This window comes from Erythrolamprus reginae, chromosome Z (assembly GCF_031021105.1).
Source record: "Erythrolamprus reginae isolate rEryReg1 chromosome Z, rEryReg1.hap1, whole genome shotgun sequence".
Taxonomy (NCBI): domain Eukaryota; kingdom Metazoa; phylum Chordata; class Lepidosauria; order Squamata; family Dipsadidae; genus Erythrolamprus; species Erythrolamprus reginae.
Genome location: NC_091963.1, coordinates 128,981,638 through 129,094,176, shown reverse-complemented (window position 1 = coordinate 129,094,176; position 112,539 = coordinate 128,981,638). Strand labels below are relative to the sequence as shown.

The following is a 112,539-nucleotide window of genomic DNA, read 5'->3' as shown; positions in this document are numbered from 1 at the left end:
TTTTTAATGCCGCCCTTCTCCTTAGACTCAGGGTGGCTTACAACATGTTATCAATAGGGCTTCTTAACAGAGCCAGCATATTTGCCCCCAGAATCCAGGTCCTCATTTTACCCACCTCGGAAGGATGGAAGGCTGAGTCAACCTTGAGCCGGTGATGAGATTTGAACCGCTGACCTAGCAGTCAGCTTTAGTGGCCTGCAGTACTGCACTCTACCTGCTGCGTCACCTCGGCTCATCTGATTGACTCATGTTTGACTCAAATCTAATATTAAATTAAATTAAATTAATTCCTGCCATTCCCCCTTTAATCCCGGCCATCTCGGGCTGTTCTGGGCTGCCAGAGGAGCCTTTTGGTGGCGCTTAAGGAGGCTTTGGCAGTCCAGAGCGAACGAAGCATTTTCCTTTCTCTGGGCGCTTGGAGAGGGAATAAACCTCTGCTAATGCCCAGAGAAAAGAAATGCTCCCTTCGCTCTGGGCAGTGACTGTCCTCCTCCTCTTCTTCCTCCTCCTCCCACCCAAATTCCGAGCTTTTATTTCTTTCCTAATGGGTTTGCACGCATTATTTGCTTTTACATTGATTCCTATGGGAAAAAATGCTTCTACTTACAACCTTTCTACTTAAGAAGCTGGTTATGGAACAAATTAAGTTCTTAAGTAGAGGTACCACGGTACAAGATCTTTGGCTCTCCACCACCCTGTACCATTCCAATTAAACCCCCCACCTCTTGAGATAAAGGATTAATGGACAAAACAGCCTTCACAAGATTTCACAAAGAATATGAACAAAGTGTTGTTGTTTTTTTTGCTGAATCATCCTGAGGTGGCTGCTTTTTGTGGGGGAAACTCTTTTCTGCTGAGTCACCTTATAGAGGGAAGTACACAGAAGGGAAGGGTAACATGATACTCCAAGCAGTTGAAGTTCCAGACAATACAGTACTGTTTGTTTGCTTTAAAAAAAACACATTGTGAATGGTGCAAGCACTTTTTAAAAATTCCATGGATGGGTTTCATGGCGTTATGGGCTGAATCACTTTATTTCAAGATAATGTAATATGGATGTCTTAAAAGTTACGGTGAAGAAGCATTTGCACCCATCTATTGCTAATCACATGTTACAAAAGAAAAAGAAAAGATATTATGAGGATCATGGCCTGGTATGCTCTTTGCTGATTCACACAACGTATTACTGTAATCCTGTAATTGGAGTTTAATAAAATGAAAGACTTTAAAGGTGCTTCTAAGTGAAACCTGAGTCCTGGTGACCATGTCATTGACTTGGCAACAATTTGCAAGAGGTCTGGCTGCTATTTCCCCCCCCCAGAGAACTTTTTCAACTACCTAGTCCATCTTTCAGCTTAGGATCTCCTGGTGGTCTCTCATCTACCATCCAAGTTTCATCCAACTGGGCTTCTGCCCACCCTGGTGCTGCTGCCTACAAAGGTAACCTATGCACAGTGTTTTTCAACTTTTGCCCCTTGAAGACATGAGGTTTGCACATTTTGGGCAGAGGTTGAGTAATACTGGCCTAGAGCAGGGGTCTCCAACCTTGGCAACTTGAAGACTTCAACCCCCAGAGTTCCTCAGCCAGCTGGAGTTGAAGTCTACAAGTCTTCAAGTTGCTAAGGTTCTTCAAGATTGCCAGACCAATCCTTGAATACAGCTCATTTGTCTGGAACCCACACTGCATTTTGGACATAAACACCAGAAGAGCCCTCCACTCCTCCACTCGCAACAGAATACACCAGTGTTTCCCAACCTTGGAAACTTGAAGAGAGTTGAAGTCCCAGATATCTTCAAGTTACCAAGATTGGGAAACACTGCTCTACACAACTAGACTTACAACCCCAGGTTAGAAAGCTTAGAACTATGTCGCCTTAAACATGACCTAACCATAGACATAAAATCATCTGCTACAACGTCCTTCCTGTCAATGACTACTTCAGCTTCAACCACAACAACACTTGAGCACACAACAGATACAAAGTTAAAGTAAACCACTCTAAACCCGACTGCAGGAAATACAACTTTAGTAACTGAGTAGTTGATGCATGGAAGACTTTGTTCCTACCAGACTTTGTTCCTACCTGACTAACCCACAAGACTTTACCCTTCGACTATCCACAGTTGACCTCTTCCAATTCCTAAGGGGCATGCATAAGTGCACTAGAGTGCCTTCAGCCCCCTGTCCTAATGTTTATTTTTTCTTTTTACTAGTATCATGCATATAAATGTTATTTCTGTGCCACCAATCCGTACTTGACAAAACAAGCCAATAAAATAAATAAATAACACTGGCCTAGAGCAAGGGTTTCCAACCTTGGCAACTTGAAGACTTTGACTCCCTGAGTTCCTCAGCCAGCTGGAGTTGAAGTCCGCAAGTCTTTAAGTTTAACAGAGTGTTGTACAAACCAACGTGTCTAAATTTGTGCCCTCCAAATTAGGATCTAGCTCTAATTAATGCCACTATTGCCATCGCTTGCTGAACGTATTCTAGAGCAGTGTTTTTCAACCAGTGTGCCGTGGCACACTAGTGTGCCGCGAGACATGGTCAGGTGTGCCGCGAAGCTGAGCAAGAGAGAGAAAGAGAGAGAGTGAAAGAAAGAAAGCAAGAGAGAGAGAGAGAAAGAAAGCAAGAGAGAGAGAGGAGAAAGAAAGAGAGAGAGAAAGAAAGCAAGAGAGAGAGAAAGAAAGCAAGAGAGAGAGAAAGAGAGGGAGGGAAGGAGGGAGAGAGAAAGTGAGCAAAAAAGAGAGGAAGGAAGGAAGAGAGAAAGAAAGAGGGATGGAGAGAGGAAGGAAGGGAGAGAAAGAGGGAGAGAAATAGTGAAAGGGAGGAAGAGAGAGAGAGAGAATTTTTTTGTCCAAACTTTTTTTATCCCCCCCCCATTGCCCCCCCGCTCAACGTGCCCCATGATTTTGTATATGTAAAAAATGTGCCGCAGCTCAAAAAAGGTTGAAAATCACTGTTCTAGAGAACACCCCGGTAACATTTTCAGCACTTCGGAGCTGAAAGGTGAACCAAAGACCCAGTCTCCCAACCAGATTTCGCGCAATCTCAACTCTCTCTCTCTCACACACACTCACACTTTGCCAGCGCCCACTCCCATCTAGCAGCCTTCCTTTGGCTAGCCGGGGGTGGGGGTGGGATAGGTGGAGCCTCGCATTTGCAGTCGGCGCGGAGGGAGGGTTCTGTAAGAGCCTTCGGCTGCCTATAAAAGTCTCCTCGCGAGCTCGCAGCGCTCAGTCCAGTCCTCGCTTTTTGGCTGTCGTTCCTTCGCTCTTGCTTCAACAGTGCTTGAACGGAGCAGGACCGCAGCCACCCTGTCCTTAAGTCCATTTGCCAGCCAATCCACCCAACCTCGACTTGCACCATGAGCTCCCAGATCCGCCAGAACTACCAAGCCGAAAGCGAAGCCGGCGTGAACCGCTTGGTCAACCAATTCCTTCAGTCCAGCTACGCCTATTTGTCCTTGGTGAGTATCAAAAAAGGCAGAAATAATCTCTCCTTTTTCTAACGTTTTCCTGGCATTGCCTAACACGGACGCCCTGTATCGATCTTGGAATACAGCTCCCACCGTCCCTACCCATACTGGGAGTCGCAGATCGGTGCTTCGGGAAGGCATCAGGTTGCTTCGCCCCATCCCTTGTTTTTCCCCAAAAAATCCTCACCCCATCCCGCTCTCTGTGCGCGCAAAGCCGAGAAAAACATTTTCCTCTCCACTTAAACGGTGGGCTACACATTGACGTGGTTTGAGGACGTGGTTTGGAAGTAACTAGCAAAAACACTGCGCTTTCCTACAGTCCAGGATGGCGGACTGTTTTTGTGATGTGCTACTGTGTACCATAAACCCCACCCAGCGAGTCCTTTTTAAAAAAAAACATCCCGTCGTCTTGGCTTCTGTTTATAAACTGCGTAAAGGAAAACACTGCCCCCGCCCCCATCCGGACCGCAGGCTCTGGTTTTAGATGGGCCTCTTTGCCTTTCTTCCTCCAGAAAATTCACCCTGCGCTTTATTCTTTTCCTGCAGTAACCATGGAGACCGAAGGACAATTTTCTATTCACATTACAGGAGAAAGGGAAAAGGCTTTCTTCATGGGGTGGCTTATTTAGCCATGAAGCTAACCTTCCCCACCCTGCAGCTCCAGATGGGGAGAGGGGGGACTTCAGGACCCATCATCCCCATCTTTTTCCCGGGCTATATACTAACCGCTGTAGGTTTCTTTGTCTTCTGCTTTTGATCCTTTTAGTATTCTGATTCCGTGTGAGCTCTTTTATGCATCAGCTTCTCCAGTCTTATCATACCAAGAGCAGATTCTCTCTTTGACATTCTCGATAAGCCCCATTAATTATATATACATAGTCCTGTTTTTAAATGCTGTGCAGATGAGCCCTCAGTTAGTGCTTGGTTTGCTCCAAGCACAACCTGCCTTCCTATGTGTGTATATATGTACGTGTGTATGTACATGTGTGTGTGTGTGTGTTTACATTTTCCAAATGTATAAAATAATGCACTTGAGGAAAAGGAATCCTCAATCTGAGTATTGTATCGGCAGTTCTGTGTTAACAAATACTTCAGAAGAAAAGGATTTAGGGGTAGTGATTTCTGACAGTCTCAAAATGGGTGAACAGTGCAGTCAGGCGGTAGGGAAAGCAAGTAGGATGCTTGGCTGCATAGCTAGAGGTATAACAAGCAGGAAGAGGGAGATTATGATCCCGCTATATAGAATGCTGGTGAGACCACATTTGGAATACTGTGTTCAGTTCTGGGGACCTCACCTACAAAAAGATATTGACAAAATTGAACGGGTCCAAAGGCGGGCTACAAGAATGGTGGAAGGTCCTAAGCATAAAACATATCAGGAAAGACTTAATGAACTCAATCTGTATAGTCTGGAGGACAGAAGGAAAAGGGGGGACATGATCGAAACATTTAAATATATTAAAGGGTTAAATAAGGTCCAGGAGGGAAGTGTTTTTAATAGGAAAGTAAACACAAGGACAAGGGGACACAATCTGAACTTAGTTGGGGGAAAGATCAAAAGCAACATGAGAAAATATTATTTTACTGAAAGAGTAGTAGATCCTTGGAACAAACTTCCAGCAGACGTGGTTGGTAAATCCACAGTAACTGAATTTAAACATGCCTGGGATAAACATATATCCATCCTAAGATAAAATACAGAAAATAGTATAAGGGCAGACTAGATGGACCATGAGGTCTTTTTCTGTCGTCAGACTTCTATGTTTCTATGTTTCTATATGTATGGGTATATGTATATACGCAATTCAGCTCTTTATCAAGTTATCAAATTATCAAATAGCTTGGCCAGTTCACCAGGTTGTTCTGGTTGGGGAGGATGAAAATTGTATCCCACTATCAGGAGGTATTTGGTTAGGAAAAATGCCATGGCAAATAGTCCCTTTTGCCCTGTAAATAAGATAACCTGTTGTTTGTCCTTGCTGCGTACTTGGTTTTGGCAAGGAAGGAGCTCTACGCAACTTATGTTTTGATAAAAAGTCCACTTCTTCATGTTTATCCATTGTTCCATCCTCTAGTATTTTTAAGGGAGACACCAGGTGAGGTTAATGATTTAATTATGTCAAACTCCTTTATCAGTGCATAAACTGGAAACAAAGGCTGGACTGATAAGCTGAGGAAGGGGCAATGGGAATGTTGGCTAAAGTTTAACTTGTTGGGTATGGCAGCAGGTAAGTTTGGTTAGCCATGAACTATGTTTTATAAACCCCAGTGGGGAGATTTATGTTTTATAAACCCCAGTGGGGAGATTTTCACAATATTTTAAACCATAAATAGAATGTTTTGGTTATTGGTAATAACATTTAAATTATCATATTTTAGAAGCAAATATTTTTTGTAGATACCCATAAGTCTCTCATTTTTAACACTTGTGGTCCATCTATTATAGTAGATAGTCTTTCAATATGCAGAGACCTGGAAAAACTTTCAAAGGAGTTAGGAATGCTGCTGGTCAGGGTTGAATCAGGCAATTTACAGTACAAGGTTTCATGTATCCAATATCACTGCTGCTTAGTATTTTTTCAGAAGTATATCAAATTTTCTTCTAAAGTGATTGTTAAAAAAACACATACAGGCAACTGTTCAGTTATGCTTTGCATTAAACTGTAGAGTTGCTGTAATCATGGAAAATGAATTATTACATTGAATCTGGAAGTCAAGCTATATTTATTAATTTGTTCTAGCTCTTGGTCTTCTCAGGATTGTTGGAAGGAAGATACCAGAGCTGCAAACCATCACTGTTGATTGGCTGCAAACCAGATTGTAAAACAATGTCTTTTTTTAAAAAAAGTATATTTGTGACTCTAGATAGCCTAACTCACACCACCCCCCAAAATAAGGTGCAGCACAAAATATGGTTATGTGTTATATTTCAAATCATAGGCTTTTTTTGCTTTGCAGATTAGTTACAAATCTATTATTCTATTTTGGGGTTTTATCAAACCATAATTACATTGATTCCAACCCATGAAGCATGCTGGTTGAAATCGCAAACATTTGGGAAGCGTTAGCATGCTAAAAGCTGTGGAGTACGATTTATAAATTATAGTGGTTTATTCACATAGTAATTTATTCACACAATAAAACCAAGCTGAAAACAAGCTATATTATAACGTAACATAGTATGTGAATTAAATTAAGAGGAGGCTGGCTCTTTTTGTGTAAGTAGGCAATGGTGACTATGAGCAATAATCCTATAGAACAGTGATGGTGAACCTATGGTAAGGGTGTCATAGGTGGCACATGGAGCCATATCTGCCAGCATGGGAGCCATTGTCCTAGTTCAGCTCCAACATGCATGTGTGTGCTGGCCACCTGATTTTTGGCTCACACAGAGGCTCTGGGAGGGTATCTTCAGCTTCAAGAGAGCCTCCTGGGGTGGTGGGGGAAGGAGCTTTTACCCTCCCCCGGTTCCAGGGAAGCCTTTGGAGCCTGGGGAAGGCAAAACACAAACCTACTGGACCCACCAGAAGTTGGGAAACAGGCCTTTTCTGGCCTCCAGGGGGGGCTGTTTGCGCCCTTCCCAGGCATTGAATTATGGGTATGGGCACTCATGCATGCACAATAGCGTGCGCGCGCACACTCTTTCGGCATCCGAGGAAAAATAGGTTCGCCATCACTGCTGTAGAAGCTTAGGTGTAAAGGTAGTTTTAAACCTGTGCCAATTCTAAACTTTTTCTATCTTCCTCCCAGAGTTTTTACTACACCCGGGATGATGTGGCACTGTCCAAGTTCGCCTCCTTTTTCCACCACCTGTCCGAGGAGAAGCATGAACAAGCGGAGAAGTTCTTGACTTTCCAGAACCGCCGTGGGGGAAGAGTTGTCCTGCAGGATGTCAAGGTGAGAATGGGGTACACAGAAGTTGAATGAAACCAGTGGTTGGCCAGTAGGGGACACGTGTCTTCTGCCGCACGAATCCCAGCAGCCGATAAGGTCCCACAGAGCTGGCCTTCTCTGGGTCCCGTCGACTAAACAATGTCGTCTGGTGGGCCCCAGGGGAAGAGCCTTCTCTGTGGTGGCCCTGGCCCTCTGGAATCAGCTCCCCCCAGAGATTAGAACTGTCCCCACCCTCCTTGTCTTTTGCAAATTACTTTAGACCCACCTGCATTGCCAGGCATGGGGGAATTGAGACATCTCCCCCAGGCTTTTATAATTTTATGTATGGTAAAACTTGTTGCATGGTTTTAAAACGATGGGTTTTTTAGATGTTTTTTTTTTAAATATTAGATTTGTTTAAATTGTAACACTGTTATTATTGTTGTTGTGAGCTTCCCTGGGTCTTCGGAGAGGGGCAGCATACAAATCTAATATATTATTATTGTTGTTGTTGTTGTTGTTGTTGTTGTTTTTTATTATTATTATTATTATTATTATTATTATTATTATTATTATTATTATTATTATTATTATTATCAGCATGTATAATGCTACTGAGACATGACTAACTCTTTCTAATGCTCCAGAAACCAGAACACGATGAATGGAAGAATGGAATCACTGCCATGGAAGCTGCCCTGAAGTTGGAGAAGAGTCTGAACCAGGCTCTGCTGGAGTTGCATCAAACTGCTTCTCGCAATACAGATCCCCATGTAAGTGGACAAGAGAAGGCTTGCAGGGTTAGGCTCAGTCCTATTTCTCTATTGCAGTAATGCTCACCAAGGTATCCTGGAATATGTTCTTTAATTACACTTTTCACACTTCATTTTGGCATGTTTGCACAGGGTTAGTTAGGGAAGGAAGGATGGAGCACCTGCAAGAAGTATTCCTCATGGGTTAAGTTGGGTGGTAGCGTACTAGGGGCAGTTGATATTCTGCGACACCTGAACATCATGAGTTCCCCATTTAATCCACCCCTAACCACCTAGCTTAGGTGGCTGCCGATTAAGGGAATTGTGATTGACACACCTTGGATGCCCCTCCTCTCTGAAGAACTCAACATCTGCTTTCAATTTTTTACTGGTGTTACAGTTGAGGTTTTTTTTTACATGGTATATATCAGTTTTCTGCATTCCTATTTCCCCAAAACAAGATGCCAGCAGGCCAACTATCAAGCAGGCAGTGGATTTTTAAAAATATATTCGTAGAAGATAGGATCTGCTGATTTTCAAGTTCCTTTTAAATTGGATGATCAGCAGGCATTAGTCCTAGTCCACTGAAGAGCTCCTATGGGTACGGTCAGGTACGCAGAACCAGTAGAAAAAATTTGATATTTTTTTTCCCCCTTCTGGGCTCTGGGTACGTTTTCCCTATCACAGTAAATGAGGTTGAATGTGTATAATTTTAGAAGAACTCTGTGTGTGTGTGTGTGTGTGTGTGTACATAAACTTTATATAATAGATAATGTATATTTTTGTGTGCCTGTGTGTAATAAGTATGTACACATAGAATTAAATAGTAAATCTTCAGTAATAGTAAATAGGGAAAATGGAGAGGCCAGGCACCCAAATCCAAACCCTTGATGTGAGTGACGCCAATTTGGCCACCTTTAAGCCAGTCACATGACCTTTAAGCCACTCCCACCTGGTCACATGGCTGGCAAGCCACGCCCGCAATGTGGTAGTAAAATTTTCTGCAGGCCTTCACTATACTAATCCTTGGTAACCCTAGGTAAGCTTTTTCTGTTGAATCCTTGAATTAAAACTCCTTTCTTTTCCTAAGCTTTGTGACTTCTTGGAGACTCACTACTTGGATGAGGAGGTGAAGCTGATCAAGAAGCTGGGAGACCACGTGACCAATCTGAAGCGTGTGCGTGCCCAGGAGGAAGGCCTTGGAGAATACCTGTTTGACCGTCTCACTCTGGGCGAATCCAGTGACTGAGCCCCAAAGGTGTTGGCTCCCTCCCAGCTCCTACAGGCCTAAGTGTATTAAAAGCTGGCTACTCAATAAATGTGGCCTCTGCACCCCCAGTGGTGGGGGAAGGAGCTGAGTCTGTAACTGGCATTAAATAAACTTGGCATTAAGCACTATAACCTGTGCGTGTGTATATAATTGATAGAACACATCGTGGGTATGAAAGATGCAATGGGTCAGTGGCTAAGACACTGAGCTTATCGGTCAGGTCAGCAGTTCAGCGGTTCGAATCGTAGCACCGCATAATGGAGCGAGCTCCCGTTAGGTGTCCCGGTTTCTACAACCTAGCACAGTGATGGCAAACCTATGGCACAGGTGTCACACGGAGCCCTATCTGCTGGCACACAAGCCATTACTGCTCCAATGTGCAGGTGTGGGCCGGCCAAATTTTCGGCTGGCCCAGAGGCTCTCGAAGAGCATTTTTTGACTTCTGGAAAGTCTCCAGGGGGGTGGGGGAGGGTATTTTTGCCTTTGGAGACTGGGAGAGGCGGAAAACAGGCCCAACGGGCCCACCAGAGTTTGGGAAATGGGGCTGTTTCAGGCTTCCGGGAAGGGAGGCCGTTTTCGCCCTCCCCAGGCGTTGAATTATGGGTGTGGGCACTCGCACTTGCACCATAGCACAGGCACATATGCTTTCGGCACCCGAGGAAAAAAAGGTTCGCCATCACTGACCTAGCAGTTCAAAAGCACGTAAACAATGCAAGTAGAAAAATAGGGATCACTTTGGTGGGAAGGTAACAGCGCTCCATCCGCATTCAGCATTTAGTAATGCTGGCCACATGGTTATAGAGACATCTTCAGACAGTGCTGGCTCCTCGGCTTGGAAACGGAGTTAGGCACTGCCCCCTAGAGCCGGAAATGATTAGCACGCACATGTGAGGGAACCATTACATTTATAGTGGATATGACTGTCATTCATAATGGTTCGGCAACTGCTGTATTAGATTAGAACAGAGATTTTTTAAAATCCAGGATCCGGTCACAAGTAGTGACCAGTGAACACACATAACCAGCGTCAAAACACACAATCCTTCTAAAGTAAATTCCATTTACTACTAATGGAAGATTTGAGATGACAGCCATATGGAATTGGAAGTTCTAGGTACAGTAATTAATGCAGAAAAAATTAACAGGACTGTTATCACAAATGCTGGTAGGACAATTTTCTTGCTGGCTTTTAGTGAGGGTTTTACATTTATTTCACTTATGGCATCTGTAGACTGCTAATTACTAATTTACACCAACAGTCATAAGATCCTGTTGCCAACTCAGTACAGAATGTGGATCTGTAGTTGCTGATATATACTGAATCCCAATTCTGCTTATCTAGTGGAATAACAGAGTAACGAGGTTGTAAGAGGCCTTGGAGGACTTCCCATCCAACACCCTGCTCAAGCAAGAGATCTTAGAGCAGAGATGGCAAAGCTTTTTTTCTTCTAGTGCCGAATGAGCATGTGTGCGTGCTATTGCACATGTGCAAGTGCCCACACCCATATTTCAGTGCCTGGGGAGGGCAAAAAGAGCTTCTTCTGCCCTGCAGAGGCCACCTGGAGGCCGGAAACTGCTTGTTTCACAATTTCTGGTGGGCCCAGTAGGCTTGTGTTTCATCCTCTCTAGGCTCCAAAGGCTTCCTTGGAGCCAGGAGGGTTAAAAACGCCCTCCCCCATCCCCTTGGAGGTTCTACAACACTCCGTGGCCTGCACTGGCTGCCGATCAGTTTCCGGTCTCAATTCAGTGTTGGTAATGACCTTTAAAGCCCTACATGGCATTGGACCAGAATACCTCCGGAACTGCCTTCTACCGCACGAATCCCAGCGGGCGATAAGGTCCCACAGAGTTGGCCTTCTCCGGGTCCCGTCGACCAAACAATGTTGTTTGGCGGGCCCCAGGGGAAGAGCCTTCTCTGTGGCGGCCCCGGCCCTCTGGAATCAACTTCCCCCGGAGATTAGAACGGCCCCCACCCTCCTTGTCTTTCGCAAATTATTTACTTATATTGCCAGGCATGGGGGAACTGAGACACCTCCCCCAGGCTTTTATATTTTATGTTTGGTATGCATGTGCTGTATGGTTTTAATTGCTGGGGTTTTATATATCTTTTCTTTTAATATTATATTTGTATCACTCTTATATCATTTTTATTATTGTTGTGAGCCGCCCCGAGTCTTCGGAGAGGGGCGGCAAACAAATCTAATTAATAATAATAATAATAATAATAATAATAATTATTATTATTATTATTATTATTATTATTAATAATAATTATTATTATTCCCTGGAAGCAAAAAATGCCCTCCCAGAGTCTCTGTGTGAGCCAAACATCAGCTGGCTGTCACACACATTAGAGCTGAGCTAGGGCAACGGCTTGTGTGCCAGCAGATATAGCTCTGCATGCCACCTGTGCCATAGGTTCGCCATCACTGTCTTAGATCATTCCTGACAATCTGGCTGACCCACCTCTTCTTGCAAACCACCCAGACACAATTTCTGCAACAAGCCATTTCACTGATCAATTATCACTGTCAGGAAATTTCTCCTTGGGTCTAAGTTGGACCTCTCTTTAATTGAGCTGTTACTTCTTATCCTGCCCTCAGGTGCTTTGAAGACTAGTATGATGGGTTTAGGACATTTAGCCTCCGCCAGTTGGATGAAGCTCTTTCCTCCGCAGCAGCTGATCGGCCACTGCCTTTTCTCCCTAGCCCAAAGGCCCCTAGCTCTTGGCCCCAGCCCTTTGGCCACAAAAATCCAAATTCAGCCACAGCCTTTTGGCCACATGGGACACTTCGCCACCATCCAATCAGAACGGTTGTTACAACCGTCCAATCAGAACGGTTGTTACAAAATGAAACATAGAAACATAGAAGACTGACGGCAGAAAAAGACCTCATGGTCCATCTAGTCTGCCCTTATACTATTTCCTGTGTTTTATCTTAGGATGGATAGAAATGGAAGGGACCTCGGTGGCCATCTAGTCTGACCCCCTACTCATTCAGGAGACTTACAGAATGATAGAGAGGGAAGGGACCTTGGTGGCCATCTAGTCTGACCCCCTTCTCATTCAGGAGACTTACAGAATGATAGAGAGGGAAGGGACCTTGGTGGCCATCTAGTCTGACCTGACCCACCTTCCCATTCAGGAGACGTACAGAATGATAGAGAAGGAAGAGACCTCGGTGGCCATCTAGTCTGACCCCCTTCTCATTCAGGAGACTCTGTGTAACATTTTGAGTGTCTATGCGACCATCATCAGGCTGAAGTTGTTAGCTTCGTGCTGCTTGGAAAAAATATATAAATTTTTAATTAATTTTTATAATAATGGTAACATGGTAATTCACACAACATAAAACATCGTGCTCAGTGCTCAAATTACCCACCATCAAACAACGTTCATACCCCTCCACCAAAATTGGGGCATATTTTCAATATACCAAAGGACACCGAATATTCAAGCCAGAAAATGGAAATATTTTATATAAATTTTATTGTATAGATATTGATAACTGTCATAATAATAATAATAATAATAATAATAATAATAATAATAATAATAATAAATTAGATTTGTATGCCGTCTCTCTCTGAAGACTCGGAGATAATGGTTTATTTTTCCTCCCCATAAAATATAAGTTTACATATTATTCTGAATTTTTTGTTGTTGTGGTTTTTGTATTTTTGTATTGTATTGTCTTTTTTGATATAGGTTTTTTTTTTTTAAAGAAACTTAATAAAAACTATTTTTTTTAAAATACATTTTACATTTTTTATTTCTGATTTTTTTTTAAAAAAGGTGAGATGTAAAAGAAACCACAGCTCTCAGAAGAAAGAAAATACAACTTTAATGTTGAAAATTTTAATATCACAACAGGTATCTCTTGGCGAAGAGATGATATGAAAGGATATTAAGGAACTACAGGAATTAAAAATAGGCAATATCTTGTCTACCATAAGCATCACAGCTACTTAACAATAGTGTAAGTAAAATTCAGCTGCATTCCAAAAAGTACATGTCAAACAGAATATTACCAAGCTTCAATCACCATTTACAGATATTTCAGGAATAAAGATGACAAATGCGTGTGACAAAAGAAACCACAATTCTTGAGGTGAGGTCCACATAGTGTTTGTCATTATTAACATTTACCAGTCAAAACAACATACATTTTTAATCACAGCTCAGGCTAAAATTATTCTAAGGTGGAGAACTAGAAACCGTTTATCAATAACTGTTAAATGAGTTATAAATCAATAACTAATAAATTTATCACCTAACATTAAAAAGAGCTTTTCTGGTGTTTTCCTCCCTGGTTCTAAGAACAATTGCCATGGCTAAATTTACGCCAGGCAGAAAACTATAAAATCTATTCTAAATCAATGGCACACTTAGCATTAAAAAGGGCCATTAAGATGTTTTCTGGTTCTAAGAACCAATGTTAAGCCAGGCAAGAAATCTACTCAGGATTTCAACGGCCAGATCTAGAATTAAAAAGTGCCGCTATTCTTTCTATCTTTCTATCTTTCTATCTTTCTATCTTTCTATCTTTCTATCTTTCTATCTTTCTATCTATCTATCTATCTATCTATCTATCTATCTATCTATCTATCTATCTATCTATCTATCTATCTATCTACCTCCCTCCCTATCCACCCACCCACCCACCCACCCACCTACCTACCTACCTATCCATCTACCTACCTAACAGATTTGGCTGCTACTGAACTTAGTTCTAAGAATCTGAAGGAGCATGACTGGTGAGCCAAAAGGATCCTTCCAGTTTGAGACCATTTGGGATCCTCAGGGACTGGGAGAGCCTTCTCTCTGAGCGCTCTGGACCTTCCCAGTGTGATTCACCCCCATCGTTCGCTTAGGGACCATTTGGGATCCTCAGGGACTGGGAGAGCCTTCTCTCTGAGCGCTCTGGACCTTCCCAGTGTGATTCACCCCCATCGCTCGCTCAGGGATCATTTGGGATCCTCAGTGACTGGGAGAGCCTTCTCTCTGAGCGCTCTGGACCTTCCCAGTGTGATTCACCCCCATCGTTCGCTTAGGGACCATTTGGGATCCTCAGGGACTGGGAGAGCCTTCTCTCTGAGCGCTCTGGACCTTCCCAGTGTGATTCACCCCCATCGTTCGCTTAGGGACCATTTGGGATCCTCAGGGACTGGGAGAGCCTTCTCTCTGAGCGCTCTGGACCTTCCCAGTGTGATTCACCCCCATCGCTCACTCAGGGACCATTTGGGATCCCACAAGGACTGGGAGAGCCTTCTCTCTGAGTGCTCTGGACCCTCCTAGTGTGATTCACCCCCATCGCTCGCTCAGGGATCATTTGGGATCCTCAGGGACTGGGAGAGCCTTCTCTCTGAGCGCTCTGGACCCTCCTAGTGTGATTCACCCCCATCGCTCGCTCAGGGATCATTTGGGATCCTCAGGGACTGGGAGAGCCTTCTCTCTGAGCGCTCTGGACCCTTCCAGTGTGATTCACCCCCATCGCTCGCTCAGGGATCATTTGGGATCCTCAGGGACTGGGAGAGCCTTCTCTCTGAGCGCTCTGGACCCTTCCAGTGTGATTCACCTCCATCGCTCGCTCAGGGACCATTTGGGACCATTTGGGATCCTCAGGGACTGGGAGAGCCTTCTCTCTGAGCGCTCTGCCCTCTTCCAGTGTGATTCACCCCCATCACTCGCTCAGGGACAATTTGGGATCCTCAGGGACCGGGAGAACCTTCTCTCTGAGCGCTCTGCCCTCTTCCAGTGTGATTCACCCCCATCGCTCGCTCAGGGACCATTTGGGATCCTCAGGGACTGGGAGAGCCTTCTCTCTGAGCGCTCTGCCCTCTTCCAGTGTGATTCACCCCCATCGCTCGCTCAGGGACCATTTGGGATCCTCAGGGACTGGGAGAGCCTTCTCTCTGAGCGCTCTGCCCTCTTCCAGTGTGATTCACCCCCATCGCTCGCTCAGGGACCATTTGGGATCCTCAGGGACTGGGAGAGCCTTCTCTCTGAGCGCTCTGCCCTCTTCCAGTGTGATTCACCCCCATCGCTCGCTCAGGGACCATTTGGGATCCTCAGGGACCGGGAGAACCTTCTCTCTGAGCGCTCTGCCCTCTTCCAGTGTGATTCACCCCCATCGCTCGCTCAGGGACCATTTGGGATCCTCAGGGACCGGGAGAACCTTCTCTCTGAGCGCTCTGCCCTCTTCCAGTGTGATTCACCCACATCGCTCGCTCAGGGACCATTTGGGATCCTCAGGGACCGGGAGAACCTTCTCTCTGAGCGCTCTGCCCTCTTCCAGTGTGATTCACCCCCATCGCTCGCTCAGGGACCATTTGGGATCCTCAGGGACCGGGAGAACCTTCTCTCTGAGCGCTCTGCCCTCTTCCAGTGTGATTCACCCCCATCGCTCGCTCAGGGACCATTTGGGATCCTCAGGGACCGGGAGAACCTTCTCTCTGAGCGCTCTGCCCTCTTCCAGTGTGATTCACCCCCATCGCTCGCTCAGGGACCATTTGGGATCCTCAGGGACTGGGAGAACCTTCTCTCTGAGCGCTCTGCCCTCTTCCAGTGTGATTCACCCCCATCGCTCGCTCAGGGACCATTTAGGATCCTCAGGGACCGGGAGAACCTTCTCTCTGAGCGCTCTGCCCTCTTCCAGTGTGATTCACCCCCATCGCTCGCTCAGGGACCATTTGGGATCCTCAGGGACCGGGAGAACCTTCTCTCTGAGCGCTCTGCCCTCTTCCAGTGTGATTCACCCCCATCGCTCGCTCAGGGACCATTTGGGAGCCTCAGGGACTGGGAGAGCCTTCTCTCTGAGCGCTCTGCCCTCTTCCAGTGTGATTCACCCCTATTGCTCGCTCAAGGATCATTTGGGATCCTCAGGGACTGGGAGAGCCTTCTCTCTGAGCACTCTGGACCCTTCCAGTGTGATTCACCCCCATCGCTCGCTCAGGGACCATTTGGGATCCTCAGGGACCGGGAGAACCTTCTCTCTGAGCGCTCTGCCCTCTTCCAGTGTGATTCACCCCCATCGCTCGCTCAGGGACCATTTGGGATCCTCAGGGACTGGGAGAACCTTCTCTCTGAGCGCTCTGCCCTCTTCCAGTGTGATTCACCCCCATCGCTCGCTCAGGGACCATTTAGGATCCTCAGGGACCGGGAGAACCTTCTCTCTGAGCGCTCTGCCCTCTTCCAGTGTGATTCACCCCCATCGCTCGCTCAGGGACCATTTGGGATCCTCAGGGACCGGGAGAACCTTCTCTCTGAGCGCTCTGCCCTCTTCCAGTGTGATTCACCCCCATCGCTCGCTCAGGGACCATTTGGGAGCCTCAGGGACTGGGAGAGCCTTCTCTCTGAGCGCTCTGCCCTCTTCCAGTGTGATTCACCCCTATTGCTCGCTCAAGGATCATTTGGGATCCTCAGGGACTGGGAGAGCCTTCTCTCTGAGCACTCTGGACCCTTCCAGTGTGATTCACCCCCATCGCTCGCTCAGGGACCATTTGGGATCCTCAGGGACTGGGAGAGCCTTCTCTCTGAGCGCTCTGCCCTCTTCCAGTGTGATTCACCCCCATCGCTCGCTCAGGGACCATTTGGGATCCTCAGGGACCGGGAGAACCTTCTCTCTAAGCGCTCTGCCCTCTTCCAGTGTGATTCACCCCTATTGCTCGCTCAAGGATCATTTGGGATCCTCAGGGACTGGGAGAGCCTTCTCTCTAAGCGCTCTGCCCTCTTCCAGTGTGATTCACCCCTATTGCTCGCTCAAGGATAATTTGGGATCCTCAGGGACTGGGAGAGCCTTCTCTCTGAGCACTCTGGACCCTTCCAGTGTGATTCACCCCCATCGCTCGCTCAGGGACCATTTGGGATCCTCAGGGACTGGGAGAGCCTTCTCTCTGAGCGCTATGCCCTCTTCCAGTGTGATTCACCCCTATTGCGCGCTCAAGGACCATTTGGGATCCTCAGGGACTGGGAGAGCCTTCTCTCTGAGCACTCTGGACCCTTCCAGTGTGATTCACCCCCATCGCTCGCTCAGGGACCATTTGGGATCCTCAGGGACTGGGAGAGCCTTCTCTCTGAGCGCTCTTGACCCTTCCAGTGTGATTCACCCCCACTGCTAGCTCAGGGACTGGAAGGCCTCCTTCACCCAGGGGTGCCATGGCATTTCCACCGTCATGTCTGGGGGTTTGAGGGCAGATGGAATTAAGGAACAGTGCAGCCTTTCTCCCAAGCAATGCACCCCATCAACTCCCTATCATATCCATGTTTATGTTGGTATGTGGGATGCTTTGGGGGCATTCTCAAATAACTAATTACTACTTTAAGAATCTCTGACCACACCTAGCATTAGAGAGGGCCATCGAGATTCTTCTTGGTTTTAAGAACCATTGTCTGCTCTAATAGCCAAGGGGCAAGAAAACCATTGAATCTTATATACATAATTGAACATACTTAAAAAGAATACTTGACCTTTTCTTTCTGAGTCTAAAAACCACAGATGAAACTACGCTAGGCAAGAAAACTAGAAATTCTATTACCTATCAACAGACACAGACAGCATTAAAATGTGTAGTGTGGTGCATTAATGGCTTACAATCCCATTGATTTTCCTACAGGTCAGTTTTGATTGACAGGGTGAGCTGCATTCTTGGCGAAGATCATATTCATTCTTGATTTCTATTCCTTCTTCTCTTCTCAACACTGGAGGCGGGCAATTCAGTCTTCTCCCTTCTAAGACATTGTACCACATTCCCTTGAGATAAAAAATAAACGTTACTGCAATATTACTCTTAAAAACAGAATAGGAAAGAATATAATTATTTATTGGCCAACTGTGATTGGACACACAGAGAATTTGTCTTTGGTGCAGATGCTCTCAGTGTATATTAAAAAAAAGATACTTTTGTCAAGAATCATAAGGTACCACAATTAACAATTGTCATAGTGAATAGACTATGACTTCAAAGGCAGGGTTACCCTTGCTTGCCTTGGAAAAAGGGGCTATCTGTTAGTGGAAGACCACTACCCCTCTCCATTATGCCCAGAAGAAACATAGAAACATAGAAGTCTGACGGCAGAAAAAGACCTCATGGTCCATCTAGTCTGCCCTTATACTATTTTCTGTATTGTATCTTAGGATGGATATATGTTTATCCCAGGCATGTTTAAATTCAGTTACTGTGGATTTATCTACCACGTCTGCTGGAAGTTTGTTCCAAGGATCTACTACTCTTTCAGTAAAATAATATTTTCTCATGTTGCTTTTGATCTTTCCCCCAACTAACTTCAGATTGTGTCCCCTTGTTCTTGTGTTCACTTTTCTATTAAAAACACTTCCCTCCTGAACCTTATTTAACCCTTTAATATATTTAAATGTTTCGATCATGTCCCCCCTTTTCCTTCTGTCCTCCAGACTATACAGAATACAAGTCTCAACTCAACTTACTTTTACTCTTTTTCCTTCTTTTCCATGTTTCTTCCTCTGCCATGCTGAACAAGGGCTGTCTCTTTCCAAGAACATTTGGCAGGTGGCATGCATTTTTCCCACCCCCCAATCTCAGAAGTTCTAAAATCTTCTACACATCACCGGCCACACCTAGCATTAAAAATGGCCAGTGGGTTATTCTCTGCGGATCTATTTATTTATTTAATTTTTATGCCGCCCTTCTCCTTAGACTCAGGGCGGCTCTTAACATGTTAGCAATAGCATTTTTTAACAGAGCCAACCCATTGCCCCCACAATCCGGGTCCTCCTTATTAATTACTGGCCCCACCTAGAATTAAACAGGGGCATTGAGGTTTTTATTCTGGTTCTAAGAACCATTGCCAGGGCTAAATTATGCCAGGCAAAAAAGGTATAAAATCTATTATCAATTATTTGGCCACATCTAGCATTAAAAAGGGCCATTTAGATTTTCATACCAGTTCTAAGAACCATTGCCAGGGCTACATTTATGACAGGCCAGAATGGTACGAAATCTATCCCTTAGTCGCCAAAGCTAGAAAACTATAAGATCTCTTATAAATCTACAGCCAGATCTAGCATTAGAAAAAAGCTGTTGAAATTTTCTTTCTGGTTCTAAGAGCCATCGCCAGGGCTAAATTATGCCACACAGAAATCTATATCAAATGTAAAATTGATCAATGGCCACACCCCATATTAAAAATGGCCATAGAGGTTTTCATTCTGGTTCTAAGAACCATTGCCAGGGCTAAATAACGCCAGGCAAAAAAGGTATCAAATCTATTATCAATTACTGGCCATATCTAGTATTAAAAAGGGCCATTTAGATTTTCATACTGGTTCTAAAAACCATTGCCAGGGCTAAATTTCTATTTTTCCTATCAACCCCGCAGGTTGGCAACTGAATAGTCTGTCTTCTAAGTTGGTGTGGTAAATGCCTTTGAAATAAATAAAAAAATCAACGTTACTTCAGTTGCTACTGGAGTTTTACTCCTAAGATTCACAATATAATAGTGGTGCATTCCTTTTTTTCATATGCAGGGTTACCCTTATTAGCATAAAGTAGTGGAAGATGAACCCCACCCATATCCTAAAATCGTAGGGGACTGTAAGACTCAGCCAAACCTGCCTCACAGCATAGATGATGACGTAACAGCAGAAGGCCAACAGTCTTGGTCTGGAGACATTTTCTTGCTTTCTGGTTTCTTCTTTCAGACTTCTTTCTTCTTCTGATGTGCCCAACAAGTGTTGTCTCTTCCAAGGAAAATTTGTCAGCACTTGTTCCATCCCTTATTCTCCAAAGCTAGAAAACTATAAGATCTCTTATAAATCAACAGCCAGATCTAGCATTAGTAAAAGGCTGTTGGAGTTTGATTTCTGGTTCTAAGAACCATTGCCATGGCTTAATTATGCCAGGCAGAAATCTATGAAATCTAAAATTGATCAACGGCGACACCTCTCATTAAAAAGGTCCATTGAGATTTTCTTTCTGGTTCTAAGAGCCATTGCCAGGGCTAAATTAGGCCAGGCAAAATAGGTATAAAATCAATTATCAATTACTGGCCACACCTCATAGTAAAAAAGGCCATTACGGTTTTCATTCCGGTCCTAAGAACCATTGCCAGGGCTAAATTATGCCAGGCAAAAAAGATATAAAATATATTATTTACTGGCCCCACCTATCATTAAAAATGGCCATAGAGGTTTTCTTTCTGGTTCTAAGAACCTTTGCCAGGGCTAAATTATGCCAAGCAAAAAAGATATAAAATATATTATTTACTGGCCCCACCTATCATTAAAAATGGCCATAGAGGTTTTCTTTCTGGTTCTAAGAACCTTTGCCGGGGCTAAATTATGCCAGGCAAAAAGGGTATAAAATACATTATCGATTACTGGCCACATCTAATATTAAAAAGGGCCATTTAGATTTTCATACTGGTTCTAAGAACCATTGCCAGGGATAAATTTCTATTTTTCCTATCAACCCCGCAGGCTGGCAGGTGAATAGTCTGTCTTCTTAGTTGGTGTGGTACATGCCTTTGAAATTTAAAAAAAAAAATCACCGTTACTTCAGTTGCTACTGGAGTTTTACTCCTAAGATTCACAATACACAGTGGTGCATTCTTTTATTTCATATGCAGGGTTACCCTTATTAGCATAAAGTAGTGGAAGATGAACCCCACCCATATCCTAAAATCTTGGGGGACTGTAAGACTCAGCCAAACTTACCACACAGCATGGATGATGACGTAACAGCAGAAGGCCAACAGTCTTGGTCTGGAGACATTTTCTCACTTTCTGGTTTCTTCTTTCAGACTTCTTTCTTCTTCTGATGTGCCCAACAAGTGTTGTCTCTTCCAAGGAAAATTTGCCAACACTTGTTCCATCCCTTATTCTCCAAAGCTAGAAAACTATAAGATCTCTTATAAATCAACAGCCAGATCTAGCATTAGTAAAAGGCTGTTGGAGTTTGCTTTCTGGTTCTAAGAACCTTTGCCAGGGCTAAATTATGCCAGGCAAAAAAGATATAAAATATATTATTTACTGGCCCCACCTATCATTAAAAATGGCCATAGAGGTTTTCTTTCTGGTTCTAAGAACCTTTGCCATGGCTAAATTATGCCAGGCCAAAAGGGTATAAAATACATTATCGATTACTGGCCACATCTAATATTAAAAAGGGCCATTTAGATTTTCATACTGGTTCTAAGAACCATTGCTAGGGCTAAATTTCTATTTTTCCTCTCAACCCCGCAGGCTGGCAGGTGAATCGTCTGTCTTCTAAGTTGGTGTGGTACATGCCTTTGAAATAAATAAAAAAATCAACGTTACTTCAGTTGCTACTGGAGTTTTACTCCTAAGATTCACAATATAATAGTGGTGCATTCCTTTTTTTCATATGCAGGGTTACCCTTATTAGCATAAAGTAGTGGAAGATGAACCCCAACCATATCCTAAAATCGTAGGGGACTGTAAGACTCAGCCAAGCCTGCCTCACAGCATAGATGATGACGTAACAGCAGAAGGCCAACAGTCTTGGTCTGGAGACATTTTCTTGCTTTCTGGTTTCTTCTTTCAGACTTCTTTCTTCTTCTGATGTGCCCAACAAGTGTTGTCTCTTCTTGGGAAAATTTGTCAGCACTTGTTCCATCCCTTATTCTCCAAAGCTAGAAAACTATAAGATCTCTTATAAATCAACAGCCAGATCTAGCATTAGTAAAAGGCTGTTGGAGTTTGCTTTCTGGTTCTAAGAACCATTGCCACGGCTTAATTATGCCAGGCAGAAATCTATGAAATCTAAAATTGATCAACGGCCACACCTCTCATTAAAAAGGTCCATTGAGATTTTCTTTCTGGTTCTAAGAGCCATTGCCAGGGCTAAATTAGGCCAGGCAAAATAGGTATAAAATCAATTATCAATTACTGGCCACACCTCATAGTAAAAAAGGCCATTACGGTTTTAATTCTGGTCCTAAGAACCATTGCCAGGGCTAAATTATGCCAGGCAAAAAAGATATAAAATATATTATTTACTGGCCCCACCTATCATTAAAAATGGCCATAGAGGTTTTCTTTCTGGTTCTAAGAGCCATTGCCAGGGCTAAATTAGGCCAGGAAAAATAGGTATAATACCGATTATCAATTACTGGCCATACCTCATAGTAAAAAAGGCACTTGAGGTTTTCATTCTGGTGCTAAGAACCATTGCCAGGGCTAAATTATACCAGGCCAAAAGGGTATAAAATACATTATCGATTACTGGCCACATCTAATATTAAAAAGGGCCATTTAGATTTTCATACTGGTTCTAAGAACCATTGCTAGGGCTAAATTTCTATTTTTCCTATCAACCCCACAGGCTGGCAGGTGAATCGTCTGTCTTCTAAGTTGGTGTGGTACATGCCTTTGAAATAAATAAAAAAATCAACGTTACTTCAGTTGCTACTGGAGTTTTACTCCTAAGATTCACAATACACGGTGGTGCATTCTTTTATTTCATATGTAGGGTTACCCTTATTAGCATAAAGTAGTGGAAGATGAACCCCATCCATATCCTAAAATCGTAGGGGACTGTAAGACTCAGCCAAACTTACCACATAGCATAGATGATGACGTAAGAGCAGAAGACTAACAGTCTTGGTCTGGAGACATTTTCTTGCTTTCTGTTTTCTTCTTTCAGACTTCTTTCTTCTTCTGATGTGCCCAACAAGTGTTGTCTCTTCTTGGGAAAATTTGTCAGCACTTGTTCCATCCCTTATTCTCCAAAGCTAGAAAACTATAAGATCTCTTATAAATCAACAGCCAGATCTAGCATTAGTAAAAGGCTGTGGGAGTTTGCTTTCTGGTTCTAAGAACCATTGCCACGGCTTAATTATGCCAGGCAGAAATCTATGAAATCTAAAATTGATCGACGGCCACACCTCTCATTAAAAAGGTCAACTAAGATTTTCTTTCTGGTTCTAAGAGCCATTGCCAGGGCTAAATTAGGCCAGACAAAATAGGTATAAAATCGATTATCAATTACTGGCCACACCTCATAGTAAAAAAGGCCATTACGGTTTTCATTCTGGTCCTAAGAACCATTGCCAGGGCTAAATTATGCCAGGCAAAAAAGATATAAAATATATTATTTACTGGCCCCACCTATCATTAAAAATGGCCATAGAGGTTTTCTTTCTGGTTCTAAGAACCTTTGCCAGGGCTAAATTATGCCAGGCAAAAAGAGTATAAAATACATTATCGATTACTGGCCACATCTAATATTAAAAAAGGCCATTTAGATTTTCATACTGGTTCTAAGAACCATTGCTAGGGCTAAATTTCTATTTTTCCTCTCAACCCCGCAGGCTGGCAGGTGAATCGTCTGTCTTCTAAGTTGGTGTGGTACATGCCTTTGAAATAAATAAAAAAATCAACGTTACTTCAGTTGCTACTGGAGTTTTACTCCTAAGATTCACAATATAATAGTGGTGCATTCCTTTTTTTCATATGCAGGGTTACCCTTATTAGCATAAAGTAGTGGAAGATGAACCCCAACCATATCCTAAAATCGTAGGGGACTGTAAGACTCAGCCAAGCCTGCCTCACAGCATAGATGATGACGTAACAGCAGAAGGCCAACAGTCTTGGTCTGGAGACATTTTCTTGCTTTCTGGTTTCTTCTTTCAGACTTCTTTCTTCTTCTGATGTGCCCAACAAGTGTTGTCTCTTCTTGGGAAAATTTGTCAGCACTTGTTCCATCCCTTATTCTCCAAAGCTAGAAAACTATAAGATCTCTTATAAATCAACAGCCAGATCTAGCATTAGTAAAAGGCTGTTGGAGTTTGCTTTCTGGTTCTAAGAACCATTGCCACGGCTTAATTATGCCAGGCAGAAATCTATGAAATCTAAAATTGATCAACGGCCACACCTCTCATTAAAAAGGTCCATTGAGATTTTCTTTCTGGTTCTAAGAGCCATTGCCAGGGCTAAATTAGGCCAGGCAAAATAGGTATAAAATCAATTATCAATTACTGGCCACACCTCATAGTAAAAAAGGCCATTACGGTTTTAATTCTGGTCCTAAGAACCATTGCCAGGGCTAAATTATGCCAGGCAAAAAAGATATAAAATATATTATTTACTGGCCCCACCTATCATTAAAAATGGCCATAGAGGTTTTCTTTCTGGTTCTAAGAGCCATTGCCAGGGCTAAATTAGGCCAGGAAAAATAGGTATAATACCGATTATCAATTACTGGCCATACCTCATAGTAAAAAAGGCACTTGAGGTTTTCATTCTGGTGCTAAGAACCATTGCCAGGGCTAAATTATACCAGGCCAAAAGGGTATAAAATACATTATCGATTACTGGCCACATCTAATATTAAAAAGGGCCATTTAGATTTTCATACTGGTTCTAAGAACCATTGCTAGGGCTAAATTTCTATTTTTCCTATCAACCCCACAGGCTGGCAGGTGAATCGTCTGTCTTCTAAGTTGGTGTGGTACATGCCTTTGAAATAAATAAAAAAATCAACGTTACTTCAGTTGCTACTGGAGTTTTACTCCTAAGATTCACAATACACGGTGGTGCATTCTTTTATTTCATATGTAGGGTTACCCTTATTAGCATAAAGTAGTGGAAGATGAACCCCATCCATATCCTAAAATCGTAGGGGACTGTAAGACTCAGCCAAACTTACCACATAGCATAGATGATGACGTAAGAGCAGAAGACTAACAGTCTTGGTCTGGAGACATTTTCTTGCTTTCTGTTTTCTTCTTTCAGACTTCTTTCTTCTTCTGATGTGCCCAACAAGTGTTGTCTCTTCTTGGGAAAATTTGTCAGCACTTGTTCCATCCCTTATTCTCCAAAGCTAGAAAACTATAAGATCTCTTATAAATCAACAGCCAGATCTAGCATTAGTAAAAGGCTGTGGGAGTTTGCTTTCTGGTTCTAAGAACCATTGCCACGGCTTAATTATGCCAGGCAGAAATCTATGAAATCTAAAATTGATCGACGGCCACACCTCTCATTAAAAAGGTCAACTAAGATTTTCTTTCTGGTTCTAAGAGCCATTGCCAGGGCTAAATTAGGCCAGACAAAATAGGTATAAAATCGATTATCAATTACTGGCCACACCTCATAGTAAAAAAGGCCATTACGGTTTTCATTCTGGTCCTAAGAACCATTGCCAGGGCTAAATTATGCCAGGCAAAAAGGGTATAAAATACATTATCGATTACTGGCCACATCTAATATTAAAAAGGGCCATTTAGATTTTCATACTGGTTCTAAGAACCATTGCCAGGGATAAATTTCTATTTTTCCTATCAACCCCGCAGGCTGGCAGGTGAATAGTCTGTCTTCTTAGTTGGTGTGGTACATGCCTTTGAAAAAAAAAATCAATGTTACTTCAGTTGCTACTGGAGTTTTACTCCTAAGATTCACAATACACGGTGGTGCATTCTTTTATTTCATATGCAGAGTTACCCTTATTAGCATAAAGTAGTGGAAGATGAACCCCACCCATATCCTAAAATCTTGGGGGACTGTAAGACTCAGCCAAACTTACCACACAGCATGGATGATGACGTAACAGCAGAAGGCCAACAGTCTTGGTCTGGAGACATTTTCTTGCTTTCTGGTTTCTTCTTTCAGACTTCTTTCTTCTTCTGATGTGCCCAACAAGTGTTGTCTCTTCCAAGGAAAATTTGCCAACACTTGTTCCATCCCTTATTCTCCAAAGCTAGAAAACTATAAGATTTCTTATAAATCAACAACCAGATCTAGCATTAGTAAAAGGCTGTTGGAGTTTTCTTTCTGGTTCTAAGAACCATTGCCAGGGCTAAATTATGCCAGGCAAAAAAGATATAAAATATATTATTTACTGGCCCCACCTATCATTAAAAATGGCCATAGAGGTTTTCTTTCTGCTTCTAAGAACCTTTGCCAGGGCTAAATTATGCCAGGCAAAAAAGATATAAAATATATTATTTACTGGCCCCACCTATCATTAAAAATGGCCATAGAGGTTTTCTTTCTGCTTCTAAGAACCTTTGCCATGGCTAAATTATGCCAGGCAAAAAGGGTATAAAATACATTATCGATTACTGGCCACATCTAATATTAAAAAGGGCCATTTAGATTTTCATACTGGTTCTAAGAACCATTGCTAGGGCTAATTTTCTATTTTTACCATCTACACTGCCGGCTGACAACTGAATCGTCTGTCTTCTAAGTTGGTGTGGTACATGCCTTTGATATTAAAAAAAAATCAACGTTACTTCAGTTGCTACTGGAGTTTTACTCCTAAGATTCACAATACACAGTGGTGCATTCTTTTATTTCATATGCAGGGTTACCCTTATTAGCATAAAGTAGTGGAAGATGAACCCCACCCATATCCTAAAATCTTGGGGGACTGTAAGACTCAGCCAAACTTACCACACAGCATAGATGATGACGTAAGAGCAGAAGACTAACAGTCTTGGTCTGGAGACATTCCCTTGGTTTCCGGTTTCTTCTTTCAGACTTCTTTCTTCTTCTGATGTGCCCAACAAGTGTTGTCTCTTCCAAGGAAAATTTGTCAGCACTTGTTCCATCCCTTATTCTCCAAAGCTAGAAAACTATAAGATCTTTTATAAATCAACAGCCAGATCTAGCATTAGTAAAAGGCTGTTGGAGTTTGCTTTCTGGTTCTAAGAACCATATGACAGGGCTATGTTATGCCTGGCACATATTTATAAAATCTATAAAAAAATAAGATAACATTTTTAAAAACATAAAAAAATAAATGGCCACAGCTAGCATTAAAAAGTGTCATTGACGTTTTCATTCTGGTTCTAAGACCATTGCCAGGGCTATATTACGCCTGGCATAAATTTATAAAATCTATAAATAAATAAAATTTAGAAATTAAGAAATAAATAAAATAAATGGCCACACCTAGCATTAAAAAGGGCAGCTGAGGTTTTCTTTCTGGTTCTAAGAACCATTGCCACGGGTATATTATGCCTGGCACAAATTTATAAAATCTATAAAAAAAATAAGTAAGTAAGTAAATAGGTAAGTAGGTAAGTAGGTAGGCAGGTAAGTAAGTAAGTAAGTAAGTAAGTTAGTAAGTAAGTAAGTAAGTAGATAGATAGGTAGGTAGATAGGTAGGTAGATAAATAAATTGGCCACACCTAGCATTAAAAATGGCCAATGAAGTTTTATTATTATCATTCACACCAGACCAACTATCAAGAAATACAGAATGTCCCATCAAACTACTGCCAAAGAAGCTAACAACAAAGAATCTCCAAGACTACAAATCTTCTATGTTTTGTGCACTTCAACTCTGAGGCAATCATGCTAGCTCAGGAATTCTGGGAGTTGAAGTCCACATGTCATAGAAGAGCCAACTTTGCCTACCCCTGTCCAAGACCATTTACACCAACACTGAAAGAAGCCACTAAAACTACAAATTGACAGCAAACTGCACTCCCTTCCAGCACTGATGATGTTCCCTAGCTTCCTAACAAAACCTCTACAAGGAAGCCACTGAGCTCAGACACCACCAAGGACGCATCATTTCAATGGTGAGCCACAAATATTATCCTCTGTCAATATACCTCCAATTGCAACGGTTTTAAGAAGTCTGGCTGGTACTGGCATTATTTCTAACAGGGGAGGGAGGTGATCCCAAAGGATTCCCTTCCGGTCTGAGTCTCACTGGGGGGGTCCTCAGGCATTGGAGAAGGCTGTTAGCTGAGCGCTGTTGTCTCTTCCAGTGTGATTCGCCCTCACTGCTTACTCAGGGATTGAAAGGGCATCCCCAGAGACGGAACGCTAAATTGCGCTCACCGCCACAGCTCGTAAGTTCTTGCGGGACCAGTGCGATTTTACTGCTGCACCTGTGGAGGTAGGAGCCACAGGTATAACCAGCTAAAAAATCACGCACGGAGCCACAGGTAAAACCATGCTGAAACACAGGCGCAATTTTTCTACCTCCACAGGTTCAACAGCAAAATCGCGCTGGTCCCACAAGAACTTACGAGCCGCAGTGGCGATTGCAATTTAGCCTTCCGGCTCCCTGCCATCGATACATTTTAATGTTGGGGTTTTGTTAATAAACAACTTTGCCGAAGCAAGTAAACTTTAGCAAGGTCCAAAATGTTTTGCAGCGACATGTCGCAAACAGTACCTGCCAGGCTTCCTCACTTTCAATACACGGAAGAGTAAATGTCTTACTGTTGATGTCTTCTTCGTCTATTGGATTCATGCCTTTGGGGGGGGAAAATCAATATCACCAAATAACCAAAAGATGTTCAGAAACTAGAATACTAACCCTGTAATTTTATGTGCTTTTAGCCTGCAAGGGCATGGCTATAATTACCTCAGGCTTTACTGGGAAGCAAATTATAATTCTCATTCACCTGTGATGGTTTGGTCTTTCTACAAGGACATGATTGAGATCACCTCAAATTCCACCAAAATTTTATTCTAATAAATTGGCTAAACCTCAAGAATTGACTTAATTCCTAGAAAATAAGATCAACTCCTGGACCTGAAGTAATATTAGTTAACTTTTGACCCTTTGGGCATATTTTGCTTCTTTAAGGATTTTAGCCTTGACTAAAATTACCCCAGGTCACTTTATTTCTGAGAGCAAGGTCACCTCCTGCGGTAATTTTATCTTTACCTTTAAAACTGTTTTTAATTTTGATCTGCCTTTGGTGGTTTGGTCTTTTTAACAGGGCATGGATGAGATTACCTAGAATTGCATCTATTTTACTAAAAATGCTTAGCATAAAGTAGTAGAAGATGAACCCCACCCATATCCTAAACAAACTTAACTCACAGCATAGATGATGACGTAACAGCAGAAGATCAACAGTCTTTGGCTGGAGACATTTTCTTGCTTTCTTCTTTCTTCTTTCACTTCGTGCCCAGCAAGTGTTGTCTCTTCCAACGAAAATTTGTCAACACTTGTTCCATCCCTTATTCTCCAAAGCTAGAAAACTATAAGATCTTTTATAAATCAACAGCCAGATCTAGCATTAGTAAAAGGCTGTTGGAGTTTGCTTTCTGGTTCTAAGAACCATTGCCATGGCTTAATTATGCCAGGCAGAAATCTATAAGATCTAAAATTGATCAATGGCCACACCTCATATCAAAAATGGCCACTGAGGTTTTCTTTCTGGTTCTAAGAACCATTGCCATGGCTAAATTATGCCAGGCAGAAATTTATAAAATCTAAAATTGGTCAATGGCCACACCTCATATTAAAAATGGCCACTGAGGTTTTCTTTCTGGTTCTAAGAACCATTGCCAGGGCTTAATTATGCTAGGCAGAAATCTATAAAATCTAAAATTGATCAATTGCCACACCTCATATCAAAAATGGCCACTGAGGTTTTCTTTCTGGTTCTAAGAACCATTGCCATGGCTAAATTATGCCAGGCAGAAATCTATAAAATCTAAAATTGATCAATGGCCACACCTCATATTAAAAATGGCCACTGAGGTTTTCTTTCTGGTTCTAAGAACCATTGCCAGGGCTTAATTATGCTAGGCAGAAATCTATAAAATCTAAAATTGATCAATGGCCACACCTCATATCAAAAATGGCCACTGAGGTTTTCTTTCTGGTTCTAAGAACCATTGCCATGGCTAAATTATGCCAGGCAGAAATCTATAAAATCTAAAATTGATCAATGGCCACACCTCATATTAAAAATGGCCACTGAGGTTTTCTTTCTGGTTCTAAGAACCATTGCCAGGGCTTAATTATGCTAGGCAGAAATCTATAAAATCTAAAATTGATCAATGGTCACACCTCACGTTAAAAATGGCCACTGAGGTTTTCTTTCTGGTTCTAAGAACCAATGCCAGGGCTAAGTTATGCCAGGCAGAAATCTATAAAATCTAAAATTGATCAATGGCCACACCTCATGTTAAAAATGGCCACTGAGGTTTTCTTTCTGGTTCTAAGAACCATTGCCAGGGCTAAGTTATGCCAGGCAGAAATCTATAAAATCTAAAATTGATCAATGGCCACACCTCACGTTAAAAATGGCCACTGAGGGTTTCTTTCTGATTCTAAGAACCATTGCCAAGGCTAAATTTCTATTTTTACTATCAACCCCGCAGGCTGGCAAGTGAATAGTCTGTCTTCTAAGTTGGTATGGTACATGCCTTTGAAATAAAATAAAAAAAATCAACGTTACTTCAGTTGCTACTGGAGTTTTACTCCTAAGATTCACAATACACAGTGGTGCATTCTTTTATTTCATAGCATAAAGTAGTGGAAGATGAACCCCACACATATCCTAAAATCTTGGGGGACTGTAAGATTCAGCCAAACTTACCACACAGCATAGATGATGACGTAACAGCAGAAGGCCAACAGTCTTGGTCTGGAGACATTTTCTTGCTTTCTGGTTTCTTCTTTCACACTTCTTTCTTCTTTTGATGTGCCCAACAAGTGTTGTCTCTTCCAGGGAAAATTTGTCAGCACTTGTTCCATCCCTTATTCTCTAAAGCTAGAAAACTATAAGATCTTTTATAAATCAACAGCCAGATCTAGCGTTACAAAAAGGCTGCTGAGGTTTCTTTCTGGTTTTAAGAACCATTGCCAGGGCTAAATTATGCCAGGCAGAAATCTATGAAATCTAAATTGATCAATGGCCACACCTCACATTAAAAATGGCCACTGAGATTTTCTTTCTGGTTTTAAGAACCATTGCCAGAGCTAAATTATGCCAGGCAGAAATCTATGAAATCTAAATTGATCAATGGCCACACCTCACATTAAAAATGGCCACTGAGATTTTCTTTCTGGTTTTAAGAACCATTGCCAGAGCTAAATTATGCCAGGCACAAATCTATGAAATCTAAATTGATCAATGGCCACACCTCACATTAAAAATGGCCATTGAGGGTTTCTTTCTGATTCTAAGAACCATTGCCAGGGCTAAATTATGCCAGGCAGAAATCTATGAAATCTAAATTGATCAATGGCCACACCTCACATTAAAAATGGCCACTGAGATTTTCTTTCTGGTTTTAAGAACCATTGCCAGAGCTAAATTATGCCAGGCACAAATCTATGAAATCTAAATTGATCAATGGCCACACCTCACATTAAAAATGGCCATTGAGGGTTTCTTTCTGATTCTAAGAACCATTGCCAGAGCTAAATTATGCCAGGCCAGAATGGTATGAAGTCTATTATCTATAGGTCACTTTGATTTGCTTGGTGAAGTAAAGATATCATTCATTCATTCTTTCCATTTGTTCTTCTGTTTCTACCATCTACACTGCTGGCTGACAATTGAATCGTCTGTCTTCTAAGTTGGTGTGGTACAAGCCTTTGAGATTAAGAAAAAAAAATCAACGTTACTTCAGTTGCCAATGGAATTTTCCTCCTAAGATTCACAATACACAGTAGTGCATTCTTTTATCTCATATGCAGGGTTACCCCTACTTAACATAAAGTAGTGGAAGATGAACCCCACCCATGCCCTAAAATCCTGGGGGACTGTAAGTCTCAGACAAACTTACCTCACAGCATAGATGATGACGTAAGCTGAAGGCCAACAGTCTTGGGCTGGAGACATTTTCTTGCTTTCTGGTTTCTTCTTTCAATTTTTTCTTGTTCTTCTGCGTCTAGCAAGCGTTGCCTCTTCCAAGGAAAAATTGTCAGCACTGGTTCCATCCTTTAGTCTGCAAGGCTAGAAAACTACTGGCCACATTAACATTAAAAATGGCCAACACCAGACCAACTATCAAGAAATACAGAATGTCCCATCAAGCTACTGCCAAAGAAGCTAACAACAAAGAATCTCCAAGACTACAAATCTTCTATGATTTGTGGACTTCAATTCCCAGACTTCCTGAGACAAACATGCTACTTCAGGAATTCTGGGAGTTGAAGTCCACATGTCATAGAAGAGCCAACTTTGCCTACCCCTGTCCAAGACCATTTACACCAACACTGAAAGAAGCCACTAAAACCATAAATTGAGAGCAAACTGCATTCCCTTCCAGCACTGATGATATTCCCTAGTTTCCTAACAAAACCTCTACAAGGAAGCCACTGAGCTCAGACCCCACCAAAGACGCCTCATTTCAATGGTGAGCCACAAATATTATCCTCTGTCAATATACCTCCTATCCAATTGCATCACTTTCTGCTTTAAGAAGTCTGGCTGGTACTGGCATTATTTCTAAGATGGGAGGGAGGTGATCCCAAAGGATTCCCTTCCGGTCTGAGTCTCACTGAGGGGGTCCTCAGGCATTGGAGGAGGCTTTTAGCTGAGCGCTGTTGTCTCTTCCAGTGTGATTCGCCCTCACTGCTTACTCAGGGACTGAAAGGGCAACCCCAGAGAGGACTTCCAGTGCGAGTCTCCCACAGTGTCCACTCAGAAACTCAATGAGACAGGCGGCAGCTTGACCTCATTCAGGGTGAGTGTTTGAAAGCTCAGGGACTGAAAGACCTCTATAAGTAGGGGCATCACCCCCATCACCAGAGTATATGTGGAATGTGGAATGTGATCTGGTTCTAAGAACCACAGCCAATAACCAAAATTATGGTGAGTCTGAATTTTTTTGATACTTTTTATCTAAGTTATAAACTTATGACTGCTCTTTTTACCATTGATCAGTGGTGGGCTACGAGACAGAACGCTAAATTGTGCTCACAGCTCAAAAGTTCTTGCAGGACCAGTGCGATTTTGCTGCTGCACCTGTGGAGGTAGGAGCCACAGGTATAACCAGCTAAAAAATCACGCACGGAGCCACAGGTAAAACCATGCTGAAACACAGGCGCAATTTTTCTACCTCCACAGGTTCAACAGCAAAATCGCGCCGGTCCCACAAGAACTTACGAGCCGTAGTGGCGAGTGCAATTTAGCCTTCTGGCTCGCTGCCATTGATACATTTTAATGTTGGGTTTTTTTAATAAATAACTTTGCCGAAGCAAGTAAACTTTAGCAAGGTCTAAACATTTTTGCAGCAACATGTCGCAAACACTACCTGCCTTCAATACAGTTCACTACAGTTCCTCGCTTTCAATGCACTGAAGAGTAAATGAAACCATGTCTTACTGTTGATGTCTTCTTCTTCGTCTATTGGATTCATGCCTTTGGGGGGGGGAAAGAATCAATATCACCAAATAACCAAAAGATGTTCAGAAACTAGAATACTAAACCTGTAATTTTATGTGCTTTTAGCCTGCAAGGGCAGGGCTATAATTACCTCAGGCTTTACCGGGAAGCAAATTTTAATTCTCATTCACCTGTGGTGGTTTGGTCTTTTTACAAGGAGATGATTGAGATTATCTCAAGTTCCACCAAAATTGTATTCTAATAAATTGGCCAAACCTCAAGAATTAACTTAATTCCTTGAAAATAAGATCAACTCCTGGATCTGAAGTAATATTAGTTAACTTTTGACCAGTTATTTGAAGTAGATACTTTCTGCATACTGTATTTAAGGTAGATACTTTCTGCATACTGTATCTTTAACTCTGGCGTGCTGCTCAATTACACACCCTAATCTGCAAATTGTTCATTTTAGGTATTTATATTTGGCCTTTTTGAAAGCTTTTTTCACTTGGAAACAAGTTTGAACATTTCTTCACACAATGAAATGAAAAAAATTAATGCTTATTGGTGTAGTATTACTTCAGGTCCAGGAGCTGACTTTCCTCTCACTATATAAAGCTGAGGTAATTTTAGCTAGTTAAAAGCAGGGAAATTACCACAGGTGAACAAGCAGTAAAATTAGCTTCAAGGCAAAATACAGAAGCTTCAGTTGCCCTTTATTTCTTGAAGAAAGTGATTTATTGGGACCTGAGGAAATTTTAGTCAAAGCTCAAGTCCTTAAGAGAAGCAAAATATATAAGAAAACTAGTTGCCTCAAGGAACTACAGGCAAAAGTTAAGTAAAATTAGTTCAAGTCTGGGAATTTGATCTTATTTTCTTGAAATAAAGCCAGGTCTTAAGGTAATTCTGAGATTATGTTAGCCAAGGCTCATATTTTTAGTAAAATAGATGGAATATTCGGTAATCTCAGCCATGTCCTGTTAAAAAGACCAAACCACCACAGGCAGAACAAAATCAGAAACAGAGAAATATAGATTGATGGCAGAAAAGACCTCATGGTCCATCTACTCTACCCTTATACTATTTCCTATATTTTCAAATTAAAATTAACAGTTTTAAAGGTAAAGATAAAATTACCACAGGAGGTGACCTTGCTCGCAGAAATAAAGTGACATTTTAGTCAGGACTGAAATCCTTAAATAATCCACCTTCGAGATATGTCCCTGGCATTTTACTCCTTAGAATACCCCCCCCCCCGGTTAAAATTACTACAGGTGCTATCTAACACTAGGCTATTAAGCGGCTAAAGAACTCACGCTCCCCTCCCCTCTATCCGGCAAGTTTTAAAAAGCCTGAGGGGGAAAAAAACCTTACCTCAAAAGCTCAAAAGGCCCTGCCCGGCCTCGAGCTCGAGGACTTGAGCTGCGGAGGCGCCGGAGTGACTATTTTTGGGGTTCTCCGGCGCCCCGCAGCATCGAACGAGAGACCCTCCAGCCGCAGAGTCTACTCCTTCGGGCAAAGCGCTTGCTAATTTTCCACACAGCTGAGGAAAATCGCCGGCTTTTTAAATGCTCCCCGCCTCTCGAGCGAGGAGAGGCATCCCGACCAATCCGAGGGAGGGTTTTTAAGAGCAGCCAATAAACGGGCGAGAGGGGCGGGGAGAAAGACCCCCGGGGAGCCTCTGAGGGGGTTTGGGCGGGAAAGGCTCGGTTGCACTCGATTCCTGTGCGGGACCCTCAGCACCTGGAGGGGTTGCCATGGAGACGGCTCATTGCAGCCAGGTGAGGAAGATTGGAGGCTTGAGCCAGGTGAATTCAATGAATCTTAAATGACAACGAACTGTAAACGACCCATACAAACTACTTTCGCAGAATACCCTATGTGTTGTGTTGGGCAAATCCAGCTACTGAAACAAATTGGCTCTTTTCTACTTTGGAGTTGTTTGGAGTGAGTGGCATATAAATACAATAAATAAATAAATAAATAAATAATAATGTTTTAAAATAAAGTTGGAATGGAGAAACTGTGGTCTTTTGGATATTGCATTACGTACACCAGTATTACACCAAATATCTTCAAGTTGCCAAGGTTGGGAAACACTGTATTACACAGACACCTGATTAGGGACACCTGGTTTTGGAGATATAGGTAGAAACATAGAAGATTGACAGCAGAAAAAGACCTCATGGTCCATCTCCTCTGCCCTTATACTATTTCCTGTATTTTATCTTAGGATGGATCTATGTTTATCCCAGGCAGGTTTAAATTCAGTTACCAACCACATCTGCTGGAAGTTTGTTCCAAGCATCTACTGCTCTGAGTCAAATAATATTTTCTCACGTTGCTTCTGATCTTTCCCCCAACTAACTTCAGATTGTGCCCCCTTGTTCTTGTGTTCACTTTCCTATTAAAAACACTTCCCTCCTGAACCTAATTTAACCCTTTAACATATTTAAATGTTTCAATCAGGTCCCTCCTTTCCCTTCTGTCCTCCAGATTGAGTTCATGAAGTCTTTTCTGATATGTTTTATGCTTAAGACCAGGGGTCCCCAAACGTTTTACACAGGGGGCCCTCAGACTGTTGGAGGGCCAGACTATAAAAAACCCCTGCGGTTTCCTTAATGCCACCCTGGGAAGGAGGAGGCAGCGAAGTGGAGCAAGTCCCCAACTCCTTCCCAAGTTTTCTCTCTCTCTCTTTCTTCCTCTCCTTTTCTTTCTCCCTTTCTCTTACTTTCTCTCTCTCTCTCTTTCTTTCTTTCTCTCACTCACTCTTTCTATTTCTCCCTCTTCCTGTCTCTCTCCATCTGGTTACAATTCCAAAATCCTAGTGAATCTCAGAAATTTGACTTTCGCGGGCGGTCTTGGAACGCATCCCTGCGAAAATAGAGGGAACACTGTATTTATTTTTTAATTTATTAATTTATTTCTTTTGCCTACTTTGTCCGGGCTGGGATGGTTCCTATAGCAACCCTGCATAAAGGGCGCCTTCCCTGCCTCTAGCGTTGGCAATTTCTATGCAACGTGGGGTTTTTTTTCAGCTGTAGCTCTTTCCACTCTGGGCATGGGGAGAAAGAGAGAGAGAGGCACATTTGTTGGCATCTCTGCTAACTTGGGGAAGGGAAAACTTCGGGTGCTTCTAGGAGGTATTTATTGATTTATTATTTTATTTATAGAATGTACGTAGCCAGCTGACTTCATTATTGCAACTCTGGGTAGCAGTAAATTAAAAGGAAAAGAAAAGAGAAGACAAAGCAGTGTAACAATCCCAGTTCAAATCTAACAAACCTTAAGAGACAATTCAAGTAACACCTCCTTCGCTTCCTCTCGATGGAAACTCTGATTATTTATTTACTTATTGGATTTCTACGCTGCCCCTCTCCGAAGACTCGGGGCGGCTTACAACATAGAAGAAAACAGTGGTTACAATAAAATTGAATCCAATTAAATTAAAAATTGCATAGCTACCATATATAAAATCCCTGGTAATATTAATCAATCACACTCATTCGTACAGCAACCATATACAGTAATAATATTAATAATTAATAATAATTTATTAGATTTGTATGCCGCCCCTCTCCGAAGACTCGGGGCCGCTCACAACAATAATAAAACAGTCTGACAAAGGAAACAAATCTAATATTAAAAAAGCATCTAAAAACCCATCATTTAAAAACCATGCAACACACGCATACCATACATAAAACTATAAAAGCCTGGGGGAGATGTCTAAATTCCCCCATGCCTGGCCATATAGGTGGGTCTTAAGTAATTTGCGAAAGACAAGGAGGGTGGGGGCAGTTCTGATCTCTGGGGGGAGTTGATTCCAAAGGGTCGGGGCCACCACAGAGAAGGCCCTTCTTGATCATGGCAAAAATATTATTTGTTAACACAAATTCAGGCTGGAGGTATTACTGGCTAATGAGCGGAGATAAGTAACCTCAGACTGCAAACCAATAATCATTAATCTCAGTCCTTGGAATGATTTCTGGCAGTTTGACCAAAGTTACAGTTCAATGAAACTCAACAGCAAATAAAACTGGCATGAATAAAATGTCAGTGAAAGCAGACAATTATCTCAGCTTCGATTCACCAAACACCATGATGATAAACATTGTTCACCACTCCCCATTTTCCCCAAACATAACTGGGGGTGCTACAGTCTCTGGTGGTTCCTCAATCCCTAACTCCCCTTCACTCTTATTTTCAGACTCAGAAGAACACTGGCCTGTGATGCCAGTACTCATCCATCTCTTATCCTCAAAATCCATGACCAGAGCTGAGCTAGACATAGACCACTCCCAACAGAAGATCTCCAGCTTTTCATCCTTGGTTATTTCCTTCAGGTGTCAAATTTGGAGACTGCCCATCTCCCTCGCTGAGCTGCTCTTCATCCTGAGTTCAAGTTGCAAAAATAGTCTGGTTCTTCTTTGCTGTCTCTGTTCCATGGCTAATGGCTGGGAGTCAGCTTATGTCATCTCCTATCCAGACTCTAAGCCAGTGATTTTCAACCTTTTTTGAACCGCGGCACATTTTTTACATTTACAAAACCATGGGGCACATTGAGTGAGGGGGGGGGGCCTAAAAAATATTGGACAAAAAATTATCTCTCTTCCTCCCTTTTGCTCTATTTCTCTCTCCCTCTTTCTCTCCCTTCCTCTTTTTTTCTCTCTCCATCCCTCTTTCTTTCTCTCTTCCTTCTTTCCTCTTTTTTGCTCTCTTTCTCTCTCCCTCCCTCCCTCTCTCCCTCTATGTCTTTCTCTCTCCCACCTTCCCTCCCTCTCTTTCTCTCTCTCTCTCTTTCTTTCTTTCTTTCTTTCTCTCTCTTACTCTCTCTCTTGCTTTCTTTCTCTCTCTTGCTTGCTTTCTCTCTTGTTTGCTTTCTCTTTCTCTCTCTTTCTTTCTCTCTCTCTCTCTCTTGTTTCTTTCTCTGAGCTTCACGGCACACCTGACCATGTCTCGCGGCACACTAGGAATTGGAGGTGTATACCAGGGAGAGTGGAAGGGAATCCAATTAAAGAAAGAACGCACAAGCATATTGTCTCCAGAATTGTGTTTCTGGCCTTTTATTGAGTACAGGTAGTCCTAAATGTATTCATTTAAGAACCACTTGAAGTTATAACCACACTGAAAAAAAGTGACTACAGCTGATCCTCCGTCTTATGAACAGAATTGGAAGGGACCTTGTAGGTCATCTAGTCCAACCCCCAATGAAGCAGGAGACGCTTCATCATTTCAGACAAATGGCAGTCCATTCTCTTCTTCCAGGGATGAAGCTCCCAAAACTTCTAAAGGCAACTTCTGAAACATCTTCCCCTGGGCATGTTTAATTTATATATGGTATGCCTGAGTGTATGTCTGTTAGTATATGGGGTCTTTTTTAAATCGTTAAATATTTTAAATCTGTTTAGATTATTTATGATTTGTTTCCACGTGTTGTGAGCCGCCCCGAGTCTTCGGAGAGGGGCGGCATACAAATCTAAGTAATAAAATAAATAAATAAACAACTTCTGTTCCATTAGTTGATTGTTGATTCCTCCTTATTCCCAAATTGGATTTCTCCTTGATCAGTTTACATCCATTATTCCTTTTCTGGCCTTTGGGTACTTTGGAAAATAGATTAGTCTCTTTCACTCTGTGGCAGCCCCTCAAGTATTGGAGCATTGCTATCATGTCTCCCCTGGTTCTTCTTTTCATCAAACTACCCATGCCCAGTTCCTGCAACCATTCTTCATATGTTTTAGCCTCTAGTCCCCTAATCCTCTTAGTTGCTCCTTCTCTGCACCATTGTAGAATCCTCACAGATCAACATTCAGCCTTCCCAACAGCTTCGCACGCACTTTTTAGATCATGAACCCTAACAGCACGCAAACCTGGAGAGTAAATGCAACCCCAAAACTGGCTAAAAGCACAACAGAGAGTTAGTGAAAGGCACAGTGGGAGGGAACGTAGTTGGGATAGTAAATTTATGCACTATTTATTGAATACTTAATAGTTTTTTTATTATCCTTCCTTCTCTAATACCTTAGTATGATCCTTAATTGCTTTTAAAATAGGGAATAATTAAATAGTATGTTTTTACCCATAGACACTTTTTAAATCATCTTGATTTGAACCTTTATAGCAATTCAAGAAAATTGAGCTACTTGCCTAATCTGTTATCATACTGAACCTTGTGGGTTCAGTACAAAACCTTAAAATGTTACTGTGCTCCTCAACGAATAAAGCTGTCTATCATTTGTCCTTTTGGGGGCTATTCAAAAAATTGGGACTTAATCCACTTTAAAAGAGTCCAAGCACCTATTTGAAAACTTATCTTGGTCAGTAAGCCACTCCCACCCAGTCAAATGAACTTTCAGCCACCCCATCACATAATTGTCAAGCCACTCCCATGTGTCACCTTGCTGGCAAGCCACTCCTACATGGTCCCATGCCCCTCAAGCCACACCCACACAATAAGCCACGCCCACAGTGTGTCCCTAAAACTTTTGGCAGCCCATCACTGGAAAGGCACAATGTGGGGCTGCGAGGGGGCTTGGCTTGGCTTGGCTTGGCTTGGCTTGGCTTGGCTTGGCTTGGCTTAGCTTGGCTTGGCTTGGCTTGGATTGGCTTGGATTGGATTGGCTTGGATTGGCTTGGATTGGATTAGAAACATAGAAACATAGAAGATTGACAGCAGAAAAAGACCTCATGGTCCATCTAGTCTGCCCTTATATACCATTTCCTGTATTTTATCTTAGGATGGGTCTATGTTTATCCCAGGCATATTTAAATTCAGAGACTGTGGATTTACCAACCACATTTGATGGAAGTTTGTTCCAAGCATCTACTACTCTTTCAATCAAATAATATTTTCTCATGTTGCTTCTGATCTTTCCCCCAGCTAACCTCAGATTGTGCCCCCTTGTTCTTGGGTTCACTTTCCTATTAAAAACACTTCCCTCCTGAACCTTATTTAACCCTTTAACATATTGAAATGTTTCAATCATGCCCCCCCTTTCCCTTCTGTCCTCCAGACTAGACAGATGGAGCTCATTACATCTTTCCTGATAAGTTTTATGCTTAAGACCTTCTACCATTTTTGTAGCCCGTCTTTGGACCCGTTCAATTTGATCCATCTCTTTTTATAGGTGAGGTCTCGGTTGGGTTGGGTTGGGCTCAGCTCGGCTCAAGGCTAGCTTTCCTCCCCAAATCTCTCCTTCTTGCCAACTACATGACTTCCCAGAACCACCTGCTGCTGGCAGAGTAACACTCCCCAACCTCTCTTGCTAGCGCCAGGTTTCTTAGAAAGCCCCGCTTTCTCCGCCCAGCTGGAGAAGAGGCGATTGGGCGAGTGGCAACCAGGCGCGCCCAAGTTTGTGTGCGGCGCGCTCAACAGCCCCTCGGGCTGGTAAGGCGAGGGAAACCGCGGGTTTAGTGGAGGGGGGCGTGCCTGCTTTTTTTTTTTTTTTGCCAAGGACAAATCTGCGCATGTTTCCACGGGGAAGGGAGGGAGGCTTCCTCTACCTCCCCTTATTCCACCCTAAACGCCAAGAGGTTGTTCCATCTCCAACCTCTCCAAGCGCGTCTTCGCGCAGCGCCAGGCGTCGGAGGTCGGTCTGGAGCAGCGTCGGGCGCGGAGTCCCCTTCAAGCCATGCCGCCTCTCCCGGGTGGGGAAGGGGATCGGGACTTGGTGCCCATCAGGCGCGACGCCGGAGCCCCGGAGAAGCAGCGGGTGCACCATTGGACTGGTAGTCTCTAAAGGCAGCGCTCTCCGTGGTGCTGAATCGCGCCTCCATCGTCGGTGCCCACGGTTGCGCGCTCCCCTAAGACTCAGCCGTCCCCACTCAATCCGTTCTTCTCTGGGTCGAACCCAGCCTTTGCACTGCCCGGATTTCCAGGATCTCCAGTTGAGCGCTTCCCCACCACCACCCTCCCGAGAAGACCCCCATCTCCCCAAGTTCCGTGGGAATGATGGCTGCGTTGACAAAGGTTGCCTTCGCCTCGACCTTGCTGTTCCCTTTCCTCTCTATCATTCTGTAAGTCTCCTGAATGAGAAAGTGGGTCAGACTAGATGGCCAGTGAGTTCCCTTTCCTCTCTATCATTCTGTAAGTCTCCTGAATGAGAAGGGGGTCAGACTAGATGGCCACTGAGTTCCCTTTCCTCTCTATCATTCTGTAAGTCTCCTGAATGAGAAGGGGGTCAGACTAGATGGCCACCGAGGTCCCTTCCATCTCTATCATTCAATGTGTGTCTTTGTGTATGAAAGAGCAAACTGTCCCATTCTTTCCTTCCAAAAGTAGCATTTTGTAACAACTGTTCTGATTGGATGGTGGCGAAGTGTCCCACGTGCCCAAAAGGCTGTGGCTGAATTTGGATTTTTGTGGCCAAAGGGCTGGGGCCAAGAGCTAGGGGCCTTTGGGCGAGGGAGTGAAGGCAGCGGCCGATCAGCTGCTGCGAAGGAAAGAGCTTCATCCAACTGGCGGAGGCAAAAAGTCCCATTCCCTAGTATGATACATATCCCTTCTGTGTGAGAACTCTTCAAGTACTAGAAGACTGCTGTCAGTTGACTGCAGAATTCGAAATTACAATGAAGCTTAAGATTTGAGTTAATTTAAATGGGCAAATAAGTTTTGTGCCTAAGCTTTAAGCATATCTTCATGTTTTAAAAAAATGTAGTGTTCTCAACAAGATACAGTGGTACCTCTACCTAAGAACACCTCTACTTACAAACTTTTCTAGATAAGAACCGGGTGTTCCAGATTTCTTTGCCTCTTCTCAAAAACCATTTTTCACTTACAAACACGAGCCTCCAAAACTGTAACCGGAAAAGGCTGTAAGAAGCCTTCGTGGGCCTCTCTAGGAATCTTTTGGGAGGAAACAGAGCCGGAAAAGGCAGGGAGAAGCCTCCGTGGGGCCTCTCTAGGAATCTCCTGGGAGGAAACAGGACCTCCACCCTCCCTGTGGTTTCCCCAATCGCACACATTATTTGTTTTTACATTGATTCATACGGGAAAAAATTGCTTCTTCTTACAAACTTTTCTACTTAAGAACCTGGTCATGGAACGAATTAAGTTCGTAAGTAGAGGTACCACTGTACTATGTTCTCAAAAAGATACTTGGAACTAGAGATGAAGGCAGAACCTTGAGCCTGCAACACGCAAATCAATTGTGTTAACACTGGGATACCACCCTTTTGAATTATGGCCAACCCTTCCTAGGAAGGGGCTACTTTTCATGTGCTACCATCAGCAATCCAGCAGGCTTTAGCATTTAGTGTCTATTATTTGCGATGGCTGCCTAGGAGTCACTGCTCACAGCCACTCATGCCCTCATCACCTCGAGGTTCGACTACTGTAATGCTCTCTACATGGGGCTACCTTTGAAAAGTGTTCGGAAACTTCAGATCGTGCAGAATGCAGCTGCGAGAGCAGTCATGGGCTTACCTAGGTATGCCCATGTTTCACCAACACTCCGCAGTCTGCATTGGTTGCCGATCAATTTCCGGTCACAATTCAAAGTGTTGGTTATGACCTTTAAAGCCCTTCATGGCACTGGACCAGAATATCTCTGAGACCTCCTGCTGCCGCACGAATCCCAGCGACCGATTAGGTCCCACAGAGTGGGCCTTCTCCGGGTCACGTCAACTAAACAATGTCGGTTGGCGGGCCCCAGGGGAAGAGCCTTCTCTGTGGCGGCCCCGGCCCTCTGGAACCAACTCCCCCCGGAGATTAGAACTGCCCCTACTCTCCTTGCCTTTCATAAGCTCCTTAAGACCCACCTTTGTCGTCAGGCATGGGGGAACTGAGACATCTCCCCTGGGCATATACAATTTATGAATGGTATGTCTGTATGTATGTGTGTTTAGAAAATGGGGTCTTTTAAATATTTTTAAACAGTAATTTAGATTTGTTGTAAATTGTTTTTCACTTTGTTGTGAGCTGCCCCGAGTCTGCGGAGAGGGGCGGCATACAAATCTAAATAATAAATAAATAAATAAATAAATAAATATCTGCGAGACCGCCTTCTGCCGCATGAATCCCAGCGGCTGGTTAGGTCCCACGGAGTTGGCCTTCTCCAGGTCCCGTCGACTAAACAATGTCGTCTGGCAGGACCCAGGGGAAGAGCCTTCTCTGTGGCGGCTCCGACCCTCTGGAATCAGCTCCCTCCAGAGATTAGAACGGCCCCTACCCTCCTTGCCTTTCGTAAACTTCTTAAAACCCACCTCTGTCATCAAGTGTGGGGGAACTGACACATCTCCCCGTCTATGTAGTTTTTGTGCATGAGATGACTGTATGTATGTTTTTTATATTAGGGTTCCTTCCTTTTAGATTTTTAAATGTACAACTGTTATTTTAGATTCTAATTATTAGATTTGTCATTATATATTGTTTTTATCATTGTTGTGAGCCGCCCCGAGTCTGCGGAGAGGGGCGGCATACAAATATAATAAATAAATAAATAAATAAATAAATAAATTAAAATAAAATAAAATAAAATAAAATAAAATAAATAAGGACGAAGTCCCAAAGCCAGCAGATTCAGAAGAGTCTTTTCTACAGTACAAGGCAAACTTCCCATTTTCCAAAACAATTTCAAAAGCAAACTTTATTCTGAAATAATTTGTTTTCTTCGTAGTCTGTCTTTCCACACAAAGAGGGAGGGAGAGAGAGACACAACAAAATCCAAGCATTTTTGTTCGACATCTATAAATAAAGATCTAGATGGGGAGAGTTGGAGAAAAGAGAAAAGGGGATTAAGGCCCAAACCAATGTCCTGCTTTGTTAAAAATTGCCTCTCTTCAAATTTAGTGCCAAATAGTTCGGGGAATTTGCAAGGCTGAATCCCAAAACACCTGGTTCTTCATGCATGATTGCATCACAGAATTGTGAGAAAGGAAGATCGCAAGATTTATTTTTTTTAAAAAATAACGGGTTTTCCGTATTGATAAATAAAATTGGCAGGAGAAGCAGAACAGAAAGGGGTTCTTGAGTGTGTTGGCATCTGCTTTGCCTTTTGAGGTAGTTGCCTCTCATGCTAGGGTGGGTATTATCCACATAACAGCTAATTAAGTCTCCCAGCCTCCAGGAACACTTCTTTGCTGCCTGTCTGCACTATAATACCTGCTTTGGTCATAGCTACATCATCCCTGATACAGGGTGACAGTTCTGTACTGCATCATCAGCAAAACCCTCATCACAAACATCAACAGTCTAGGGACGATTCAACAACTCTGACTGATTATCAGAACCTAGAGCGTCAATAGCCAGCAATGTTATAAAAGAAAGTGCCAAGGGAGTTAAACTTGATGGGCAATGTCACTTGACTCTTTCGCTCTTTCATTAAGAGTAAAGATGGATGCTGTTGAGCCTGATGGGTTCTAGACTAGCTTATTCTTGGGATGAGAACTGTTATTCCCATGAAACCTAGCTAGGGTGATAGTGAAGTTGACTCATACACCTGTGGCATCTAACTAGGAAAGGTAATCTACCTCTATTATTACTATCCTTAAGCAAAGTGCATTTTAGAAGACTATCCTCTAGCCCAGTGTTTCCCAACCTTGGCAACTTGAAGATATTTGGACTTCAACTCCCAGAATTCCCCAGCCAGCGAATATCTTCAAGTTGCCAAGGTTGGGAAACACTGCTCTAGCCTATTTCGGAAGTTTTAAGCATGCCATCCATTTTGCTGGCTTTGACCCTACTGAAATTCATCACAGTCCATGCAGAATGAATATCACCACCCTGGGAATCGTTCTAGAATGCCCTTGAGTGTCCAAGGGGATAAAGTGTTTTTTTTTTTTTTAAAAAAAAACAACTTCCACAAGTAGCTGTAACAACCACTAACTTTTAAAAATCTCTTGAGAAGGAATTAGGATCTCTGCAGCATGGAGTGCAATTTATGTTGCAAGATGCTCCTAAGCCCTCTTGTACCTTAGAAGGTCATATAAATGCACTTTCAGATCCTTTGGACACTTTACACTCCCTACCCATGTTGGTTGAGGATGATGGGAGCTGAAGCCCAGCACAGCTGGAGAACAATGGGGTGGAAATCATCAAGCCCACTCAGATCCCATATTCTCTTCCATGGGGACTTTTTCCAACACTTTCTGCAACTGCCTTTTTAAGAAAACCTTTTTTGTTAGAATCTTTGCTCTAAATAGCTTCCCAAATTCCTTTCCAGAAACAGACAGAGCTAACTGACAAGTAGTCCCAAATTGAGATTGTCTGAACATATTATGAAACGTCCTTTCTTTCTTTCCTTTCTTTCCTTCCTTTCTTTCTCTCATTCATTCATTCATTCATTCATTCATTCATTCATTCATTCATTCATTCTCTCTCTCTTTATTTCTTAAAAAAAACGCTCTGACTAAACAAGAGCAGAGTCATAGCATTTAAAGGAAGTTTCCAAACCGTTAGCAATATTCTGTCTTCCGTAGCCCTCCAGAATCACTCTAAAATCCTCACTGGGCCTCCCTGCCAACCGTCTAGGGTTACCCAACACAATAACATTATTAGATGCACTCATTTTAAAAGGTCTGTTCTGTTTCTGGTTCAATGAAACCTTTGTTGGCATCGAAGGGGAGGTAACACAATCTCTTTCCTGAGTCCTTCTCAATGAAGGCCTCCCATTTTCCCTTTTCTCCCATTATTATTATTATTTTAAAAAATTCAGCAAGGTTCTTAAGACCTGGAGAACGCCTTCCGAAACATCAGCAGCATATGGAGGGTGTTTGGGAGGACAATGCATGACCTTACATTCTTAACTCAGAAGAACGTTGCCTTGCGTTTCTGCAAAAAGAGCCAACGGATCACCTCCTTGACTCCTTCCAGAAGAAGAGGTCTTCTGCCCTTGGCATTCTGTGATCCAGAGAAGGCTGCCTTACCGTTCTTTAACCGAACTGCATCGAGTGTGGTGAGCAACCAACACTTCTGGCCTGGAACACCCTAGAACCTATGCTCAGAATGCGGCACTAGGTAACAAAGCTCTGGAGGGTAGGGGGAGGCACGGGAAAAGAGCAGGCGGGCGAGTCAGGACAACGGTCCTGCCTCCCCCCTAATTCTTCTCTTCGATCAGAGAACTGGTTGGGCTGCTTGGGTCACTGGGGCTGCTGGGGAGGGTGGGGGTACTGGCATTGGAAGAATTGCTGGCTTCGCTAGACGCTTTCTTGGAGCGCTTCTGCCACTCGGGGCCCGAGCCCATCATGCCTGGCGGTTTGATGTTCTGCCTGTCCTTTTCTGCCTCTTCTTCTTCATCGTACCGCTCGTCATCCTCTTCGGTCTCGCTGTGATGCGGGCTGGAGAGGCGGGAGATGCTAGGAGAGGGTGGGACCGAGGCTGGACGTGGGTAGCGGAAGCCCTGGGCCTGCAAGGTGGAGGACAAGGGAACAGAGGGGATTGGGCAGGAGGAGGGGAGAGAGAAGAATGGCAAAAAAATATATAAATTTCACACAATGTCGCTTGTCATCCCCTCCCCCCACCTTCAACCACTTCTTAGAACCCCGGAACCTCCCCCCCCCCCCAGAATCATCCTCTACATCAGTGGTCCCCAACGTTTTTTCCACCAGGGACCAGTTTCAGCAAGACAATTTTTCTATGGCCCAGTGGGGGCGGAAAGGGGCGTGGTTGGGGGCGGGATTAAGCATGGGGGTGCTGGTCCTCCCCACCCCTCTTTCCCGCCATCGTCCTGTGGCCGGCAGAACCTGCCTCCCAAGCCCTCTTTCCCAGCGGGAGCTAAGCGCTGGAGACAGGGGGTCAGGCTGGCCCTCCTGCCTCCCCCCAGCCAAAAATGCAAAAGTGCCCCGCGGCAGAAGCCAAAAGAGGCTTGAGCCTCTCGGTCCTTCCCGCCCCTCTGTCCTATCCATCGTCCTGTGGCCGGCAGAACCTGCCTCCTGAGGCCTCTTGCCCGGCGGGAGGCGAAGCGCTGGAGGGAGGGGGTGGCGGCATGAGGGCCGGCAGCTGCTGACTCCACAGACCAGTGCAACATGCCCCGCGGCCCGGTACTGGTCCGTGGCCTGGTGGTTGGGGACCCCTGCTCTACATGACCAGCATCTCAGCTTCCAGTGCATTTTTTTCCAAGATACAAAAACAGTTTCCCCCCCGAACGACATCACTCCGCTAAACAAATAATTCCCTCAACACTGTCAAACTACGTACTAAGCTTGCACTAATATTACTACTAGTTTTTTATCATCATTCCTATCACCCATTTCCTCCAACTTACTTACTATTTTATTTTATTTTATTTTATTTTATTTTATTTTATTTTTATTTATTTTCATTCATTCATTCATTCATTCATTCATTCATTCATTCATTTATGCATGCCACCCTTCTCCTTAGACTTAGGGCAGCTTACACCGTGTTAGCAATAGCACTTTTTAACAGAGCCAGCCTATTGCCCCCACAATCCAGGTCCTCATTTTACCGACCTCGGAAGGATGGATGGCTGAGTCAACCTTGAGCCGGTGATGAGATTTGAACTGCTGACCTACAGATCTAGCAGTCAGCTTTAGTGGCCTGCAGAACTGCACTCTACCTGCTGCGCCACCTCGCTTCATTTTATGACTGTACGACTGTAACTTCTTGCTTATACCCTTAAGACAGTGTTTTCCAACCTTGGCAACATGAAGATATCTGGACTTCAACTCCCAGAATTCCCCAGCCAGTGAATGCTGGCTGGGGAATTCTGGGAGTTGAAGTCCAGATATCTTCAAGTTGCCAAGGTTGGGAAACACTGCCTTAAGATTTTTATTAATATTGTTTCCTGGTTGCTTATTTGACCCCTATGACAATGATGGCGAACCTCTTTTGACTCAGGTGCCAAAAGAGGGTTTAGGACTTTTTGCCTCCGCCAGTTGGATGAAGCTCTTTCTTCCGCAGCAGCTGATCGGCCGCTGCCTTCTCTTCCTCGCCCAATGGCCCCTAGCTCTTCACCCCAGCCCTTTCGTCACAAAAATCCACATTCAGCCACAGCCTTTTCGCCACATGGGACGCTTCGCCATCATCCAATCAGAACAGTTGTTACAAAACGCTACTTTTGGAAGGAAAGAATGGGACAGTTTGCACTTTCATACACACAAACACCAGTTGAATGATAGAGATGGAAGGGGCCTCAGTGGCCATCTAGTCTGACCCCCCTTCTCATTCAGGAGAGTTACAGAATGATAGAGAGAGAAAGGTCCTCAGTGGTCATCTAGTCTGACCTGACCCCCCTTCTCATTCAGGAGACTTACAGAATGATAGAGAGGGAAGGGTCCTCAGTGGCCATCTAGTATGACCTGACCCCCCTTCTCATTCAGGAGACTTACAGAATGATAGAGAGGGAAGGGTCCTCAGTGGCCATCTAGTCTGATCCCCCTTCTCATTCAGGAGACTTACAGAATACTAGAGAGGGAAGGGGCCTCAGTAGCCATCTAGTCTGACCCCCTTCTCTGGTAAAACACACGCCAATTGCCAAGCAGTCAATTTTCGACCGTGTGACTGCAGAGATGCTGAATCTGTTGTAAGTGCGAGGATCGGTCTTAGTCACTTTTTCCCAATGCCATTGTAACTTCGAATGGTCCCTAAATGGACAGTTGTAAACCATGTTTTGCAAGGGGACCCCATATAAGGCTTACGTTTCCCACAAGGAACTTCACTCACCGCGGTTGTTTCGTGTGGGTCATAGGTGAAGTTGTCAGGGAAGGCCTTTGCCAGGGCCATATGCCGGGCATACATGTAATACTGCAAAGAAAAGACATAGGAGGAGAAAAGAGAAAATGAATGCTGCCATTCTGCCCCCACGACTGAATTTCTTCCCATTCCCACTGCAAGCAACAGAATCTGTTACCATTCAGGGAGTCAACACACTTCTGGTTTTTAAATGCATGGAAAATATTATTTATATTTTATATATGTTAGATATATGTTATTTGTAATTGTCCATGGTGTTTTTGGTTTGTTTTGGTGTGTATGTTTTTTTTCCTTTGTGTATTGCAAATATACCAATGTATATACTTTTTTTATTATACTTTTTAAAACAATTTAATAAAAATTACTTTAAAAAAAAAGGAAAATATTCCCCCTGGGCCCAGAATACGGTCTATGGCTGTGGTCAGAACTACAGAATCATCCCTCTTTTGGTTCTAAAAACAATTGATTTCCATCTTCAAGAGTTGATGGGATCAGGTTTGTCTACATTCAGGTTTTGATGGGTGGAAGGAGGTAGGAGAAGAGGGGGAGGAGGGGGGGCTGATGAGGATAAACAGAAGAGGTTTCTCTATATCTGCACTTAAAACTGTGGCATATTTTGCCCTTGGCAGCTCCGGAGAGGGGCGGCATACAAATCCAATAAATCAAATCAAATCAAATCAATTCTTTAGGCTGCTTTTGCATCTGCCTATGGAGATTCCCAGTCACCCAGGTCATGTTATCCCAAAGGTGCTTTTTCAAGAGGCAATTGGACCTCCTGTTTTTTTTTCTTGAATGGCAAAAAAGAGTACTAACAGTTTTCCAGAAAAATTGCAGACGACAGGAATCATTTACACTTCAGTTTGAGATGCAGTCAACACAAAGCTCATCCCCCAACATCCTGTGCCAGTCTTCAACAATGAAGGGACACAGGGCAGAAAACAGCCTATAGCCATGATGGTGAACCTATTGCACTTGTGCCGTAGGTGGCACATGGAGCCATATCTGCCGGCATACGAGCCATTGCCCTAGCTCAGCGATGGTGAACCTTTTTTCCGCGGGTGCCAAAAGAGCGGGGGCACACGCCATTGCACATACCCATAATTCAATGCCTGGGGAGGGCGAAAACAGTTTCCCCCGCCCCCCAGAAAGCCCTCTGGAGGCCAGAAATGGCCTGTTTCCCAACTTCTGGTGGGCCCAGTAGGCTCGCACTTCACCCTCTCCAGGTTCCAAAGGCTTGGAGCCAGGGAAGGGTAAAAATGCCCTCCTCTATCACCCCGGGAGGCTCTCTGGAAGCCAAAAACGCCCTCCCAGAGCCTATGTACAAGCCAAAAATCAGCTGGCCAGCACACACATGCACGTTGGAACTGAACTTGTGGCACCCGTGCCATAGGTTCGTCATCACTGCTCTAGCTCAACTCCAGTGCGCATGTGTGCGCCGGCCACCTGATTTTTGGCTCATACGGAGGCTCTGGGCAGGCATTTTCAGCCGCCGGAACACCTCCGGCGGATAGGGGGACCTGTTTTTGCCCTTCCTAGTCTCCAGGGAAGCCTCTGGGACCTGGAGAGGGTGAAAAACAGTCCTACCGGGCCCTCAGTAAATTGGGAAATGGGACGTTTTCAGCCTCCGGAGGGCCTCTGGGGAGGGCAGGAGGAGCTGCTTTTGACCTCCCCAGCCTCCAAGAAAGTGTCTGGAGTCTGGGGAAGGCCAAAAAAAGGGTCATGCACACATGCACAGGGGGCAAGGCACTTAGGGGCATTGAATTATAGATGTAGGCTCGCACATGTGGGCACCTGAGGGAAAAAATGTGCGCCATTACTGTCCTATAACCAAGAAGGTTTTATATGTATTTGAACCACTCAGGCGACACAGGTAAACCTCCAAGTGGCCTCAACAACTCTCTAAAAGGAGGCAAATGACCAGCTGTCTGCGAGGCATATAAATCCTTCTATTTCCCACCATCCTGCCAGAACAGAAGAAGCTCCTTGGCTGAAAAGAGAAACGTCTTCAAAGAAAAAAACAAGGAAGTACAGTAACCTCCTGAAAAAGCACCTTTGGGGCATTTGCATCTGTGTAATACAGCTTTTACTTAACCCCTCCCCTCCAAATAATAATAATAATAATAATAATAATAATAATTATTATTATTATTATTATTATTAATATTATAATAATAATATTAATAATAAGCTGTGGCACAGATGATCCACTGGAACTTGTGCCGGAACTACCATTTACCAGTGGCAAAGAACTGGTGGGATCATAACCCGAAAAAGTGGTTAAAAATGAGCAAGCAAAACTACTGTGGGACTTCCGACTTCAGACTGACCGAATTCTGAAGCATAACACACCAGACATTGTGATTGTGGAGAAAAAGAAAGTATGGATCATCGACATCACAATCCCAGGAGACAGCAGAATTGAGGAGAAGCAGCTAGAGAAATTAGTGAAATACAAAGATCTAAAAATCGAGCTGCAACGACTCTGGCATAAGCCCGTGAAAGTGGTCCCAGTGGTACTTGGCACGCTGGGCGCAGTGCCAAAGGATCTCAGCGGACATTTGAAAACCATTGAAATTGACAAAATCTCCATCTGTCAATTGCAAAAAGCCGCTTTACTGGGATCGGCAAACATAATTTGCCGCTACATCACGCAGTCCTAGGTGCTTGGGAAGCGCCCAACTGGTGATGAAATACGAAATCCAGCATAGTGATCTCGTTTGCTGTATTGTACTGACATAATAATAATAATAATAATAATAATAATAATAATAATAATAATAATAATAATTATTATTATTATTATTATTATTATTATTATTTATTAATTAGCTGGTAATATTCCTGATCTGTCCTCAAATTTATTTCTGCTTCCAGGAAATTGCCCAGAGTAGAGGAGACAAGTTACCCTCATTATTTTGCATCAGTGAAAAAAAAAATGGATAAAGTAGTACAGTGGAACCCCGACATAAGAGCTGCTCTACTTAAGAGCAACTCGAGATAAGAGCTGGGAGGGGAGAGATATTTTTGTTCTACTTACAAGCCCAAATTCGAGATACAAGCGCCAAGGAGCTGTCTCCTGAAGCCAAACGCTAACTTCCGCGTTCGGCTTCAGGAGACAGCTGCGAAGCGGCGCGCGTGTTTTAAAAGGTTGCAGCCGGCCTGGGGGGCTCGGGGGGGTGCTTGCAGCTTTCTTTCTTGCTTTTTTTCTTTCTCTCTTTTACCTTCCCTTCCTCTATTTCTTCTTTTCTTTCTCCTTCCCACCTTCTTCCCTCCCTCCCTCCCTTCACTCATTCCTCTCTTACTCTCCCCTTTCATAAGTTTCCTTGCTTCCTTCCTCTGTTCCTGTCCCTTCCCCCTTTCTTTCTTTCTTTCTTTCTTTCTTGCTCTTTTTCTTTCTCTCTTTTACCTTCCCTTCCTCTATTTCTTCTTTTCTTTCTCCTTCCCACCTTCTTCCCTCCCTCCCTCCCTTCACTCATTCCTCTCTTACTCTCCCCTTTCATAAGTTTCCTTGCTTCCTTCCTCTGTTCCTGTCCCTTCCCTCTTTCCTTCCTTCCCACCCTCCGTCCATTCATTCACCCATTCCTCTCTTGATCGCTTAAAGCCAGTCCCTGGTGCAAAAAGGGTTGGGGACCTCTGTCCTACAGGATTGGGTGGCAGAGAAGTTGAACATATGTAAATTTAAAAGTTTAAGAAAGTTTACAAGTTAAGTGAAAGAAACTTCATTATTCATTTATATGTACATGTACATTTCTTCATTAAAAACATGTCTTTCTGCATAATTTAGACTAACTTTGTGAGTTTTTTGAGGGCTGGAACCAATTAAAATTATTTACATTAATTCCTATGGGGAAAAGTCGTTCGAGATAAGAGCTGCTCGACTTAAGAGCCCAGGTCTGGAACGAATTAAACTCGTATCTCGAGGTACCACTGTATTTGCATTATACGCCCTCTGGAGGCAAACATGGGGATTACAACACAGGAAGACAATAAAGCAAATGAAATGCAAAAGGTAGAAGGACTATCACAATGGCATGGGGAAAAAACACCGCTCACCCTTCCTAGATACTTCCAATCCAGGAGATCAGAAAGTCTCTCTGTGCGGTTTCTCTGTATAATGCGCTGCCGCCGTGACTGCTGGCAGAAGCTGTAGAGGAAAGAGGTCAACTGCGTGCACGACTCATCCAGGCCCCGGAAACGCCTGTCTAAGATGTAGATCCCTGGTGGGAACCAAAAATATGTCAAAGGAGCAGCTTCACCTTGATTCAATACAGACAGCTGACAATTGACCCAAGTAAGACAAAGCTGACTCTCTTCTGCCCAACTGAATAGATGTTGCCTGAGATGCTAGAGAATAATATACCGACGGTCCTCAAGTTATAACCAAAAGAATTCAAAGATTAGTCTGGAGGACAGAAGGAAAAGGGGGGACATGATCGAAACATTTAAATATGTCAAAGGGTTAAATAAGGTTCAGGAGGGAAGTGTTTTTAATAGGAAAGTGAACACAAGAACAAGGGGACACAATCTGAAGTTAGTTGGGGGAAAGATCAAAAGCAGCAGGAGAAAATATTATTTGACTGAAAGAGTAGTAGATGCTTGGAACAAACTTCCAGCAGGTGTGGTTGGTAAATCCACAGTAACTGAATTTAAACATGCCTGGGATAAACATATATCCATCCTAAGATAAAACACAGGAAATAGTATAAGGGCAGACTAGATGGACCATGAGGTCTTTTTCTGCCGTCATTCTTCTATGTTTCTCTGTTTCTAAAACTGGGACTGGAACTTAACTTGCATCACAAAGTGAGAGATTGTTAAGTAAATCACTTCCAACTGATTTTGCTCTGGCTGTTAAATCATCATAGCGATTAATTGAATCACGTTTTTAAGTGAATCTGGCTTTCTCCGTTGTCTTAATAATAATAATAATGCTCCCATGATGCCAATACCTGTTCCCAGAAGTCCTGAAATGATACCAACCATAGGCAGATGGATCTGCTATGTGTTCCTCCATGAAGCAGCCAAAGCCAGAGAGATTGGTGGAAATGCTGGGAATCCCCATCACGGTACATTCAGCTGGAGAATAAGAGAGAGGTCATGGGAAGACATGGAGGGATCAAATCCCGGGAATATGCACTCATCTCAAGAATTTATCTTGCAGCCTGTTCAGTTTTGGTCACTTGAGTTTACTAAACTTTCCAGTCATTACAGATTAAGAATAGTAAACAGCTATTTTATTATTATCAAAACTTTGTTTTGGGAATTACAAGAATCTGTGCTTTCCTCACAGTTTACATTCACTTATCTGTCCCTCGTTTCAGCCCTGCCACAATTCACAATGCAAACTTGTTTCTATCATCTCTTCAATTAATGAGGTTCAGAGTTTTCATCCTTTTTTAGCAAAAGCATCATTGCTCACACATTTTATTTATTTATCAAATTTATGCACCACTTATCTCATCGTCTAGTTCAGGGGTTTGGCCTGTGGCATGTTCGTAACTGGGTCATGTAAATAGCAAGCTGGCAGATCCACACATACAACTCAACTTGTGTAAGTGGTGGACAAGCAAACAGTGGGCAGTGCACATGAGCATGCAGCTCAACATATACAAGTTGTGGGTTGGCGCGCATGCCCAGTTCCCATCTCCTCCTCAACAGGCCAACAAGCTGTAAGTGACTCTGGATGATTTACATGATAGATATGATATGATGTGATACAATATATGGTATGATATGAGTACTGCATAGTTACATGGAAAGCTGACTGGTTACTGGGAGAGAAGGAAACAGTAACCTGGAATAAGGCATGTGGCTAAAAACACTAGCAAACTATTTAAGTGTTTTATTATCATCCCCACCTGGAATATTCTAATGTATTTTGATCGCCACATTAGTTATTCTGGAAATGTTTTCCTAATTACCAGTAATTGTATATAAAACAAACACCTCCATTATTTTTACTAGCTCCTTTGAGCTATTAAAAAATGAAGGAAAAGCCACCATTTGGGAACATACTTGCAGAATTAAGTGGGAAAACGTGTGGATGGCTAAAATGGCCTTATTGTTTGCAGTAGGCCAAGGCAATAACAAAATACACTAAAAAACCCAAGAATTTCAGATGAAAAATTCAAGACAATGTTGGCTCTTTCTTTTCCATTACTTTTAGAAAGCAAAGTTGCCAGGCTTCAAGACTAAGAAAATGTACACAGAATTATGTCCAAAACATATTTGATTGAGCCGGGGTGGCGCAGCAGGTAGAGTGCTGTACTGCAGGCCACTGAAGCTGACTTGTAGATCTGAAGGTCAGTGGTTCAAGTCTCATCACCGGCTCAAGGTTGACTCAGCCTTCCATCCTTCCGAGGTGGGTAAAACGAGGACCCGGATTGTGGGGGCAATAGGCTGGCTCTGTTAAAAAAGTGTTATTGCTAACATGTTGTAAGCCGCCCTGAGTCTAAGGAGAAGGGCGGCATAAAAATCAAATAAATAAAAAATAAATAAAAATATTTGGTGCAATCTTGTGACACTGTTGTATCCACTAACAATCTGTGCTTGTTTGGTTGTCTTTTCAGAGACATTACCCTACCAGATTCCTCAATGCCTTTAACAGTGAGAGAGTTTCTAATGTATTGACTTCACAGGAAAAGTTGGGATACATTCATAGAGTTATGTCTTGAAAGGAGCTATTCAGTTATAATGAACTATATAACACAGTCACACAGCACAGAAAATGTTGCTTTTTGCATTATGTCATAAACTGTTTTATGATCATTTTTGTCATAGAACATTTTATAAAATTTGCCCATTCTGAATCCATACCTTGTTTCAAAAATGTTACACTATGATGCATCATTTCACCCAGTGAAAGGTTATTCGAACCAGCACTTTAATAGAAGATAGATTTTGGGGGGCCTCTGTTTATAAACAGAAACGGAAAAATTGGAGTACAGTCAAATATGTATTTGATTTATTCCAAAGAGACTGTAGTTGCGGAGATTGCCTGGAAATTTCAGTTTTGTTGCCAAAAAAAAAAAAAAAAAGCAACAGGTTGTCAAAATATAATTTTGCCCTTTTCTCTGAATACTTTCCTAGTTATTCTCATTTTCAACTGTTCCTTCAATTTTTTAGATTTTCTCTTTTCTTCTGGCAGTTAAAACTGATCACTACTATATACTACTTAATTATGCAAAAAATAAAATCATGTATTCATATACAGGGAGTCCTTGACTTATGGCCACAACTGACCCCAAAGTGTCTGTTGCTAAGCAAGGCAGTTGTTAGTTGATTTGCACATCATTTGATGACCTTTGTGGCTGCAGTTGTAGAGCGAATCACTGTAGTTGTTAAGAATCATGCATTAAGTCATTAAGCGAATTTGGCTTTTCCTATTGGAAGAATCTGGATTCTTCAATTCAGCGTTTCCTATTTCTTGTTGGAAGGCAGTTTACAGATGGGGATTACATGACCCTAGGAAAATGCAACAGTCATAAACACGTGGTAGTTGGCAAGCACCTTAATTCTGACCATGGGGATATTGCAACAGTTCTAAGTGCAAAAAATGATGTTACTTTTTTCAATGTTGTAATTTTGAACGAGTCAATACCCGTAAATCTGCCCTACCTGGTGTGTAGCCCCATGGTTCATAATAGGAAGGGAACACTCCCAAATGGCAGCCTCTAACAAATTCTTCGTAATCAACAGGAAGCAATGGACTAGTGGAAGACAGAAATTCTGGATGGAAAATGACCTAGGGGAGAAGAAAAGTAAAAAGACAAAGGGTATATAATTTTTTAATATACAGTGATCCCCCGTTTATTGCGTCCCCAACCATTGCGAACAGGGTACTTCGCTATTTTTCAACCCGGAAGTCAAAAATACCATCTACGCATGCGTGCCGGGCACGCATGCGTAGATGGCAGCGGCTTCCCTGGGTCTTCCCCCTCTTGCTGGGAGTTTCCCCACCGCCCACGCAAACTCCTCGCTGCCGCCCGCCCTTCGCCCGCCCACGCCGTTCATTCTCGCCGCTTTTGAGCTAAATCCGGGAGCGAATTCGCTCCCGGATTTAGCTCAAAACCGCCGATAGCAAGCGGCAAGGAACGCCTTGTCTCGGCGCTTTCGAGCTGTCAGCTCGAAAGCGCCGAGACAAGCCGTTCCTTGCCGCTTGGTATCGCCGGTTTTGAGCTCAAAACCGCCGGTTTTGAGCTCAAAACCGCCGATAGCAAGCGGCAAGGAACGCCTTGTCTCGGCGCTTTCGAGCTGTCAGCTCGAAAGCGCCGAGACAAGCCGTTCCTTGCCGCTTGGTATCGGCGGTTTTGAGCTCAAAACCGCCGGTTTTCAGCTCAAAACCGGCGATACCAAGCGGCAAGGAACGGCTTGTCTCGGCGCTTTCGAGCTGACAGCTCGAAAGCGCCGAGACAAGGCGTTCCTTGCCGCTTGCTATCGGCGGTTTTGAGCTCAAAACCGGCGGTTTTGAGCTCAAAACCGGCGATACCAAGCGGCAAGGAACGGCTTGTCTCGGCGCTTTCGAGCTGACAGCTCGAAAGCGCCGAGACAAGCCGTTCCTTGCCGCTTGCTATCGGCGGTTTTGAGCTAAATCCGGGAGCGAATTCGCTTCCGGACTCAGCTCAAAACCGGCGATACCAAGCGCCCCCCGGACCCCCAACCCGGGTTTGGGGGGCTGCTAGGAAGCCCTCCATGCCGGCGGCAAACAGCCGCCCCGCCCCCAATCTTCGGCTCCTCGCTAGCGCTGTGGGAGTAAAAACACCGTCTGCACATGCGCAGACGGTGTTTTTACTTCCGCATCGCTACTTCGCGAAAACCCGCTCGTTGCGGGGGCTCCTGGAACGGAACCCTCGCAACGAGCGGGGGATCACTGTACTTTCAAACTAAAGAACCAACTTCTAATGATTTAATACAGGTATTCTTTAACTTCCAACAGCTTGTTTAGTGACTTTTTGAAGTTACAACAGCACTGAAAAATCTGACATGATTATTTTTCACAGGACCACTGAAGCATCCCCATGGACACATGATCAAAATCCAGATGCTGGGCAACTGATTCATATTTACGAAAGTCATGCAAGGACATGTGATCACCTTTTGTGAATTCTGACAATCAAAGTTAATGGGGAAACCAGATTCATTTAACAACCGTGTTACTAACTTAACAACTGCAGTGATTCACGTGCAGTAAAGGGCTGTAAAATGAGGCAGAATTCAAGTATCTTAACAACAGAGGCGGTCGCCTCAATTGTGGTTGTAAGTTTATGAATAATTATAAAAAAGTCATAAAACATCATAGAGGTATAGTGATGATACATTTGGAAATTTGTATCACTTCTGCTCTTGTAAGGAGAGCTGTCCTTATACATCTATACTGCATTTTGTCCATATGTATGTTTATGTATGTTCATATAGCTAATTCACGTTTACATTGCTAGCACTCAATTCATGGGTCTCCAGGGAATTAAACAGGATCCTTTTTAAAAATAATATATTTTATGGAAATAAATATTGAAAAAGAAAACTAAAAGTACAAAGATTCTGATACATAACTTTCATTTTAGGAATAAAGCCAAAAGATGAAAAGAAAAAATAACATCACAACAACTACAAAATGTAGTAAAATATGGCCTTATATTACAAAGGGGCGTGCATAAGTGCACTAGTGTGCCTTCTGTCCCGTCCAATTGTCTCTCCTTATCTCATTTATCTTTTCTTCCTTTCAAATATGTTCACCTATACTTTTATATCTTTTCTTCTATTCTTTTCTTTACTTATATTATTACATATCTTTCTCTTCAATGTGTATTATGTATTGGACAAAATAAATAAATAAATAAATAAAATTTCAATAAAACATTTAAAATACATTGGACATATATTTAAATTACAACTACTAAAAGTTCTTAGTATTATTTACAGCGACTATAGACACCAAGACTAAAAGAAAAGAGCATGAATTCAAAAAATGATAGCACAGGAAATTCATCTTCATTATTCATTTTCAATCATTTTGCCTTATTAAAACTCTGAACTTCTAGATTTGCAAGAATAAATAAAATTTGGGGCAGGACAATTAATAGAAAAAAATTAATAGATCAAATCAGGTACTAAATATTTCAGCATCTTCTCAAAAATGCTAAAAATGATAATATTTTAATATTCTTTTAAAAATACAGTATGAAAAATATACCTCCCCTCACCTGCCATGGATAGGCATCTGTTACTTACCTTGACACGGTCGGCACTGCTATTGAAGAGACCAATGCGCCTGATGGTGTTGAGAATAGGGTCGGTAGAATCATCCAGCATATTGTGAGTACAGATTGGGGGGAAAGAATTCCGCTGATTGAAGAGAGAAAAGAAACACAGACAGATGTCAACAGCTCAGATTTAAAACCTTAAGTCTGGAAGAGAAGCAAAGCCCGTAATTCACACATTAAATTGAATCCAAGATGGTGTCTATATTTTTTCTGCTTCTCCTTCTGAGTAAATCTGGCAGGACAATATATTACGGTTAGCTGAAGGAATCACTTTATATTTAGAGATAATATAAAATGAGTATACAGTAGTACCTCTAGATACGAGTTTAATTCGTTCCAGAAGGGAGCTTGTACAGTAGTCCCTCACCTATCGCTGGTGTTACGTTCCAGACCTGGCCGCGATAGGTGAAATCCGCGATGTGGAATTTATCGACTGATAGTACTTATTTAAGTATTTATATTGTAATTGTTTGGTAAGTTTTCATTGTTTTAAGTGTTTATAAACCCTTCCACACAGTATTTATTTTAGATACAGTATTTAAATATAGTATTTACAATTTTAGATATATATATATATTTTAAAAACCTGCCGATCGAGTTCGGCGGGCTGTTTAAATCTGCCGATCGACTTCCTCAGAAACCTGCGATGAAGTGAAGCCGCAGTAGGTGAAGCGCGGTATAGCGAGGGACTACTGTATGTCGAACAACTCGTATCTGGAACAAATGCCTTTAGCCTTTGTTTTTCCCTGCCGAGATAACCAGAAGCAAGGATTCTTGCGCCACCTAGTGGACGCTCGGCTCGTATCCCAAATTTGAGCTCGGGTCTCGAAAAGAAATTTCTCTCCCCTCGTGGCTCGTATCTTGGAATACTCGCATGTGGAGCAGCTCGTATCTAGAGATACTACTGTATTTCTTTCTCTTTCCTTTTTTTAAATTGTTTTTTTTTAATTTATAATAAATTTTATTTACAAGAATATATACAATAAACACAACAACAGTACAAATAACAATACAAATATTTAGAAGGAAAAAAAGAAAAAAGAAATATCAAAGAAAAAGACAAACATCAATGTATTATACAATAAACAATGTACAATAACAAGAAACAAATAGCAAAAATCAGGCGTGTGAACGGCAGATCTGTATCGAAAGTTTGTGCTATAAATATTCTCTGTAGCCCGTTATATTATGACTAAAAAGTACATTATAAGTAAATAAGAGGTAATGTTGAGTGTAACATAGCAAAGAAATTTTAGAAAGATAAGCTCTCTCTTTCCTCATATATTTTCTAAGTGAAGAGTCTGGATTTCCTGTCTAATCACAGATTATGTGAAATGTATTTAGGTCCTGTGCAGAATTTATCAGTAGAAATCATACATATACCAGTGTTTATCTATTTAATCATATTTCTTATTGTCACTCACTCTAGCTGATTCTGGATGGTGTTATATTAAAAATGTATTATTGAAAGCAGTTAAGAATCACACCGAAAAAATATATGAAAGCCCAAATTAAAAATAACCATACCAATAAAAGCCTAATGCAAAACATTATAGAAGATAAAAACAAAAGAAGAACCATGCTGAATCAGGCCAAAGCCCATCGAGTCCAGCATTCTGTGTCACACAGTGACTCACCAATTGTCCATGGGGATCTTGAGCAGAAAGAGAAGGCAAAACCCTCCCTTTCCCCTGACCCCTAACAAATGGTACTCAAGGGAGTCCTGCCTGTCTCAACCAACATAGAGGCGGCACATGGACATCCGTTTCAATAACCACAAATCTGTCTAATCCTGCCTTGAAGCTATTCAGACTGACAGCTGTCATGACCTCTTCTGGAAGTGAATTCCATAAACCAATATTTCCCTTGATTTGTCCTCACTTTCCTACCTATGAGCTTTAGGGAGTGCCGCCTCGTCCTAGTATTGTGTGATAGAGAAAATAATTTTTCTCTATCCACCTTTTCTATCCCATGCATGATTTTATATACAGTGGTACCTCATGATACGAACTTAATTGGTTCCAGGAGGAGGTTCGTAAGGTGAAAAGTTCGTAAGATGAAACTATGTTTCCCATAGGAATCAATGTAAAAGCAAATAATGCATGCAAATCCTTCAGGAAAATCCCAAACTTTAGAAGGGAGGCGAACAGAGGGCAGGGAGGAGCAGCTAAAGGGGGCAGGTGGAAGAAGCAAGGCTAGGCTAAAGGGTGAGTGGGAAGGAAGAAAGGCAAGGGGGGTGCCCCTCCCTTTTCTTTCTTTCAGTGCCTTTGCAAGCACGTTGTTCTCTGCAAAAAATTTCCTCCCCCAAGCTGCCCCTCCCTCCTCCCTTTTCTTTCTTAAAAAGACACCCTTTCAGTGCCTTTGCAAGCACGTTGTTCTCCGCAAAATCTTTCCTACTCCAAGCAGCCCCTCCCTTTTCTTTCTTCAAAAAAAGGGGGGGAAGAAACCCCATCATCCCAGCAGCAGCTGCTTGGGTTCGTAAGGTGAAAATAGTTCGGAAGAAGAGGCAAAAAAATCTTAAACACCGGGTTCGTATCTTGAAAAGTTCGTTAGAAGAGCCGTTCGTAAGATGAGGTACCACTGTACTTTGATTAAGTCACCCCTTAAACGCCGTCTTTCAAGGCTGAAGAAACCAAGGCGTTGCAACCTGGTTTCATAAGGGAGGTGTGTGGCTTCCCAGACACACTAAACCATGTCTGAGAACTAACTAGATTTTAAGTGTCTTCTGGAAGAGGGTGTGTGACATCCATATTCCTGGGGGATCTTATTCCTCATTTAGAAGCCCTTTAAAGAAAGTCAGCTCTTCCATCTCACACATCAATGCGGCATTTTTGATCTTATATTGGAATATCCTGGCTTATTTTCTACTTAAGTGCAGAGATGGTAAACCAGGGACTGAGCTGTAAATTAGACAGAGAGAGGAAGGGAGAGGTAGGATAAAGTATTTTATACAAAACACAAGATCCTTCCTCAAACCCAAGCAGCATTCATCTTTTTCTTTTTTCTAACACTAATTTAGAAACCAAGATATCTCAAACCAAGGTATCTTAATTAAGTAACACAAATGCAACATCCTTCTTATAATCTCTGTTTTAATATTACTTCAATGACAAAGAGGGTTTTCTGTCTCCAGAAGTAAAATGATCATTGCTGACAATCCTGAGTCAAAGTCTTCAGAGAGGGGCGGCATACAAATCTAATAAATTATAATTATAATTATAATTATTATACACAGCCAATATGGGAACCCTGAATGAAAGCAACCTATACGATCCAGGAATTTAGATCCAGGCTCCCAGAATCCTCTTCCCATTCATCTAGCAACATAACCTCAGCCTAATTACAACTGCCAAGAATTTTTGTGTGGGATAAGCAGCTATATAAATAAATGGTAGTCCTCAACTTACAACCAATTGCTAAGCAAATGAGTTATGAGTTGTGCCCAATTGTACCCCCTTCCTTCCTTCCTTCCTCCCTCCCTCCCTCCCTCCCTTCCTTCCTCTCTCTTTTGCCATAGTTGTTAAGCAGATCTCAGCTATTTGTTAGATGAATTGTACAGTTGTTATAACAAATTTGGCTTCCCTCATTGACTTTTGTTGGAAGATGGCTGGGAACATTGGAAATGGCCATCACACGACTCCAGGATGCTGCAATCATTGTAAGTGCCAGTTAGCAAGTGCCTAAATTTTGATCAGTTGCAAGTCCCTGTTTTCAGTGTTGTTGTAACTTTGAAATGTCTCCAAATGAATGGTTGTAAGTCGAGAAGTACCTGTGTCATTAATGTGAAATAAACTCATTTTTTTTCATGTGCAAATGCTCTGACCAATTTTTTTTCAAGACACGTTTTCTTCACGTCCCATACCTGAGTGGCAAAGATGGCTCTCTTCATCATTGTGAAATCTTCTTTGTCCAACATTTTGTTCATGTCAGGAAGGTTCCCCCTGAATTGGAAAAGCAGGCAGACAATGAATAATGTGAAATGAACAGGTAACATTTACAATACTGCTTCTCACTTAGACACGCGTTCTAGTTTCTATATGGGAACCAAGATTTCTGAAACAGGCTTCCATCAAATCAATATTTCTCAGGAGAGACATCACAAAGAGAAAAAGAAGGTCTCTTAAGTTCCCATTTTCTGTAGCCATAGCAACCCAGCAGCTCTTTCTCAGATGCTCAGCACTTTATCATATTTCTTCTCGCCTTTTCTTAGGAGACTTACACGAGGAGGGATTCGTACAGTTTTTTGCCAAACTTCTCCTTCACTGCATTGGCGGTGTCCCTAGAGTTAAAAAAAGGAGAGAGGGGGGGAAAAAGGAGGGGGGAGAGAACGAAATTATGATTTGCGACAGAACCTAGGATTCCTTGAATGCTTTTGAATCAAGGATTAAGAAAAATAGTTTCCGGTGGCTTTGGGATTTTCTCCCTAGAGTTAAGTCAGGTCTAACAGACTAGAGAAAAGAGGAAAACTATGTCACACATTTAGGGAGATTCCTTCCCTATTCTGAGGCTTCAAGAATGGACTTCCCTATAACTCCTAAACTGCACAGCTGAAGGCCAAAATGGGCGAGGATTATGGAAATCTTTCATTACTATGTTGTGCATTTTTATTCAGCCTCTTTTCTTTTCTTGAAATTTTTTTTACAGCAATTTAGAGGGAGGGATTGACCCACTAGCTTTAGACTTATAATGTTTAGTCTTTGAGGTAGGCTGGACTGTATATAGCAGTGTTTCCCAACCTTGGCAGCTTGAAGATATTTGGACTTCAACTCCCAGAATCCCCCAGCCAGCGAATGCTGGCTGGGGAATTCTGGGAGTTGAAGTCCAAATATCTCCAACTTGCCAAGGTTGCGAGACACTGATATATAGGTAGTAGTCAACTTACAAAATTTATTTAGTGGTTGTTTAAAACTACAATGGCACTGGAAACAGTGACTAAGACTGTTTTTCACACTTGTTGCAGCACTTCCATAGTTACATGATCAATATTTAGACGCTTGGCATCTGATTCATATTTATGATGGTTGCAGTGTCCTGGGAGTCATTTGATCCTTTTTTGTGACCTTTGTTAGGACTCTGTCCATAACTGTTGGGTTGGCTGCATGTGCTGCAGACTGCCATAAGAGGGAGCTAGAGTTTATAGTTATTTCTCTGGCAATTTCTCTGTTTCTCTTTATCTGGCTCCTCACTGTTAGGTTTGCTCTGCATTTTCTCTGTATTGTAGTTATATATTACAGCTAAAATGTGTTTAAGATTGATTTCTTTGTTGGCTGATTATGACAAAGATAACTGGTAAGGAAGACTGTGTACTTAATAATATTTAGATTGTTATTCTGACTTATTATGTGTATGACTTTAGACTTTATCTAAATATGTTATTTTTCAAAGTAAACTTTAATTCAAGTTAGTATGCCTTTGTGTGGATGATTAGTTTATTCACAACTAATTTCAATCTAAATGTTTCTCTGTGTGCACAACCTTGGTAAACAAGGATTGCTCTGCTTATACATTAACAACCTTCTGACAAGTAATGTCAATGGGAAAGCCAGATTCACAACAATCATGTTATTAACCACTGCAGTGATTCACTTAACAACTGTGGCAAGAAAAGTCATAAAAGGGGCTAAAACTGACTTAGCAAACATTTCACTCAGCAACATAAATTTTGGGCCCAACTGTGGTTGTAAGTCAAGGACTACTTGTAACAGCCATCAGACTAAAAGCTTAACAAAGCCTAAGAACGATTCTATGCTCCCCCATTTTACCTTTGCAATATTCAAATTTGCATACAGGTAGTCCTCGACTTATGACCTTTGCTTCCATTGCAAAACAAGGTGGCGTTAAATTTATGACCATTTTTATTTATTTATTTATTATTTATTTATTCGATTTTTATGCCGCCCTTCTCCTTAGACTCAGGGTGGCTTACAACATGTTAGCAACAGCACTTTTTAACAGAGCTAGGCTATTGCCCCCACAATCCGGGTCCTCAGTTATTAAGCAAATAACTATAATTGCTAAGTAAATCATGCAAGTCGTTAAGCGAATCCGGCTTCCCCAATGGACTTCGCTGGTCAGAAGCCTGTTAGGAAGATGGCAAATGGTCATCTCATGACCCCAGGGTGCTGCAACTCTAGTAAATAGGTTCCAGTTGCCATATGATCAAATTTTCATACCGGGTATGTGGGGGATGCTGTGATCGTCTTAAGTGCAAGGTCTGGTCGTAAGTTGCACATTTCAGTGCCATTGTAACTTTGAATGTTCACTAAACGAATGTCGTAAATTGAGGTCTACCTGTATAGAGAAGAAACTATAATTTTCCTTGTATCAGCACATCCTTTGCAAATGCATTGAACTTATTTGATTTTCCTGCTCAGGTATGGGGTGGTGTAATGGGTTCTTATTTCATTGAATACACTACCTGATCCCTAAGGAAGTCTGCTAAAAGGACAGATTTATGAGATCCACAACCTAACACAAACTCACCAGAGCTGCTTGCGGACAGCTTGGCCTTTTAGTGTCTCCACGTTGAAATTATTTGTCCTAGCTGGCATGATAAAAAATGCTACCACTGTAAGCTGGCTTCCATTCACCTACAGAGAGAAGAAGCCAACAAAAAACTAGGTGTGAAAGATCACAACAGTACTTTTAAGTCAAAACTGCTTCCTGAAAAAAATGGATAAGCTGACCCACGTTAAGAGAGTTGAATCAACCGAATTCATAGTTTTCTTTTTAGAATTCATCTCCCCCACCTTCTAGTATGTGGCTGGTTGCGAGGTGCTGGTTAGGAAGCAGACACTCACATATTCCAGGCCAATAAATGAACAGTGACCTAAAAACTGACTATGCTTGGCAAGATGAGGAAAAATGGATGAATACAGTGGTACCTCTACTTAAGAACGCCTCTACTTAAGAACTTTTCTAGATAAGAACCAGGTGTTCAAGATTTTTTTGCCTCTTCTTAAGAACCATTTTCTATCTACGAACCTGAGCCTGGAAAAATTTCCCAGGAAATTTGAGAGTGGCACAAAGGCCTGGCCAGTTTCCTGCCATTCCCCCTGGGTTTCTCTCTCTGGCGCAGTGTATGGGAGTCAGCCTCGCGCCGGGTGTATGGAAGGCGCGTGCTCCTCCTCACCGCCTCAGAGTCCCTCTTTTTTTTTAAGCCTTAAAGTTTTGGATTTTTTTGATTCCCCTCCCCTTCTTCCTTCAGCAGTGACTGTCCTCCTCCTCTTCTTCCTCCTCTTCCTCCCACCCAAATTCCAAGCTTTTATTTCTTTCCTAATGGGTTTGCACGTGTTATTTGCTTTTACATTGATTCCAATGAGAAAAATTGTTTCTACTTACAAACTTTTCTACTTAAGAACCTGGTTACGGAACGAATTAAGTTCTTAAGTAGAGGTACCACTGTACATTGATAAATCAGGGATGTTCCTTGGGATGTCCTTGTAACAGCTACATGGATCTCCAAGAATTATGAAATTGTCACACAACCCCAGGAAAGGATGCAGCTAGGAGCTGGTAAACGTGGTATGAATATCTACACCTAATAAAAATCTGAAATTCAGTATATCCTCTTTCTTTCCATTTTCCTAGAGCTTGACTGAAGGGAGGTGGCCTTGACTTAATGACTAAGAATATTTCAACTGGACAGATTGGAAGATGCTGGTCAGACTGGGAATCATCTATTGTAAATATCTTTTTCATTGAGTATTTTTGGGATATGGTTCAATTAGCATTCCTGCCAGCTTGTAATATGAAATAGTTCCAATATATTATTCCTGCTTTCACTCAAATCTTTCCAGTGTAGTCACTCTTTCCATTATCGTTCATCTGCACAACAATGTAAACATGAAGAGAAATCCAAAAACAACTTCTAAATTCTTTGGGCTAGAGCTATTTAATTCTTGAGACACACAGTTGTTCCAGTCAGGGGCCTAGTATTGCTGTAGGCCACACCAGTGGTGAAATGTAAACATTTTCCCTAGCAGTTTTGTAGGCATGGCTTGGTGGGTGTGGCTTGGTGATCATGTGACTAGATGGGCATGGCTTGGTGGTCACTGTCATGTGACCAGGTGAGCTTAAAAACCAACTTTCATACTTTGCACAAAAATAACACAAAAGCAATATAACTGACGCACACAATGCAGAAGCAGCTGGACTTCACACAAACTGGCCCTGCAACAACAAGCAGGAAGTTCACAAACTCACAGAGAGCTTAAAAACCAACCATCACACTTTGCACAAAAATAACACAAACTCTATACAACTGACTCACACACAATGCAAAAGCACACAAAATGGCCCCTGCAGCAACAAGCAGGAACCTCACAGAGGCACAAAGAGCTCAAAAATCAGCTTTCACACTTCACACAAAAATAACACAAAAACTACGCAATTGATTCCTACACAGCTGACTCACACACAAAACAAGAAGCACACAAAATGGCCCCTGCAGCAACAAACAGGAACCTCACAAAGTCACTGTTCTGGTGGAATAGGTAGTTTAAAAAATGCTTTTAAAAAAGTAAAAATAGAGGTTCATCAGCTGTGACAATTAGTTGCACCATGCCATGGAAAACTTTAAAAAAAAACTTTTTAAAAGCATTTTTATTACCGGTTCAGAGAACCGGAAGTATTTGTTACTAGTGGTTCAGGCAAACCAGCCTGACCTGGTAGCATTTCACCCCTAGGCCACACGCTCTCAACACAGCCACACCTGATTTCCTATCCACCACCTCTCACATCTCTATTCCCTTACAACACCCATTTTACTAATCACCCTTAGTAGGTAGTTGAGCCTGGCTAGTGCTTCCAAGAAAATGTCAGCTCCTTTGTTGGAGTATTCATAGCGTCCAGCGATGAAGAAGAAAATAGTTTTGTCAAGGTTGAAGTCCAGGTGCCTAGAAAAATAACATGCAGTGATGATGAAGCGGAATCTAAATCAGAGCTTCTTGAAAAACCAGAGAGCCTATGTTATTTAATAGCCAAGACAAGTAAATTGGCTGTATAAATACAAAAGACACACTAGTACAGTGATACCTCATCTTACAAACGCCTCGTCATACAAACTTTTTGAGATACAAACCCGGGGTCTAAGATTTTTTTGCCTCTTCTTACAAACTATTTTCACCTTACAAACCCACCGCCGCCGCTGGGATGCCCCGCCTCTGGACTTCTGTTGCTAGTGAAGCACCCGTTTTTGTGCTGCTGGGATAACCCAGAGGCTCCCCTCCATGGGAAACCCGACCTCCGGACTTCCATGTTTTTGTGATGCTGCAGGGGAATCCCGGCAAGGGAATCCCAGCAGCACAAAAACGGGCACTTCGCTGGCAACGGAAGTCCAGAGGTGGGGTTTCCCAGTGAGGGGAGCCTGAGTGAAATCACAGCATCGCAAAAATACACAGAGGTACGGAGGTGGGGTTTCGAGGACTTTGGTGTTTTTGCAATGCTGCGATTTCACTGAGGCTCCCCTCGCTGGGAAACCCCACCTCCGGACTTCCGTTGCCAGCAAAGCGCCCGTTTTTGCGATGCTGGGATTCCCCTGCAACATCGCAAAAACACAGAAGTCCAGAGGTGGAGTTTCCCATGGAGGGGAGCCTCAGGGGAATCCCAGCAGTGCAAAAACGGGCGCTTTGGCTGGCAAAAAGGGTGAATTTTGGGCTTGCATGCATTAATCGCTTTTCCACTGATTCCTATGGGAAACATTGTTTCGTCTTACAAGCTTTTCACCTTAAGAACCTCATCCCGGAACCAATTAAGTTTGTAAGACAAGATACCACTGTACATTAGAAATATAAACGCTGCTTATATCAACAACCACAATATTGCAAAAACAGTTCAGGGAATGCATAGGGAATGGTGGAACATAATAATAACAATAATAATAATAATAATAATAATAATAATTATTATTATTATTATTATTATTATTATTATTATTATTATTTATTAGATTTGTATACCGCCCCTCTCCGAAGACTAGGGGCGGCTTACAACAATAATAAAAACAATCCCACTTAGGCGGAGGTTCCAACTTACTGCCACTATAGATGCTGATGTGCGCGCAACTCCAGTGAATGGCGGACATGCGTGTTTACCGTGTGCATGTGTTGGAATGAGATTTGGCTTCTGAGCATGCGCAGGAAGCAAATCTTGCGAGAAGGCGCACGAGCGTGCAAGATTTCAGTGATTTTTTTGCTTTCACGCATGCGTGGAAGCAAAAAGATCGCCATAAATTGCCGAAATCTCGCATGCATGCGTCTTCTTGCAAGGTTTTGCTTCCTGCACATGTGCAAAGCCAAATCTCATTCCGACATGCACGGCGCCAGCTGGTCACCTGGAGCTGTTCGTGAACTCCATTTCCATTACTGGTGTGGCATCCCCCCCCCCCCCCCGTTTTGGTAGGAACCCGATACTGATCCCACCCAAGATCAAGAAGCAAGTGCCGCTACATTCAACAGATATGATTGTACGTGAGAAGAATTCAAAATTAAGTTTGGTGTGGTGTTTAAGTGAAAGAATATAATCATCTTTCAATGTTTATAATTTTCTGGTGATATCACGCAATCTTCCCAATGAACTACTGGGAAATGCTTTTTTTTTTTTAATGGATGGGATCAATGTGAATACTTAAATAGTTGTGAGTCTTCCCTAGCAACAGGCGGAAAAATCAATTGTTCTAAAATGAAGTGTGTGTGTGAATGTGTATTTCAAAATAGTTGAGGATTTTAAATAGTTGAGTCTTCCCTAGCAACAGGCAGAAAAATCAATTGTTCTAAAATGAAGTGTGTGTGTGTGTGTGTGTGTGTGTGTGTGTGTGTGTCAAAATAGTTGGGGATTTTAAATAGTTGAGTCTTCCCTAGCAACATGCAGAAAAATCAATTGTTCTAAAATGAAGTGTGTGTGTGTATGTGTATTTCAAAATAGTTGAGGATTTTAAATAGTTGAGTCTTCCCTAGCAACAGGCAGAAAAATCAATTGTTCTAAAATGAAGTGTGTGTGTGTGTGTGTATTTCAAAATAGTTGGGGATTTTAAATAGTTGAGTCTTCCCTAGCAACATGCAGAAAAATCAATTGTTCTAAAATGAAGTGTGTGTGTGTGTGTGTGTGTGTGTGTGTATTTCAAAATACTGTAGTTGGGGATTTTAAATACTTGAGTCTTCCCTAGCAACAGGCAGAAAAATCAATTGTTCTAAAATGAAGTGTGTGTGTGTGTGTTGTGTATTTCAAAATAGTTGGGGTGTGTGCATGGGTATACTGGTACATGTGTATCTGTATCTGCATATATATATGCATGCATGCATGTATATATGTATGTATGTATGTATGTATGTATGTATGTATGTGTAAATACACACAAACACATATTCTGCACAGCAGGCTGAAATCATTTTTTTGAATTTCTTAAAGGTTCCCTGAATTCCAATCACAATGGAATTGTAAATTTAGTCACCATGCAAAATATGAATGTAAAATGAATGTATGTATGAATGGGAAATGGAAGAGAAAACAAAAAAGAGACGGAGCCCCCTCTGTAGGTTTTCAGTGCAATAAAAACAGAAAGTGTACAAAAAAAACCAAGAAAAAAGAACAGGGAAAATGTCAGAGCTGTGACAGATGAGGGAAGCAAAACAGAAGCCTAGGCAGATCCACAGTCAATTGCCTTGGGAATATATACATTGCATGATTATGCAAGGTTAAAATACAGGAATAATGGTTTAAAGTCTGAAATCATTTATATAGACCAGCACTAAATATATGAAGGACACCTTGCTGGACTAAACAAAGTGTACAGGTAATCCTCGACTTATAACCATTCAGTTATGCTCGTTTTTGCTGGACTTTGCCAGGCAGCACGAACCATTTTTTAAAACATAATTTCCCCCTGACTTTTAAACATTTTAATAGAGTTTGGTGTGTCCCCCCCCCCCCCGATTTATTCCATTTTTTTTCACGAATTCCTTGATAATTCCCTGATATTTTCTGAACCACCAATGCTCACCCATAGAAATGGCCTCGGACAAACTCCTGGATACGAGCTTTGCTCTGGGCATGAAGGTTTTGGAATTCGTGCATAGCAGAGAACTTCTTAACGTTCAAACCATTGGGAGTCACAATATCTGGAAATGGAATGCATACAGAGATGGATTTTGTAGAAAAGTGGGGAGAGTTTTAAAATGTTAAGTTTCTGAATTTACCCAAATTACAAAGATATCTATGCAGACAAACATACATAAGTCACAGAAACATTCAGCTTCCTTAAACATCTTTGGAAATACAATTGATCAATATATTGAGAGATTCAATGTATAGGAATGGATGGGGTAAAATAGATCCCAATAAGAAGGAATGGGAGTGGTCTTGTGACATCACATGGAGCCAGCCAATCAGAACTAATAGCTTCAAATAAGAACATACGTTCTCCTCCCCCCACTTCCCTCCCTTTAGTCTGAAAAAGAATAAGATTGGTCATTTTTTAAAAAAATCATTGGATGTAATCAAAAATATACAGTGCATATTAAGATTTTTTTCAATCTTCTACTTTAAAAAATTAAATGAATTTTAAAATTGTTCTTTTATATTGGGGATATTCTTTCTATCTAAGAAAGAAACTAAGATTTAAACATCAAAATTCAATGTACGACTTCCACCAACAGTCTGATTAGAACTAGAAAATTTCATTAAGAACCTAAGAAGAGCCATGCTGAATCAGGCCAAAGCCCATCGAGTCCAGCGTTCTGTGTCACACAGTGGCCCACCAATTGTCCATGGGGATCTTGAAGAGAAAGAGAAGGCAAAACCCTCCCTTTCCCTCCCTTACCAACAAGTGGTACTCAAGGGAATCCTGCCTGTCTCAACCAACATAGAGGCGGCACTTGGACATCCGTTTCAATAACCACCAATGCACTTGGCATCCATGAATCTGTCTAATCCTGCCTTGAAGCTATACAGGCTGACAGCTGTCACGACCTCTTCTGGAAGTGAATTCCATAAACCAATGATCCTCTGGGTGAAGAAATATTTCCCTTGATTTGTCCTCACTTTCTTACCTGTGAGCTTTAGGGAGTGCCCCCTCGTCCTAGTATTGTGTGATAGAGAAAAGAATTTTTCTCTATCCAACTTTTCTATCCCATGCATGATTTTATACACTTCGATCAAGTCACCCCTTAAACGCCGTGTTTCAAGGCCGAAGAGACCAAGGCGTTGCAACCTGGTATCATAAGGGAGATGCTTAAGCATAAAACGTATCAGGAAAGACTTAATGAACTCAATCTGTATAGTCTGGAGGACAGAAGGAAAACGGGGGACATGATCGAAACATTTAAATATATTAAAGGGTTAAATAAGGTCCAGGAGGGAAGTGTTTTTAATAGGAAAGTGAACACAAGAACAAGGGGACACAATCTGAAGTTAGTTGGGGGAAAGATCAAAAGCAACACGAGAAAATATTATTTTACTGAAAGAGTAGTAGATCCTTGGAACAAACTTCCAGCAGACGTGGTAGATAAATCCACAGTAACTGAATTTAATCATGCCTGGGATAAACACATATCCATCCTAAGATAAAATACAGAAAATAGTATAAGGGCAGACTAGATGGACCAGGAGGTCTTTTTCTGCCGTCAGACTTCTATGTTTCTATGTTTCTATGCTCCATTTCCCTTATCATTCTTGTTGCCCTTTTTCTGCACCTTTGCATTAAAAAATACAACACTTTAGATTCTGCATTCTACACAAAGCAACTGTAATATTGTAATATTATCCAGCACGTTCATAAATCCAAAGAACTCTGGATAGTCACACAGAGCAATCTTAGCTTTTAAGGCAACTCACCAGGTTTTCGTTTTAACAAATGTTCGGCTTCTACTGCTGTGATCTGAGAAACTGTACTAAAAACATGTGTGCAATGGACAGCAGCTCTCTCCATACAATAACGATGGTAAATTTGCCGGTCTCCAGCCTCCTTATCCAGATTAAACTGGGGGACAAGACAAAGTGTATTAAATATCCTAAACCAAACAGAATTGCACCAAGTAAAATTTAATTTAATTTCTTAGATTTTTAAACTGCCCTTCTCCAAATGGACTCAGGACAGCGTGCAACAATAAAAACAATGTACAATCAGTAACCACACCAAAATTTTAAAACATTTATCCATCTGTCATTCATCCCATTCATCCGGAGCTGTGTATTGTTGCTCAACGCAGGAAAGAATACAGCTTTCAGACTAAATTACAGTACAGGTAGACCTCACCTTACGACCACAACTGAACCCCAAATTTCTGTTGCTAGTTGAAACAGTTAAGCGCATTTTGCCCTGTTTTATGACCTTTATTGCCACCGTTGTTAAATGAATTATTGTAGTGATTATGTAAATTAATAACATGGTTGTTAAATGAATCTGGATTTCTCCTTGGCTGCATGTCAGAAGATTGACCCTGGGACACTGCAATGGTTGTTAAGGATGGTACAATGGTTATTAAGGATGAAAAGGGGTCAGAAGACCCTTCTTTTTAGTGAAGTTGTAACTTTCAACGGTCCCTAAATGACCATTTGTAAGTCAAGGGCTACTTGTAGTATCTTAAAATAATAATAACAATAACTATAACAACCACAACAAAACAAAACAACAACAACAATAATAATAATAATAATTTATTAGATTTGTATGCTGCCCCTCTCCAAGGACTCGGAGCAGCTCACAACAAGTAAAGCATCATCTACAAATCCAATGTTAAAACAGTTTTAAAACCCCCTATTAAAAACAATCACACAATCCAAACACACCATACATAAAGTCAAGATAGCTAAGGATATATCAATTCTTTCATGCCTGGCAATATAGTTGAGTTTTCAAAAGTTTGCGGAAGGCAAGGAGTTGAATAAAGGAGACTGCAATCCAGTAGTTTGATTCTAACTTTACATTTTTTCTTCATGAGACTCTTCTGTAATCCTCTCACAAGTGCTAACAAATGGGTTCCTAAGACCTGTGATGGTAAACCTATGCACCAGTGACTCAGGTGGCGCATGTGGCCATATCTGAGGGCATGCAAGGTGTTATCCTTTCTGAGCTCCAGTGTGCATGTGTACACTGGGCAGTTGATTTAGGGCTTTCTGGAGGATGGGGGGGGAGGTCATTTTTACCTTCTCCAGGCTTCAGGAAAGCCTTTGGAGCCTGTGGATGGTGAAAAATGGACCCATTGTGCCTATTGGAAATTCAGAAATGAACTTCTGGTTTGGCCATTTTTCACTCTCCCCAGGCTTTAGCAGGGGGAAGCCTGGGGAGGGTGAAAAACAGCCCTACCAGAAGTTTGTTTCCGAACTTCCGGTAACATAGAAACATAGAAGACTGACGGCAGAAAAAGACCTCATGATCCATCTAGTCTACCTTTATATTATTTTCTGTATTTTATCTTAGGATGGATATATGTTTATCCTAGGAATGTTTAAATTCAGTTACTGTGGATTTACCAACCACGTCTGCTGGATGTTTGTTCCAACAATCTACTACTCTTTCAGTAAAATAATATTTTCTCATGTTGCTTTTGATCTTTCCCCCAACTAACCTTCCCTACCAAACCTTCCCCTATGTCACTCACAAACGTATTAAAAAGAATAGGACCCAGAACAGACCCTTGTGGCACACCGCTTGTAACCTGTCTCTGCTCAGAATACTCACCATTAACAACAACTCACCATTAACAATAACTCTCTGATGTCTACGCTTCAGCCAGCTACAAATCCATTGAACTATGTAGGGATTAAGTCCAATCTTCACTAATTTATCTATCAGCTCTTTATGTGGAACCCTATCCAAGGCTTTGCTGAAGTCCAGATAGGCAATATCTATCTAATAACAACGGTAGGCCCGTTGGGTCCAACCTTTCTTGCTGTTAAGTTGTTAAGTAAACTTTGTGAGATTACAGCTGCTTTTTAATATGGATTTAATTGGCAGAACTATCATTTGACATCTACAAGGAATTTTAAAGGCACCTTATTGCCATGTTCTATGCAGGAATTTTGGGTGATGTGAAGATACAAACTTGAGCCTCTGATGCAGAAAGAAAAGTTCTTACTCCCTGAGCAGCGCAAAGCAAAAAGTAAAAAGGGCAAAAACGGGATAGGTTAAAGTTTCCCATTTCTACCAAGAGACTATTTGCAGCTCAGGGTTTAACTGTGGGGTCCTTAATGTTCTCTGAGCTTAGTGGTTTTCTTACAAACATTTCATTACCATATTAGGTAATATTATCAGTCCTATAGGAAGTTGGGCTTATTCTTTGTTTCTGTACAAGTGACGTCCTCTGACTGTGTTGGTGGGAGTGGTGGTGGTGGCTCCTTGATTTGGCTGTTGTTTACTATTTGATTGTTTGTCTGAGTTGGTAGTTCCTTCATTGGAGTATTGCTTACTGCTCGATAGTTGATCTAATATTAATTTTGGTGTTAATTTCTACTTATCAAAGTACTGATGGCAGGCAAAGCGATGTTTAGGTCATGTTGTTTTCTTTTTAGCCTTTTGATTGTCTTTTTTGAATGGTGTGTAGATGTTATTTATATCTCTGTGCCTGTTGATGGTGATTTGTCCGAGTGTCACACATCCATAAATTCCTATTTCTTCCCCTTTTCCTTGGATCCCATAGTTTCATACCCCACCCATCAATCGATTTTCAATTATTATTATTATTATTATTATTATTATATTATTATTATTATTATTATTATTATTATTATTATTATTATTATTATTTATTGGATTTGTATGCCGCCCCTCTCCGTAGACTTGGGGCGGCTAACAACAGTAGTACAAAACAGCATGTAAATCCAATACTAAAACAGTTAAAAAACCCTTATTTGTAAAACCAAACATACATACAAACATACCATGCATAAATTGTAAAGGCCTAGGGGGAAAGAATATCTCAGTTCCCCCATGCCTGATGGCAGAGGTGGATTTTAAGGAGCTTACAAAAGGCGAGGAGGGTGGGGGCAATTCTAATCTCCAGGGGGAGTTGGTTCCAGAGGGCCGGGGCCGCCACAGAGAAGGCTCTTCCCTGGGCCCCGCCAAACGACATTGTTTTGTTGACGGGACCCGGAGAAGGTCCACTCTCAATCCTAGCAATTAGAAAACTCACAGTCTGCAGATTGTTGTAGAAGTCCACACTGCCTGCACACAGGTAGCGGCCAAGCAGAGTAGCATGGGTGGTGAAGATGGTAGCTATTGGAAGTTTCCGGATCCGGCAGAGGAAGAGGCCAACACCAGACAGCCACTCATGGAAATGACCAATGATGAATGGTTTTTCTTCACATTGTGCGGAAAACTATACAAAAAGCACAAGAAGAGAATGACGAGAAAGATGCTGAGAGAGAGGAAGAGAATAGGTTTTTGGACAGAAACATGTTCCCTTACCTCCCCTAGGAACCACGCCGTGAGGAAGCCAAAGAGGACAGCATCATTGGCCTCTCGGTCATACCAAGGAATCCCAATGGAGCAGCTTTCCCACAATTCAGTTTTCCAGCGATCCAAGCTCCAAGCAGTTGCCCCAATGTCAATGAGGATCACATATGGACCGCCCTCAATCAGCCAGCGGCCAAAGTAAACCTAGAAAGAAGTGAGAGACAGCAGATTAATGAATAGGAGAGGTATGAATTGACATTTTCCAGAATATCCACGGATATACATTGCATTTGTAGACTGTATTGTTTGTTGGGAGCCGCTCCGAGTCCTCGGAGAGGGGCGGCATGCAAACCTAATAAATAAAATAAATAAATAAAATAAAGCAGAACCAACAAAGCATCAATCGTAAAGGTAAGTGTTCAGTTGAGCAAGTTTTATCATCAACTTCATAATATCCACACTCAGGAGGTTATGTTCTAGGACAGTGGTCCCCAACGTTTTTTCCACCAGGGACCAGTTTCAGCAAGACAATTTTTCTATGGCCCAGTGGGGGCGGAAAGGGGCGTGGTTGGGGGCGGGATTAAGCATGGGGGTGCTGGTCCTCCCCGCCCCTCTTTCCCGCCATCGTCCTGTGGCCGGCAGAACCTGCCTCCCAAGCCCTCTTGCCCAGCGGGAGCTAAGCGCTGGAGAGAGGGGGTCAGGCTGGCCCTCCTGCCTCCCCCCAGCCAAAAACGCAAAAGCGCCCCGCGGCAGAAGCCAAAAGAGGCTTGAGCCTCTCGGTCCTTCCCGCCCCTCTGTCCCATCCATCGTCCTGTGGCCGGCAGAACCTGCCTCCCGAGGCCTCTTGCCCGGCGGGAGGCGAAGCGCTGGAGGGAGGGGGTGGCGGCATGAGGGCCGGCAGCTGCTGACTCCATGGACCGGTGCAACATGCCCCGCGGCCCGGTACTGGTCCGCGGCCCGGTGGTTGGGGACCCCTGTTCTAGAATGATGAACAAGCATTTCATCTCTCAGATTCTTGAAGGAACATACATTTTACAATTTCACGGGGGTGGGGAGAAATAGTGAATTAGCACGCTGCATATAGCAAAAGAAAAAAGATAAGTATCAAAGTGAGGAATAAAGAAGAAGGGGGATCTTATATAAGGAAGCTCTCTTTACATTTCTACTTTAAATCATCTGAATGTTCAGCTCTGCTCATTTACAGGTTCAAACCTTATTTTTTTGTTTTTTGTGCTAGAAACATAATCCCTGCTTTTCTGCGGAAGTTGAAATACTTCAAGGGCCCAATTTATATCCACTAAGGAATTATGAAATAAATATTTAAAAATGATTTATACATACATTTAATGTGCAATTTGTACCTGCAAGATGGCTTAGATCATGAAGTCAGCACTTCAGATTTTACAGACTTCCAAATCTGATGAAAATATATCAGTAACTTATTTTTAAACAGTGAAATTATCCTTGTTTTCAATGGACTCTGTAAATTGTGACCTCAATTTCAATCCATAACACTCTTTTTCTCCTTCATCTTTTAGACCTGCTTTAACCCGTGATATCATCATCACCCCCTTGTCCACTCATTTCACATACCAAACTGTGCAGAGATATGCACACCAAGTGTGTGTAAATCTCTAAATTTAGAGCCTGGTTCATGTTACCTCGTCTCCATTTTGTAAAAGGTCGCTTGCCTGGGGTTGTTTTTTTGCTGGGCAACCCAAAATAACCTCTTGCTCTGAAATGAGGTTAGGAACTAGAAAAACCAAGTAAACAAGAGGGAGTATTGAATGTTTCTCTCTCTCTCTCTCTCTCTCTCTCTCTCTCTCTCTCTCTCTCTCTCTCTCTCTCACACACACACACACACACACACACACTTCCATATTCAAGATAGTTAATTAAACTAAAATAGTTAGCATCTATATTCAATAGTTCCAGCATATATATTATATAACAATACATTATATAATATATAATAAGTAATATTTAAATTTGTTTTTTACACCAGTCTTTTCCTTCTCACTTGTAACTGTTTCATCAGGGAGCTGATCATAATGTCTTTGCTATTGTTTCCAATATGGAACCAGTGTTTAAATCAGTGTTTCCCAACCTTGGCAACTTGAAGATATTTGGACTTCAACTCCCAGAATTCCCCAGCCAGCAAATGCTGGCTGAGGAATTCTGGGAGTTGAAGTCCAGATATCGTCAAGTTGCCAGGGTTGGGAAACACTGATTTAAATTATGGGAAGATAAGCCAAAGTTTTTGGCTTAACTGGATGATCAATATACAAATCTCTGCCGGAGTTATATTCCTAGTTTTAGGAGCTGTAAACCATCACCCTGGGTTTTATTATAGTGGGTGGACTCTGCCATTGTTTAACCAGAGTTTATTAATTAAAGGGGGCTTGTATAAATCATAAATCATGGTTTAAATAGCTTTATACAGGTGTGTGGGTGTGTGTAGCCCACAAACCAAATGCATTACAATGTATTGATACATTTTTTCTTGTCTGATTGGTTTTGCCTTCTTGTAGGAAAGGAAATATGGTCATTTACATTTGTACAATAACCAACAATGAGAAGACAACTGGACATTAATTCTTAATATTTTAGATTTCTGGCACAAAATCCCACAATACAAATCTTTTGCTTGCTCTAAAATATTAAGACAAATAGAACAACATGGAGAAATGGCAGGGTTAAAAATTAACAAAGAAAAAACAAAAATGATAGTGAAAAATATGACAGAAAAACAAAAGAGAAAAGTAGGGGAGACAGAAAAAGAGGTTATATATTTGGTATATATTTAATGGTAAGATGTATAACAATAAAAGAAGATAATTATAATAAATTGGGAATACAAATAGAAACAGATCTGGGAAAAATGCAGAATTTACAAATGTCATTAATGGGAAGAATAGTGATAATTAAAACTAACATATTTCTGAGAATATGTTTCAAATAATTCCTATGAAATTAGAGAGGACCTTTTTTTTGAAAAATTAAATAAGACAATAAGCAAATTCATTTGGCAAGGGAGGAAAGCAAGAATTAAAATGAAACTTTTACAGGAAGTAAGATTGAGAGGTGGTTTTGGTGTACCTAACTGGGAAATATACTATCAAGCAGCAGCATTGACATGGATGAAAGGATGGATTCTACTGAGAAATGTAAGTTTGTTAATTCTGGAAGATCATGATTTCCAAATAGGTTGGCATGCTTTTTTTATGGTATGGGAAGAACAAAATGCAATTGTATTCTCAGAAGCACTGTTTGAAAAAATAGTCTATTAATAGAGTGGTAAAAAGTATCCAAATATTATTAATTTCAGAAATGTTACAAAACATAAGGATATTTTGACAGACAAAGAAGAATTGAAAATAAGAGCTAGAGAAACAGGGAATTAAAACTGGTTCACTCACAACTGTTCATTTTGGTTGTATGATTGGTGTATATGTTAAGAGGAAGGAGGTAAGTCTGTAAAGAGCTTAAAGTAATAAGTATTTAGTATTTAAGTGAAGGTATAAATAAGATAATATTTCAAATAATTTTTTTTTACAAGTTGCAGGCATCTCCTTCCCCGCCCTCAAACCCAACCTTTCTGCATACCTGTTATCTCTTTCATAGTCTCCTCTCTTCTACTTACTCCTTTTCTCCTTTCTTATAAATATTGTAAGATACAACTAAATATATATACAAACCATATTATGATATATCTCAACTGAGTATCTCGAGATTTGCTGTATATTTTTCCTGTATATTTTCCCTTTCCCTTTCCCTCCCGCAATATTTAAAACTCAATAAACTATTTTTTAAAAAAAATCTGGTTCACACATTTGCAAATACAATCAAGACATAATTGGAAGTTTGGAATTAGATGACAGGGAGATATTGACAGAAGGTGCTGAAAAAATGATTAAGAAACTACAGTATATAATTATTTGTTACAAGTTGAATCAAGAGGATGAAGGTAAAAGAAACAATGATAATTTGGATAAAATTTTGGATATATTATAGAACTGGATAAATGCCAACAAATTTGGGAAAGAAACTACAAACTAATCAGGGTGACAGCTTATAAAGAAATATGTATAAAATGTTTTATAGATGGCATATGTCACCAGAAAAAATATCAAAAATGTTTAAAGACAAATCAGTAAAATGATGGAAAGGTCAGCAAATATCAGGTTCTTATTATCATATGTGGTGGACATGTATAGAAGCAAGAAGATTTTGGATACAAACATGGTTAGGAAAAATAGTGGAAGAAAAACAGTCTTAAAACCAGAAATATTTTTATTAGGAAATCTACCAGAAAAATATAAAAAAGAAGATATATACTTAATAATACATATAGTAATAGGATTGTATTTGCGTAAAATTGGAAAGCAGGTGTGATTCCTGGAGATAAGCAGATAATATTAAAAAATTGGATTGTGCTGAAATGAATAGATTAACATTAACATTAAAAGATAAAGAAGGTTCATTGTATTACAAGGGCTTCTATGGATGGTTGGAAAAGGAATAAAAAAATAAGAAAATATAAATTTAAATGAATGATATAACCCAGATCTATCACTTGAAAGAGATGAGGGGAGAGGGAAGGAAAGAAAATTTTAAATCAGAAGTGTATTAATAGATAAACATATAAAGATAAATAAATGAAAATAACAGATTAAAGGAATTTATATGGAATAAATTATGAAAACATGTAAGATTGTGTAAAAGAATTCAAGGTTGCTGGAATACCATCCCAGAAAAATGAAGAAAGTACAGCAAAGGAAAGAGGAAGGAAAGAGAGAAATTAGAAGAAAGAAGAAAGAGAGAGGAGGAGGAGGAAAGAGAAGATGAGAGAACAGAGTACGGAGAGAAGGCAGGAGGGGAAGTAGGGAAGAGAAGGAGAGAGGGAGGGGAAGTAGATTTAGAAAGTTAAAGGGGAACAGAAGAAAGAAGAAAATGTTGTTCAATATAGAGAGGGAGGATGGTTAAAAAAAAACCCTTGAAATAATAAAGCAGTAAGATAAATATAGAATATATTTGTAAAGATCTTGTAAAAGAATGAAATGAGAAATGAGATGATGAATATCTGAAAATGTCTGTATGATAACAAAAATTTAAAAACTTTTATGATATATATATTTGCTTAGCACTGTTCTAATTCACTCTAAAGCTGGCGTGAGAATCCCTGGGTCCTTTAGCAGTTGTGGGACCAGAACTCTCCTCATTCTCATCTTTGTGGTGATTCTCACTGACATGGGTGGGAACTGGAATTCAACAACTTTAGAAGACTACAGAATCTCCTTTCTTCTATACCTGCACCTTGAAAGAAGATCCCTTCCCATGCCAATATTCCCCATACTTGTGGGTTGCAATTTTGAGGTCTGTAGCATAATGGCCTGTAGCATGAATAGAACAGAATAGAATAGAACGGAATAACAGAGTTTGAAGGGATCTTGGAGGTCTTCTAGTCCAGTGTTTCCCAACATTATTTGAGCCGCGGCACATTATTCATATTTTCAAAATCCTGGGGAACACTGAACGGGGGGGTGGGGGGGTGGCTAAAGAAAAGTTTTGACAAAAAAAAATCTTCCTCCATTTCGCTCTATTTCTCCCTCACTCTTTCTCTCTCTTCCTTCCCTTCTTTCTCTCTCTCTCTCCATCCCTCTTTCTTTCTTCCTCTCTTTTTTGCTCTCTTTCTCTCTCCCTCCTTCCCTCCCTATATGTCTTTCTCTCTCCCTTGCTCTCTCTGCCTCTCTTGCTATCTCTCTTTCATTCTCTCTCTTTCTTTCTTTCTCTCTTTCTCTCTCTCTCTGTCTCTCTTTCTCTTTCTCTCTTTCTCTCTCTCTTGCTAGCTCTCTTTCTCTCTCTTTCTCTTTCTCTGTCTCTCTCTCTCTGCCTCTCTTGCTATGTCTCTCTTGCTCTCTCTCTCTCTCTCTCTGCCTCTCTTGCTCTCTCTCTCTTTCTCTCTCTTCCTTTCTTCTCTGCGGAGGCCGGCGAAGGTTTTTCTTATTTTAAATGTTCCGGGTGGCAGGGGGATGCGGAGCCCGCACGCACACACTCCCGACATTCCAAATTCTGCCTCAGCTGTGAGAAGAACGCCTGCCCCGCCTGTCCTGCAGCCCTTTCGCTGACAGCCTGGGACAAAAGCGCTCCGTGAAGGGACTGCAAGAGGGGCCGGGCGGGCATTAGCAGCCGGATGAGGAGGACGAGAAGCCGCTGCAGCCACCCCCAATCCCCCCCCTTCCCTGGGTGCCTTCCAAAGGCCCCTGGAAAAAGGCAGGAGGTAGCAACAAGGCGCGAGGACAAGCAGGCAGCTTGGCGGAGGGGAAGCGCTGAGGGGCTCTCCTCCTTCCCCACCCCCGCGCTTCTCTCCCGCCCTGGCTTTTGCTTTGCCCGCAGATTTCCCCGCAGTTCAAAAGGAGGCAAGAGGTGGCCTGGATGAAATTGCGGGGAAATCATGGGGCGAAGCGAAAGCCAGGGCGGGAGAGAAGTGCGGGGGTGGGGAAGGAGGAGAGCCCCTCAGCGCTTCCCCTCCGCCAAGCTGCCTGCTTGTCCTCGCGCCTCGTTGCTACCTCATGCTGCTCCCACCATGGCTGCGCGCGGTTCCGGTGCCCCTGGCTGAAGGTCGTCCTGTGGCTGGTCTGGGGCTTTACGGTTGCTTCCTGGTTCCCTCTCCTCCCTCCGCCTGGCGCCTCATTCCTCGGAGCTGCCGCTTCCTTCCAGGCAGCCCAGCCACGCTGCCGTAGAAAGTGCAGAGGTTATTGCCGCCACCTCTGCCTTCACTCAGGGAGCCACCGTGGTTGAGCTGAGGGAGAGGAAAAGGCGCGGTGACCACGGTGGCTCCCTGAGTGGAGGCAGAAGCGGTGGCAATAACCTCTGTGCTTTCTACGGCAGCGTGGCTGAGCTGGACGGAGGGAAGCGGCAGCTCCCACTCGAGGAACCCACGGCAACGGGCGACGGCTTGGTGGGAGGCGACGGCGGGAGACACAGGCGGTGGGAGGAGAGGGAACCAGGAAGCGACTGTGAAGCCCAAGACCACCCACAGGACGACACTCAGGCAGGGGCGCCGGCAGCGCCCCGCCCAGCTTGAGCTTCTCGCGGCACACCTGGCCATGTCTCGTGGCACACTACTGTGCCGCGGCACACCGGTTGGGAAACGCTGTTCTAGTCCAACCCCCTGTTTAGACAGGAAATTCTCTTATACCCACTTCAGACATATGGTTATCCAATATCTTCTTAAAAACATCCAGTGTTGGAACATCCACAACTTCTGGAGGCAAGACGTTCCACTGATTAATTTTTTTAACTATTAGGAAATTTCTCCTTAGTTCTAAGTTTCTTTTCTCCTTGTTTAGTTTCCATCCACTGCTTCTTGCTCTACTCTCAGGTGCTTTGAAGAATAGCTTGACTTCTCCCTTCTTTGTGGCAACCCCTGAGATATCGGAACATAGGTGACACTGCTATCATGTCACCTAGTCCTTCTTTTCATTAAACTAGACAAATGCAGTTCTTGCAACCGTTCTTCATATATTTTAGTCTCTAGTTCCCTAATCATCTTTGTTGCTCTTCTCTGCACTCTTTCTAGAATCTCAACATCTTCTTTACATCATGGTGACCAAAACTGGATGCAAAATTCTATGTATGGTCTTACCAAGGTGTTATAAAATGGTATTAACACTTCATGTGATCATAATTCTAATTTATTTAATTCAGAGTCATTTCTTTTTTCCATTCTTGTCCTTTTTAATGTATCAAAAATATACAAATCAAAAAAAAGAAAAACTAATTTTAAAAAGGAACAAATTAATTTAAAAGAGTTGTTTCAAAACGTTCATGTAGCTCATTTATTACACAAAATTTGTAGATCCCTGGATGTACAGTAGTATCTCAAATATTGTCCACAGACTTTTAAATAATAAATTAAAATAATAATTTTAAATATTGAATAAATCTTGTACTACTTCAGCATTCTTATGGAAGACTTCATAAGATTTCAGAGTGAGATCGCTGAGACTCTACCTGAATGACTTTTGGAAGCCTTATAATAAATCAGGATTTGTGTTTGTGTCAGTACACTGTAAGAATCTTCTGTTTTGTGGAGTACAGGCAACATTATACAATGAATCCGTGAGTTACAACAGTTCATTTAGTGATGGGTCAAAATGGCACTGAAAAAAATGACTTATGACTGTTGTTCACACTTATGGCATTTGGACCTCATAGTCACATGATCAAAATTCAGGTGTTTGGCAACTGACTCGAGGGGCATGTGATCCTCTTTTGCGACCTTCTGACAAGCAAAGTCAATGTAAAAGTCAGGTCCGCTTAAAAACTGTGCTTCTAATTTAAGAATTGCAGGGATTGACTTAACAACTGTGGTAAGAAAGATGAGTTTTTCCTCATTCGTAAAATGGGGCAAAACTCCTTTAACAAATGTCTCACTTAACAGAATTTTTGGGCTCAACTGTGGTCTTAAGTTGAGGTCTACCTGTATAGTTTTACAGGGAAGCCTCTATGTTAGACCGGCCAACATATTACAAAACTGATCATAGGTTTCTATACTATAAGTATGTGGCATAGTGTGACTCACAAGGAAATATGGTCTACATAGAAACATAGAAGACTGACGGCAGAAAAAGACCTCATGGTACATCTAGTCTGCCCTTATACTATTTCCTGTATTTTATCTTAGGATGGATAGATGTTTATCCCAGGCATGTTTAAATTCAGTTACTGTGGATTTACCAACCACGTCTGCTGGAAGTTTGTTCCAAGGATCTACTACTCTTTCAGTAAAATAATATTTTCTCATGTTGCTTATGACCTTTCCCCCAACTAACCTCAGATTGTGCCCCCTTGTTCTTGTGTTCACTTTCCTATTAAAAACACTTCCCTCCTGGACCTTATTTAACCCTTTAACATATTTAAATGTTTCGATCACGTCCCACGTTTTCCTTCTGTCCTCCAGACTATACAGATTGAGTTCATTAAGTCTTTCCTGATATGTTTTATTCTTAAGACCTTCCACCATTCCTGTAGCCCGTCTTTGGACCCGTTCAATTTTGTCAATATCTTTTTGTAGGTGAGGTCTCCAGAACTTTTTTCAACATCTTTTTCAACTTATTATAAAGTATCTAAAAACCTGGATTAATCAAAACCTGAATGGTGGAAAGCAATATACATGGGTTCATCCGATGGTGATGAATGATGAATAATTTGGAATGTAATAGCAGCAAATAGTAAAAAAACATGAAATCATAAAATAGGAAGATTGATTGCCCAACTGTAATTTTATAACTGAATTCTTAGCTAATGGTTCAACACTAAACAGGAAGTAAGGCTACAATGTGTGACCTCCCCTTGATTGCTTAATGCATTCATGGATAATGCTTGAAATTATTATTACAGTTGTGTATTTTGGGGACATGAATATATGTGCACTTTTGTGTGGACAAATGATTTCCAAGAAATATGAGAATATACAATACAATAAGAACTATAGCTCTAAACACTTTATCATGGGATAGGCAAAGTTGACTCTTCTATGACATATGAACTTCAACTCCCAGAATTCCTGAGCTCATTCCTGCCAACCCCTGTGATAGAGGAATTCTGGGACTTGAAGTCCACATGTCAAAGAAGAGCCATCTTTGCCTACCCCTGCTCTATCAGAGCCAAGGTGGTGCAGTGGTTAGAATGCAATACTGCAGGCTACTTCTGCTGACTGCAATTTGGCAGTTCGAATCTCATTATGCTCAAGATTGGCTCAGCCTTCCATCCTTCTGAGGTCAGTAAAATGAGGACCCAGATTGCTGGGGGTGATGTGTGAAACTGTGAAGCGATATCTAAGAGCTATTACTTATCAGAAAAAAAGTACTTACATTTGACAACAAAAATAAACAATTGTAAATTATTCAGAAAAGGCAAAAAATATATGAATTTGCATGTTTGTTAAATAGAGAGAAACTGACAAATTTTAAGATGAACAAATGTTGGGAAAAAACACTAGTATATGATCTATTATGAGAATGTCTATTGAAAAATATAAAATGGATGCATATTAATGTAGATTTCTGCCTACATTTTACACGGAAATGAAAATTGAATATGTCAGAAGGGAAGCAGCAAGATGAGATTTTAGTTCTTAATACAGTCAAGAATCAATCAGTGCTGAAAGGATGAATCAAATATAAGAGAGAAATCTCTAGGAAAAATGCACACTGAAATACTTTGGTCATGTAGGAGAAATTAATAGGGGTCACGTTACTAATTTAACAAATGCAATTTCACTTATCAACTGTGGGAAGAAAAGTAGTAAAATGGGGCAAAATGTCCCATGTCATTTGGCGGGACCCAGGAGAAGAGCCTTCTCTGTGGTGGCCCCGACCCTCTGGAACCAGCTCCCCCAGGAGATCAGAACTGCCCCCACCCTCCTTGCCTTTTGTAAAGTTCTTAAGACCCATCTCTGCCGTCAGGCATGGGGGAACTGAGACATCTCCCCTGGGCCTATACAGTTTATACATGGTATGTTTGTGTGTATGTTTGCTTTTAATAATGGGGTTTTTAGCGTTTTTTAAATTATTAGATTTGTTCTTACATTGTTCTTGTTATTGTTGTGAGCCGCCCCAAGTCTATGGAGAGGGGCGGCATACAAATCTAAATAATAATAATAATAATAATAATAATAATAATAATAATAATAATTTAAAAAAAATTCACTAAACAAATGTCTCACTTAGCAACTACCTGTACTTTTCTTGCGATGCCTTCATTTCTCCATTTCTTACACCTTTTCTAAATTTGGCATTAGGTTGGTTAATCCAAGAGGAAACAGCAAGCTGGATATGTATATAAAAAACTATGTAGATTCATCAGAGACAAAGTTATCAATCTCTTAATCTCCTCTGATTTGAAATTATTTCTTCGCAGCTTAAAAGTAGATCTTTTACCTATCACTAGCTGTCTGATATCCCTCTGAAATTAGAATTACAATGAACTGAATTGAATATTCTTGATGTACCACTGTAACCACAAACATTTCTTCCCAATAGAGGCAAATAATTCTTTATGAGAATTAAGCCCAGTGAAGCCCACGTCCAACAGAGTTTTCTTTCCCCCAACCTGCAGTCTCTTACTTTACATCCTTTTGAATTCATGGAGTCAATGGTTCGACGAATGGCAGGATTTGGAGGTTCTATCAGCTCCACCTGTGTGCGCACATTCAATTCCAGGTAAGGTCCAATTAGGAAGTAATTCTCTCCCCATTCATCCAGTGTAATCTTGGCTTTCGTTTGGATAACAGTGAAGATCCCACCAACTAAAAGAAGAAAGAAAAAGGTATTTGTTTTCTCCTTGCATGCTGGTAAATAAGCACCTACCTTAGTCAAGAAGTTTTAGAGCATTGCAGACTTACTGTATTACAGCTTAGCTGGGTGGGGAATACTGAACATAGAACATAAGAAGAGCCATGCTGAATCAGGCCAAAGCCCATTGAGTCCAGCATTCTGTGTCACACAGTGGCCCACCAATTGTCCATGGGGATCTTGAGTAGAAAGAGAAGGCAAAACCCTCCCTTTCCCCTGACCCCCAACAAATTGTACTCAAGGGAATCCTTCCTGACTCAACCAACATAGAGGCGGCACTTGGACATCCGTTTCAGTAACCACCGATACACTTGGCAGCCATGAATCTGTCTAATCCTGCCTTGAAGCTATCAAGGCTGACAGCTGTCACAACCTCTTCTGGAAGTGAATTTCATAAACCAACGACCCTCTGGGTGAAGAAATATTTCCCTTGATTTGTCCTCACTTTCTTACCTATGAGCTTAAGGGAGTGCCCCCTCGTCCTAGTATTGGGTGATAGAGAAAATAATTTTTCTCTATCCACCTTTTCTATCCCAGGCATGATTTTATACACTTCTATCAAGACGGCGTTGCAACCTGGTTTCATAAGGGACGTGCTCCATTTCCTTGATCATACTTGTTGCCCTTTTTTGCACCTTTCCCAGTTCCATTATATCCTTCTTGAGGTGAGGTGACCAGAACTTTACACAGTACTCCAAGTGTGGTCTCACCATCGATTTGTACAGAAGCAATACAACATGTACTGACTTATTTTGCCCCGATATGCATAGCCTTGCACTTCTGGAAGCTGAAGCCCATTGAGGAATGGAGTGGAGTGGAGTAGTAGGGTGTAAAGTAGAGAGTAGAGTAGAGTACAATAGAATAGAATTAGAAATAGAATAGGAGTCATTCTGACTGTAGAATTTGAAACAATTTATGTCCAGGATGTGAGGAGTCTGTATATATTTTCACAACCCTCTTTTTGACTCATGCAGTATACAGGTCCTCAATGGAAGGCTCGTTGGTAGCAATTATTTTTTCTGCAGTTTTAATTATCCGTTGAAGTCTGAGTTTGTTTTGCTTGGTTGCAGAGCCAACCCAGACAGTTATGGAGGTGCAAATGACAGATGAATAGAACATAACAGACCAGAATAGAACAAAATAGAATTCTTTACTGGCCCAGTGCGATTGGACACCCAAGGAATTTGTCTTCGATGCATAGGCAAAAGTTTCCAAAAGATGGGAAAATTTACTCTAATAAATTTATTAATTTATTAATGCAATTTATTCTTCTATATTGTATGGATGTGCTTACTCATCCCCAATATGTGACAAGCAATATAAACCTGTTTAAAATCTAAGAATGTAGAAATTTCAGTAACTGATCAGTCTATGCCCACTTGACTCTAAAGGTGAAATTGATTGTGGCTCCAGGACAGACAAAATAGCATATAGTTTTTTCATACAGTCCCTCTTAAATTACTGGAGATTTTGATAATGCAATGTTTTAAACCAGGGCTAGGCAAAGTTGGTTCTTCTATGACTTGTGTCAGTCGAGGTGACTGGGCCCTTCCTTGTCCATCAGTCTCAGAGGAGTTTGACCTGGTGACCCCTGATGAAGTGGACAAGGTCATTGGAGCTGTGAGTTCTGCCACCTGTTTACCGGACCCGTGTTCCTCTTGGCTGGTTTCGGCCAGCAGAGGTGACACGGAACTGGGTCCAGGAGATTGTCAACGCTTCTTTGAGGAGGGGGTCCTTTCCGGCTCCCTACAAGGAGGCACTTGTGCACCCCCTCCTCAAGAAGCCTTCCCTGGACCCAGCCATACTTAACAACTATTGTCCAGGCTCCAACCTTCCTTTTATAGGGAAAGTTGTCGAGAAGGTAGTGTCGCTCCAGCTCCAGCGGGCCTTGGAAGAAGCTGATTATCTAGGCCCTCAACAGTCAGGATTCAGGCCTGGCTACAGCACAAAAACTGCTTTGGTCACGCTGATGGATGATCTCTGGCAGGCCCGGGAAAGAGGCTTGTCCTCTATCCTGGTGCTTCTTGACCTCTCAGCGGCTTTCGATACCATCGACCATGGTATCCTTCTGCGTGGGCTGGAGGGGTTGGGAGTGGGAGGCACTGTTTTATAGTGGTTCTCCGCCTACCTCTCCGGTCGGTCACTGTGGGTATTAGTGGGGGGTCAGAGGTTGACCTCTAGCTCTCTCCCTTGTGGGGTGCCTCAGGGGTCAGTGCTCTCCCCCTTACTATTTAACATCTACATGAAACCGCTGGATGAAATCATCCAAGGGCATGGGGTGAGGTATCATCAATATGCTGATGATACCCAGTTATACATCTCCACCCCGTGTCCAGTCGGTGAAGCAGTGGAAGTGATGTACCGGTGCCTGGAGGCTTTTTGGATCTGGATAAGTGTCAACAGACTCAAACTCAACCCTGAGAAGATGGAGTGGCTGTGGGTTTTGCCTCTCAAGGACAATTCCATCTAACCGTCCATTATCCCGGGGGGAGGGGAATCGCTGACCCACTCAGAGAGGTTTCGTAACTTGGGCGTCTTCCTCGATCCACAGCTAACATTAGAGCACCATCTTTCGGCTGTGGCGAGGAGGGCATTTGCACAGGTCCATCTAGTGCACCAGTTGTGACCCTATTTGGACAGGGAGTCATTGCTCACAGTCACTCATGCTCTCATCACGTCGAGGTTCGACTACAGCAATGCTCTCTACATGGGGCTACCTCTGAAGAGTGTTCAGAAACTTCACATTGTGCAGAATGCGGCCGCAAGAGCAATTGTGGAGCTTCCTAGATTCGCCCATGTTTCGTCAACACTCTGTGGCTTGCATTGGCTGCCGATTAGTTTCCGGTCACAATTCAAAGTGTTGGTAATGACCTGTAAAGCCTACATGGCATCGGACCAGAATACCTTCGGAACTGTCTTCTGCTGCACGAATCCCAGCGGATGATTAGGTCTCACAGAGTTGGCCTTCTCCGGGTCCCGTTGACTAAGCAATGTCATCTGGCGGAACCTAGGGGAAGAGCCTTCTCTGTGGTGGCCCCGCCCCTCTGGAATCAACTCCCCCCAGAGATTAGAACCACCCCCACACTGCTTGCCTTTCATAAGTTACTGAAGACCCACCTATGTCGCCAGGTATGAGGTAATTGAGATATCCCCAGTCTAAGATAGTTTATGTATGGCATGACTGAGTTGTATGGTTTTAATGATATCGGGTTTTAGATGTTTTTAAGTATTGGATTTGTCACGTTGTTTGTCACTGTTGTGAGCCACTCTGAGTCTTCAGAGAGGGGCAGCATACAAATCTAATTAATAATAATAATAATTATTATTATTATTATTATTATTATTATTATTATTATCATCATCATCATCATCATCATCATCATCATACTAGCTCTGGAATTGAAGTCCATATGTCATAGAAGAGCCAGCTTTGCCTATCCCTAAACCATGCTGCTGAGGAATGCTGGGAATTGTAGTCACCCACATACCAGGTGAAGATCAAGGTAAACTGATCAAAGCTGAATTACAGCATTCTCAACAATCTAACTATGGCTTTAAAAGTAACTTTGATTAATGCATGGAAAATTGGCCTGTTGTTGGCTATTGGCCCCAGTGGTTGTTTCAGTAACTGAAATGAACTATATTTAGAGAACTTCTAAAAACAATTTGGAAGTTGCATGTAATTTGCACAGATCATTGATGACTCTTTGTGTTTGCATCCCATTTTTATCCCATTGTATTGAGGGGTATTTGTCAAAATCTCTGCTGGTAGTCTACTTCCAGATTCCTTTTAAAAGGCTTTCTATTTCTATGAACTGCAGAAAAAACAATTGCTGCCAACCGGCCTTCCACTGAGGACCACCTGTACATTGCACAAGTCAAAAAGAGGGCGCGGAAAATATTTACAGACCCCTCGCATCCCGGATACAAACTGTTTCAACTCCTACCCTCAAAATGTCGCTACAGAGCACTGCACACCAAGACAACTAGACACAACAACAGTTTTTCCCCAAACACCATCACTCTACTAAACAAATAATTCTCTCGACACTGTCAGATTTTTTTACTAAATCTGCACTTCTATTTCTACTAGTTTTTCTCATCATTCCTATCATTCTTTTCCTCCCACTTAGGACTGTATGACTGTAACTTGTTGCTTGTATCCTAAGATTTTTATTAATATTGTTTCTTCATTGTTTATTTGACCCCTATGACAATCATTAAACGTTGTACCAAAGGATTCATGACAAATGTATCTTTTTCTTCTATGTACACTGAGAGCATATGCACCAAGACAAATTCCTTGTGTGTCCAATCAAACTTGGCCAATAAAATTCTATTCTATTCTAGTCTCCCCAAATAAGCAAAGTGGTAGAGACTATCGAGGGGATTGATTTGGTCTTTTAGTGACTTATGACAATCAATCCAGGAGGTGACAGGCGGGTGGACTCTGGTGGTGACTAATGTTTCCCCACAGGAAGGGGTGGTGCCCCAGCACTTTAAAGAACCCTCTTCTTAAGAATCCATCACGGGACTCCACCCAGTTCAATAATTTCTGACCCTATTCCAATCTTCCCTTTTTGGGGGAAGGTTGTTCAGGGCCACTCTAGATGTTTCTGGATGAAATGGATTATCTCAATCACTACCAGTCAGGATTCAGGCCTAGATTTGGGACAGAAAATACATTGGTCGTACTTTTCTGGTAGGAGCAGGATGGGGGCAGTGTATCCATCCTTGCTCTACGTCTCGGCGGCTTTCGATACCATCCACCATGGTATTCTGCTGGGGCGGCTTCAGGGAAAGGGAGTGGGTGGCCTTGTGCTATCCTGGTTCACTTCCTTCCGCTGCGGCCGCACTCAGTCAGTAGGAGGGGAGAGAGCCAGCCAGGGGGAACGAAACTCAGTGAGGTAGCAAAAATGGAGCTCCACCCCAGAGAACCCAATTTGCACTGAAAGATGTTGAAAGAAAATGCAGGACATCCTGCATAAGCCACGCCCACAGTGTGGTAGTAAAAAATTTGGCAGCCCTTCACTGGATCCAGCCCTTGGCCACTACTTTAAGGGGTTCTGCAGGGCTTGGCTCTCTCTCCTCTCCTGTTCAACATTTATATGAAGCCACTGGGTGAGATGACCCATCACCATGGATTGAGGTATCATAAATATGCTGATGATACTCAGCTGTATATCTCAGCCCGTCACCTCAGAGTCTCTCTTTTTTTTTTAGGCCCTAAAGTTTTGGATTTTTTTATTCCCCTCACCTCACCTTCTTCCTTTGGCAACGACTGTCCTCCTCCTCCTCTTCCTCCTCCCACCCAAATTCTGAGCTTTTATTTCTTTCCTAATGGGTTTGCATGCATTATTTGCTTTTACATTGATTCCTATGGGGAAAGTTGCTTCTACTTAAGAACTTTTCTACTTAAGAACCTGGTCACAGAACAAATTAAGTTCTTAAGTAGCGGTACCACTGTACTTCACCAGAAAGCAAAAATTAAATGGTATGGTCAAAGTAAAACTCTTTATGTTCCATTCCCCGAAACAAGCCATAGTTTTGTCCTATCTGCACCCCAGATGGATTATGGAAGCAGGCAGATGGATTATGGAAGCAGGCAGGCTATTATCAATCATACCAAGCGATTACATCATAAGCAACTGTGTCCTCTTCGCCGACGATGTAAAACTCTTCAACACCACCGATAACACAACTACTCTCCAAAAAGACCTTGACGCTGTTTCTGAGTGGTCTAACACATGGCAACTCCAAATCTCAACTAGCAAATGCTCTGTCCTACACATTGGGAAGAAGAATCTGAACTCCAAATACGAACTGAATAATCAAATTATCACAGATAATCCCCACTCGGTTAGAGACCTTGGTATACTAATAACAAAATATTTAAGTGCCAAAACCCACTGCAACAATATAGCCAAGAAGGCTTCAAGAGTTGTAAACCTAATCCTATGTAGCTTCTGCTCTGGCAATCTCACACTACTTACCAGAGCTTACAAAACTTTTGCCAGACCCATCCTCAAATACAGCTCATTTATATGCCGCCCCGAGTTTGCGGAGAGGGGCGGCATATAAATCCAATAAATCTAATCTAAATCTAATCATCTGTTTGGAACCCATATCGCATCTCAGACATTAACACCCTTGAAAATGTCCAAAGATACTTCACCAGAAGAGCCCTTCACTCCTCCACTCGAAACAGAATACCCTACGAGACTAGACTTTCAATCCTGGGCCTAGAAAGTTTAGAACTAAGACGCCTTAAACAATATCTAAGTATTGCCCACAAGATCATATGCTGCAACATCCTGCCAGTCAGCGACTACTTCAGCTTCAACCACAACAACACAAGAGCACACAACAGATTTAAACTTAATATTAACCGCTCCAAACTTGACTGTAAAAAATATGACTTCAGTAACTGAGTTGTTGAAGCGTGGAACTCATTACCGGACTCCATAGTGTCATCCCTAAACCTCCAACACTTTACCCTTAGATTATCTACGGTTGACATATCCAGATTCCTAAGAGGTCAGTAAGGGGCGAGTACAAGTGCACTAGAGTGCCTTCCGTCCCCTGTCCTATTGCTCTCCTATATCTCTTCTTCTATTCTTTCATTGATATGTTCTATTAATATACCTTCTTTTCTATTAGTATTTCTTAGATATATTTTACTATGAGTATCTCCTCTATAACCTTCATCATGTATTTTACTATGTGTATACAGTATAGATATACGCCCACTAAAACCCTCATTGTGTATTGGACAAAATAAACAAATAAAATAAAATAAAATTGCTGCAAGAGGAATTGAGTTCTTAGCTCTTTGTCTCTCTCTCTCCCTCCGACTGTCTCTCTGTGCATCTTATGCTATACAACTCAGCCAAAAGACCTTTCTTCATATATTCAATCTCCTCTAAGTGGTTGGACTCCAGCTCCCTTCCTGGGAAGCAGGCAACCCCAGTCATCACTTACAAACCACTATATTTACTTTACTCTCAAGGACCCTGACTCCCTCGACTAAATTCTCCTCCCCTCTTGAGGAGCCTAAGAATCTTGGCTCTTTGCTTCCTCTTCCAAACAGAGAGTTTTACAGGAAAAGCAATAAAAACACCCACATGAATATTCTATGAGGGGAAGAGTGATTAGGAAATAGCAATGCAGAACACAAGGACCTGAAACGTCGCAATGAAACCAAACAGAGCTTGGACTGTGCCTAGAGATGAAGGTCTAAGAATCATGAATAAACAGTAATGTCTTATTGCTGAGGAACTGTGTGCATTTAGAAAGATTTTTCCAAATAATCGTTAAAGCGGCAGTTCCAGCTTGCATGCCACATATGTATGTATGTATGTATGTATGTATGTATGTATGTACACTGCTCAAAAAATAATAATAAAGGGAAGACTTAAACAACACAATATAACTCCAAGTAAATCAAACTTCTGTGAAATCAAACTGTCCACTTAGGAAGCAGCACTGATAGACAATCAATTTCACAAAGTGTTAAATGAGAATATTGCATTCATTCAGATCTAGGATGTGTTATTTGAGTGTTCCCTTTATTTATTTTGACAATATGTGTGTGTGTGTGTGTGTATTCTTCTGTCATATATATATATATATATATATATATATATATATATATATATATATATATATACACATATTGATAGAAGAAACCCACACACATATATAAGTATGCATCACATATTTTTGTTGAATATTTAAAATTAAGGGAGACTAGGATAGCGCTATTTCGGCCTTGTTCTGGCCAACAGAAAAAACATATATATAAAACTATCCTAGTCTCCCTTAATTTTAAATATTCATCAAAAATATGTGAAGGGATTGGATACTGTAGCCTAGAGGTTAATTCTCTGCCTTACAAGGCAAAGGTTGCAGTGGGTATGGCTAGCCGATGAGGCTAAAATAAGGCCGAAATAGATCTATCCTAGTCTCCCTTAATTTTCAAATTCAGCAAAAAAACATGTGATATATATTCATCCAGCTGATAAAGGAAACTCCACTATAGTAATGAACACAGCAGAATACAAAGAAAAAATGACAAATCTACTAAAAAACCCAGCCTACAAACTCCTAAGCACAGATCCTACCACCTACCTAGAAAAAACCACCAAATCTAAAATCAAGGCCTCTCCCATCAGCGAAGAAATCCAGCAAAAAATCATCCCCAGAGAAAAATCTTCCATATGTCCAAAACTCTATGGCCTTCCAAAAATACACAAAGAAGGAATACCTCTCAGGCCAATAGTCAGTTCTATAGGCTCCCCTCTACAAAACCTTGCCAAATTTTTAGCCAAATACCTTCAACCATATACAGAAACTATTACCTCATATGTTCAAAATTCATCCCACTTTATACAAATAATTAAAAAACAAAACCTACAACCCGATGACCTACTTGTAAGTTTCGATGTCGTGTCCCTGTTCACACAAATACCTATTACAGAAGCCTTGACAGCTATCCAAGACAAACACAAACCCCCCAAATATATCCTAGACCTTACCAACCACTGCCTGACCAATACATACTTCATCTATAATGAACAAAGATATAAACAAATAGAGGGAGCCCCCATGGGATCACCTCTATCACCTGTCATAGCCAACCTCTATATGGAATATTTCGAAAATAATGCTTTAGAGCAAGCCAAATACAAACCCAAACTTTGGCTGAGATATGTTGATGATACCTTTGTAATTTGGCCACATGGTAAAGAAAAACTAGACAATTTCCTCACTCATCTCAACAGCCTACACCCCAAAATACAGTTTACTATGGAAACAGAAATCAATGATCAACTTCCCTTTCTAGATGTACTGGTCTATAAAAAACCCAATGGCAGCCTAGGACATACTATCTACCAAAAGAAAACCCATACCAACCGTTATCTAAATGCACACTCACACCACCACCCCGCACAAATCACCTCAGTGGCCAAAACCCTCATCACCAGAACCAAACGCTTAGCTGACCATGAGCACTTAAAAACTGAATTGAACAAACTCAAAGATGTACTAATTTCTAATGGATTCAAAGAGAAAACAATAACAAACCTAATCAATAAAGAGACACCCCCCAAAAAACAAGATCAAGAACAGGACAATGGCACCACCATCCTTCCTTACATCAAAGGCACCACGGATAAAATTAGTAAAATTCTACAAAAACATAACATCAAAACCTCATTTTGCACTAACCAAAAAATATCTAATATCCTAAGGAGCCCCAAAGATAAAATCCAATTAGAATACCAAGGAATCTATGAAATCCCTTGCAAAACATGTGCAGCCACATACATTGGACAAACTAACCGAAGAGTGAGCCAGCGCATGGCACAACATATGAATGCAGTCAAGAAACAGGAGAAGACCTCCTCCCTTGTCCAGCACATTAAAAGAACAGGGCACGAAATTGACTTTGAAAAAACTAAATTACTCCACAAAACAGAGAATTTATATAAAAGAATCTCTCTAGAAGCTATCGAAATTGAAAAGAGATCCTTTTGTTTAAATAAAAGGGATGATACCTCGCGCCTGCCAGAGATTTGGAAACCAGCCTTAAACAAAATAAACACTTCATTATAATCAATATGTCAATCCTTTAATTATTATGATTTTAGAATTTTATATTTGGAAATCAGACTTAAACAAAACACTTCATAATCTTCATGCCATTCCTTCTATAACCATGATTACACCAACCAATCAGATCACGGAAGCATAGTCACCCAATCTATTTGCTACATTCAAAGCAAATCTCCACCCCCACACTACATGCTAAGAAGAAATGTCAGTTGCTAATATTCATTTGCAAAAACACAAAGATTGGAACTCCAGCCTGATGATGGTGAATGGGATTTCACCGAAACGTCGCATAGACATGCAAAACATTACACAGGGCAAAACCCGAACTCAGAACAATCTACATATATATATATATATATATATATATATATATATATATATAAATAATTTTCAAATTCAGCAAAAATATGTTACATCCATCTATCTATCTATCTATCTATCTATCTATCTCCACTTCTCCTGGAATGTAACAGTCATCATGCTATTTGGGAAACTTAAGAATTGAGATCATATTTCTAGAGCATATTTAGACCGGGGAAAACTTCATTAATGGATTCAATTGATTCTCTTTGTGAGCTCTTTCATTTATCATAGCAGAACAGCTAGAAAGAAAATGGGCTTTTTGCAGTGGAAAATGAAAAATAAAACCTTTTCCACAGGCACAATCCTTTAACCTTGATATTTTCTCGATGGAATGGCAGTCCACAGCTTCTGAAATCTTTTTTCTGGGTCCCTAAAAAACTCTCCTAAATGTATCATTTAAAATAAATATCCTGTAACTCTCCTGAGGAAAAAAAATCAATAATATCTTAAGTTAACCCAAATCCCTAATAGCAGATTGCTCTCCTAATTTTTTATTATTGTATTGTTTTTATTGTAGCAAGCCGCCCCAAGTCCTATGGGATTGGGCAGCAACAAGTCGAATAAATAATCTAAGTAATTAAATTACCCACATAGCAACCCTAAACTGCCTTCTAAAAAGGTTAAGCAAGGCTCCCAATTAGTACGTTACTAATTCACTTTGTAACAAAAAGTAAGCACATGGCTGAAAAACAATCATATCTTGCTTCCTGGTTGTCTCACTACGCGCTACTTCCTCTGTTGGTTTGGTATGTACTAGGTTTTATGTTGTAAGCAACACAAGGCAGGAACTCGCCCTCTCAAAGTCCATAAGATGTCAAACACTATTAACAGCACAACAATGAGGAAGAACAGATTAGCTTAACACATACTCTGCTAGAGAGAGCTTCTCTGAAGATAGGCACCAGCAGGAGTCCGAAAGCTCAGAAGACAAAACCCGCTGGGCCTGGTGATTGTTGGATTCTGCAACATTATCCTGGGATATGTACATCTGCCTTCATTTGTAAGACCAGATTCAGAGACCTTTCCTGAGCTTCTGCCCTCAAACATCAGAAACTCATTATCCTCAAAGGAAACAATTCTTTCCTCCAGACAAATTGATCTTTCACTTTGGATACTATCCTTCAAGATTTATGAGACCTTTATCTGGATTGATCTAGATAAAACATTCATCAATAATCCAGCTTTTGCCGCCATATTTCCTTGGCTGGAACTGCAATATGCTCAAGTCCTCTGACTTTACAGGAATGTGGGCACAAAATTACGGAAGTTCTTTCAAGAACTCAGGGAAAGTTGAAATACACTCATTAAAAAAGAAAAATTCTTATTTATTTAAATTGATGTAGCGCTTTTCACTACTCCTGTCCTTAGGAGCAAATAAATGACCTATAAAGCCCTTCATGGCACCGGATCAGATTACCTCAGGGACCGCCTTCTGCTGCACGAATCCCAGCGACCAGTTAGGTCCCACAGAGTGGATCTTCTCCGGGTCCCGTCAACTAAAGAATGTCGCTTGGCGGGACCCAGGGGAAGAGCCTTCTCTGTGGCAGCCCCGGCCCTCTGGAACCAACTCCCCCCAAAGATTAGAATTGCCCCTACCCTCCTTGCCTTTCGTAAGCTGCTTAAAACCCACCTCTGCCGTCAGGCATGAGGGAATTGAGACCCTCTTCCACCTAGGCCTTTACAATTCTATGCATGGTATGTATATATGTATGTTTGGTTTTTTATTAATGGGTTTTTAATTGTTTCTAACATCAGACTACTATTGTACACTGCTTTATTGTTGCTGTTAGCCGCCCCGAGTCTCCGGAGAGGGGCGGCATACAAATCCAATCAATCAATCAATCAATCAATAAATAAATAAATAAATAAATGAGATTGTTGGGAATGCTGGTGACAAACAGAAAGCAATTTCTGGTGGTGGTGGTGGGGAAAATAAGAAAAAAAAACCTTTGCGAAATGGGAATACCATTCCTACAATGGAAAAAGTTATCCTGCATATTCTTTTTTATTTATTTTTTTTATTATTATTTATTTATTGGATTTGTATGCCGCCCCTCTCCGTAGACTCGGGGCGGCTAACAACAGTAATAAAAAACAGCATGTAAATCCAATACTAAAACAATTAAAAAACCCTTATTGTAAAACCAAACATACATACAAACAAACAAACAAACAAACAAACATACCATGCATACATTGTAAAGGCCCAGGGGGAAAGAATATCTCAGTTCCCCCATGCCTGATGGCAGATGTGGGTTTTAAGGAGCTTACGAAAGGCTCCTCTTTTTCCCAAAAATGAATATTGTCCAATAATCACCATCCAAATAAATTGTACAGGTTCCATAATCCGTATCCTTTAAGCTTTGGATGACAAATGTTACCAGAAACCCTCCAAAAGGATAGTCTTCAATGTTTCCTTCAACTATCAAGCAATTATCCCACCAGCTCCAGCTAGCATTCCTATCTCACATTAATTACATGATATGCTTTTCTAAGGCATTTTAGAACAAGGTAATGAAGGCCTCACACACAGACATGACAGAGCATTGCCTTTCTCTCTCTCTCTATAGCTCTAGGCCAAGTCTCATCTTGGAGCTGCAGTCAATTGTCAACTAAAGGTCCAAAAAGAGGGGAAATGGGTAACAAATTGAACTCTGCCCCAGTTCTCTCCTGGGTGCCTGCATCACACCCTCAGGATTTAGTATTCCTACATTCCATGATAAACATAATCTATGCCGAATGTATTTGCAATCTGTTCAGAAGATCCAGGCTTCTCCAAGAAATATTTTTGCCTGAAGCAAAAAAAAACCCCCAACCACAAAACCCTATGCTTCTTTATTCTTACTTACTTGGATATAAGTGATGAGAGTTCTGTAAAATGATCACAGGGCAAAGAACAGAGGTAGGCCACAAAATATGCAGGCAGTAGCCTTATCTGAGGGAATAGCTCACAACTGAGGCATCTACCTTGTCCAGAGGTATCAAATTCCTCTTTAGTAACAAAATGATGTCACCCATTGACAAGGAAAAAGGCAATTCCTGTTGTAAATTCAGGAAAAGGCCCTAAGTTTTAAAAAAAACTATAGGAAAAATCACTTTGGGGGGAAAGATCACAGTCAGTTTGTTGGGAAGACAAAGGAAATGTAAGAAATAAAGGGGCGAAAAGCTTGACCAGCAGAATCTCACACTGTAGAATTTTGTTGAAAACACAAGTGGTTGACTAAAATATTTTTCTGATATAGTCATTCCTGGTGAATTCCCTGATAAAATATATGAAGTAAAACATGGCATTTAAAAATCTAATAAGTGTATATAGTATGCGTTTACATATAGGTATGTACATTCATATAAAGACTTAAAAGCCAATTCTCTTTTGCAAAAATGACAGTACAAATTCCATTTGTATTGGCTTGGAAGTGAAAGCCACTGCATTTAGCAGGAGTCACTAACATTAAACAGATTCTAGTTTACAACTGTTATCCACCAGGTTCCCCACATGCACCAACAATTTTGTACGTTTGTTGCTGCTTGTCTTAGGTATGAAACTAGGTGGGTGACATAGGCAGCTAGGCCAGTCATTCTTTCAGCCCTAGGACAAAAGCAATAGTAAATCACTTTCAAAAAAGTTGCCAAGTAAACTGCAAGGGCTTATGCAGGTAATCACCATGAATCAAGATTTACTCAAAGAGGCGAAAGCCTCTTTTTGCTGGTATTGACAATTAGAACCAGAGAATCCTGGTTTTCCTACAACCTGCATATGTTTGGTGACTGGTAGAATCACCTATTCTAGAGAATTTAGTAAAATAATCCAGGTAGAATCATCTTTAATACATTTTTTAAAAATCATTATATGGCTGGAGTGGTAGGGAAGATTCTGCTTACTAGCCATCGGCTGTTCAAAGTAGTTATCCTGGTCTGAGTATCTAAACAGGGATGCAATTTCTCAAGGAATGAATAACATTTCAAAAGGTTTATTATGCAGGGGAGGTTGTGGCGGTGGTGGTGGGTTTTATGTATAGATATATTATTGAGTACACAACAAGAATATGCACAGAAGATGATCAAAATTCAAGCCAGGCTAAGAGATCTTTAATTAGCTTCAAAAGTAGTTATTCATAAAGCAAGCTCATGCGAATAGCTTTATAGTAACATTGATAGATATTCAGATTTACAGGGAATCCTTATCTTTTTTTGAATAATATAGTGCTCGTCTGGTTGTTTGACAGAGTCACGTTACTACAGGGAAAGTAAGCCTGCAACATTGTCCTTGGGATCTCAGTGCTTTAAATTTCCAGATGTATAGCGGCTGATTCCAGAATCAGCCTTTCTTCTCAATGAACACACAGTGACAGCAACTTGCTGAGCTGGACTCCACAGGAAATGTTCACTATAATAGGATACTGTCATCTCAGTCAGCACTAACCCACATATGAAAGATTTAGAGGTCTCCAAACTTGGCAATGAAAGATTTAGAGGTCTCCAAACTTGGCAACTTTAAGACTTCTGGACTTCAACTCCCAGAATTCCCCAGCCAGCTATGTTGGTTTGTAGAATTCTGGGAGTTGAAGTCCACAAGTCTTAAAGTTGCCAAGTTTGAAGACTTCTACCCTAAGGGGTCTCCTCAAGTGCTTAGCATTGTTGCTTGGAAGGTACTGCAATGTTACATAAACTTCCTTTCCCCCTAAATGAGTGGTTTTTTAAAAATACTTTAACATTCAGCATGCCAATCCATCATTTTTAAAGAGAGCCAGACAACCTGTTTCCCAAATGAGTTGCCCACATACTGGTTGATTAGGCCTTATCCTTTACTACCTGATTAACTAAGAGTCTTCGACCAGCAATCAGATAAATCTTCATTCCTACAGATCTCCAATTTAAAACAGTTCTTTTAGTGATATTCAAAGTTACAATGACACCGAAAAAAGTGACTTGTGGTCTTTTTTTACACTTATAATCATTGCAGTATCCCCATAATTACACAATCAAAATTTGGACTTTTGAAAACTGGTTCATATTTACAACTGTTGTCACCTGGAGTCAGGTGATTCTCTTTTGCAACCGTCTGACCAAAAGTGAATTTGGAAGCCAGGTTACTAACCATGTTACTAACTTAACCATGTTACTAACTTAACAAATGCAATGATTCTCTTAACAACTGTGGCAAGAGGACTCCTAAAATAGGGCAAACTCAATTAGCAACATAAATGTTGGGCTCAATTGTGGCTGTAACTTGAGGTCTATCTGTATAGACTCCATTCTGGTCTTCTTTCAATACTGCTTGTTATTATACTGTATATAAATATGTTGGGTGTTGCAATACAGAAGCTAATAATTTAAGTTTAAGACTGTACTTTTAAGAGACAGTTGCTGGTTGGCCATAACAGGGAGCCAACGATGTTCCCCTTGGGGGAGTTTATACTAGAGAGATTTATATTTGCTGTGTGTATATTTTGCTGTGTGCAATAACCTCTTTTGTAAACCATTATTGGGATTATATGTGTATGATATTGGACCATTGTTTATTTTCCTGTTTGTATATAATAATATTGTTCTATTTTGTACTAAGTCTGATTCATTGACTGACTAACCCACATTGCTACATTAACTCTACTTAAAGTTTGTTGAAGATTTATTATATTACCTAGACATTCTAACACTGCTCATATTTTGGGTTGCAAATAGCTGTGTGGAACCTGCTTCCAGCCACATTCCCATAAGAAATTCAGGCCTCCCAATTCCCAAAAACTCTCCTCCACCAGCTTCGGAAACCCCTAAGATTTCCCCTAAGATCTTCTTTAAAAATAGTCGTCACATACCTTTATTGGCTACCTCCCAAGCCACTTCGAAAAGAATGGCATTATCAAGGTCAAGTTCATCTTCCCAGTCCTCCAACCCAGAGAGGGAGGTCACGGACATGCTGTGGGGCAGCGGCATGGCCTCAAGAGGATGAAAGCAAGGACAAGAGGACCTTGGGGGGGGGTTAGGGAGGGGGTTTTAAGGTCTAACCTGGAGAAAGAGAAAGGAAGATGTGGTCAAAAGACAGGCCAACATCTGCTCAGTTGGCATTTTAGAGTTTCTCTATACAGTATCTTAGTTCCCAGTATTACCTAAACTCCCCCCCAATCCACAATAAATATGTCATATGTCTGTCTTGCAACCTTGCCCAGCCGGCTGCCGGCCTACCTTGTTCTAAACCATTATAAGTCCAAAAAAAAAAAAATTCTCCCTCTGGCTCTTCTGATCTTTGAGATGCTTGTCTTTTAGTCTGGAGTAGCAGCAACAGCTGAAGGAAGAAACAGGGTAGGTAAGATAGTGGCAGGGTGGTGGCGTTGAGGGGGAAAGTTGCAACAGATTTTATGTCCTGGCAAGAGACGCAGCCAGGAAAGAAGAATGCTAAATCATTTAAAAGCAACTCTTTTTAAGACAATGGGCTAAAAAGAAACGGCGGCGTCCTTCCCATCCCCGTTTGACACACTGGGTCCCTTATTTGGAATGGGTGACCGTGCAAAGGAAAGAACAGACAAACTAAGTTCCTTTAAGGGGCTGTAGAGGAAGCAGGAGCGGGAGGAGGAGGGGGGGAATCTCAGATTTGGGGAGGCAAAATTTGTGCCTCCCGGGGTGCGGTGGGGGTTTGAGATGGAGCTACACTAATGACAACGAAGGGGGAAATCAAGGTTTGCAAGAGGAGCTTTGAAGCCACTCAGCCCCGTGAGAAACCGGGGATGCAGGAAGGAGACGGGAATGAATTAAAAAGGTCGCGTGCGTTATAAAACAAGCCACCATTCCTTGGGCCTTTAAAGGCATGGAGGGACCCGGACCTCTTGGCAAAGTCTTGGGGAAGCCCGCTCGCACTTACCTCTCGGGAGCCGAAGTCTAAGGACTCAAAATCCCCCCCACCCAGCTCCAACGCTAAGACTACGCAGACCCCCCCCTGAAGCCACGCCCAGGAGGTTGTCCCAAGGACTTAAAGGAGAAACGTCACGAGGACGTGCGGGGCGGGGGCGGGAAATTGAGGCTTCCTGGAAATTGCTTTAGGTAGAAAGGAACTTAAAGGGAGCCCAGTTTTTTTTTTAAAGCAGGTGGGATATAAATGATCTCGAGGTAAAAAGGATGGTAGATGGGAAGTACAGGTGGTCCTTGATTTACAGCGGTTCACTTAGTCATCAAAGTTACAACAGCAATGCATGTGCATAAGTGCACTACCGTGCCTCCTGTCCCGTCCTATTGTCTTTCCTGTATCTCATATATCATATCTACTATTCTTCTATTCTATTCTTCTGATACTACTCTCACAATATCCTTCTATTCTCTAATTCAGTGTTTCCCAACCTTGGCAACTTGAAGATATTTGGACTTCAACTTCCAGAACAGATGCTGGCTGGGGAATTCTGGGAGTTGAAGTCCAGGTATCTTCAAGTTGCAAAGGTTGGGAAACACTGCTCTAATTGATATATTCTATTCCTAAATTTTCACTTCTATTCTTTCTCTAATATATTTTACTCGAGTATAACCTTCATTGTGTATTGTTGTGCATTGGAGAAAATAGATGGATGGATGGATGGATATATTAGATAGATAGATAGATAGATAGATAGATAGATAGATAGATAGATAGATAGATAGATAGATAGATAGATAGATAGATAGATAAGTAAGTGACATGGGACCATTTTCCACCCTGATGTCTGTTGTATCACTTTTGCTTTACTTTTGGGGTACTTGAGAACGGACTTGCAATAATGACACTTGCAAGTGTGTGTGTGTGTGTGTCATGAGATCCCCTTTTGCCATCTTCTGATGATTGATTGATTGGATTTATATGCTGCCTCTCTCCGGAGACTTGGGGTGGCTTACAACATATAAAAAAGAACAATGCAATACAATACATTAAATCCAATCTAATTCCTTCTTTTAAAAATAAATATTTTTATTGATTTTATAATATAAAAAACCACTCACACAACATATAATATACTACTCGCCATATATCGTCTTACCTTGTCCCATCATCCCATCAGCTGTTGCAAATCAGTTTCATTAATCAAATTCATTCTTTTATCCATAATCTCAAATTGAATGTGGTCCGCCATGCACCTATACCAATTTCGTATTATCCATTTTGTTGCGTCCTTCCAACCCAAGACTATTACCGCCTGAGCGCTTACTATTGCTGCTTGTTTTATTTCTCTGAATTCTCCCATCTCACTACTTTTAACTAATACTGCCATTTCCTTAGCAATTATCCATCTTATATTTAATGTCCTATTAATATCCTCTTGCACTTTTTGCCAAAAATTCTGCACTACCGGGCATCCCCAAAACATATGCATAAACACTCCTTTATCTTGGCACCCATGCCACAAACACATTTAACATTCTGCTGAAAGTATGCGAGTTGAACGGGTATGTAATACCACTAATGTAATATTTTCCTTCTCCTTTCCCTAACTCTTGTATTCTTAGTTTTCCTTATAGTCTCTACTATATTTTTCATCTCTTGCGCCTCTACCTATATCTCATTTTGCCACCATTTAGTCAATCCTTGGATCACATCCCCGTCTGACTGCACTAACATCTTATATATATTGCTTGCTTGCGCCTTTATACCCTCCCTTTTTTGTTATTATTTTCTCTAACTCTATCTCCTCCCTAAATAGTGCTTCTTTATTCTCCCTTTCATTCAGATATTTACATATTGCATTTGTTTGTAGCCATCTTCCCTTAACCAACCACCATTCTATACGATTTCTACTTGGCCTCCCATCCTTCTCACATAATTGTTCTATCTTAGTTTTCCCTCTTCCCTTCAATTCTCCTATAACCCTATTTAAATTTGTTCCATTATCTCTATTTATTACATATAACGATGACAGTTTTGATTTATATAATCCTATTTTCCCCTGCCATTTTTTCCAAATTTCCATAGCCTCTTTCATGGGACCTATTAAATCTAAGTCGCTCCTATTCCACTTTATAAAAATTAATTCTCTATTCTTCATCACATTTATCTGTTTTTCCAGTTTCACCCATTTATTTTTGAATAATTGCAGCTCCATTAATCTTTCAATTTGAAATGCTTCCCTATACAACTCCAAACAAGGAATTCCTCATCCACCCTCTTTTTTCATTCGCTATTAACCACTTTTTCCTTATTCTTGGTCTCTTATCTTCTTCAACCCAATAATTCAGTTTTGCATCTCACTCTCTAAACTTGGATGCTGATAGCCCCCCTGACAGTACCTGAAACAGGTACATCATTTTGGGAACTATCATCATTTTCAAGGCTCTTATTTTAGAGATTCTCCTTAGCTTTTTCTCTTTCCAGCCCCTCATGTTTCAGCATTTTCCTCCACATTAATCTATAATTCACCTCCTCGGTTTTCGCTGGGTTTCTCAATAACCAAATTCCCAGATATTTAATTTTCTTTAATCCTAACTTCAACCCTGATTCTTTTCTAATTTCTATCTGCTCTCTCAGACCTGTATTTAAACACATAATCTCTGATTTTCCCATATTAACTGACAATCCTGATTCCTGTTTAAACTCTTGTAAAATATTTCTTATACCTTTGATCATTTCCATCAGAGTCTGGGTCAATATAATTGCATCGTCTGCAAATAAGTTTAGTTTCATTTCTAATTCCCCTATTTTATATCCTACCCAAGTGTTATCTTGTCTTATCTTATTAGCTAATGTCTCTATTGCTAATACAAATAACTTTGGAGATAAAGGACATCCCTGCTTGGTGCAATTTTGTATTTTAATTTTCTGCATTCTTTGTCCATTCATCCCTATATACGCTTCATTCCCTTTATAAATCTCTTTTATAATTTCGCAAAATTTGTCCCCCATATTTAATTCCTTACATAGTTGTATAAATAGCTATGGTTAACTTTATCAAAAGCTTTATAAACATCTAATTTCAAAATTCCCAATTTCCTCTTAGTAATGGTAGCATGGTGCATCACATTTATTACATTTCTAATTGGTTCACTTATTTTCCTTCCCTTCACAAATCAATATTGATCCTCTTCAATTATTTTTGGTAAAATATTTTCGAGTCTATTTGCCAATATCTTCATAAATATTTTATAATCTTGATTTGCCAAGCTGATAGGATGATAGGACCCAGGCTCTCTTAAATCTCCATCGATCTTCGGGATGGTAACAATCTGTGAAAGCTTCCATGTCTGCAGGATATCATGAGTTAACAAAATATTATTAAACAGTTTCCCCAAATGCGTCAACAATTCATTCATATAAGTTTTATAAAATTCCCCTGTAAACCCATCCGAGCTCAGTGCTTTGGCTTGTTTTAACCCTTTAATTACTCTAGCAATTTCATTTTGTGTAATTTCTGCATTCAATATTTCTTTATCTTCTTCACTTACTATTTTCCCAACGTTACTGGCTCCTCTTTATACAACTCCTCATAATATTTTCTCATTATCTTCTCTAGCTGCTCTTTACCATATCTAACCTCTCCACAAGGGTCTCTCAGTGCTAATATACATGATTTTTCTTTCCTCTTCTTCAAATATCTTGTCATTTGCTGCATTGATTTTGTCCCCCAGCTCAATATTTTTTGTTGCATCATCATTCTCATCTTGTTCCATTGGATCTCGTTGTACACCATCAATTGTTTCCTTTTCAATTTCAATAAACTATTCCAATCCGTACTCTTAGTTAATCTCAGCTGCTCTTGTGTCAAATCTGTTTCCCTTATCTTCATTTCCCTTTCTCTACCCCACCTCTTTCTAATATCTGCTTCCATATATATACATTGTCCCCTCACATGGGCCTTACATGCATCCCACACAATTGATTGTTTAATATCATCCACATCGTTAATTCTAAAATATTCACATAACTCTGTCTGCAATTTACCTTTATCTTGTTCACTAGCAGTTACAACTGCATTATATCTCCAAATACATTGATTGCATTCCTGACCTATTTCCAATTTTGCCAAAAGTGGGGCATGATCTGACAACCAAATACTTTTAAAATCTACTTTTTTAACTTGTATATTGCCCACCCTGTTCATTAATATATAGTCAATGCAACTAAATGTATGATATCTTGCTGAATAGTAAGTACCTCTATTTGGCATATCTGCATGGAGACCCACCATATTAAGTCTATTTAAATGTAACATCCTACTATTTCCGATCCCATTTGTTAATTGCATATTAAAATCTCCTGTCAAAAACGTTGTGCCCTCCATAAAGTTATCCAACTTCCTCTTTGTATTTATTATAAATTGTTTTGTTTTCGCACTTGGAGCATAAATTTCTGCCAGTGTCAACTTCTTTTGATTAATTTTCCCTTTAACAAACAACCACCACCCTTCTCTATCTTTCTGAACTCCAACCTCTTCAAATGAAACCCTCTGATGAATAAGAATCGTCGTACCTCTACTATTTTGCATTCCTCGAGATTCATATACTAATTTCCCATTTCTATCATTAATCAATTTATCCCTTCCTCCCTGTCTTTTATGTGTTTCTGTCAAAATCATAATATCCACCTTATTTTGCTTAGCCATCCTCAATATCCTGTAACGTTTCAAATCTGATCCCAAACCATTCACATTTAAAATCATTATATTACACTCACTCATAACATACAAAAATAACTCTTTCCCCCTCTTGTTTTGCTCTTAGTTTACTTATTTTCCCCTTCCTTATCCCAGTCACCCCCCCCAAAGTGCCTCCCCCTGTGCTCCCCCCACCTTGTCCCTGTGCTCCCCCCACCTTGTCCAGTCATGAGGCACTTCTCCTGTTTGCGTTCCCACACTGCTGAGCTCCACTTTCAACCACTTTTAAATATAATTAGAGAGAAAAATTCCCCTCCCACCCTCCTTTATTCACTTGAATAATACCGTCTTTTACTTTTTTAACTTCCTTTACCTTTTTCCCAACAAGAATAAAAGTTAACACTACATTCCAGAAACATCTCTGGGGTGTGTGTGACAAAATCACTTCTTCGCTTTCTTCTCACACTGGGCTCTTGTTTTTCTCGGCTCCCTTGTGATGACCTCCACCTGCCCCGTTAATTCCTTCAGCTGTTCCTCCCTTTGCCTTTCCTCCTCATCTGGGGTACTGCGACCGCTGAAATAATCTTCTCCTCCTTCTGCTCCATTTGGCTCTTCAACTGCTACATTCTCCCCTCCTTCTGCTCCTTGTGGTTCGCTTTCTTCAAACCCAATACCCAATTGATTGAATAGTGCCTTTCCCTCCTCCAGTGATCGTGTTCTAAACATCTTATTTTCTTGGAACACCAAAATGGCAGCTGGAAAACCCCAAGTAAACTTTTTTCCACTTTGATATAGATGGCTTGAAATTGGGCGTAAGGCAGCTCTCGCTCTCAAAGCATCCCAAGAGAGATCTCTCAGAACTCTTATCTCATTTCCATCTTGCTTAAGGCCGGCACAGCTTTTCAAATACTTGTAGATGATCTCAGCTTTTTTCTTGATGGCCAAGGCCATAACAATGTCCCTTTGCCTCTCCCGGTTTCTACATGGGACGGCCCAATGGACACGTAAAATATCATCAGAAACAACCTGGGTACCCTGCGCTTTCATCCAACCAAGGATTGCTTCAGTTAATTTCAAGCCTGAAGCAAAATCTGGTCTAAAACCACGCAGACGTAAATTTCCTTTGGCGATCTTCCAAATTAGCAATTCTGTAATTCAATTGTTTAGAAATCTCATCCTGACTTTTAACTTGTTTTTCTAAATTCTGAATTTTTTCGGCAGCCACATCTGCTGCTTTCTTAGCTGTTTTAATGTCTACGGAAAGATTTCCCAATGCCGATTCCACTGTCAAAAATATTTGTTCAAAACCTGTAACAATTTGTAACAGCCGATCTAGTTTTGTTTCAATTTTGCCAAGGCTATGTTCACCTCCTTCAGCCATTTTATTGAGATTTATTGTACTCACTTCATGATAGCGAAAGAAGTTCCATCTTCCCTTGAAACTGCAAATTTTAGATTCTCTTTGAACTTCTGTGAATGCTCTACGTCTCTGCTTTTCTTCAAGTATTTTGGTATTTTGAGGGAGAATTTCCCCTTTATGTAGTATATCACATTGGAGCTCGAGATGAGAGTGTCTAGAAAAAACTGTGACGCATGTGCGAATCCAATCCAATCTAATTCCAGTAAAATTAGATAAATTACTCTAAAATCGTTTGCCATATTTAAAAAATCAATCATACCCGTTTGTACAGCAACCATACAGAACATTCGGCAGCCAGGGGGCTAGGATCTAATCGCCCCTAGCCTGGCGACATAAGTGAGTCTTAAGAGTCTTACGGAGGGCAAGGAGGATGGGGGCAGTGCAAATCTCCAGGGGGAGCTGATTCCAGAGGGCCGGGCCCCCCACAGAGAAGGCTCTTCCCTTAGGTCCCGCCAAACGACATTATCTAGTTGACGGGACCTGGAGAAGGCTGATTCTGTGGGATCTAACAGGTCACTGGGACTCACGCAGCAGTTAATTGCAGTAGCATTTAGCATTTAGACTTATATACCACTTCATAATGCTTTTACTGCCCTCTCTAAGCAGGTCACAGAATCAGATATTGGCCCCAACAATCTGGATCCTCATTTTACCCACCTTGGAAGGCTGTCAACCTTGAGCCAGTGGTGAGATTTGAACTCCTGAACTACAGCTAGCAGTTAGCTGAAGTAGCCTGCAGTGCTGCACTCTAACCACTGCCTGTATTGAAGGAAAACCAAGAATAAAAATACAGTATCAGGAACAGAACGGCCGATTTTTTAAAAAAGGTTGTAGCTGAACAATGGAGTAATGGTGTGAAGAATCGATGTGAAGACTGCGGCATAAAGTTTGAAGGGAAAGGGGATTATGGGATAAAGGGAGGTAACTGAAAAAAACAAATAAAAACAAACGGGGAGGCTAGAGAAAGATGGAAAATTACAAGGAGATGGAGATTGCCAGGGAAATAACCTTTTGATTGTTGGGATATTAATAGTCACAGGGTAGAACAGATGAATCAGGCTACAAAATATTAATCCACATAGCAGGGGCTGAAGACAGCAGAGACAGGGCCTCAGACCTGAAATGATTGGTGTTGTGGTGAGCTGAGTTAAAGCCAACATGAAGAACAAATTGTACTACAGATAATCCTTGTAGTACCGATATCTTGTAGTACAGGGGTGGGCAATTAATTTTGCCATGGGGTCGCATGAAAAATTGGGATGGTTTTAGAGGGCTGGACTAATATAATTAACTCAGTTCTACCCAATAATGTATATATGTTAGACCAAGAATAGGCAAAGTTGGCTCTTCTATGACATAGGGACTTCAATTCCCAGAATTCCTGAGCTAGCAATATTGGCTCGGGAATTCTGGGAGTTGAAGTCCACAAGTCACATTAGAGGCAGCTTTGCCTACCCCTGGGTTAGACCAAAACTTCTCGTGTGGAGACGACCTCTTTCGTGTCATTCAAAGACAGGC

The 112,539-nt window shown here is 41.6% G+C and overlaps 2 protein-coding genes and 2 long non-coding RNA genes across 6 annotated transcripts; 1 reads left to right on the top strand and 3 right to left on the bottom strand.

Annotated features, from left to right (window-relative positions):
* Positions 1-3,169: 3,169 nt before the first annotated feature.
* LOC139153641 (ferritin light chain, oocyte isoform-like) lies at positions 3,170-9,505 on the top strand. The gene is made up of 4 exons (XM_070727842.1): positions 3,170-3,470; positions 7,230-7,376; positions 8,000-8,125; positions 9,195-9,505. The coding sequence occupies exons 1-4, from the start codon at positions 3,369-3,371 to the stop codon at positions 9,351-9,353; spliced, it is 534 nt and encodes a 177-aa protein (XP_070583943.1). The 5' UTR covers positions 3,170-3,368; the 3' UTR covers positions 9,354-9,505.
* An 11,143-nt stretch (positions 9,506-20,648) lies between these two features.
* LOC139153421 (uncharacterized) lies at positions 20,649-23,408 on the bottom strand. Its single transcript, XR_011556825.1, has 3 exons — positions 22,933-23,408; positions 21,068-22,742; positions 20,649-20,875 (listed from the first exon to the last, which is right to left on the bottom strand). It is a non-coding gene; the product is annotated as an uncharacterized lncRNA (long non-coding RNA).
* A 604-nt stretch (positions 23,409-24,012) lies between these two features.
* Positions 24,013-26,047, bottom strand: LOC139153422 (uncharacterized). 2 transcript variants are annotated; one of them, XR_011556827.1, is made up of 3 exons: positions 25,896-26,047; positions 25,023-25,710; positions 24,013-24,832 (listed from the first exon to the last, which is right to left on the bottom strand). It is a non-coding gene; the product is annotated as an uncharacterized lncRNA (long non-coding RNA). The 2 variants fall into 2 exon arrangements; XR_011556826.1 differs by lacking the exon at positions 25,896-26,047 and having other exon boundaries at positions 25,023-25,791.
* A 17,928-nt stretch (positions 26,048-43,975) lies between these two features.
* Positions 43,976-105,043, bottom strand: GYS1 (glycogen synthase 1). 2 transcript variants are annotated; one of them, XR_011560589.1, is made up of 18 exons: positions 104,918-105,043; positions 103,878-104,067; positions 87,853-88,034; positions 76,733-76,924; positions 76,458-76,643; positions 73,162-73,306; positions 71,330-71,447; positions 68,108-68,228; positions 65,815-65,921; positions 63,551-63,610; positions 63,194-63,272; positions 59,300-59,413; positions 56,687-56,813; positions 54,050-54,145; positions 53,123-53,286; positions 49,040-49,120; positions 45,049-46,760; positions 43,976-44,954 (listed from the first exon to the last, which is right to left on the bottom strand). XR_011560589.1 is itself a non-coding variant. In XM_070767277.1 (17 exons), exons 2-17 carry the CDS (start codon positions 103,993-103,995, stop codon positions 46,452-46,454), a joined length of 2,199 nt encoding a protein of 732 aa, XP_070623378.1. In that variant the 5' UTR covers positions 103,996-104,067; positions 104,918-105,043; the 3' UTR covers positions 43,976-46,451. The 2 variants fall into 2 exon arrangements, 1 of the variants encoding a protein (XP_070623378.1); XM_070767277.1 differs by having other exon boundaries at positions 43,976-46,760.
* Between the last annotated feature and the right edge of the window lie 7,496 nt (positions 105,044-112,539).

Bases quoted from the DNA above. Each gene is read 5' to 3' on its own strand.
- LOC139153641 (XM_070727842.1), top strand. From the start codon at position 3,369: ATGAGCTCCCAGATCCGCCAGAACTACCAAGCCGAAAGCGAAGCCGGC. The intron at 7,377-7,999 runs GTGAGAATGGGG...CTAATGCTCCAG, and splicing joins TTGTCCTGCAGGATGTCAAG to AAACCAGAACACGATGAATG. The intron at 8,126-9,194 runs GTAAGTGGACAA...TCTTTTCCTAAG, and splicing joins CTCGCAATACAGATCCCCAT to CTTTGTGACTTCTTGGAGAC.
- GYS1 (XM_070767277.1), bottom strand. From the start codon at position 103,995: ATGCCGCTGCCCCACAGCATGTCCGTGACCTCCCTCTCTGGGTTGGAG. The intron at 88,035-103,877 runs GTATGTGACGAC...TTCTTCTTTTAG, and splicing joins TTGGGAGGTAGCCAATAAAG to TTGGTGGGATCTTCACTGTT. The intron at 65,922-68,107 runs GTGATTAGTAAA...TTCTCTCTGTAG, and splicing joins GGCTCAACTACCTACTAAGG to GTGAATGGAAGCCAGCTTAC.